The sequence below is a fragment of the Phacochoerus africanus genome, chromosome X, assembly GCF_016906955.1.
Source record: "Phacochoerus africanus isolate WHEZ1 chromosome X, ROS_Pafr_v1, whole genome shotgun sequence".
In the NCBI taxonomy this organism is placed as follows: domain Eukaryota; kingdom Metazoa; phylum Chordata; class Mammalia; order Artiodactyla; family Suidae; genus Phacochoerus; species Phacochoerus africanus.
Genome location: NC_062560.1, coordinates 62,302,286 through 62,412,909, shown reverse-complemented (window position 1 = coordinate 62,412,909; position 110,624 = coordinate 62,302,286). Strand labels below are relative to the sequence as shown.

The following is a 110,624-nucleotide window of genomic DNA, read 5'->3' as shown; positions in this document are numbered from 1 at the left end:
TCTCACCCCACTCATTATTTGGGTACCCAGAGCAACTGTACACTTGACTGCTCCCCACCTCCTTCTCCAATCCCAACTTGCCTCCAGGAAAATAAGTGATTAAAACACTTTAGCAGGGTAAATAAACTCCTTCACGAAGTGGCTTCCAACTACTCCACCTTCATGTCCTGCCATTCCCCTCTTCTTTCCAGCAATAAGCAGTGTGACACAGTGAATGAGCACAGATTTATGTCTATATAGACCTGGTATGGAATTCTGGTTCTGCCATTTCCCAGCTTTGTAACCTTAGACAAAACCACTTTATTTCTCTTGAGCCTCAATTTTCACATCTGAAAATGGGGATAATAGTAGTATATTAAAAGCCCTCTTGGGAGTTCTATTGTGACACAGCAGGTTAAGGATCTGGTATTGTCACTGCAGAGGCTTGGGTCGCTGCTGTGACGTGGCTTTGATCCCTGGCCCGGGGCCTTTCACCTACCACGTTTGCGGCCAAAAAAAAAAAAAAAAAAAAAGCCCTCTTAACAGAAGGCCTAAAACTCTATGAACATATGACCTTAAGTCATATTAACCAGGAAAACAGCCCATCTTCTCTAAGGTCTCTTTTTAACTAGATACATGAAATTTATAAAAAGCTTAAAATTCTCTGGACGTATGGTAGGCACATGACTGGGCCAATAGGTGGTGAGTTTTCAAACTGACTGCATCTCAGTTGGATCTTCTGAAGGAATGGTGGCAACCACACACCACAGCACTACTTTCTTTCTTTAAGGCCCGCACCTTTGGCATTTGGAAGTTCCCAGGCTAGGGGTGGAATGAGAGCTGTAGCCACCAGCCTACACCACAGCCACACCAATGCCAGATCCGAGTGGAGTGTACGACCTACACTGCACCTCACTCGAGACCTGCTTCTTAATCCACTGAGCGAGGCCAGCGACCTAACCTGCGTCCTCATGGATACTAGTCAGGTTCATTACCGCTGTGCCACAACGGGAACTCTGGCTTGGTTCTAGAAGACCCTTCTTCACTGTGCGTTTCAGTCACGAGGACTATGCCTCCCGGCGGAGTGTTTGAATTCAAAGCGTGCTCAGTACCAGCCATCCGGTAGCAGAGAAGGGAGGATATTAGGGGACGCAAGCTGTGGAGGTTTCCAGGGGCCACTAAAACAAGATCATATCAGGCAGTCTATTTCACTCAGGAGGATACCACAAGCACACGCGCCCGCGGGGGCAGAAATTCACCCCAGCCCGGTACGGGTTGGAATGAAAATTCAAGGAACAGGAGTTTTCTGTGGCTCAGCAGGTTAATGATCCGGCAGCTGTCATTGCTTTGGCTCCGGTCGCTTCTGTGGCGAGGCAACTTCCGCCTGCTGCGCGGCATGTCTGAAAAAAAAAGTGCGAAACACTGCAGGAGGACACAAGTCATCCCCCACCACCGGGCGGCTACGGCCCCCACGCCCCACCAGCACGCTATGCGCAGGCGCGCGACCTTCGTGGGCGGGGCTCAAGCGGTAGCGCCGGAAGCCCTGTGCGCGGATTGGCCTGCCGCGACGTCGACGGTTGGTCCTGTCCCTCTTCCATGCGCGTAGCGCCTGCGCAGGGCGGGAGCGAGGGAAATTCAATACCCGGCGGAGACACAGGGAACCCAATCTGAGGGTCATGGAGGCGTCCCGAGGGTTTGCGGAAGCCGGGGTCTTAAGCCCAGAGCAGGCTGCCCGTTACCTGAGGTACGTCTGGGCGGGTCTAGTTCACAGGTCCTGGCAGGGAGTGGGGGTGGGGGGGACCTCGCGGACCGTCCCAGGGGCCCAAACTGACGAGGCAGAGCCTTGCGAGAGGCCAGCCCGAGAGGAGGGCGTGGGAATCTCCCTAGATATCTAAAGCCTGGGGAGCCCCCGATGCCGGGTCAAATAACTCTCCGATATGAACTCCTTAAGAGCCATTTTGAAATCTGTTTTTTTTTGTTGTTTTTTTTTTGTCTTTTGTCTTTTGTCTTTTTATTGTTGTTGTTGCTATTTCTTGGGCCGCTCCGGCGGCATATGGAGGTTCCCAGGCTAGGGGTTGAATCGGAGCTGTAGCCACCGGCCTACGCCAGAGCCACAGCAACGCGGGATCCGAGCTGCGTCTGCAACCTACACCACAGCTCACGGCAACGCCGGATCGTTAATCCACTGAGCAAGGGCAGGGACCGAACCCGCAACCTCATGGTTCCTAGTCGGATTCGTTAACCACTGCGCCACGACGGGAACTCCAAATCTGTTTTTTTTAATACATAAAAATTGCTGATGCGTTATGTTAGTAATAGCTTAAATATTTTCTGTTATCCTATTTTGATTTTATAGCTTAATGTATACATTTTCAACACCCATCTTTCTGTTTAGAAATAATTTTTTTACTTGAAATATATATTAATATATTAAAGATATACAATTCACATTGTATATAGTACAGTATTTTCCTTTTGTAGTTTGTCAAGGATTTTTGTGTATGCTGTGCATTAATATACAAAAATATACCTGAATTTTAAGATCTCCCCTGCCAAAGCCTTTCTTGGGTCTTTCTAGCCTACCTAGCCCCAGGCCTAGGGGAAACAGAGGACTAAACACTCCTGCCCTCAAATTGCTTATAATCTAGTGATGTTAAAGAATAGGTGAACTATACTTGCTCTATTGTTTGGTAAGGACTGTAAGAGGTATAATGTGCAAGGCATACTGCAGGAGGGAATAGCCAACTCCAAGGGTCGGTGAGCTAAGGGAAGGGTTCACAGAGGAGATATGGGTGTTGAGATATGGGTGTTGAGAAATGAGTGATCATTCACCAGATGGCTAAGGGTGGGAGGCCCAGTGATGTGGGAATAGACATTTAAATTCTTTTAAAAAATTGTGATAAAATACAACATAAAATTTACCATCGTAACCATTCCTTTTTAAATTTGTTTTTTATTATAGTTGATTTACAGTGTTGTGTTTATTCTGCAGTACAGCACAGTGATTCATTTATACATATATATTCTTTTTCATATTCTTTTCCATTATGATTTTTTAAAATTTTATTTTATTTTTTTTTGGGGGGGGCTGCACCTGCAGCATATGGAGGTTCCCAGGCTAGGGGTCCAATCAGAGCTACAGCTGCTGGCCTATGCCACAGCCAAGTCGGATCCGAGCTGCGTCTGTGATCTACACCACAGCTCACGGCAACGTCAGATCCTTAACCCACTGAGTGAGGCCAGGGATTGAACCAGCAACCTCATGGTTTCTAGTCAGATTTGTTTCCGCTGCGCCACGACGGGAACTCCACCAATATGATTTCTTACAGGATATTGAATAAATACAGTTCCCTGTGCTATACAGTAGGACCTTGTTGTTTATCCATTCTATGTATAATAGATTGCATCTGCGAATCTCAAATTCTGAAAATGCGGAATGCTTCATGAATTTGTGAAGGGGCCAAGCTAATTCCTGTATCTTTACAATTTTACTATATGTGCTATGAAAGCGAACACCCATCTTTACCATTCTTAAGTGTACAGTTCAGTACATTAACATTGTTCAACCATCACCACCATCTATCTCCAGAACTCTTGTCATCTTGCAAAACTAAAACTCTGTACCTTTTAGACAACAATTCCTCATTCCACTCTTCCTCAGCCTCTGGCAACCACCATTCTACTTTTTCTGTGAATTTGATTTCTCTAGGGACCTTATATTTAAGAGCAATTAGGGAGGGATGGATTTGGGGTTTGGGATTGGCATAGGCACATTGTGGTATATGGAATGATTGGCCAACAGGAACTGCTATATAGCATAGGGAACTCTACCTAATATTCTGTGATTATATGGGAAAAGAATCTGAAAATGAATGGATGTGTGTGTAACCGAATCACTTTGTTGTATAGCAGAAATTATCACAACATTGTAAATCAACTATACTTCAATAAAGCTTTTTTAAAAAGTGCAATTATACAGTATTTGTCTTTTTATGACTGTTTTATTTCACTTAGCATAATATCCTCAAGATTCATCCATGTCGTGTCATGTGCCAGGAATTCCTTCCTTTTTAAGAGTGAATAATATTCCATTGTATGCATAGTGTCACATTTTGTTTATTCATTTATCCCTTGATTGATATTTGTGTTGCTTCCATCTCTTGACTGTTGTGAATAGTGCTGCTGTGAGTGTGGGTGTGCAAATATCTCTTTGAGATCTTGCTTTCAATTCTTTTGGGTATATATCCAGAAATGGGATTGCTGGATCATATGGTAATTCTAATTCTATTTTTAATTTTTTTGAATTATAAAAAAATTTTGTTTGGAAAAAGTCATTTTTACTTTTTAGTAGCAGCCACACTTGTATACTTTGAAGCACAGTAAAGGTATCTCCAGTCTTTTTTTTTTTTGTCTTTTTTTGCCTTTTCTAGGGCTGCTCCCAGGGCATATGGAGGTTCCCAGACTAGGGGTCGAATCGGAGCTGTAGCCGCTGGCCTCCCCCAGAGCCACAGCAATGCCAGATCCAAGCTGCGTCTGCAACCTACACCACAGCTCACGGCAATACCGGATCCTTAACCCACTGAGCAGGCCAAGGATCGAACCCATGATCTCATGGTTCCTAGTTGGATTTGTTAACCACTCAGCCACAATGGGAACTCCTCCAGTCTTTTTTAAAATGAGTTTTACTTTTTCCATTATAGTTGGTTTATAGTGTTCTGTCAGTTTTCTACTGTGCAGGAAAGTGACCCAGTCACACATACATATATACATTCTTTTTCTCACATTCTCCATCATGTGCCATCGTAAGTGACTAGATATAGTTCCCAGTGCTATATAGCAGGATCTCATTGCTTATCCATCCCAAAGGCAGTAGTTTGCATCTATTAACCCCAGATTCCAAGTTCACCCTCCTCCCTCCCCCTCCCTCTTGGCAACCACAAATCTGTTCTCCAAGTCCATGAGTTTCTTTTCTGTGGAAAGGTTTATTTGTGCTGTATATTAGATTGCAGATACAAGTGATGTTATATGGTGTCTGTCTTTCTCTTTCTGACTTACTTCACTTAGTATGAGAGTCTCTAGTTCCATCCATGTTGCTGCAAATGCCATTATTTTGTTATTTTTTATGGCTGGGTAGTATTCCATTGTACATATATACCACATCTTCTTAATCCATTCATCCGTAGATGGACATTTGGGTTGTTTCCATGTCTTGGCTGTTGTGAAGAGTGCTGCAATGAACATGTGGGTATACGTGTCTTTTTCAAGGAAAGTTTTGTCCGGATGTATGCCTAAGAGTGGGATTGCTGTGTCATATGGTAGTTCTATATTTAGTTTCCCGAAGTACAGCCATACTGTTTTCCACAGTGGTTGTACCAATTTACATTCCCACCAACAGTGTAGGAGTGTTCCCTTTTCTCCACATCCTCTCCAGCATTTGTTATTTGTGAACTTATTAATGATGGCCATTCTGACTGGTGTGAGGTGGTACCTCATAGTAGTTTTGATTTGCATTTCTCTAATCAGTGATGAGCATTTTTTCATGTGCTTGTTGGCCATCTGTATGTCTTCTTTGGAAAAATGTCTATTCAGGTTTTTTGCCCATTTTTCAATTGGATTGTTGGGCTTTTTTGCTGTTGAGTTGTATTTTTAATTTTTGGGGGTCTGCCATACTGTCTTCTATAGCACCTGTACCATTTTACATTCCCACCAACAGTGCACAAAGGTTCAAATGTCTTAACATCCTGGTCCACACTTGTTATTTTGTTTTGTTGTTGTAACTAGCCATCCTAACAATAGTGAAGTGGTGTCTCATTAGGGTTTTGATTTGCATTAGTGATGTTGAGCATCTTTTCATGTGCTTATTGACCATTTTTATATTTTCCTTGGAGAAATAGTTATTCAAGTCCTTTGCGTAATTTTTGGTTGGGTTGTTTGTTTTGTTGTTGTTGAGTAGTAGTTGCTTATATATTTTGGGTATTAACTTTCTTACCAAATGTATGATTTGCAAATATTTTCTCCTATTCTGTAGGTTGTCTTTTCACTCTGTTGATTGTGTCTTTTGATGCATAGAAGTTTTAAATTTTGTTGTAGTACAAAGAAATCAATTGGAGCAGTGGAATAATTCCATCTCCCTTTTCCAAAAAAAGAATGTTTTAAGGCTGTTAAAAGACAAAAGTTCTCCTTAAAGAGGATTAAAAGCACGTCTTTGGACTAAGTTACATGACTTCCTTAAAGAAGACTTGGGGAAAACAGAGGGAGGCAGTGTGGTGGTGGTAAAGTGCTGGCTTCAGAGTTGGGCTATTTGGGGTTTAAATTATGGTTCTGGCAGTTGCTAGCTGGGAGGCCTCAAGCAAGTCCCCTGAGTATCCTGAGCCTCAATTTTCTGGAAGGAGGGAATAAGGCGTTCATCCTCCAACCCCCTCCTTTCCCTAGCGAGCAAATGGGCCTCTCAGCTTGTGCTGGTTCCCCATTGCCTCTCAAGCTGGCATCTGTCTCACTCGCTCCCATGTGCTTTCTTGTGGGCATTCTCCAACGGTTTCTACCACCCCCCTCAACCAGCAACCCCTTCTCTCACAATCATTACTTTATACTCTCATGGTCCCCACTTTTCTCTCACATTTCCCTGTCTCTCCTGGTGGCCCATCTCTCATGAACCCTCAACTCTCAATATCCTTCTTTGATTTCTCCTAAGCTGTCTCAATCTCTCCCATCCTCTTCCAAATCCCCCCACACCAAAACCGCCTCTCACAAAGCATAGCCTTCTCTACCTTCTCTGCTTCTCATAATTCTATTCCTTGACACTGTCCTGCTCTCACAGTTTCTCTGTCTCTCTCCCTCCCTCTCTCCTCTCTCTGTTCTGTCCCTCTCCTTCCCTGTCTCTTGCTTTTGCTGCCTAAGAGATAAAAGAGAACTGAGACTTGCTGACACACATTCTCTGCACATGTGTTTTTCTTTTCCTACACCTTCATCTTCTGTCACATACAATGACTCTGTCACAGTCTCTGTCAGTCATGCTCTCCCTTGGTGATACCCACACACCAGCTCCTCTCTTGCCCACCCTCTGACTCTGACACCCAACTTGTGCTCTCTGTATCTCCTGCTTGCATCCACTCTTTGTTGTCCCCCTCCCCTCCATTGCCCCCTCCTCTTTTTCTGGCATTCCCTCTCTCCCCTGCCCCTGTCTCTTTCTGTTGCCCATTATCTCTTTCTATGTGTCACCCACCTTTGTCACCCACTCTCCCTCTCTGGCATTCATAGTCTCTCTCTCATTCTCTCCGTCTCTCACATTGTCACCTACCACCCCCTTCTCTCTGTCACCCACCTGTTCTTGCTGCCAAATACCTGTGCGCACTGTCATCCATTCTCTCTTACCCACTTACTCTTCCTGTCACCCTTCCCACTCTATACTCCTGTCACCCCTTTCCTTCTTTCTCCATCACCCACTCTCTACCTCTATCACTCATTCTCTTTCCCTGTTACCTGCTTGCTTTCTCTGTCACCCCCTCCCTTATTCAGTCACCCTTCCTCTTTTTCTCTCTGTCACTGTATCATTCTGGGTCCATTTAGGAGGTGGAAACTGTGCAGTGTGTTAAATCAGGAATTTTAGAAAATAATTATTAAACTGATAAATGAGTGACTATAAGAAATAAGGAAACTCCAGGAGTTCTCCTGTGGTGCAGCAGGTTACAGGTTTAGGATCCGGTGTTGTCATTGCAGCAGCTTGGATTGCTGCTGTGGCACGGGTTTGATCCTTGGCTTGGGAACTTTCGTATGCTGTGGGCACAGCCAAAAAATAAATAAATAAGGAAACTCTGTATGGTACCCTAGGGCTAAGGAAGATTACCCAAGGAAGGACAAACTTGGAAGGGGACCCTCTCTCCAAGGCTGAGGTTCAGACTTCCTTGGAGAAGGTGTAGTTCAGCCCACTGGACAGCAGAGAAGCGTGCTGGCTTGCCCAGGCTGGCTGGAGCTGATCTGCACTCCCCAGACCTGCAAGAAGCACCCTTCTGGAGTGCCAGGTAGGGAGCAGGCTAGCAGCAACCCACCGTGTAGGAGTACAGAAGGGGGCAGGGCACAGGCAGCTGCTGGGGGAGCTGGTTTCCATGTAGAGAAGAAGAAGGTTATCACCAGGCCAGGTGGAGAGTTCAGGGTAGTTGAAGTACTGCGTGTTCTGGGTGGGTAGATGTGGGCCACTCTGCTGACCCACTGTGGAACAGCAGCTGGCAACTTCAGGAGAGCCCCCTCCTCCTGCAGTGTCCCTCAGGCATCCTCTCCTGAGAAAGCTTAACATTCTGCTAGCTGTAGAGGAGAGATGCTTAAAGGAATTTTGTCCATTATCATAGAGCAGGTATTGAGGTATGAATTTGGAACCGAGAGGCAATAAATGATGACTCGCAGTTATCTGACCTCTATCTCTGTCATCCACCCTCTCTCCCATGTCACTCACTGTCTTCCAGGTTGTCCTCTCTTTCTTGCTCTCATCTGTCTGCTCTCTATTTCACCCACTTTCTCCTATCATTCTACTCCAACTGTTTTTGTCAAGGTCACCTATGACTTTCATATAACTAAATCTAATGGTTAGTTCATAATTCTCCTCTTCCTTCATCTACCAATAGTATTTAATAGATTTGATCACAATTCCACAAAAAGCTAGATTCATTTGGCCACCAGGACCCCTCACTCTCCTGATTTTTCTTCCTACCTCACTGATTGCTGCTTCTTAGATTCTGCTCATTCCTCCTCATATTCCCACTTGCTTTTTCTTTCTTTCTCTTTTTTTGGCTGTACACACAGCGTGCCAGAAGTTCCCAGGCCAGGGATTGAACCCATACCACAGCAGTGACCTGAACCACAGCAGTAACAATGCCAGATCCTTAACCTCTAGGTCACCAGGGAACTCAGCTTTTTCTTCTAAGGTAATTTAAATTCTCAGCCATCATATTATTTCATCCTTAAATATTTCAGTATGCATCTCTAAAAAAGAACATATTAAAAAAGTATTCTTACAAAACCACTGTACCATTTCACACCTAATAAAAGAAACAGATTCTTTGATATAAGCTAATACACAGTCCATATTCACATTTTTCAAATGGTCTTAAGTCATTTAATCATTGATTTGTTTGAATCAGGATTCAAAGAAGGTCCACATGCTGCATTTAGTTATATTTCTTTTTTTTTCCCTAAAATAATTTTATTTATTTTTATTTATTTTTATTTTCTTTAATTTATTTTTTTATTTCCCCACAGCAAGGGGGTCAGGTTATCCTTACATGTATACATTACAATTACATTTTCCCCCCACCCTTTCTTCTGTTGCAACATGAGTATCTAGACAAAGTTCTCAATGCTATTCAGCAGGATCTCCTTGTAAATCTATTCTAAGTTGTGTCTGATAAGCCCAAGCTCCCGATCCCTCCCACTCCCTCCCCCTCCCATCAGGCAGCCACAAGTCTCTTCTCCAAGTCCATGATTTTCTTTTCTAAGGAGATGTTCATTTGTGCTGGATATTAGATTCCAGTTATAAGTGATATCATATGGTATTTGTCTTTGTCTTTCTGGCTCATTTCACTCAGGATGAGAGTCTCTAGCTCCATCCATGTTGCTGCAAATGGCATTATGTCATTCTTTTTTATGGCTGAGTAGTATTCCATTGTGTATATATACCACTTCTTCCGAATCCAATCATCTGTCGATGGACATTTGGGTTGTTTCCATGTCTTGGCTATTGTGAATAGTGCTGCAATGAACATGCGGGTGCATGTGTCTCTTTTAAGTAGAGTTTTGTCCGGATAGATGCCCAAGAGTGGGATTGCGGGGTCATATGGAAGTTCTATGTATAGATTTCTAAGGTATCTCCAAACTGTTCTCCATAGTGGCTGTACCAGTTTCCATTCCCACCAGCAGTGCAGGAGGGTTCCCTTTTCTCCACACCCCCTCCAGCACTTGTTATTTGTGGATTTATTAATGATGGCCATTCTGACTGGTGTGAGGTGATATCTCATGGTAGTTTTGATTTGCATTTCTCTTATAACCAGCGATGTTGAGCATTTTTTCATGTGTTTGTTGGCCATCTGTATATCTTCTTTGGAGAAATGTCTATTCAGGTCTTTTGCCCATTTTTCCATGGGTTGATTGGCTTTTTTGCTGTTGGGTTGTATAAGTTGTTTATATATTCTAGAGATTAAGCCCTTGTCGGTTGCATCATTTGAAACTATTTTCTCCCATTCTGTAAGTTGTCTTTTTGTTTTCTTTTTGGTTTCCTTTGCTGTGCAAAAGCTTTTCAGTTTGATGAGGTCCCATGGGTTTATTTTTGCTCTAATTTCTATTGCTTTGGGAGACTGACCTGAGAAAATATTCATGATGTTGATGTAATGCTGGATTCTTAATTCACTGAGCAAGACCAGGGATTGAACCTTCATCCTCATGGATGCTAGTCAGATGTGTTTCCACTGAGCCATGATGGGAACTCCCATCTCTCTGTCTTCTTTCGGAAGATGTCTATTCAGGTCTTCTGCCCATTTTTTTGCTTGGGTGCTCTTGCCACTTCTATTTGACAGTATAATTTGTTATTATTCAACACTATAGTAGAGGTTCTAGTCAGGGCAATTAGGCAAGAAAAGGAAATTTTAAAAAACATGCAGATTGGAAAGAAAGAAGCCAAACTATCTATTTGCAGATGACATGATCTTTTATATAGGAAATCCTAATGAATCCACAAAAAAACTGTTAAGAGCTAAAAAATGAGTTCAGCAGAGTTGCAGGATACAAGATCAGTATTTAAAATTCAGTTTTATTTCTATACGTAACAGTTAAAGAAATTAAGAAAACAGTTCCATTTACAATAGCACCCCAAAGAATAAAATGCTTAGGAATAAATTTAACCAAGGAAGTGCAAGACTTGTATACTGAAAACTACAAAACATTGTTGAGAGAGGGTCAGGAAAGTCTAATGAAATGGAAAGATAGCCAGTGTTTATGGGTTGGAAGATTTAATTTTGTTAAGATGCAGTATTCCCCAAAGTGATAGACAAATTCCAATGTGATATCTAACAAAATCCCAGCTGTTTCTTTAAGTATAGTTGATTTATAGTGTGCAAATTTCTGCTCTACAGCAAAGTGACCTAGTCATTTTTCTTTTTCTCACTCTATCTTCCATCATGTTCTTTTTCTCACTCTATCTTCCATCATGTTCTATCCCAAGAGATTGGACACAGCTCCCGGTGCTGTACAGTGGGACCTAATTGCTTATCCATTCTAAATGTAATAGTTTGCATCTCCAGCTGGTTTTTTTCCCCCAGAAATTGACACACTATTGTAAAAGCCCTAGGAAAGTACAGAAGATCCAGAATATCCAAAACAGTCTTGAAAAATAGCAAGGTTGGAGGACTCACTGTACTTGATTTCAAAACTCACTACAAAGCTATAGTAGTCAAGACAGTGTGGTACTTATATAAGTATAGGCATAGAGATAAATGGAATAGAACTGAGTCTAGAGTCTTCTTTCCTGTAACCACATAAAACATCCATGCTTTAGGCATTTGCTAGGTGTAGGGGATTATGGTTGCTTTTTTTGTTTGTTTGCTCAGCAAGCTTTCATATCCACCTTCTTCCGGTGATAAATTTTATCCTTTGGTCACTAGGGTGGGCAAGTAACATTCTTTAACATTTTTGTTCTGAAATATAAGACAGATAGGAAAATGTATAAAACAACCTTTTTTTTTTGCTTTGGCATATGGAGGTTCCCAGGCTAGGGGTCAAATCAGAGCTACAGCTGCTGGCCTACACCACAGCCATAGCAACTCAGGATCCGAGCCATGTCTGTGACCTGCACCACAGCTCATGGCAACCCCAGATCCTTAACCCACTGAGCAAGGCCAAGGATTGAACCCGCATCCTCATGGGTCCCAGTTGGGTTTTTTAACCACTGAGCCACAAAGTGAACTCCCAAAACAAAAACATTCAATGTAATAAATTACTATGTCCACTACCTGGGTCACAGTTAGTTTTTAGATTTATATTCTTGTCTTAATGGAAAGTCTTGTTTACTTCCCCACTGAGGTGACCTGAAGGTGAACTGAAGGCAAACTTGAGGGTTCAAGACTTCTTTCCAAAAAAAAAAAAAAAAAAGACTTCTCTCCAAACAATGCTGTTGGTTTAAATTCTGGACTAAGTGTTTGCTTGAAGCCCCAGAGTTTTATACTTCAATGCGGTGGTTAACCAGATAACCTTTGGGCTGGAAGATTGGGGGCTGGAGGTACCAGAGTTCTTTTCTACTGTAAAAGAACTTAATATTATTCCTGGAGAATTTTTCATTTTTAGATAGATTTTATCTCTAAGGACCAGTCAGGGTGTTAGCCACCAAATGCCCCACCCACCCCCAAATAATGAAACTGTTTTTGCTGCTGAGGAACATTGGCTGGTATGAACCATCTGGATGCCAAAGCCCATCTGCTGTGCTAGAAAAAAAAAAGATAATTTTGGTTTTGGCCTAATTATTAATTAGCTGCTTTCTCTGTAGTAATTAGGAGCAGGTTCAGCTGCTTTCTGAGGGCATGTTGTTAACATGTAAGAGGATGCTATCTATCTTCCTGTTTATTTTGGTAGAAGGGTATTTGCCCAGTAAATTTTTCAGGTCTGAATTTACAAAAGAGGGGGGACTAGATTCCTGTCTGCTTTTACCCACTTTGAAAGGCTTTGTTCTCCCTGCATGCTTATATTCTTATATTCTCTTTGTATAAAGGACCTGAAAGAGCACTGGGAACCTTGGATCTCTTTTGTGCCACATGGTTTGGTCCAGATAGTTCTTATCTGGAATCCTAAGCCAGTAACACAGATAATAAATACTAGAGAAAGCCTTACACTGTTTTAGGCGATTGGTCTTACATGGTTTTAAGTCATAGGGGAAACAAAGTACATGGATAGACAGTGGTAAGCCCCAAACCAAACCTTGTGTAGGGCCTTTTCCTGAGAGCCCTAGGCCTACCATGCTGGGCAGCAGAGGAGAAGGTATTTGGAGAGGAGATATAGCCAAAGTTGATGGTACTTTTTTTTCTGAGAGAAATCAGAGGTCATGAACTGGCAGCCCATGAGCCATGTTCACAGATAAGTTTAGTTTGCCATGCCCAGTGTTTTTAAAATGTATGCATTAGTTACTGTTTAAAAATCAGGAGAATTCACATAAAAACCAGAATTTCCAACTGTTTTTTCAACCGTCAGAAGATCTTGGCAACTCTGGGCTCTTATCCCTCCATTGCAGTTACCATCTGGAGATGAATAGCAGCTTGGCCCCTTTAGCTGGGGCACATGTGGCCCAGTGTTGCTTTTCATACAGCAGCTTCATTTGTTTCTGTTACTTGCCTTGTCCCTGTAGGTCTTTGCCTTATGACCACTGTATTTTGGGTCTATTTGACAAGGACCAAACCTGAAGGGTTAAAATAGAATTCTGTCAGGTTTTTAGCCCACTGCTCTTCATTCCTGGTTTCCCCTTGTGTATGCTATAATAGCCCTCTATGCATTTTCCTTCATAGCTGCCACTACAGTTTGTAGCTAGTTATTTATGTGATTCTTTGAGAAATGTCAGTCTCCTGTACTATGAGCTGCACAAAGGCAGACAGCTGTTTTGCTCTTGGCTATATCTCCAGTGTTTAGCACAATACTTGACGTGCTGATAAATGCTTAATACATATTTGATGAACAACTTAAGTTTTTTAGCTTATTTTGTTTGGTCAAATGTCCTGCAACCATAGTGGTTATAATTTCACCAGTGAGGAACATATAAACATTGGGCAATTATCACAGAAGAATATTCTGAGAGAGAGGTATTACTGGGGATTGGTGCCTCTATGCTACCTGTGATTAGAGCTAATTCAGGAGCAGTTATGTCTCAAGATCTAAACTTCTGCTGGGCCTTATAGCTCTTAGCTCCAGTTCCTCCATTAAGATTTCTAGTTGCCAGAGGTCCCATTGTGGTGCAGCAGAAACGAATTTGACTAGGAACCATGAGGTTGCGGGTTCGATACCTGGCCTAACTCAGTGGGTTAAGGATCTGGCATTGCTGTGAGCTGTGGTATAGGTTGCAGATGTGGCTTGGATCCTGTGTTGCTGTGGCTGTATAGGCTGGCAGATGTAGCTCCGATTTGACCCCTAGCCTGGGAACCTCCATATGCCACGAGTGCAGCACTAAAAAGCAAAAAAACAAACAAACAAAAAATATTTCTAGTTGCTTTTGTTTCAGCCACCTGAACAAGGCTTTTTATTTATCTATTTATTTAACATTTTAGGGCCACACTTTCGGCATATAGAAGTTCCCAGGCTAGGGGTCAAATCGGGGCTGTAGCCACTGGCCTACGCCACAGTCATGCCAGATCTGAGCCAAGTCTGTGACCAACACCACAGCTCACGGCAATGCCGGATCCTTAACCCACTAAGCAAGGCTAGGGATTGAACCTTAGTCCTCATGGATACTAGTCGGATTCATTATCACTGAGCCACGATGGGAACTCCAAGGCTGTTTTTAAACAAAGCTGCTTATAAAACCACTTAAATTGTATTAATATTGAAGCGACTTTCTCTGCTTCTACTTAATATACTGTCTTGGAGGCAGTGTTTCTCAAACCACCTCCAGGTCTTAGATGGTCGGGCAGTCATCTACACTATAGTCTGCTAGCGTATGGTTAGTGGAAGAACTTTTTGAGGTTTACAAACTCTTGGAAAGATAAAAGATTGCCCATGCTATCCTTTTCTTTTTGGACTGTACCTGAGGCATGTGGAAGTTCCCAGGCCAGGGGTCAAATCTGCACCACAGCAGTGACTCGAGCCACTGCATTAACAATACCAGATCCTTAACCTGCTGAGCCACCAGGGAACTCCCTTCCCATTGTATCTGAAAGATGTTTTCTTTCTCTTAACTTTCTGAGTATCCTGATCTCACCATTCCATGCCTTTGGCGAACATTTACCAAATGCTTCTGTGGACCAGCCCACCCTGCTGGATGCTGAGGATGCAGTGGTGAAAAAGACATGTCCTGGGAGTTCTCTTCATGGCTCAGTGGTTAACGAATCCGACTAGGAACCATGAGGTTGCGGGTTTGATCCCTGGCCTTGCTCAGTGGGTTAACGATCCGGCGTTGCTGTGAGCTGTGGTGTAGGCTGCAGACGTGGCTCGGATCCCGTGTTGCTGTGGCTCTGGTGTAGGCCGGTGGCTACAGCTCCGATTCAACCCCTAGCCTGGGAACCTACATATGCCGCGGGGGAGCGGCCCAAGAAATGGCAAAAAGACAAAAAAAAAAAAAAAAGACACATGTCCTTATAGTATAGTGTGGAAGAAAGACAAGTGGAAAATTTCATATGATAGGTATAAATACAGAGGATATGTCCCTAATCCAGACATTGTGTGTGTGTATGTGTATGAAGGGAGAAGTTATGTCTTAGAAAAAAATAGTACCTCAGAGTTTCCGTTGTGGCTCACTGGTGATGAACCCAACTAGTAGCCATGAGGATACGGGTTCCATCCCTGGCCTTGCTCAGTGAGTTAAGGATCCGGCGTTGCCATGAGCTCTGGCATAGGTGGCAGACGAGGCTCAGATCTGGCGTTGCTATGGCTCTGGTGTAGGCCAGCGGCTACAGCTCTGGTTAGACCCCTAGCCTGGAAACCTCCACATGCCGTTGGTGTGACCCTAAAAAGGACAAAAGACCAAAAAAAAAAAAAGTTAAACATAAAATTTCCATGTGACCCAGCAATTCTACTCTTAGGTGTATACCCAATAGAATTGAAAACCAGGACTCAAACAGATACTTGTACACCAGCACTCACTGCAGCAGTATTTATAAGAGCCAAAGCATGGAAACAACCCAAGTGTCCATCTATAGATGAATGGATAAACAGAGTGTGTTTACATGCAGTGGACCTAAATTTTCAGACTTAAGAAAGAATGAAATTGTGACACATGCTACAATATGGATGAACCTTGAAAACAGTATCCTAAGTGAAATAAGCCAGACACTAAGGGAAGAATATTGTATGAGTCCACTTATATAAGATATGTAGAATAGGCAAATTCACATAGAGACAGAAAGTAGAACGGGTTACCAGGGCCTGGAGGCAAGGAGCAATGGGGAGTTATTATTTAATAGGTACAGAGTTTCAGTTTGGGGTGATGAAAAAATTTAGAAATAAATAGTGGTGATGGTTTTACAACATTATGAATGTAATTAATGCCATTGAAATATATACAAATAAAATGGTTAAAACGGCAAGTTTTATCTTATATAGATTTCACCACAATTTGAAAAAAAATCCCCAGAAATTTATTCTCTTGCAGTTCTGGAGGCCAGAAGTCTGAAATCAAAGTGTCAGTAGGGTTAGTTTCTTTTTGGAGGCTGTGAGAGAGAATCTTTTCCATGCTTCTCTTAGCTTCTGGTGTCACTGGCGATCCTTGGAGTTTCTTGGCACATAGATGCATCACTCCAGTTTCTGCCTCTGTCTTCACATGGCATTCTCCACTCTGACTCTGTCCTGTTTCTGTGTGTCGAAATGTACCTCATAAGGATACCAGTCATGTTGGATTAGGGCCTACACTAATCCAGTATGACCTCATCTTAACTTGATTACATCTGCAAATACCCTATTTTCCAAGTAAGGTCACAGCCACAAGATCCAGGGGATGTTATTAAATCCAGTATGAAGCCACTGCTGTGGATAAGATCTTCTAGGGAAACGTACAGAGTCAGAAGGGCAGTGAAACAAAAAGATCCTCAGAAATACCAGCGTTTTTATGGGGACAGGCGGAAGGGGAAGAATTCAAGATGCAGACTGAGAAGGAGTGGTTAGGTAGGAAGAAATCCAGGAGAGAGTGTTATGTGCCACTGTACCCAAGGAGGAGGGAAAACTTAATGAGGGAGATAGTGGTCAGTGGTTTTAAATGCAGCAGAAAGGTCAAGAAAAATAAAGACCAAGAGGAGGCCATTGGGTTTGGCCATATGGAGGTCTTTGGTGCCATTGGTGAAAACAGTTGCATTAGGGTGCTTGGGTAAGAAGCCAAATTGCAGTGTGTTCAGTTATGTCTCCCAGTTATGTAAGCCTGTGAACTGAGAGGCAGCATTCTAGGGCAAAGCAGCACCCACCTTAATGGCCCACCACCCAGATTCTATTAACATTTCACTATACTTACTACATATCTATTCTGCCAATCCTTCTTATTTTTTAAATGCATTTCAAAGTAAGTGGCAGACCTCAGGATATTTCCTCCTACTTCGGCATACCTACCTTTAATTAGATTTCAATATTTTAGGGTTTTTTTCTTTTTCTTTCTTTCTTTTTTTCTTTTTTTTTTTTTTGTCCTTTTGGGGCCACATCCTTGACATATGAAGTTCTCAGGCTAGGGATGGAATTGGAGCCGTGTCTGCGACCTACACTACAGCTCACGCAACGCCAGATCCTTAATCCACTGAGTGAGGCCAGGGATCGAACCTGAATCCTCATGGATCCTAGCTAGTCAGGTCCATTACCGCTGAGCCACGATGGGAGCTCTGTTTTTTTTTTTTTTTTCTTTTGAAGTGAAATTTACATACTAAGATTCACCTTTACCCATTGTAAGTGTACATTTAGTGAGGGTTTTTTGTTCTTGTTTTTTCTTTTCTTTTGTCCTTTTAGGGCCGCACCCGTGGCATATGGAGATTCCCAGGCTAGGGGTCTAATCGGAGCTATAGCTGCTGGCCTATGCCATAGCCACAGCAACGCCAGATCCGAGCCATGTCTGTGACCTACACCACAGCTCACAGCAAGGCCAGATCCTTAACTCACTGAGTGAGGCCAGGGATCAAACCCGAAATCTCATTGTTCCTAGTTGGATTCATTTCCGCTGTGCCATGATGGGAACTCTTGTTTTTTCTTTTTTGGCACTCCACGGCATATGGAGTTCCTGGGCCAGGGATCAGATTGAAGCCACAGTTGCTACCTATGCCACAGCTGCGGCAACGCTGCATTCTTTAACCCACTGTTCAGGGCCAGGGATTGAACCTGTGTCCTGGCACTGCAGAGATGCTGCCAATCCCGTTATGCCACAGCAGGAACTCCCATTTAGTGAGTTTTGACAAATGGATATACCTATGTAACCCAAACCACTGTCAAGGTATAGAATGTTATTATCACTCCAGAATGTTCCCTTATGTCCCTTCCCAGGGCAATCTTCACTCCCACCTTTGACCTCTAGAGGCAACCACTGCTCTTATGTTTTCCATCACAGATTAGTTTTGTCTATTACAGAACTTCACATAAGTAAAAAAATCACACTGCTTCTACTTTTATACCTGGCTTCTTTGGCTCAGCATAATGTTTTTGAGGCTCATACATGTATGAATTAATGCATGCCTTCTTACATATGGTAGTTCATTCTTTTCTATTATTGAGTTGTAGTCTATTATTTGACTATACCACAGATTGTTAATGCAAGCTGGTACAGTTGGTTGTTTCCATTTTTTTCAGCCACATTCACAGGATGTGAAAGTTCCCCTGCCAGGGTTCAAACCTGAGCCACAGCAGTGACCCAAGCTGCTGCAGTGACAACACCAGATCCTTAACCAGCTGAGCCACAAGAAAACTCTTGTTTCTAGTTTTTGGACATTAAGAGTAAAGCAGGAGTTCCTGTTGTGGCCCGGTGGTAAATGAACCCGACTAGTATCCATGAGGATGCAGGTTCAATCCCTGGCCTTGCTCAGTGAGTTAAGGATCCGGCATTGCTGTGAGCTGTGGTAGAGGTCACAGACACGGCTTGGATCCCACGTTGCTGTGGCTGTGGCGTAGGCCAGCATCTATAGCTCCAATTAGACCCCTAGCCTGAGAACCTCCATGTGCTGAGGATATGGCCCTTAAAAAAAAAAAAAAAAAAAAGAGTAAGGCAATGCGAGGGGGTTTGTTTGGTTTTTAATTTTTTTTTTTTTTTGTCTTTTTGCCATTTCTTTGGGCCGCTTCCACGGCATATGGAGGTTCCCAGGCTAGGGGTTGAATCGGAGCTGTAGCCACCGGCCTACGCCAGAGCCACAGCAACGCGGGATCCGAGCTGCGTCTGCAACCTACACCACAGCTCACGGCAACGCCGGATCGTTAACCCACTGAGCAAGGGCAGGGATCAAACCCGCAACCTCATGGTTCCTAGTCGGATTCGTTAACCACTGCGCCACAACGGGAACTCCTGGTTTTTAAATTTAAAAATTTTTTTATTATAGTTGATTTACAATGTTTTTTATTCTTGGATGTCCATTTCACAAATGGGCCTAAGCAGGGAAAAGTTAACTATTAGTAATACTTGCTATTTGACTGAAATGTGAACCATATTCACCTCTAATTTATCCCATAAGTTGCTATTTAATAATATTAAGTTTGTATTTATAAGTGATTATGATAAATTATTTTCTACTTTGATTAAAATGATCACCCCTGAAAGCAAGCCCAAAAGGCGGCCATCTTCCTAGGCTAGTTGTATGATCCGGGCTTTGATGGCATGGTTTCCAACACTGGAATTCAGGTCATCTGCAGTTTTTGTGTCAGCCACACATGTTTTGTTGATTCTGATTGAGAATCAAAAGACTTAACCAACTGTGCCCGATGTATCCTCATGCATCTTGACAAGGGGACTAGATATATGGAGATGTATCAAGCCCCCTGATGTGTCCTTATCAGGGGCGTGGATAAGCATTCAGGAACTGAGTTCTTGTGAAAAGGACAGCAGTAACTATTCACATGGACTGAGATTAGCAGGACCAGGCTCCTGTACCCCTATTGGAGGCCCAATTTCTGGTGGTCAGGTTAGAAAAGAGTAACTTTTTCTTTGCAGGTGAAACCATTAAAGTTTTATTAGGTCAGGGTCTTTAAATTTAGTTCCCTGTCCTGTCATATTCCAGAAGAACATCATAGGGAATGTTCCAAAGGGCCCACCAGGCTAAGGACAACCTAGTGCTTGTCTCTGCAGTTTAAGCTTGTGTCTTTTAAGCTGCTGATTTGCAGACACTGTTGTGTTTAGTTGGGTTTAGCTTTTTGGGCTATAGATATAGCATGGATAATTGGTTTCTCCAGGTAGGGAAACTTTGTAGCATCTCAGCCTGGCATTCTCTCCATGAGAGGAAAGGCTTCTCAAGGTAATATCCAAGGAATGGAAGGATGGAAGATGGGATGGGATTGCTGAGATGTTAGTTGGCTGTAGTTGAGGAAGATTTTGCATCTGGGGAAACAAAGATCTTTTGGGCAGAGATGGTTGTAAATGGATTGCTGAGATGTTAGTTGGCTGTAGTTGAGGAAGATTTTGCATCTGGGGAAACAAAGATCTTTTGGGCAGAGATGGTTGTAAATGGCTACTTGGGCAGGATTTCTTAAGGCAAAAACCTTTAGGTGGGGATAGGACCCAGGAAATTAGTAGCTGGGCAGTTCTGCCAATGAAAGTGTAGCTTTTCAGGTTCAGGACTTGTAGCCTGTGTTTAATGCTTGTGTCTTCTTCCTCCTGGAGTTGTTTGTATACAATCTTTCTTTCTTTTTTCTTTCTTTTTTTTTTTTTTTTTTTGGCTGCACCTGAAACATGCAGAGGTTCCTGGCCAGGGATTAAACCTATGCCACAGCAGTGACAATACCAGATCTTTAACCCACTGCACCATCCAGAAAGTCCTATACAATCTTTCTATATGTCCTTTAAAACTTCCTGAAAGGGAATGTTTTATAGTCTATATAAAATATTTACAGATATAAAAAATATAAATATTTTTAATTTTTATAGTATAAAATATTTCATATAAATATATAGGACATATTCTAGGCATGTAATTTGAGATACAGTCATTCAAATGTAAAGATCTTTGTTTTATTGTCCCTTGCTATGGAATTAAAGTCTCTCTTTGGGGTTGACAGTTTTATATCTGAATAGTTGTTTTAATTTAAATTTTTTTTTAATTTTATGATTTTTATTTTTTTCCATTATAGTTGATTTATAGTATTCTGTCAATTTCCACTGTACAGCAAAGTGACCCAGTCATATTCATATATATATATATGTATATATGTGTGTGTTTGTGTGTGTGTGTATATATATATGTATATATATTCTTTTTCTCACATTATCCTTCATCATGTTCCATCACAAGTGACTGGATATAGTTTTCTGTGCTCTATATATAGCAGGATCTCATTGCTTGTCCACTCCAAATGCAATAGTTTGCATCTATTGACCTCAGACTCCCAGTCCACCTACTCCCCGCTTGGCAACCACAAGTCTGTTCTTCAAGTCCATGAGTTTATTTTCTGTGGAAAGGTTTATTTGTACCATATATTAATTCCAGATATAAGTGATATCATATGGTGTTTGTCATTCTCTTTCTGACTTCATTTAGTATGAGAGTCTCTAGTTTCATCCATGTTGCTGCAAATGGCATTATTTTCTTCTTTTTTATGGCTAGGTAGTATTCCATTGTGTATATATACCACATCTTCTTCTTTTTTTTTTTTGTCTTTTTGTCTTTTTTGTTGTTGTTGTTGCTATTTCTTGGGCCACTCCTGCGGCATATGGAGGTTCCCAGGCTAGGGGTTGAATCGGAGCTGTAGCCACCGGCCTACGCCAGAGCCACAGCAACGCGGGATCCGAGCTGCGTCTGCAACCTACACCACAGCTCACGGCAACGCCGGATCGTTAACCCACTGAGCAAGGGCAGGGACCGAACCCGCAACCTCATGGTTCCTAGTCGGATTCGTTAACCACTGCGCCACGACGGGAACTCCTATATACCACATCTTCTTAACCCATTCATCTGTCAATGGACATGTAGGTTGTTTCCATGTCTTGAATGTTGTGAATGGTGCTGCACTGATGATAGGGGTGCATTTATCTTTTGGGATGAAAGTTTTGTCTGGATATATTCCCAAGAGTAGGATTGCTGGGTCATATGGTAGTTCTATATTTAGTTTTCAGAGGTACCTCTGTACTGTTTTCCATAGTGGTTAGACCAATTTACATTGCCACCAGCAGTGTAGGAGGGTTCCCTTTTCTCCATACCCTCTCCAGCATTTGTTATTTGTTGACTTGTTAGTGATGGCCATCCTGACTGGTGTGAGGTGGTACCTCATAGTAGTTTTGATTTGCATTTCTCTAATAATTAGTGATGTTGAACATTTTTTTGTGTGCTTAGTGGCCATCTGTATATCTCCTTTGGAGAAATGTCTATTCCGGTCTTTTGCCCATTTTTCACTTGGGTTGGGTGTTTTTGCTGTTGAGCTATATAAGCTGTTTGTAGATTTAAAGGTTAAGTCCTTGTCAGTTGCATCATTTGAAACTACTCCCATTCCATAGGTTGTCTTTTCTTTATGGTTTCTTTTGCTGTGCAAAAGCTTGTCAGTTTGATTAGGTCCCATTGGTTTATTTTTGCTTTTATTTATGATGCCTTGGGATACTGACCTAGGAAAACATTTGCACGGTTGATGTTAGAGAATGTTTTGCCTATGTTCTCTTCTAGGAGTTTTATGGTGTCTTGTCTTACGTTTGAGTCTTATTTCGAGTTCATTTTTGTGCATGGTGTGAGGGAGTTGGTTTTTTTTTAATCATATTAGTGCTTCACATGTAAGTGTCTTAAAAATTATTAAATTGGGGAGTTCTCTTGGGGTGCAGTGGGTTAAAGAGCCAGCATTGTAATTGCAAGTGGCTTGGGTTGCTGCTATGGCGTGGGTTCAATTCCTGGCCTGGGAACTTCTACATGCTGTAGGTACATGAACAAAAATATTAAATTGGTAAATAAAAATGAAAACTGACATTCTTCCCCCACACTGTAGCACTATTTTTATCCTTATCCTCCTGCTTGAGAGAAGGTTCTTTCTCCTGAACTGGTTACTCTTCCCTTGTCCTCTTGGCTCCTAAGCAGGCCTGGCTTCTCCCGAGCTTAACCCAAGAAGAATAGGGGGGGCAGTTTTGGAAAGTCCCTGAAGTATTAGCTGAGTTCACCAGCTATCAGCACTATAAAAAGCAGATTTTGTTTTTCTTCCCCCTGATTCCATTATAGGGAAAGAATATTGTCCTAGGTCCAACTTCATTGTTGGAGCAAGCAAGGTGCAGGGGAAGAGCTGAGATGCACTATTAGACATGCTAACTAGGGTAATCCAGCGACTGGGAAAGGCAGTGTGGCTGATAGCGGGGGTTTGATCTTGCCACAAAGTGGTGGTGTCCATACAGTACTGTAAACTCCACTTGTGGTTCAGGCAGAAAGTTGACAAATACAAATGTGGGAGTTCCAGAGGCTGGGTGGAAAGAACCCAGCAGTATGAGTCTTAGGCTGTTGGTAAGAAGTCTAGGCAGACACTCAGCATTTTAAAGCTTGGTGTATGATTATGGGGACTCTGGCCAGAGTGGATTCTTAACCCACTGTGCCACCAGGGGAACTCCTCTTTTTTTTTTTTTTGTTAAATTTTTTTATTATAGTTGATTTACAGTGGTCCTTCAATTTCTGCTATTCAGCAAAGTGACCCAGTCATACATTTATATATATTCTTTTTTTCACATTATCCTCCATTGTGTTCTATCACAAGTAATTAGATATGTTTCCTGTGCTATACAGCAGGATCTCATTGCTTATCCACTCCAAATGCAATAGTTTGCATCTACTAACCCCCGACTCCCAATCCATCCCACTCCCTCACCCTCCCCCCCAGGCAACCACAAGTCTATTCTCCAAGTCCATGATTTACTTTTCTGTAGAAAGGTTCATTTGTGCCATATATTCAATTCCAACTATAAGTGATATATATGGCATTTGTCTTTCTCTTTCAGACTTACTTCACTTAGTATAAGAGCTTCTAGTTGTATCCATGTTGCTGCAAATGGCACTATTTTGTTATTTTTATGGCTGAGTAGTATTCCATTGTGTGTGTGTATGTATGCCACATCTTCTTTTTTTTGGTCTTTTTAGGGCCACACCTATGGCATGTGGAGGTTCCTAGGCTAGGGGTCCAATCGGAGCTGCAGCCACTGGCCTACGCCAGAGCCACAGCAACATCAGATCCGAGTCGCCTCTGTGACCTACACCATAGCTTACAGCAACACTGGATCCTCAACCCACTGAGCAAGACTGGGGATCAAACCCACATCCTTATGGATGCTAGTCGGGTTCATTAACCACTGAACAACAACAGGAACTCCTGTACCACATCTTCTTAATCCATTCATCTGTTGATGGACATTTAGGTTGTTTCCATATCTTTGCTGTTGTGAAGTGTGCTTCAATGAACATATGGGTGCATGTGTCTTTTTCAAGGAAAGTTTTGTCTGGATATACGCCCAGGAGGTGGGCTTGTTGGATCATATGGTAGTTCTTTTTGTTTTATTTTTTAGGCCACACCCATGGCATATAGAAGTACCCAGGCTAGGGATTGAGTTGGAGCAACAGCTGCCAGCCTGGACCACAGCCATAGCAACATGGGATCTAAGCCATGTCTACGACCTATACCACAGCTCACAGCAACACCAGATCCTTAACCCACTGAGCGAGGCCAGGGATCAAACCTGTAGCCTCATGGATATTGGTCGGATTCACTTCTGCTGCACCACAACAGGAGCTCCCCATATGATAGTTCTATATTTAGTTTTCTAAGGTACCTCCATGTGCTTTTCCATAGTGGTTGTACCAATTTACGTTTCCACCAACGGTGTAGGTGGGTTCCTTTTTCTTCACATTCTCTCCAGCATTTGTTATTTGTAGACTTAACAATAATGGCCATTCTGACAGGTGTGAGGTGTTACCTCATTGTAGTTTTTATTTGCATATCTCTGATAGTTAGTGATGTTGAGCATTTTTTTCACGTGCCTGTTGGCCATCCATATGTCTTCTTTGGAGAAGTGTCTATTTAGGTCTTCCGCTGATTTTTCAATTGGGTTGTTTTGTTGCTTTAGAGTTGTATGTCCTTTTTCCCTTTTAAACAAACTTTTAAGAGTAATTTTAGATTTACAGGAATATTTCAAAGTTAGTACAGAGAGTTTCCATTTACCCTACACTAAGTTTCCCCCATTGCTAAGTATGGTACATTAATTACAGTTACTTAATGCTGCTGATACATTATTATTAACTGATACATTGTTATTAACTAAATCAATGCTGATACATTATTATTAACTAAATCCAGCCCAGAGATGATGGTGATTTGGACCATAGTAGTGGTAGAGATGGGAAAGAAAGACACAGGTTATATTTGCGAAATAAAGTTAGTAGGACTTGGGGACCATTGGCAAAGGGATGGGGTGGTAAAAAGAGGAAGAAGTCAAAGATGACTCATATTTGGTTTGGAGTCATAGATGATCTTTAGACTTCTAGCTCGTATGGCTAATGGCTAAGTGAATGGTAGTGTCATTTATTACCATACAAATGGAAAAGCATGTCTTAAGGGGGGAAATAATAAGTTTAATTTGTGATTAATTGGATTTGGAGGTGCCTATGAAACTTTCAAGTGGAGATGTCCAGAGGCAGTTGGAATGTGGGTCTAGATTAGAGCTTGAGGGCAAGCGCCGGATTGGAAAAACTGCTTTGGAAGCTCTGGGAGAGGATGAGGAAAGAGTAAAAGGAGTGAGAAGAGGGCCCAGGACTGAGCCCTCGGGGAGGAAGAATAGGAACCTAAGCAAGAGAGAGAAGAAATGGCCAGTGATGGGGGAGGAAACCAGGAGGAATCTATAGGAATCTGGTGGGAGAAGGGAATTATAAGGAGAGAGTGATCAATAGTGTGAAATGTATCACAGAGGTCCAGAAAAATAAGTTCCAAGAAGTGCCCATGTTATCTTTCTGTTTCTATGCTCCCATGGAATGGGTTGGTTGGTTGGTTTTATAAGAAAAAAAATCACTTTACACTTCTTATGGGTGGCAATTTTTTTTTTAATGCTGTGAAATCAATAACCTTTGCACATACATTTCCTACAACTAGTGCCTGAAGTTTTTGCTGGCAGTGTCTGGTGGATATTTGTGTCTGAAGTGATGCCAGCTTTCGTTGGCATCTTCTGTGCTAATCTTTCCTATTCTGACTTGAGGATATTAAAAGCTCAACTGTGGTTTGGCTTCCAAAGTGGACCCTTAGGCTGAATGTTCAGTCTGTTTCATTTCTTTCTAATCTTCTATCAATATCTTTCTATATATCTTTTTTTTTAACCTTTTCTCTTTAAACAGATATGTGAAAGAGGCCAAAGAAGCAACTAAGAATGGAGATTTGGAAGAAGCACTTAAACTTTTCAATTTGGCAAAGGACATTTTTCCCAATGAAAAGGTGATGAGCAGAATCCAAAAAATACAGGAAGCCTTGGAGGAATTGGCAGAACACGGAGAGGATGAATTCACAGATGTGTGCAACTCTGGCCTGCTGCTTTATCGAGAGCTGCACAACCAGCTATTTGAATATCAGAAGGAAGGTGTGGCTTTCCTCTATAGCCTGTACAGGGATGGAAGAAGAGGTGGCATTTTGGCCGATGATATGGGATTAGGAAAGACTGTTCAAATCATTGCTTTCCTTTCTGGTATGTTTGATGTTTCACTTGTGAACCATGTGCTGCTGATCATGCCAACTAGTCTCATCAGCACGTGGCTAAGAGAATTTGTCAAGTGGACTCCAGGAATGAGAGTCAAAACCTTTCATGGTCCTAGCAAGGATGAACGTACCAGAAACCTCAGCCGGATTCAGCAAAGGAACGGCGTCATCATCACCACCTATCAAATGCTAATCAACAACTGGCAGCAACTTTCCAGCTTGAATGGCCGAGAGTTTGTGTGGGACTATGTCATCCTCGATGAAGCACATAAAATAAAAACGTCATCTACCAAGTCAGCAATATGTGCTCGAGCAATCCCTGCTCGTAATCGCATTCTCCTCACAGGAACCCCTATCCAAAATAATTTACAGGAACTGTGGTCCCTGTTTGATTTTGCTTGTCAAGGGTCCCTGCTAGGAACATTGAAAACTTTTAAAATGGAGTATGAAAACCCTATTACTAGAGCAAGAGAGAAGGATGCTACCCCAGGGGAAAAAGCCTTGGGATTTAAAATATCTGAAAACTTAATGGCAATCATAAAACCCTATTTTCTCAGGAGGACTAAAGAAGAGGTACAGAAGAAAAAGTCAAGCAACCCAGAGGTCCGACTTAGTGAAGAGGATCCAGATGCTGATGCCATATGCGAAATGCCTTCCCTTTCCAGGAAAAATGATTTAATTATCTGGATACGCCTTGTGCCGCTACAAGAAGAAATATACAGGAAATTTGTGTCTCTAGATCATATCAAGGAGTTGTTAATGGAGACGCGCTCACCTTTGGCAGAGCTAGGTGTCTTAAAGAAGCTGTGTGATCATCCCAGGCTGCTCTCTGCACGGGCGTGTCAGTTGCTGAATCTAGGGGCTGTCAGATTCTCTGTCCAAGATGAAATTGAAGGGGAAGATTCCTCAGGTGTGGACCATATTGATCAAGTAAGTGATGAGACACTGATGGAAGAATCTGGAAAAATGATATTTCTAATGGACCTGCTTAAGAGACTGCGGGATGAAGGGCATCAAACGCTGGTGTTTTCCCAGTCAAGACGAATTCTAAACATCCTTGAACGCCTCTTAAAGAATAGGCACTTTAAGATACTGCGAATCGATGGAACAATCACTCATCTTGTGGAACGAGAAAAAAGAATTAGCTTGTTCCAGCAAAATAAAGACTATTCGGTTTTTCTGCTGACCACTCAAGTAGGTGGTGTGGGCTTAACATTAACTGCGGCAAGTAGAGTCGTCATCTTTGACCCTAGCTGGAATCCTGCAACTGATGCCCAAGCTGTGGATAGAGTTTACCGAATTGGACAAAAAGAAAATGTTGTGGTTTATAGGCTAATCACTTGTGGAACTGTAGAGGAGAAAATATACAGAAGACAGGTTTTCAAGGACTCATTAATAAGACAAACTACTGGGGATAAGAAGAACCCTTTCCGATATTTTAGTAAGCAGGAATTGAGAGAGCTCTTTACAATTGAGGATTTTCAGAACTCAGCAACCCAGCTGCAGCTTCAGTCTTTGCATGCTTCTCAGAGGAGATCTGATAAAAACCTAGATGAACATATTGCCTACCTGCACTCTCTGAGGATAGCTGGAATCTCAGACCATGATTTGATGTATACACGGGATCTGTCTGTTAAAGAAGAGCTTGATGTGATCGAAGACTCTCACTATATTCAACAAAGGGTTCAGAAAGCTCAATTCCTTGTTGAATCTGAGTCTCAAAATACAGAGCTCTTAATGGAAAGACAAAGGACAGCAAGTGAGGGGATCTGGCTGAGAGAACCTGTCTTTCCTTCTCAAACAAAGAAGAAATGTGCTGGATTCAATAAACCACAGCCTCGGCCTTCACCTCTTCTACCCACTCATCACATCCAGGAAGAAGACATCAGTTCCCAAATGGCCAGCATAATTATTGATGATCTGCCTGAAGAGAGTGAGAAACAAGATCTCTTCAGGATAAAGATGAATGATACCAGCCCTCAAAATGGTAGACACCCACGTGACAATATATTGGATGCTAACTTTGTAGATACTTTACCCAGTGGGGGTGGAAAGGTAGAAGAAATTTGGACTGACTCTTTATCAGGGATGGCTCTACAGAAAGAGGCACTGCGAGAGGGGCCTATACAGGAGGCATTACGAGAGAGCCCCCTGGGAAGTTTTAGTTATTTACCCAACAAGTCAGTCAGAGCTGATATTGGGCCAAATCTAGATCATCTAGAGGATGATGAGATTTTACATCCCTGCAATCCCTGGCCTGTTAATCCCATAACAAAGGAGTCTCAAAATCCAGAATCGAATGTATCTGTTATTCAAATAGTGGATGATGGCTTAACAGCAGCCCACAGCACACTGCAGGATGCTCAAGCCAATGAGGTCAAGTTGGAAGAGGAACCTTTAGCATCTTCAGCACAGTATGCATGTGATTTCAATCTTTTCTTGGAAGACTCTGCAGACAATGGACGAAATCTTTCCAGTCAGTCAGTGGAGCATGGTGAGAAAGAAAACAGCCTGTGTGGCTCTGCAGCTAATTCTGGAGTAGAGTTTGTGCATAGCAAAGCATGTCTCAGTGTGGATCTTTCTGAGAAAGATGAGGAGCCAGAAGAAGTTGTAGTTAATGTGAAAGTCAGAAGTAAAGCTAGACGGATTGATTCAGATGACGAAGATGCAAATGATACTTTTAAAGATACTTCAAGCACAAACCCATTCAACACACCTCCCTTCCCGTTTTTATCTGTAAAACAGTTTGATGCCTCAACTCCCAAAAATGACATCAGTCCACCTGGAAGTTTCTTTTCACCTAAAATATCTGATAGTATAAATAAGTCTATAAACTCTAGAAGATCTCTGGCTTCTAGGAGATCTCTTATTAATGTGGTTTTAGACCATGTGGAGGATATGGAGGAAAGACTTGACAATAGCAGTGAAGCAAAGGTTGCTGAAGATTTTCTGGAGGAAGGAGCAGAGGAAAGCATCAATGAAGCCCCAGAGTGTACAGAAGAATCTTCTGGAGAAACACTGTCTTCAGAAAATAAGTCCAGTGGGTTAAGTACACCTGGGCCTGGTGGTCTGGCTCCGGAGACCTCTTCTGGTGATCCTGAGCCTTCGTCTGGTGGACAGTTGGTTGACTCTCCCCAGGATGAGGCAGTGGAGTCAGTGAATGACTATGAGACTCTGGTCTTGCGTGGAAAAGAACTGAAAGCATGTGGAAAAATACAGGAGGCCTTAGACTGCTTAGTTAAAGCACTTGACATAAAAAGTTCAGATCCTGAAGTCATGCTCATGACTTTAAGTTTGTATAAGCAACTTAATAAAACTTGAGAATATAACCTGTTTATTGTATTTTAAAGTGAAACTGAGCATGAGGGAATTTGTTTCCATAATTGGATTCTTTAGGAGCCATGAAGCATTCAGGCTTAAGGCTAGAAAACTCAAAAAGTGAGTTTTTGTTTCCAACTTTCTTATAAATTCTGCCTTTACTGGCTGCTCCTGCCTCCCTCCCACCCCCATACATGTATTCGGATGTTCTGAGCACTAGGTTTATTTTTTATTTTATTCTTATTTTTCTTTTAGGCATGCTCTGTAAGCTTAATAGAACAGTGTTATTTCTAGAGAAGTTTTTACAAAATTACTCTGGCCATTTTAAATTTTATTTTGAAAATGATCCATTTTGTATATCACAGTTCAGATAATATTAAAGTTAACTCTTCTCAAGTGTTTTTCCTTCACTTTCTTTCACTGAGATGATTGATATTGGCACATGCATCTAGAAATTCCTTTAGGCAGAAATCTGTCATTAGTAGTCCAGATCTAAGACCTGCTTATTAACATGCTATTTTAGGCCCTTGGCTCACTATAGCTGGTGAGCCAAAGGCTGGGATAAGGTACCTGGTGCGGGGCTTCTTTCTTTCTTTCTTTTTTTTTTTTTTTACATTTATTGCTTTGTTTATTGTCTTTTCTATGGCCGCACCCTCAACATATGGAGGTTCCAGGGATCGAACCCACAACCTCATGGTTTCTAGTTGGATTTGTTAACCACTGAGCCACAATGGGAACTCCAAGGGCTTCCTTCTTTATCACCGGTGCCCTACCCTGGAGTCCTTTTGCCCAAACATCTGGCCATCCTTCACTCACCACCAGCTGCATGCTGACACATGCTAGCACATCCTATCTTTGGGTTATAGATGGGAAAGGAGTTTGGTTCCATCCTAGAAACACGAAGTACAGTACAGCCTTCTGCACGCTGTCACTGGAGAATTTATCAAGAATCTACTATGTATTAGGTACTCTGCATGGGTTTCTTGTTTAATCTTTACCATAGCCCTTTGAAGTCAAAGGCAGTATTTCCACTTTTTTTTCTTTTTTGGCTGCCCCGCATTCTGGGCCAGGGATCAGATCTGCGTCACAGGCTTGACCTAAGCCACAACTGTGGCAATGCCGGATCCTTAACCCACTGTGCCAGGCCAGGGATTGAACCTGAGTCCCAGCACTCCCTAGATGCCACTAATCCTGTTGCGCTGCTGTGGGAACTCCAGCATTTCCATTTTTCAGTTGAGTAAAATGGCTTAATGAGGGCATGACCTGCCCAAGATCACACAGTAAGAGGTGGAATGGATTTGTAACTATGTGTTACTTTGTGAAAAGCCACTATAATAACCAAGCTGTTTTTATTCACAGCGCTTCTGACACCAAATGTGGGGGTTTTCCACACCAAGCAGTTCTCCAGTTCTCTACAGACACCAACTGGGTGTCCTACAATTCAATTCAATTCTGATCCTCCCTGGCTTAGGGTTGGACTGCACACAGGTTTAAGGGCTCACTCCCATAAGACTGTCCTCACATCAGATGTCACTTGTTTGTATTAGGTCCCCACATTGTCCACACTTCTGTCCAGCTTGTGGGCTATGAAATTGAAGGCGCCCATGAGCCCTCTTAAGGTTCAGTAATTTTCTAGATTGGCTCATAGAACTTAGGAAAACTTATTACCAGGGTTTTGTGGGGGTTTTTGTTTGTTTTGTTTTGTTTTGTTTTTACCAAGCCCCTGGCATGTGGAAGTTCCCGGACCAAGAATCAAAACAGTGCTACAGCAGCAGCCCAAGCCACTGCAGTGACAAAGCCAGATCTTTAACCTGCTGTGCCGCAAGAGAACTCCCTTACCAGTTTTTATAAATACAACTCAGGAACAGCCAAATGGAAGATTTGTGTGGGGCAAGGTGTGGGAGGGTGTGTGTGTGTGGTTTCCCTGTGTTCACTGGCTGAAGCTCTCCAAACCCTGTTGTTTTGGATTTTTAAGGGAGGTTTCACTGAAGGCATGATTGTTTAAATCCACCTCCAGCCCCTCTCCCTCTAGAGGCCAGGGGGTGGGGTCAAGAATTCCAACCCTCTGAGTCTCTCAAAAGACCAGCACCCACCCCCAGTTATCGCATTAACATATAAAAGACTCAATCACTCTGGAGATTCTTTTTTTTTTTTTTTTTTTGGTATTTCTTGGGCCACTCCCGCGGCATATGGAGGTTCCCAGGCTAGGGGTCGAATCGGAGCTGTAGTTTCCAGCCTATGCCAGAGCCACAGCAACGCACCTACACCACAGCTCACGGCAACGCCGGATCGTTAACCCACTGAGCAAGGGCAGGGACCGAAGCCGCAACCTCATGATTCCTAGTCGGATTCGTTAACCACTGCGCCACGACGGGAACTCCCACACTCTGGAGATTCTTAAAGAGAGCTGGGTGCCCATAACCAGGGATGAAGACTAGATATGTTTATTATATCACATACACATATAAAGCTTGAAAGAGATGAGCTGAATTTTAAATAATAGGTTATTTATTGATAGTACAAAATTGCTTTTACCAAAAGAAATTACTACAGTCACTGCTTGGTATCTTGGTGGTACTGCTTCCAGGACCCCTGCAGGTACCCAAGTCCACAGATGCCCAAGTCCCTCATATAAAATGGTGATTTACATATAACCTACACAGAGTCTCACGTCTTTTAAATCATCTCTAGATTTACTTATAATACCTAATACAACATAATTGTAAATAGTTGTAAATACGCTGTGCATGCTATGTAAGTAACTGCCAGTGAATGGCAAATTCAAGTTTCGCTTTTTGGAACTTTCTGGAATTAAAATATTTTTGCTCTGTCGTTAGTTGAATCTGTGAATGCAGAACCATGGATAGAGGGCTGACTGTACTAATTTTAGGAAGGGTAATGTGATTGAATATATATCATTATTGAAAAAAATCCCAGTGATAATAACACTGTGATTCAGCGTGTCAGTCTACATCTAACTCCAGCTCACCATTTCACTGCGTGCAATGAATAGCTGTCGTCATGTAGGCGCGTCACTGGGCTGTGCCCTACGTCTTTTTCGATCCCTTCAATCAAGCATACAAATGTTTGTGGAAATTCAGCTAATAAATTCCTCTCCCCAGCGTGAAAAAAAAAGGCCCTCACATAATTTATTTGTCTGCCAGGAGGCTTGGGGGGCTGTATCCATTTTATCTGAAGAGTGGTGCTGAAGTCCTAGGTGTATTTCTCACTGAAAAAAAAAATGCTTTTTGAGTGTATAATGACAATTGTGGGGGGGGGGGGAAATACATGCACATGGTAAAATATTCAACAGTAAGGCAGGGATTTTCAAACTGAAGAATTCAGATGTCTGAATTTGGCTGGAAAAAGTTACACCACCCCCCAGTGCTGTGTCTGGAATTTAATGTTTCCTTTCATTATGAATATAGGCAACACATTGCAGAAGTACTAGCAGCACCCGCGACTTTGTCACTAATAGAAATCAGAGATTCCATAGTTATTGCAGCTGTTTCAAAATACCACTGGTATTCATCACCACAAAAGCATGGAGGTTTTTAGACCTACCACCACTAGCTCTCACTTAATATATTAATAAAGAGGCATATGTAAAACAATTTTAAAACTTTTCACTGTAATTGTCCTTTGTGATCCTATATTGTTGTCCTTTGTAATCCTCTGTATTTTAACATTCTGGAGTTCCCATTGTGGCTCAGCGGTAATGAACCCGACCAGTATCCATGAGGATGCAGTTTCCATCCCTGGTCTCGATCAGTGGGTTAAAGGATTCGGCGTTGCGGTGAGCTATGGTATAGGTCACAGACGAGGCTTGGATCCCACTTTGCTGTGGCTGTGGTGTAGGCCAGCAGCTGCAGCTCCGACTTGACCCCTAGCCTGGGAACTTCCATGCCACAGGTGTGGCCATAATAAAAAAAATAAAATCAACATTCTTTTCAAAATTTCCTTCAAGGTTTTCAGATTTTATAGCCCTTATTTAGAGACTTCAATTTTTTTTTTTTTTTTTTGGTCTTTTTGCGGTTTCTTGGGCCGCTCCCGCGGCATATGGAGGTTCCCAGGCTAGGGTCTAATCGGAGCCGTAGCTGCCAGCCTACACCACAGCCACAGCAACGCCGGATCGTTAACCCACTGAGCAAGGGCAGGGATCGAACCCGCAACCTCATGGTTCCTAGTCGGATTCTTTAACCACTGCGCCACGACGGGAACTCCCCAATTTTTTTTTTTTAATGGCCACACTTGTAGCTTATGGAAGTTCCCAGGCCAGGGACAGAAGCAAAGCCACAGCTATGACCTACACAGCAACTGTTGTAATGCTGGATCCTTTAACCCACTGTGCTGGGCCAAGGATGAACCCACATCTCCACAATGACTGTTGCAGTCCGATTCTTTTTTTTTTCTTTTTAGGGCTGCGTCTTGTGGCATATGGAAATTCCCAGGCTAGGGATTGAATTGGGGATGCAGCTGCCAGCCTATACCACAGCCACAGCCACACTAGATCCAAGCCATGTCTGTGACCTACACCACAGCCCATGGCAACACCAGATCCTTAACTCACTGAGTGGGGCCAGGGATCAAACCTACATCCTCATGGATACTAGTTGGGTTTGTCACTACTGAGCCACAATGGGAACTCTGCAGTAGGATTCTTAACCCACTGTGCCATGGCAGGAATTCCACATTGTTGTGAATGTGGTTTTTAAAGCAGTTTCATCTAAAAGCTGCTATTTTAAATATCTCTCTGTATCACATTGCCCTATCTATGCATCCCAGGGAATGGGGCAGCCTCTAGTCTGAGCAGTGGGGAAAATCTCATGGAGGCATAGCCTGCTGGAGCACTCAGAAACTTTTCTAAAACGGGAAACTTAACTCTAAAGTGAAGTTGCCATTATGTGAACATGTCAAATGCAGCTGAGAGAGAACAGTGTGTTAAAAGAATCGCTGTTAAGACCCAGTTGTGTTGGAAAAGTTTTATTTTTGCAGCAGTATAGTATTTATAGTATTCTTTATACTTTTTTGGGAAATTTTAAAAATCAGACTTATTGAGGTATAATTTATATGTAATAAATGCATCCCTCTCAAGTGTACAGCTTTGAGTTTTGACAAACGTTACCATCATTACAATCAAAATAGAGAACATTTCCATCAATCCCAAATTTCCTTTATCTCTTCCTTTCTTTACAGTTTTTTCTGTGTCATAAATGTGTCTTTATAAATTTAAAAACACAGATAAACAGAACATTGGCCTGAAAGGGACTGTCATAACACAACCCATACATTTGAGGATGAGGGAATGTTTTGTCTTTGTTTTGGGGTGTGTTTGCCACGCTGGCAGCATGTGGAAGTTCCTGGGCCAGGGATCAAACCCACACCACAGCAGCTATCTGGGCCGCTGCTGTGACAATGCCAGATCCTTAACCTGCTGAGATACCATGGAACTCCAAGGAAATGTTTTCATGCTGACATTTCTCCCTTTAACCAGCACTTGGTGAATGGCTGCTGCTGAGTGTAGTACAGTGGAAGAACTGAGTGCCTTTTTTCTTCCAATAAACATTTATTTAAAAAGAAAGGAGTTAATGTTGAATGGCCATTGTGTGCCATGTACTATGTAATGATAGTGGTGCTAATAATTGTCTTGGCAGGTCAGTGTTGGCTAGCTTATAAGTAAGTTGTCTAGGAACTTATTTTATGGTTTTCATATGCTAATCCATCTATTCAATGTCCAGTTCAATGTTGAATTGTGTGAGCTGATATGTGGCTCCTCTAGAGATGGTCTCTAACTTATGGGATATCCTGAGAATCAGATAAAGTAGTTCTGGGAGGAAAGGGACTGCAGGTTAAAAGGAGTCTGCCTGACTTATCTTGGAGAACTACCGACTAAATACCACAGTGCACACCAGTCTTTACCCACCTGATTTTGTACCCACAAACCCACAATGACAGAGTTCATAAAATACAAGGATTAATTCAACACCTTTTGAAGAAAACAACAATGTATAAAACACATGCAGTCTTTCATACAATTTTATTTTCTCCCTTCAACCATTATAATATGATACCCAAATTTTGTCTTAACTGGAGGGTCTGTAAACACAGGCTTATCCAGCACACTTATAGGCAAGGCGAATGCCGCTTCTTGAAATGGTCCCACCATGGACCCTCTGGTCATCCAACCCAAGTCGCCCTGAAAAAACCAAAAGATATATGATGTCAAGTGGTCCCGAAGAGGAACAGTTCTACTGTAGCTGGAGAATCTCCCAATATGAATGCTAACGTTCCTATGTTGGAAAGAAGTAGGCTTGATGAGGACAAACAGGTGGAAGAGGTCCAACCCTGGGCTGAAAACACAAGCACTCAGTGTTGCTGGGTGTCTGTCAGCTGTGCAAGTTTGGTCATGACTAGGTTTAGACACAGGTGACTGTATTCGACTGTTCACAAGTTGGACATTTCTGCTTTTAAGATCTTTAAACCAAGATATGGCTAAAATGAAGGGCAGAACACAGAAATAATCCCTACTGCTGTGGGTCCTCCATAGGAGACATTTTAAGTGATAAGAGCACCATACCCCTTGCCTGGCTTTATCTTCACTATATTGTGCAGCCACTTCATTGAATTTCATTCCAGACTTTAACTTTTCCATGGCTTCCAAGATTTTTCCATGTTTTTCACACAGAATGTGTCTGACCTATGAGAAAAAACATGTTCATGTAATACTTGGAGACCCAAGTGATTCCTTTCTTCACAGTACAGCAGTCATGTCAGGATCACCCCACTGATGAAAACACACATTCAGGAGTTCCCATCGTGGCTCAGTGGTTAACGAGTCTGACTAGTATCCATGAAGATACAGGTTCAATCCCTGGCCTTGCTCAGTGGGTTAAAGGATCAGGCATTGCTGTGAGCTGTGGTGTAGGTCGCAGACGTGGCTCGGATCCTGTGTTGCTGTGTCTGTGGAGTAGGCCAGCAGCTACAGCTCCGATTGGACCCCTAGCCTGGGAACCTCAATATGCTGCAAGTGTGGCCCTAAAAGGCAAAAAAAGGAAAACACACATTCACTCACAGCAATGGAAAATCCTGGAAATCTTCCCAGTTGGGTGCTGGCCACAAACCTACTTCGCTTATCAAGACATTATCTCAGATGCCAGATTTAGATGAAAAATGGGCACCTGGATGTGGGAAGCTCCCATCTTTTACCAAGTACCTCAACAGTAACAGGAAGATGAAACATGATAATTGTTGAGGGCTTAGGTCCTCCTGGAGGCAAATCCCAACTCTCTTGTATGATCTTGGGCATTTTTGTTTGTTTGTTTTGCTTTTTAGGGCTGCCCCCTCGGCATATGGAGGTTCCTAGGCTAGGGGTTGAGCCTACACCACAGCCACAGCCACGCCAGATCTGAGCCACGTCTGCAACCTACACCAGAGTTCATGGCAACGCCAGATTCTTAATCTATTGAGCAAAGCCAGGGATTGAACCCGTATCCTCATGGATACTAGTCGGATTCATTTCCACTGAGCCGCAGTGGGAGCTCTTTAGGCATGTTTTTAAACCTCTAAATGTTTTCCCATTTGCAAACTGAGATAATAACCAGTACCTATGTGTTCTCACAGGACTATATATATTGAGATAATGCAGCTAGCATTCAATAAAAGTTAGCTACATTATTTCATCAGAGTAGGGATGATATGAAAAAAAAAGAAAAAACCACCAGTAAATACTTTTTACCAAAAGAGGCCCAATGTATAAAGCTTCCTCACAATTTCACTTTGAAAAAAAAATTGTATGTTGAAGATTAAGAATACTCAACCCTAGAGAAGTATTCAAATGGAACATGTTTAAAAAGTCACTATACCCTTAAAAATGATCTTGTTAAGGTATCTATTTTGGAAGATTTCCCATTTCTCATTCCAACTGAATCTATTGTTCATGTTTCATTATAGGTGACACATTAGGATGGGGACTTAAGGTGTCTCCCTTTCATAAGTTTAGAGACAAACAAACCAAGGTTGTCTTTAGGATTCAACTACTGAAACTGGTGGCAAGAGGAGCCTGGGCCCACAGGAGTAACTTCCTGACTAGAGGAGCCGCACAGGAGATACAGACACAGCAAAGGTAAGAATGTGTCAAAGAGCAGGGCTCAGAGAGGCAAACTTCTATAGAGTATGTCCAGCAGGAGCTCCTGTCATAGTGCAGTGGAAACAAATCTGTCTAGGAACCATGAGGTTGCAGGTTCGAACCCTGGCCTCGCTCAGTGGGTTAAGGATCCAGCGTTGCTGTGAGCTGTGTGGTGTAGGTCGCAGACGAGGCTCAGATCTGACATGGCTGTGGCTGTGGCCAGCAGCTACAGCTTCAATTAGACCCCTAGCCTGGGAACCTCCATATGCTTGGGTGAGGCCCTGAAAAGCAAAAAAAAAAAAAAAAAAAAAAAAATACGTCCAGCACTGTCCAGGGGAGACAAACAATCTGGACACTAGGGAGACACATGTTGGGGGACAAGGATGGTTCTTCAGACCTCATCTCGGCCTGGCTAAAACAGCTTCTTGACTGCCTCCCTCTTTCTGCTGTCACACTCATAAAGCAACCTTCTGGTTTAATGTTTGGCAAAGTACACAGAGCATTCAAGGTCACAGAAAGGGGATCCCATCAACTGCTTTATAAATGAATAAACACGTCTTCTGGTATAGACTGACGGGTTAGACATAATGAGTCTGTCGTACCTGTGGGGTTTGCAAGTGTGACCAACCAACTGGCACCTGCATGAGCCTGGCATCTCAGAAGAGAGCCAAGTTCCTCTAGATAGAATGTGGGAGTGATGAGCATGGAGGCGGCAGCTGACACTCTGGGAGGTGATGGATCACGCAGGGAGCCTACATAAGACTCGAAGAAGAGGAAAGTAGGCTAAAGACATCCTTGGAGAATATCAATGTTTAAGCAATGAGCAAAGAAGGAAGCTCAACCAGCATAATAAAAAGGAAGAGCCAGACAGGTAGAGAGAAAGGCATGCTAACAGAAACCAAGGCAAGAAAAAGTTTCAAGGAGGAAATGGTCAACAGGATTAAATGCTGCAGAGTGATCAAGTTAGGAATACAATCAACTTAGTGATGATTTTCTTCCCTTTCAAAAGTGCTCCATAATTTATTTTCTATTGTACTTCCAAATTATTTATCAATTAAATCAAACTGAATTGTTCAGGTCATTTTAAGACTTAATTGGCTCCCATGTTTAAAAATTATTTTTTTTGCTTTTTTTTTATGGCTGCACCTGTGGCATATGGAATTTCCCAGGCTAGGGGTTAAATCAGAGCTGCAGCTGCCAGCCTACACCACAGCCACAGCAACTCAGAATCCGAGCCTTGTCTGTGACCTACACCAGCTCACAGCAACACTGGATCCCTGACCCACTGAGCAAGACCAGGGATCAAACCTGTGTGCTCATAGACACTAGTCAGATTCGTTTCCACTGAGTCATGATGAAAACTCCCCAAATTTTATTTTTTATTAAAGTATAGTTGATTTACAATGTTGTGCCCATACATATATATACATTCTTTTTCTCATATTATCTTCCATCATGTTCTATCCCAAGAGACTGAATATAGTTCCCTGTGCTACACAGCAGGACCTCATTGCTTATCCACTCCAAATGCAAGTCTGTATCTCCCAACCCCAAACTCCCTGTCCATCCCACTCCCTCCCACTTGGCACCCACAAGTCTGATCTCTATGTCTGTCTGTGAGTCTGTTTCTGTTATGTAGATAAGTTCATTTGTGCCATATTTTAGATTCCACGTATAAGTGATATCATATGGTATTTTGTCTTTCTCTTTCTGATTTATTTAAGATGATAATCTCTAGTTGCATCTGTGTTACTGCAAACTATTAGAGAATCCAAGTCAAAACTACAATAAGGTACTACCTCACATTGGTCAGAACGGCCATCATTAATAAGTCTACAGGAGCTCCTGCTGTGGTGTCTCTGGAGCTTGGGATGCAAGTTTGGTCCCCAGGCCAGCACAGTGGGTTAAAGATCCAGTGTTGCGGAGTTCCCGTCGTGGCGCAGTGGTTAACGAATCCGACTAGGAACCATGAGGTTGCAGGTTCGGTCCCTGCCCTTGCTCAGTGGGTTAACGATCCGGTGTTGCCGTGAGCTGTGGTGTAGGTTGCAGATGTGGCTCGGATCCCACGTTGCTGTGGCTCTGGCGTAGGCTGGTGGCTACAGCTCCGATTCGACCCCTAGCCTGGGAACCTCCATATGCCATGGGAGTGGCCCAAAGAAATAGCAAAAAGACAAAAAAAAAAAAAAAAAAGATCCAGTGTTGCGGCAACTGTAGTGTATGTCGCAAATGTGGCTCAGATCTGATCCCTGGCCTAGGAACTCCATATGCCGTGGGGCAGCCAAAAAAGAAAAAGTCTCTAAGTCTACAAATAACAAATACTTGGGAGGGTGTGGAGAAAAGGGAACCCTCCTACACTGTTGGTGAGAATGAAAATTGGTAAAACCACTATGGAAACATGGAGGTTCCTCAGAAAACTACAAAAAGAATACCATATTACCCAGCAATCCCACTCCTGGACATATATCCAGACAAAACTTTCACTCAAAAAGATACATGCACCCCTATGTTCACAGCAGCACTATTCCCAACAACCAAGACATAGAAACAACCTAAATGTCCATAAACAGATGAAGGGATTAAGATGTGTTACATATATACAATAGAATACTATTCAGCCATAAATAAGAACAAATGATTTGACAATGACTGATCAAGGTCCTAAGCAAAAGCCACTTCAGAATAGTAAGTGCAGAAGCCATACTGTAGCAGCTGACTGAGGAAGTAACAGGAAGTGGGAAGGTGATGTGGATGGGGTTCTCCCAACTGAGTTTGAAAAGGAGAAGAAAGGGCTCTGTTCAGATGGAAAGAGGGTCAGGGCATGGATATATTTTAAAGATCCCTGGATATATTTTCAGAATGAAGGGAAAGATGCAGTAAAAAATGGCCAAAGACAGAGTAAAGAGACAGAGATAAATGAAGAAGCAAGGGCTGGCATTCCAAACACTGATGAAAAAATTAGTCTTAAAGGAAGAAAGGTGAGAAGAGAGAGAAGGGAGGGGTGAGTGAAGATAACTTTGCTGAGCGGCTGGAAAGTCAAGGAGTTCCTGACAACAGGTCTGGTTTCCATTTTCTTGTGACAATTAGAACAATATTTAAGTTACTGAGTACTCCATACTCTAGGTATTTGTGCCAAGCGCTTTACAGGGATGACCTCATGGAATCCTCACACCAACCCTGTGAGACTGGATCAGTGGGTCTCAACCCTGGCACATGTCAGAATCACCCCCAGAGCTTCCAAAAATATATCAAAGTCTGGTCCCCATCGCCCCCACCCCAGAGATTCTGAGGTAGCTGGTCTGGGGTGGGTCCTCAGGCACTGAGAGTTTTAGAAGCTCTTCAGGTGAACTTGACGTACTCTAGGATGTACTCTAAGAATCACTGGGTGAAACTGTCTGCTGGCTGACAGGAGCAGGGTGGTAGATGGCTTGAGGCGAGTGCCAAAGGACTGAGGGCTTAGCTCAGGTTAGAGACCAGTTATCAGTGGCCCAGATCCCTGGGTGGTGTGACTCTCCAGCAGAGCCCAGCAGTTCTGGGTCTGAGTATAAACAAAGTTGACCATCAGACTGAGCCTGAGTTGTAGTCTGGCAGGTGGGTGCAACAGATGACCAAAAGGAAAAGGAGTCAAGGCTCCTTGATCCAGTAGTCACACCCTTTCATCTAATTTCCAGCCTAAAGGACATCCAGGGCTTGGAGAGCAGACACATAGCCTGGGAGAAGGTGGGGAAAACTGGGTGGGCTTGAGGGCGTGGAGATCTATGTGCAGAGAAGAACAGAACAGGACTGGGGGAGGTGGGAAGTGAGGGAAAGGAGGGAAGCTGTGGTCAGCAGGTGAGTTTCAGAATCTGGGCAGCTCAGTGACAAAGGGCGGGGGTGGGTTCAGGAATGGGGTCTAAAGCAGGCGGTTCAAGGAGCCTAGATCCTAGAACACTGGAGGGTTTGGCATCCCTCCCCTACTGGGGCCTTTGCAAACACTGGCAACAGCCCAGCTGTCCTCTGGCAGGAGAACAGTTCAACACACCTCCCCTCCGTGGGATGGTACTCTGCACTACAAAGGAACAGACTAAGGATACATGCAACAACCAGAATGAAATCTCTAGAGTTATGTTGAATGAAAAAAACCAATCCCCAAAGATTACATACGGTATCATTCCATTCATATACATCATTCTTTTTTTTTTTTTTTTTTTTTTGCTTTATAGGGCCACACCCACAGCACATCCAAGCTAGGGGTCGAATCAGAGCTGTAGCCGCTGGCCTATGCCACAGCCATATGCAATGGAGCGGTCCCTTAGGTTAGGTGCTTGTGAAGGTCAGCACATAAGGTGAAAACGTCACACAGCCCAAATTCCCCTACAACATCCCTTATGAAGATGCTGTACTGGAGACCAACACGTCAGCCCTCATTAAGCCCAACAAGGCCTGTCTCCGTGGCCTGTGTTGTAACAATGACCATTTCCTCAGCTGGACACCAGGACCAAAGAGCTGGCTTATTTTCAGACACCATGTTTTATGAAAATTATCTTTGGATACCAGAATCCCAGTTCTCATGGTTGGATGTTCCTATGACAATGGAGATCGACTATGGAAAAGCAAATTCACATCTCCTATCTCACTCGCTCTTTCTCTGGGTTCACTGAGTAGAAAAGTAGGCAGAATGGCCCACACTATGTATTTTCTCTCCCCCCCTCCCTTTTTTTTGGTTGCATGTGTATAGTTGCATTTATATAATGCAATTCCACAACAGCACTTACCATACAGCAATGAAATTTCTCTCTTTACCTAACTGCTCCCAACTAGGCTTTGATAACAGGGACCATCTTTTATCTGCTTTTTTTAAATACCCAGAATTTAGTACACTGCTTGACACAGGGCAGATGTCACTATATCCTTATTGAATGAATGAATCAAAGTATGGAAGTCCATACTAAAACATGGAAAATGCCTTGTTATGTAGCACTATGTGGTATAATTCTGTTTTCAGATTAGATTTTCCTGGGGCAGACACTATTCTGGCACTAGGTTGAGTACTTCAAGTAATTACTTGCAATTGTCTCCCACCCTCATTTTCATGATCAGGGCTCTGGCTTGTAGCTCACCAGGGGAGAAGCTATCTAATGAGAACTGTGCCTTTGCTTGTTTCTGTTTGTTTGTTTTAGGGCCACACCTGAGATATACGGAAGTTCCCAGGCTAGGGGTCAAATTGGAGCTGCAGCTGCTGGCCTAAGCCACAACGCCAATTCCGAGCTGCATCTGCGACCTATGCCACAGCTCAGGAAATTGCCAGATCCTTAACCCACTGAGTAAGGCCACGGATTGAACCCATGTCCTCATGAATACTAGTCAGGTTCCTTACTGCTGAGCCAAGATGGGAACTCCTGCCTTTGCTTGTTTATCTCAGCTCTTGGTTTTATCAAATATTATTTCATCCTGAGAAATGATTCATTTGCTTTCTTGGGAAGATCTAATTTAATACATTTTAAGAAAAAATACTAGATTTTGAAGAAATTCTGGATGTCTGAGAAAACATTTGAGAAAATATTTAAAAGGAATTATTAAAATTTTTTTTGCTTTTAAAAAAATTTTTATTATAGTTGATTTACAATGTTCTGTCAATTTCTGCTGTTCAGCAAAGTAACCCAGTTATACAAATATATACATTATTTTTTTCACATTATCCTCCATCATGTTCCACCACAAGTGATTGGATATAGTTCCCTGTGCTATATAGCAGGACCTCATTGCTTATCCACTCCAAATGTAATAATTTGTAAAAACAAACAAACAAAAAGGCTTTTTTTAAATTTAAAAAAAAATCTTCATTTCAGGTTCTTTTTTGAAAAATATCTTTTGTGGGGTATTAATTCTAGGTTGACAGACCTATCTTTCAGAACTTTAAAGATGCTGTTCCATTATCTCATGGCTTACACTGCATCTGATGAAAAACTGAACATTATTTAAATCACTTGCCTTACATTTAATGTGTCTTCTTTCTCTGGTTGATTCATTGAGTTTTCCTTTTTTTTTCCTTTTTCATTAGTTTCTCTATGGTCTTCTTTTTTAATTTTAAATGATTTTTATTTTTTCCATTATAGCTGGTTTACAGTGTTCTGTCAATTTTCTACTGTATAGCAAGGTGACCCAGTCTTATGACAAATATTATTAGAGTATAGTTGACTTACAAAGTTGTGTTAGTTTCAGGTATGGCAAGGCAAATCAGCTATACATATACATATATCCATAAAAGGAATTACTTTTCATAAGTGGGAGTGATCTATATTTTCCATTTTTGTGTTATCTTGATCTTACATCAGTATTAGGCTAGCCTCTTAGAATGAGTTAAGTAAACTGCCTTTTCCTTTTATGTGTACCAAAATAACCAGGTATATATGTTATTTGTATTTAACATGAAAAAAAAGAACAAGTGACTCACCTTTACTGCATTGCCACCACCTTTGGGACCCTGAGGCTTTTTGTCAGCACTGTCACTCCCAGAGGCTACTTTTCCTTTAGAGAAGAGATGACAGGTACTCATTTAAACTTGTTATTTACAGAGAAGTTCAACATAACAGGAGTTGATACTTCCACCATAGCACCAAGCTTCAAAAGGGAACTCAGTAGACACTTTACTTCATGAAGCTAAATTAATCTATGATTCACTTCTCTTCAAACAGGAAATTTGTGCCCTACATAAACCCTTCACAGAAAATGGATACACAAGTAAGTGTGCTGTAGTTGAATGGGAGCACCTAAAGCCCAGCCTGGATTCCTTGCATCCACTTTGAAATCCTGCCCTCTAAGGGCAAACCACTGAGCTCTTGGGAGATTTCTAATAAGCACTGCAACCATGTATTTGAGTACTCACAATTCCAATAAGTAGAATCTCCAAGAATGTATTTTAAAGATCAAATTTCCCACCATCCAGATTTGGATAAACAATACATTCATGTCCAGACTCTTGTAGTCTACTACATTGCCTATTGATACCTTCCAAAGAAAAGTTACTGATATTCAGATTAACAACTACTGGCAGCATTTTACATTTTACTACTGTGTCATTTTGCTACTATGTCAACTTCTGCATTGATGGCAGCATACTTACTGTTGGAGGCTGATGTTCCTAAGAACTATTGTTGGATTAAGTGTTCAGTTCAATAAACATTTCCTAAGTAACTAAGTTCCAGGCAAAGACATAAAGATGAACAAGCTCCCTTGCTCAGGGAGCTCATATACTACTGGGGAAGATGGTTATATAAAGTTATGTAAAGCAGATCTCTTCAGGAGAATGAGGTATGCTCTACAGACAGGTGGCTGTGGAAGCACAGAGGGATATTTTAGCCAGTCAGGGAAGTTTTCTTGGATGAGTAGGAGCTGACCAGGCAAAGAAAGAACAAAGGCGGGGAGACACTCCAGGGTGGGGGAACAGTGCAGTATGTGTAGAAGACTATGGATGAAGCCAAATCTGAGGTGGGAGTGGGTGAGATGAGCCCAGGGGAGGTGGCTGGGGGTTAGGGTATGCGGGTCTTTGGGCCCCATTAAGGAAATTGGAATTTATCCTAGGAGTAATAGGGAGCCATTGAAAAGTTTTATTCAGGACTCTCCATCTTACTTGTCTTGGATCTCCACTGCCTAGCATACAACAGTTGTTCAATAAATGTTCAACCAAACTGAAAACCCAAAATTCTGACCACCAAATGGCTAGGAGAACGTTACGGCCACAGGAGTTTTATTACATCAAATTCTTAAGTGAGTCTGCTATACACTGACTCTAGAACAATAATGCCTTCCAGTTATCCCATCCTCTCCCCTACTCGATGCTATCATCTTCTGACGGCCAGCTCACTGGCTCTGACTGAGGACTCTGGCACCAACTTCAAGCTTCCATTCCACCCTCACTCCTGCCATGAGTTTAGATGACCTCACCACCTATGCAGAGGAATCATCCAACAGCCTAACCTCGCACTTCTGGAGCTCCATCCCAAATGTCCATGCCTTCTACTCCAAGCTGTCTGTTCCCGGGGCACACGATGGAACTGTGCCACTCAGAACTAGTGGTTCAGTCTTTGGCTCAATTTCCTGTCCTTCCAAGCTTTCTCATGCCTCATTCCCACAACGCAGGCCCTTTAATTCCACCAAAACCACTCTCCCACTCAATCCCTTTATCCTGCTATGTTCCCCTAGACTAACAGACTTCTCCTTCCCTTCCCACTCTGGATCCCATGCTTGATCATCTGAACTGCGTTTCCACTGGTACTTGTAATTTCCTTACATTGCTCTTCTTCTGTTATCATTGTCCAACAAAACCTTAACTTTGGCTCAAGGCTACACCTAGCTCTTTTCAGTCCTGTATTGTGTCAGTTATATGGTACTCAGTAAATCATGACTGTGCTATGTCCGCTACAAAGTCATGGCCTTCAGTGTTATTCAGGCTCTCAGCCCTGAAGGCGACACTTTTATTAGTGTTTCATCCCCTCTCCCATGATCCCAACGACAATTTCAAACCTTTACCACTCTCTTCAAGACCCCTACTCTGTCCCTGCCTCCTGAGTCTTAAAAACTACCCCTACCTTCCACTTTATTAAAATATTGAGGTCATTAAACCTGAGCTCCTAGAAACTCCACCCCTCCTCCTCTCTGGCTCCAATTTTCACAATCACATCCATCTTCATCTCTTTCCCTGTGACCTCAAGCATATGGTGACCCTCTCCTATTCCAAGAATAACTGATCCACCGCTTTTCTCCTAAATATCACGCCTCTGTACCTTTCCCTCTCAAACCCTACTGGATCTGTCAGCCTCATTCCCAAGTTTTGCCCATTGTGAAGAAACAAACAAAATCAAAACTTCAAACTTTCTCGTAATCCTCTTCTATGTACCATCTAATCCCCATTTTTTGCCCCCCACCCCCGCGGCATTCGCAAGTTCTGAGGCCAAGGATCGAACCCGTGCCACAGCAGCGACCCGAGCCGCTGTAGTGACAACGCCTGATTCTTAACCCGCCGAGCCACAAGGTAACTCCCCCATGCTTTTAAATAAAAATTTTCCTGAGAAGTCCACACTGCTTCCAACAATTATCACTATAATTCTCACTATATCACTTCCTGGTCAGTGCTCTAGTCACTAGCCACCCGCTGCCTCCGTCCCAGATCCCGGGAATCCCCAGCCTGCTCCCTCCCCTCGCTCTTCACCCGACCCCATTCTCCTCAGCTGCTCTGGCTGCTCTACCTTTCCCCCCTTTTCCCGATGCGCTTTTTCCTTTCGGTGGCATCTCCGAAACTGGTCGTCGAACTCTCAGCTGCTTCAGTTGCCACACAAAGCCCCTTCAGGCCCCACGGGTATGTCCTAAACATATGCCTGCAAGCGGCATGGCAATTGGCCATTCTTACTGCGGCTCAGGAAGCAGGCATATCTTGGGGCAGACCCGGTCCTTTGGCTCTAGAGCCAATGGGGCCGAACAAATCTGACCAATAAAAAGCTCGGGCCGGGTAGGGGGGCGGAGCTAGAGGTTGGGCAGGGACGGGAAACCCCGCCTCTGCGCTATTTGCTGCTTCTGTCTCTCGACCTTATATGTGCACCGCTTCCCTCATTCCCCCGCCCGCCTCTTCCACGCATGCGTAGTGGTATCCGCGGGCTTCTGCAGTCCCTCGCCCCGGCTCTACTTATTCTCGCGGGGCGGGCAGACAAAGGCAAAGCGGGAAGCGACCCGGCGGTTGCTTCTCGGTCCTGCGCCCTCCTGCACGCGCGCGGCTGAGTGTCTCTTTTGGGTTTTCGTTTTTAAAGTTGATTTTGCAGCTTGTAGCTGACTTAGTTAAAAAAGTGTTTTTTAAAAGAGGATATCACCCCTCTGCCTCTTGCAGAACTCTGTCATGGAGAAAAATTGGAAGCAGTCTAAATGTCGAATATTGCCTAAATGAATAATGTTTCGATAACACAAAATGATAGGCCCCTTTAAAAATAATGGGTGTAAAGCTGTGGGTACAGACACGAGAAATGGCCTTAAGGAAGGTTATAGGCCAAGCTAAAAAATATGATTTTTTTTTTTTTTTTTTTTTAGGGCCGCACCCCGCGGCACGTGGAGGTTCCCAGGTTAGGGGTCGAATTGTAGCTGTAGCTCCTGGCCTGCGCCACAGCAACCCACAGCAACGCAAGATCCGAGCTGTATCTGCGACCTACGTACCACAGCGACCTACCTTACCACAGCTCATGGCAAGTGGCCTTGCTCAGTGGGTCCTTAATCCACTGAGCAAGGTCAGGGATTGAACCTGTATCCTTGTGGATGCTTGTCAGATTCGTTAACCCCGGAGCCAAGATGGGAACTCCTATGATTGTTTTCTTTTTAAGTATATTGTATACTATATAATATGTGCATATGGAAGACAGGAAGGCTACAGCAAGGTGTGCTCAGTGGTGCTAGTACAAGTTCCTGTGTATGTTTCTGCTTATTTTCCAAAATTTCTATCACAGTGAAGCATAATATGGTTAAAAACATGGATTCTGGACTACCTGGCTTCAAATCCCTGCTCCACCATCTGGCTACCTACATGGCCTTGAGGAAGTTACCTGACTTCTCTTTGGCTCAGTTTCATCATCTGTAAAATGGAATTGCTGATAGTAATATCTACTTCAAGGATAAGAGGATTCAACAAGTTCATATTTGTTTTGTTTGGTTTGGTTTTGGGTTTTTGTTTTTTATTTTTACTTTTATTTATTTATTTATTTATTTTTGTCTTTCTGTCTTTTCTAGGGCTGCACCCGCGGCATGTGGAGGTTCCCAGGCTAGGGGTCTAATTAGAGCTGTAGCCACCAGCCTACGCCACAGCCACAGCAACGCAGGATCCAAGCCGCGTCTGCAACCTACACCACGGCTCACGGCAACGCCGGATTCTTAACCCACTGAGCTAGGCCAGGGATCGAACCTGCAACCTCATGGTTCCTACTCGGATTCATTAACCACTGAGCCACGACGGGAACTCCATATTTTTACTTTTTTTTTTTTTTTTTTTAATTTTTGCTGCTCCCACGGCATGGGAAAGTTCCTGGGCCAGGGATTGTACCCAGGCCACAGCGGTGACAAGGCCAGATCCTTAAGCTCTAGGTCTCCAGGGATCTCCAAGTTCATATTTGTAAAGCACATAAAACCACGACTAGCTTGTGGAGTGTTAAGGTGAATGAATTTTGAATTTGTGCCCTGAAACTTTACCCCCCCCTTATGCACAACCCCTTTCCCCCAATTTGTATATAATATAAGGTCAAGGCTTTTCCTCCAGTCCACAAGATAGCTGTCCCAGCTAGATTGTATTGGTCTTCCAGCTCAAGAGTTTAGCTTTTGGATACAGTCTTGTGGAACTTAGGATGCTTCATGCCCAGACCAGGGGATCAGGTGTTTTTGAGACTGTGCCTCCCCCAACTCATATGTTACAAGCAGTGTCCTCGTGTTGTGCTGCTGTCATTTCTGAACATGACACATCTTAGGCACTCCTTGTTTGGATTGGTAGTGATGAACCGTGGGGAACACATCTAGCGCTGAGGGGATCATTACTACCCCACTTCTGAGGTGGATCCCACTTGTGTACTGACTTTCAAAGTCCAGCTGGGAGGTGAGGCGAATTGACAGTGACAGTATGGCTTCATGTTCTTGAGTTTATCCACAGTCAGGAGGTCCAGGGACACCTTTACTTCTGATTTTTTGTAGGGGACACCCTTTCCCACAACCACTAGCTATGGCAGTCTTGGAGTGGGAATGAAACAAAGTTCAGACCCCACTGAAGAGCCAGCATTCAATGGCTGATGTACCTGGCAAATGATTAGTGCCAGGAACATTGTGAGAGCTCTGTGTGTTCCAGCAGATAACAGCAACAACAAAAATGAGCGAACCTGTGTAAGTGGCAGAATTTGCCCAAAGCAGTGCCTAAAGACAGGTAGTTCAAAGGAGAAAATGATGGGCACAGTCTGGGGGGTTTCGAGGTCAAAAGCACTTTAAGGCTGATAAAATCATGTACTAGCCAAAATATGCAGTTTGCATTACAAACATCATAAGTGCTAGTTTCGGAATGTGAGTTTATGGCTAACTTTTTTTTTCCGTTTAAATTCTATTCTGTTTATATGGACTGGCATGTATTCTTTTTTTTTATTCAAGAAAAAAAGGCAATGAGTGTTATTTGTAAAACAAACAACAAAAAAGCCGGCTTCTATACAGGGTTAAGCCTGCACCAGTCTGTGGAGGCCGATTGTGGAGGAGTCTGTGGGAGCAGAGTGACAAATGAACAGCAGAACGGGCAGGGGGCAGAGAGGAGAAAACTTCAGCCTCGAAACCATGGTAACAACTGCGGGAGTGTGCACAGTGAGTCAGAGCCAGGGATGGTTGCCAGTTGTATTTTCTGTCAATTATCTCCTCAGAGCAATTTCTTCCATGCATTTCTTAAATGAGGAAAATCAGGAAGAAAAGCTGGCACCCTTCTTCCCAGGACAGAAGTTCACAAACTTTGCCCCAGACTCACTGTCTGGCCCCACCTGCCCCACACCCTAAGGGCTGCCGTTTCTTTCCCACTGGAGAGCTTATTCTGAAAGGGGTCCTTGAAGGGACAAAACACAGAGCTCTAGTCGACCCCATTCAGAGGTGGTCAGTGTAGGGGAAGCTCTGGGCCCTGGATTCTAGGGACAAGGGTAAGAAAAGGTCACCTTTGGAAACTGAAACCAGGAAAAAATCAGCACATGGTGGATGAGAACAGCCATCAAGGCAAATGGGTGAAGAGATGTTGCTGATGGGATGGATGTGTCTCCTGAGCACAGTCAGTGGCCAAAAAACTTTCTATCCCTCTTCATACTGTTGTAATGAGTCTGATACAAGATAATGAAACTTTGAATAACTATTTATTTTTTCTTTTTTTCTTATTAGGGCTGCACCTGAAGCATATGGAAGTTCCTGGGCTAGGAGTCGAATTGGAGCTGCAGCTGCAGGCCTATGCCACAGCCATAGCAACACTGGATCCAAGCCACATCTGCCACCTACACCAAAGGTTTCAGCAATGCCAGGTCCTTAAGCCACTGAGCAAGGCCAGGGATTAAACTCACACTCTCACAGACTCTACGTCGGGTTCTTAACCAGCTGAGCCACAATGGGAACTCCATAATTTTTTTTTTAAAATAAGGGCTTCAGAGAAGAAGATTCCATCTATGTTTGTCCAGCATTGTCTAAGCAAAAGACAAAAGTTTCAGTTTCCAGAGGACATTAATATTATAGCATTTAGCGAGGTGGATTTTTGTTTTTTGGAGGCATTGTTCCTTTGGGATCATGGAAAACAACCAGCACAAACGGCATATGTGGCATGATCCAGGCACCTGCTCTTCGTGATCTCTTTTAATTTTCACCAGTCTTTTTGGCTGAGAATCACCACTACCATTTTAGAACTGAAAAAACAGGCCTAGAGAAGTTAAGAAATGTGTTCAAGTTTTCACAGCTAAGGACTGTGGCACATTGGGCTCAGAACTTATGCCTGTGCGACTTCTAAGTTGGTACCCTTTGGGAGTTCCGTGGTGGCTCAGCAGGTTAAGGAATCAGCATTGTCACTGCTGTGGCTTGGGTCACAGTTCCATCTCTGGCCCAGGAACTTCTGCATGCCATGGGTGTGTCAAAAAAAAAAAAAAAAAAAAAAGGGAGTTCCCGTCGTGGCGCAGTGGTTAACGAATCCGACTAGGAACCATGAGGTTGCGGGTTCGGTCCCTGCCCTTGCTCAGTGGGTTAACGATCCGGCGTTGCCTTGAGCTGTGGTGTAGGTTGCAGACCCGACTCGGATCCCGCGTTGCTGTGGCTCTGGCATAGGCCGGTGGCTGTGGCTCCGATTCAACCCCTAGCCTGGGAACCTCCATATGCCGCGGGAGCGGCCCAAGAAATAGCAACAACAACAACAACAACAACAAAAAGACAAAAGACAAAAAAAAAAAAAAAAAGAAAAAGAAAGAAAAAGAAAAAAAGGAAAAACAAAACCAAGCTGGTACTCTCTGCATGATGACACTGCCCCAGGCTTTGCCATCCTTTAAATGAGGTTCAGGATCACCTTGTTCCTTTTTAGGGTCGCACCTGCAGCATATGGAAGTTCCTAGGTTTAGGGTTGAATCGGAGCTGCAGCTGCCGGCCTATGCCACAGCCACAGCAATGCCAGACCCGAGCCACGTCTGTGACCTACACACACCGCAGCTCGTGGCAATGCCAGATCCTTAACCTGCTGAGCGAGGTCAGGATGGAACCTGTGTCCTCATGGGTACTAATCGGTTTTGTTACCGCTGAGCCACAGTGGGAACTCCCTCCTCCCCCATTTTTGATCTAGCTAACTCTTACTTACCTTTCAAGACCCAGGCCAGATGTTGCTTCCTCCTGGAAGCCTTCCCCGACCTTCTTCTCCATCTTCTCCCAGGTACTCCTCTGTGCTCCCAGTGTGCCCTATGCTTATGTCTGCCATTTGTATGACTTAGAGTAGTTTATGTCACCATTCACTCATTGAAAAACATCTGAGTTGTTTCTAGTTTGGGGCTATTACAAATCAAGTGGCTATAAACACTTGTATACAAGTTTTTGTGTGAATACAAGCTTTCATTTCTCTAAGAAGATTTCCAGGAGTATAATTACTGAGTTGCATGGTAATTGCATTTTAGTTTTCTGAGAAACTGCCATACCTTTTTTCCAGAGTGGGCTGTACCATTTTACATTGTTACCAACCATGTATGTGATCCAGTTTCTCCACCTAGTCACCAGCATTTTGTATAATTACAATTTTTTTAATTTTAGCCATTTGGATAGATGTTATCTCATTGTGATTTTATTTTGTTTTTTAAGGGCCGCAAGTGCAGCATATGGGAGTTCCCAGCCTAGAGGTCGAATCAGAGCTGCAGCTGCCAGCCTGTGTCACGGCCACAGTAATACCAGATCCAAGTTGCGTCTGCGACCTATACCACAGCTCACCGCAACACCGGATCCGTCACCCACTGAGTGAGGCCAGGGATCAAACCTGTATCCTCATGGATACTAGTCGGGTTCGTTACTGTTGAGCCACGAGGGGAACTCTCCCTCATTGTTATTTTAATTTGCATTTCTCTATTGGCTTATGATGTTTAATCTTTTTCATGCGTTAATATGCTGTCTGTATAGCCTCCTCAGTGAAATGTGTCATGTATTTTATCCAGTTTCTGATTGGATTATTCTTATTTTTTACTGTTGAGTTGTTTTTGTTTTGTTTTGTTTTGTTTTGTTTTTTGTCTTTTTAGGGCTGTACCTGTGGCATATGGAGGTTCCCAGGCTAGGGGTCGAATTGGAGCTACAGCTGCCAGCCCACCCCACAGCCACAGCAATGTGGGATCCGAGTCATGTTTGTGACCTACACCACAGCTCCCGAAGCACCAGATCCTTAACTCACTTAATGAAGCCAGAGATGGAACCTGCGTCCTCGTGGTTACTAGTTGGATTAATTTATGGTTACTAGTTGGATTCATTTCTTCTGCGCCACAACGGGAACTCCTACTGTTGAGTTTTAAGAACTCTTTATATATTCCGAATATGAGTACTTTGTCAGATATATGGTTTGCAAATATTTTCTCTCAGTCTCTAAGTTTGTCTTTTCATCCTTTTAAGAGGGATTTTGCAGAGCAAAAGCCCTTAATTTTTTTTCTTTTATGGATTATGCTTTTATGGTGTCATATCTAAGAACTCTTTATCAAGCTATGGGTCTCAAAGATTTTCTCCTAAAAGTTTTATAGTTTTATGTTTTACAGTTAAATCTGTGATCCATTTGAGTTAATTTTTGTGGAAGGTGTGAGGTTTAGCATTGAAGTCCATTTTTTTTTTCCCGTTTGGTGTGTAGATGTCCAAATCACTCGAGCGTCATTTGTTGAAAAAGCTGCCCTTGGTTAAATTACTTTTGTACTTCTGTTAAAAATCAGTTGGCTGAAGAGGGACCTGCTGTATAGCACAGGGAACTCTACTCAATATTCTGTGATAATCTATATGGGAAAAGAATCTGAAAAAGAATGGTTGTGTGTATATGTATAAATGAATCGCTTTGTTGTATAGCAGAAATGATCACAACATTGTAAATCAACTATACTTCAATAAAGCTTTTATTTATTTATTTAAAAATTATTATTTCCCCAATATAATTTTTTTCTACTATACAGCATGGTGACCCAGTTACACACACATGTATACATAATTTTTTCTCCCATTGTTGTGCTGCATTATAAGTGACTAGACATAGTTCCCAGTGCTACACAGCAGGATCTCATTGCTTATCCATTCCAAAGGCAATAGTCTACATCTATTAACCCCAAGCGCCCAATCCATCCCACTCCCTCCCCTTGGCAACCACAAGTCTATTCTCCAAGTCCATGATTTTCTTTTCTGTGGAAAGGTTCATTTGTGCCATATATTAGACTCCAGATGAAAGTGCTATCCTATAGTATTTGTCTTTCTCTTTTTGACTTACTTCACTTAGTATGAGAATCTCTAGTTGCATCCACGTTGCTGCAAATGGCATTATTTTGTTCTTTTTTATGGCTGAGTCATATTCCATTGTGTACATATACCACATCTTCTTGATCCAATCATCTATCAGTGGACATTTGGGTTGATTCCATGTCTTGGCTATTGTGAATAGTGTTGCAATGAACATGTGGGTGCATGTTTCTTTTTTTAAGGAAAGTTTTGTCTGGATAGATGCCCAAGAGTGGGATTGCTGGGTCATATGGTAGTTCTACATATAGTTTTCTAAGGTACCTCCATACTGTTTTCCATAGTGGCTGTACCAGCTTACATTCCCACCAACAGTGCAGGAGGGTTCCCTTTTCTCCACAACCCCTCTAGCACTTGTTATTTGTGGACTTATTAATGATGGCCATTCTGACTGGTGTGAGGTGGTATCTTGTGGTAGTTTTGATTTGCATTTCTCTAATAATCAGGGTGGTTGTTGGCTATCTGTATATCTTTCTCGGTGAAATGTCTATTCAGATCTTTTGCCCATTTTTCCATTGGGTTTTTGTTTTTTTTGCTGTTGAGTGATAAAACTTTTAGAAATGAAAAAGTAAAATAGAAAAAAAAGTCAGTTGGCCATACTTGTGTGAATCTCTTCTGGATTCTCTATTCTGTTCCATTGGGGATCTATAGGTCTATCCCTCTATCAATATCACACAATATCATACAGCCTTCAGCTACATACTAAGTCTTAAAATTGGGTACAACAGTTTATCTTGCTTTCTTCTTCCTCTTTTTCTCCTTCTCCTTCTTCTTCTTCTCCTCCTCCTCCTCTTCCTCCTCCCTCTTCCCACCCTCCTTCATCTTCTAGACTCTTTTGGCCACCCTTATGGCATATGGAAGTTCCCAGGCCAGGGATCCATTTCAAGCCAGAGCTGTGGCCGACACCACTGCTGTGGCAACACCGGATCCTTAACCCACTGTGCTGGGCTGGGGATCAAATCAGTGCCTCCACAGAGACAAGCTGGGTAATTAACCCATTGTGCCACATTGGGAAGTCGTTTTCAAAATTATTTTAAGTATTCTAGTTCTTTTTACTTTTCCATATACATTTTATTTTATTTATTTTATATTTTATTTTATTTTAATTTTTGTGTGTGTGTCTTTCTATCTTTTCTAGGGCTGCACCTGCGGCATGTGGAGGTTCCCAGGCTAGGGGTCTAATCGGAGCTGTAGCCACCAGCCTACTCCAGGGTCACAGCAACGCCAGATCCGAGCCATGTCTGCGACCTACACCACAGCTCACGGCAACGCCGGATCGTTAACCCACTGAGCAAGCGCAGGGACCGAACCCGCAACCTCATGGTTCCTAGTCGGATTCGTTAACCACTGAGCTGTGACGGGAACCATCCATATGCATGTTAGAATAATCTTGTCTGTATCTACAAAAAAAATGTTGCTGAGATTTTGATAGGAATTGTGTTAAACCTATAAAACATTTTGGGGAGAATCACTATGTTGTGTCCTTCAATTAATGAACACAGAATGTCTCTCCATGTAATTAGATTTTCTTTGAGTTCTTTCATCAATGTTTTGTAGTTTCAGCACACAAATCCTGTACATGTTTTCTTAGATTTATACCTTTGTATTTTCTTTGAGCGACTTAAGGATAATAATGTAATTTTATTTATTTTTAAATTTATTTTTTATTTTACTTAATTTTTTTTTTAGTTTTTTTCTATTATAGCTTTTTTTTTTTTTGTCTTTTTGCCATTTCTTGGGCCGCTCCTGCGGCATATGGAGGTTCCCAGGCTAGGGGTCTAATCAGAGCTGTAGCCGCTGGCCTACGCCAGAGCCACAGCAACTTGTGATCCGAGCCACGTCTGCGACCTACACTGCAGCTCATGGCAACACCAGATCCTTAACCCAATGAGCAAGGCCAGGGATCGAACCCGCAACCTCATGGTTCCTAGTCGGATTCATTAACCACTGAGCCACGATGGGAACTCATATTATAGTTGATTTACATTGTTCTGTCAATTTTTGCTGTACAGCAAAATGACCCAGTCATACTGAATATACATATATATATATTCTTTTTCTCACCATGTTCCATCACAAGTGACTAGATATAATTTGATGTGCTGTACAGCAGGAGTTCATTGCTTATCCACTCCTAATGCAATAATTTGCATCTACTGTTATTTATTTATTTATTATTTATTTTTAACTTGCATCCATGGCATATAAAAGTTCCTGGGTCAGAGGTGGAATCCAATCAAATCCGAAACTTAAACCCACTTACACCAGATCTTTAACCTTCTGTGCCGTAGCGGGAACTCCAATGATATTACAATTTTAATTTTGTTTTTCGCATCTTCATTGCTAATATTTAGAAGTACAGTGGAGTTTTTTATGTTGATCCTTTGACCTTGCTGAAATCATTTATTTGTTCTAGCAGGTTGGGGTTTTTTTGTTTTCGTAGATTTCTTGTGATTTTTCTACATAGACCATCATGTCGTCTCCAAAAAGGGATAGTTTTATTTCTTCCTTTCCAATCTGTATGCCTTTTATTTCATTTTCCTGTCTGGCTAGGACTTACAATACTATGTGGAATAAGAGTGGTGAAAGTAGACTTCCTTGCCTTATTCCCAGTCTTGGGGAGAAAAGCATTTAGACTTTCACCACTAAGAATTATGTTAGCTGTAGGGTTTTCATAGATGTTCTTTACCAACTCGAGGAAGTTCCCCTCTATTCCTAGTTTTCTAAGTGTTTTAAAAAATGAATGTGTGTTGAATTTTGTCAAATGCCCTTTTTTGCATAAATTCATATAATCATGATTTTTTTCTTCTTTTGTCTGTTAATATTATCTGGATTGATTTTCAAATATTGAACCAGCTTTGCATCCTTGGAAAACATATTAATTGGTTATAGTGTGTAATTCTTTTTATATATGTCTAAATTCTATTTGTTAATATTTTGTTGTGGATTTTTACATCTATATTAATGGGGGATATTGAGCTGTAGTCTTCTTTTTGTACTGTCTCTCTCTGATTATTCTATCAGGGCCCCATAAAATGAGCTGGGAAGTGTTCTATTTTCTGGAAAGGTTATGTAGAATTGGTATTAATTCTTCTTTAGATATTTGGCAGAACTAGCCAGTGAAACTACCAATCCGAATATTTCTTTTGGACAAGTTTTTAATTACATTGTCAATTTCCTTCAGAGGAATTGGTCCATTTAATCTAAGTGTCAGGAGTTCCCATTGTGGCTCAGCAGGTCTAGGACCAGATGTAGCCTCCATGAGGATGCAGGTTAGACCCCTGTCCTCACTCAGTGAGTTAAGGATCCAGCATTGCTACAAGCTACAGCATTGGCATGCAGCTGCAGCACTAGCCTGGGAACTTCTATATGCCACAGGTGCATCCATAAAAAGAAAAAATAAAACTAAATATCAAATTTATGTGTGTAAGAGATATTCATAGGACCTGTCCATGTTTCTTTCCTATTATTGGTAATTTGTATCTTCTCTTTCCTTTCCAGTCCTGTGAGAAGTGTGTAAATTTTATTAATCTTTTCAAAGAACAAGATTTTTGTTTTATTGATTTGTCTCTATTGTTTTTCTGTTTTCAGTTTTATTGGTTTCTGTTTTTATCTTTATTGTTTCCTTCCTTCTGTTTGCTCTCCTCCTGGGACTCCCATAATACATATGTTGGTCTGCTTGCTTACCTTGTTGTGGGACCCCTTAAGTCTTTGTTCCTTTAGCTTGTGTTCAGCTAGTATTGGACACAAGCTTCCTTGAACATTAGGACCTTAAGCAACCAAGCAAACAAAAAACATTTCTCTTCCTGTATTTGCGGATTGGCTTTATACTGGGTCACTCTTTCAACACTTAGCCTGACCGTTTGCCACTCTGCCTTAGCCTTCTCTTACTGCTTGCACTGAGTTTAGAGATCAGCCAGAGGTGAAAGTTTAGGATATTTTCAGATCTTTTCTGAGCATGCATTCTGTCCTGGACATACATCTGGCTTTCTAAGCTCTCCAGTATACACAGGTATTTTTTAATGCCCTAAGTTCCCAAAGAAATTCTCTTCCAAGTCTTAGGTGCTCTATTGTATGTCTCAAGCATAATCTTTTGCCTTAGAAGGCTGCAGCTTTTTCATTCACCTTACAAAGTTTTCAAGCAGTGCCTGCTGTTTTTCCACTCTGAGCAACTTCGAAATTAGGTAAAATGTAAACCAGCATCTTCAATCATTCCTTCAGTTAGCCCCCAGACAGTTTAAAACAGACAAACAAAACAATTTTCAAATAAGGTCTTCTCTAGTCCCTCTGGAACCAGGGGACCAGGTCCCCACAGTGGGAACGTAAGGTGTCACCTTTAAGACCACCATACAGCCAGGAAAGTGAGGCAAAGACAAGGCTACAAAGCTTTCCTACCATTTTTGTTTTGGCTGCATCCATAGCATACAGAAGTTCCCAGACCATGGATAGAACCTGCGCCACAGCAGTGACAATGCCAGATCCTTAACTGCTAGGCCACCAGGAAACTCTGGTTTCCTACCATTTTAAAGTTAGTTTTTTCTTGATTAAGCATTTGCTTGGTGGCTGTAAACCTTTGACAATTTTCCAGAGTTCTGACAAAGTTGGTTCTGACAGTTGCTGGTTTTTTCTTTTTTTGTTTGACTGTTTAAATCATTTATAATGATTTTTATTTTTTCTGTTATAGCTGGTTTACAGTGTTCCTTGAATTTTCTCCTGTACAACAAGGTGACCCAGTTACACATACATGTATACATTCTTTTTTTTCACTGTTTTTTGATGTTTCTGTTGAGGGATAGGCATTTGGATTTGCCTGTTCTACCATATTGCTCCCATCACTCCTCCAGCCCTTTTATCATTGTGTAATTTCATTCTTTCTCCTTGGTAATTTTTTTTTGCTTTAAAGTTTACTTATCTGCTTTCAAGTTAATGAATCTTCTCTTCTGCAGTATTTGATTTTCTATTAATTTTATCTAGAATATTTTTTATCTCATTTATTCATTTACATATATTTTTAAAAATAAATTTTATTGGCATATGTGTGACTAACAATATTGTGTTGGTTTCAGGTGTACAGCAAAGTGAATCAGCCAAACATATACATATATTCATCTCAGTTATTTATAAGAATTTTAATGTAGATCTTTTAAAATATCATTCATTTATCTTCTTAGTGTGCTTATCTTTATCTTCTCGAATATATGGAAGATAGTTATAATCACAGTTTTAACATCCTTGTCTACTGCATATATCACTTGATTCTTTTTCTGTTGGTTGATTTTTCTTTTATGGGTTGTATTTTTTTGCATCTTTACATGATTTTTTTTTTTGGCTTTTTTTCCATATGCCTGCAGCATATGGAGGTTCCCAGGCTAGGGGTTGAATCGGAGCTGTAGCCGCCGGCCTACGCCAGAGCCACAGCAACCGCAGGATCTGAGCCGTGTCTGCAACCTACACCACAGCTCACGGCAATGCCAGGTCCTTAACCCACTGAGCAAGGGCAGGGATTGAACCTGCAACCTCATGGTTCCTAGTTGGATTCGTTAACCACTGCACCTCCTACATGATTGTTTATATTAGTTTATATTAGTCTTTTTTTTAAAAAAAAATCGCAAACTACTACAAACAGCACTTTAAAACAATACCACCTATTTATTATCTTACAGCAGTAACCACAGCCACGGTAGTGGCAGCACCAGGTCCTTAACCCACTGAGCCACCAGGGAACTCCTGAGGTTTATATTTAAGCTTTGCTTAATGGGGCCCAGACTAGGCTTCAGTCTAGATCTAATTTGATCACACTGCTGAGGTAATAGTCTTCTGAAGACTCTAATCAATTTTCCATGAGTTAGGAGTCTTGCAGCTCTTCTTGGTGGGAACATGAACTACTTATAGTCCTATGTGAGCTCCAGCAATTTATGCTCCTAAACCTTTCAGGCAGTTTCCTCCAAACTGATCAGTACTCATCTGAATACTTGAGAAACACCCTCTGCAGATCTCTGAGGTTCTCTCTTTCTATGCAATGTCTTTCTCTCTGGAATACTGTCCTGCTAACTCTAGCTGCCTTGGTCTTCCTTGGACTCTCAGCTCCATTTACCCAACTCAGAAAGTCCACAGGATTCTAACTGGGTGCCCCCTCCCTGCACCAGAGCCTGGAAACTCTCATATAGTAGTAGCTGGGGTGATTGTAGGGCTTACCTAGTTCGTTTCCAGTCTCTCAGGGACCACTCTCCTTTATTTTCTGGTGTGCATTCTCTTGAAAACCATAATCCATAGTTTCATATGTTCTATTTTTTTTCCTGCCTCTTTTTTTTTTTTTTTTTTTTTTTTTTAGGGCTGCACCCACAGCATATGGAGGTTCCCAGGCTAGGGTTCAAATCAGAGCTGTAGCTGCCGGCCTACGCCACAGCCAGAGCAATGCTAGATCCAAGCTGGGTCTTCGGCTTACACCACAGCTCATGGCAACACCAGATCCTTAACCCACTGAGCGAGGCCAAGGGTCAAACCTGCATCTGCATGGATGCTAGTCTGATTCATTTCTGCTGAGCCATAACAAGGAACTCCTTTTTTTTTTTTCTTATTTTGGACAGGAGGATGAATCTGGTCCTGTTTTGCCATTTTGGCCAGAAACAGAAGTTCTGAACTCCATATAAGTGGAACCATATAGTAGGTATTCCTCTGTATCTTGTTTTTTTTTTTTTTTTTAGTGAATAGCAGCAATTGTTTTCTTTTTAAAATTGCTGGTAATATTCCACTGTATGGATATCTTTTTTTTTTTTTTTTTTTAGCCATGCCTGTGACATGTGGATGTTCCTGGGCCAGGGATTGAATCTGCACCACAGCAGTGACCCAAGCTGCTGCAGTAACAATGTTGGATCCTTAACACACTGCACCACAAGAGAATGCCTCTATCTCTCTCTCTCTCTCTCTTTTTTTTTTTTTTTTTTTGCCTTTCCTAGGGCCACTCCCGCGGCATATGGAGGTTCCCAGGCTAGGGGTCTAATCGGAGCTGTAGCCGTTGGCCTATGCCAGAGCCACAGCAACGTGGGATCCGAGCCAGAGCCATGTCTGCGACCTACACCTCAGCTCAACCCACTGAGCAAGGCAGGGGATCGAACCCGAAACCCCACGTTTCCTGGTCGGATTCGTTAACCACTGAGCCACGACGGGAACTCCTCTCTCTCTCTTTTTAATGGCTGCATAGAATTCCATTGTATGGATGTATCATAATTTATCTAACTGGTCTATTAATCTGCTTTTAGAGATTATTTCTGGTCTCTTGCTGTGACAAACAGTGCTGCAGTGAGCATCTTGAATGTAGATTTTGCACAGATGTGAGATGTCTTTAGGATGGATTCTCACACATAGGGCAAAGGTTGTGTGCATTTCGAATTTAGGTTGTAAATGTCAAACTTTCCTCAAAAAGAGCAGACCAGCCAACATTCCCACTGACCATGTGTGAGGGTGCCTATTTCTCCACTAACCTTTTATTCTTAAAAGAGCTGCCTTGCTCACTTAATTAGCTAGTAGCTTAACAAGCTCATCCTAGAAAATTTTTCTCTGTGTTCAAACTATACTACTGCCTCAGGAAGGGAAGTCACCACCTAGCAAGGGTCTCCGGTTACTTCAGAAATAACCCCTGCTTTGGATTCATCCAAGGCCTCTGGCCTAATGCTAAATTGGCTTTATAGGGAACAGTGCTATGGCAAGGTTCCAATGTAGTAGTCTTTGCTCTGGTGCTCTGCTGAAACAACATTTCTTTTTCTTTTCTTTCTTTCTTTTTTTTTTTTTTTTTTGGTCTTTTCAGGGCCGCACCCTTGGCATATGGAGGTTCCCTGGCTAGGGGTGTAATCAGAGCTACAGCTGGCCCACGTGCCAGCCATGCAGGATCCAAGCTGCATCTGCAGCCTACACCACAGCTCACGGCATTGCCGGATCCTTAACCCACTGAGCGAGGCCAGGGATCAAACCTACAACCTCATGGTTCCTAGTCAGATTCGTTAACCACTGAGCCACAACGAGAACTCCCTCTTTTTCTTTTCTTTTTCTTTCTTTCTTTCTTTCTTTTTTTTTTTTTTTTTTGCTTTTTAGGGCCATACTCACAGCATGTGGAGGTTCCCAGGCTAGAGGTCAAATCAGAGCTACAGCTGCCAGCCTACACCATGGCCACAGCAACTCAGGATCCAAGCCTGTCTGTGACCTACACCACAGCTCATGGCAACACCGGATCCTTAACCCACTGAGCAAGGCCAGGGATCAAACCCACATCCTCATGGATCCTAGTTGGGTTCATTAACCGCTGAACAACAAAGAGAAACATTTCTTAAGCAAGGTAAGTTAATGACAGGCCTTTGGTGGGGAAGGGGGCTTAGCTACTTTGGGACTAGGATTACATCTAAAACATATCGAGATAGTAATTGTTTTTAGCAAAGTTATATTTGTTATTCTTTTGTAACCTCAAAAAAAAAATGCTTTCATTGAAAAGGATACAAAGTTCACATGGTCTAATGGGTCATTTTGTTGTCTCAAACTTTTGCCGCTTCTAACTTAATGATGTGACACTATGCTAGGTCTGCTATAAGAGCTTAGTACGAATCAGGTGGTAATCAATGTTAATGGACTTAAAAAAAATACAAAAGTGATCTGTGGTGTATCTGTATATGTAAGTTTATAGTGAGCATAGTAAGGGTGACACTGGAGCCCAACTGTGTGAGTATGAATCCTAGCTTTGTCACCTACCTTGTTACCAGTGTAGCATCACAGGTAAGTTACTTAACGTTTCTGGCCTCATCTGTAAGACAGAGTAATACTAGTATCTTCCCTGTAAGACATTAGGAGGATTTAAAAAAGTAATTTTTTTTTGTTTTTTTTGGGCCACACCCACAGCATATGGAGGTTCCTAGGCTAGGGGTCGAATCGGAGCTGTAGCTTCTGGCCTACACCACAGCCACAACAATGCCAGACCTGAGCTGTGTCGACAACCTACACCACAGCTCACGGCAATGCCAGATCTTTAACCCACTGAGGGAGGCCAGGGATGGAACCTGCATCCTCATGGTTACCAGTCAGATTTGTTTCTGCTGAGCCCTGACAGGAACTCCAAAATAATTAATTTGAATAAGGCATTTAGAGTGATACTTAACACATGGTACACTCTAAAAGCATAAACAAGTATTATGTTGCATGAGCCAGTATTTTTTCTTTTTTGGCAAAATTTATCAATTTACATAATCAAAGCTCTATGAGATTATGTCCTGGTGGATGGTGGGGTGTTTTACTGTGTAAAGTGCCTTCTCCTAGTAAAACCTGTAAATACCCTTAAGAGCTATTCCAAAAACAAAGAGAAGCAAGTCACACAGAGAGAGACACATTTAACAGCAATAAACAATTGTCCAAAAGACAGTTCATGCAGGGACTCAGAAATCACCTCCGTGGAGTTCCCACTGTGGTACAGCAAGTTAAGGATGTGGCATTGCTGCAGCTGTGATGTAGGTCAAAGCTGCAGCTCAGATTCCATCCCTGGCCCAGGAATTTCCTTATGCTGTGAGTGTGGCAAAAAAGAAAGGGGTGGGGAACCATGGCTGGGGGTGGTCGGGAGGGTGGAGAACCACCTCCATGGTAGAAATTCCACTATAACTTTTTATTCTGGATATTTGCCAGTGGGGTTTATTTACCCTAATTAGGCATGTGAATGGGCTATTTGGAGGGGCAGAGCTAGGGCCACGCTGGAAACTGAAGGGAATTGACCATAAGCAGGAAAGTGTAAATAAACAGGGGTCAAAATTCAGAGATAGGCTAGAGGGGAAATGGATTTGAGTAAGGTTTACACTTCTATCTCCCTTTAGACTGAGCAATGTGAGAGCAGGGGTCCCACGTATTAATCATCTCTCTAGGCTGAAGACGATTCAGTAAATATTTATTGATGGCACTGAATGAAATTCAAATTAAACAAGCCAAGAATGATGTCGAGGATTCCAAGCAAGCAGGAGAGAACAGGCAGAGTGGATTCCTACAGACTGTCTGGGAACAGTGCCCCTGAATGCAGTAGAGACAGATGGATACATGGAATTGGCAAAACACCGTTAGAAAAAAAATAGGCAACAAAACATTGAGGAAAATTTGGAAAAACAATTTTAGTCATATCTCACTACTAACAACTACTGCCATTTTTGTTTATTCCCTTGTAGTAGTTGTGATGTGGTGGTTGGCCATATGTATATTGCTTTTCATTTATTAATTAATTCAACAAATGTTTACTGAGCATATGTGCTGGGCATGTTCAGTACGTAGCTGTAATGGTTGTGACCATAATTTGCACATCATTTTGTAGCCTGCCTCTCCACTTACTGTAGCATAAGCTAGCATTTTCCTAGTGTGTTTTGCTGAGCACAAGTCGCCCCGCGACAAAAAGCTTCCACAATCAGGAAGACCTGCAATCTAGAGAGCTTCTCTTGACAGTTCAAAACTCTATTTTCTTTCTTGGTTGTCCCTTATCTATCAGGTACCTAAACACTGGACAGCCTCAGGGCTTATCCTGGGCCCTCTTCTGTATTTACTTTTGCTCCCTAGGTGAATTCATCCAGTCTCAATGCTTTAAGTCATGGATGTTCTAAGGATTCTCAAATTCCTTTCCAGCCCTGACCACTGCCCTGAACTGCTGATCTGTGTATCCAGTGGTCCACCTGGCATCACCCCTTGGGTGTCTAATAGGTAACTCAGATTCAATATATATGAAGTATAACCATTCATCCCTCAGTTCTTCCCAAACCTGCTCTTTCTCAAATCTTCACCATCCTAAGAAATGCCACCACCATCCATGCAGCTACTAGAACGCTAAACCTAGGAGTCATTATTATTATTATTATTATTGCTTTTTAGGGCCATACCCAGGGCATATGGAGGTTCCCAGACTAGGGGTCCAATTTGGAGCTACAGCTGCCAGGCTACCCCACAGCCTCAGCAACATAAGATCTGAGCCGTGTCTGCGACCTACACCACAGCTCACAGCAATGCCAGATCCTTAACACACTGAGTGAGGCCAGGGATCGAACCACAAACACCTGGTTCCTATTTCCGCTGCACCATGATGGGAACTCCCTCTTTTTTTAAATAACCATTTAAAAAATTGAAGTGTAATTTAAAATGTGTTAGTTTCAGGTATACAGCAAAGTGAGTCTGTCACACACACACGTGTATTTTATATATGCATGTATATATAAAACTTTCAGATTCTTTTCCATTATGGGTTATTACAAGATATTGAGTACAGTTCCCTGTGCTCTTTATTAGGTCCTTTTTGTTTATCTAATTTATACATAGTAGTGTGTTTGTGTTAATCACAACCTAGGAGTCATTCTTGATTCCTCCCTTTCACTTGTCATTCACTTCCAAGTCACCAGCTAGTCCAATTGGTTCAATATTCAATATTCAAAACAATCCTTCCACTTCCCTCTGTGGACACTGCCCTAGCCCAAGCCACTGTCCTTTCTGCCTGGCTTTTGGCACTAGTCTCCTTACTGGTCCCCTGCCTTCACTCCGTTCCCCAAAGACCGGCCAGAATAGCTTTAAAAAAATCAAATCATGTAATAGACCCTCCTGAAACCCTCAAAGAGTTTCCCCTTTGCTCTTGGAATAGAATTCCAACAGCTTTTTTTTCTTTTCTTTTCTTTTTTTTGTCTTTTTTTGTTGTTGTTGTTGCTATTTCTTGGGCCGCTCCCGCGGCATATGGAGGTTCCCAGGCTAGGGATTGAATCGGAGCTGTAGCCACCGGCCTACGCCAGAGCCACAGCAACGCAGGATCCGAGCCGCATCTGCAACCTACACCACAGCTCACGGCAACGCCGGATCGTTAACCCACTGAGCAAGGGCAGGGACCGAACCTGCAACCTCATGGTTCCTAGTCGGATTCGTTAACCACTGCGCCACGATGGGAACTCCTTCTTTCTTTTTTTCTTTTTTCTTTTTTTTCTTTTTAGGGCCGCACCTGCAGCATATGGAAGTTCCCAGGCTAGGTGTCAAATTGGAGCTGTAGCTGCTGGCCTACACCAGAGACACAGAAACGCCAGATGCGACTTACACCATAGCTCGCGGCAACGCCGGATCTTAACCCACTGATAAAGGCCAGGGATCAAACCCGAAACCTCATGGTTTCTAGTTGGATTCATTTCCACTGCGCCACGATGGGCACTCCAGAATTCCAACAGCTTAGCATCTGCTTCACTTCCTCTCTTCCAGTCATGGCAGGCTTCTTCCTATTCCTTGAAAACAACAAACTCTCTCCTTCCTCCAGGTCTTTGCATCTGCTCTTTCTGTGCCTGGAAGTCTCTCCCTTCAGGTTTCTTTGAGGTCTTGGCTGGAATGTCACCACAGAGGAAGGTTCTGTGATCAACCATCTAGAGTAGCCCTTCTCTCTCAGTTCCCATCGCCCACATCACTTTGTTAACTCCCTGTATAGCACTCGATGCAAGCTGAAGTAATTTAGGGGTATTTATTTGTATCTTGCCTCTTCTGACTGGAATATAAGGATCATGAGGTCAGGGATCTTGTCTCTCTTCACTGCTGTATCCCCAACATCTAAGTGTCTGACATGCCCAATAAATACTTGTCAATGAATAAATGTGTGATAAAGGCTCTGAGAAGTCCAGTTACTACTAAAGAAAACTTTTAAATCTGGTATTAAAAAGACCTATTTAAACATAACAGAGTTCCCGTTGTGGCACAATGGAAATGAATCTGACAAGGAACCATGAGGTTGTGGGTTTGATCCCTGGCCTTTATCAGTGGGTTAAGGATCCGGTGTTGCCTTGAGCTGTGGTGTAGGTCACAGACGTGGCTCGGATCTAGCATTGCTATGGCTGTGGTGTAGGCCGGCAGTTGCAGCTCCGATTGGACACCTAAACTGGGAAACTCCATATGCCACAGGTGTGGCCTAAAAAAGACAAAAAAAAAAAAAAAAAGACACACACACAAGAAAAGACCTATTAGTGATATCCCATGTGTTCTGGGGAAAAAAATACTCCAAGAAATGCTAGCAGAAGTATTCTTTTTAATGTTGCAGGGTAATGGAGTGAAAATCACAGAGGTTTCATATTCAGACAGATATGTACTCAAATCTTGGTTCTGCCCCTCACTAGCTGTATGATCTTTGCTTCTCTGAGCTTCAGTTTCTCCATCTTTTAATGGAATTAACAAAGACTTTGGAGGTGGCCGCATTAAACTAGATAAAGTAATGCACTTAGTATAATACGTGTTAAGAAGTATCACTAAATAACTGCTGGTTTCCTTCCTTCCCCATTATCAGAATTATGATTTTTACTTAGTGGTGCTTAACCAAGTTTATTCAATGGTTTCCCTGTTGAGGGATACTTGAGTCACTTCCAGATTCATTCATATAAACTTTTCCTTCCTTTGCATAATTTTCCTAGTATAAATTCCCAGAAGTAGGATTACCGAGTAAAGTAGCATAAGCATTTACGATTTCCTGATGCATATTGTCAGATTTAATTTTAAAGGGCTCGTGTTTATTCATAACGTTAGCAGCAGTAACTCCAGGCATCATTTTGGTACTCTTTCCAGCCTGACATATTGTGATTTCTTCCGCCTCCCCTCAATTTTTGCTACTAGAAATAGGCAAAAAAAAAAAATGGCCATTCAGTTTTTGAAATTTCGTATGTCTTTGCTCATTAAGGAAGAGTAGACATTTCCCCATATGTTTGTCTCCTAATAGTATTCCTGTCTGATTGAGCCTTCACTCATTTTCCTCTTGTGCAGGTGTATTCCTGTCACGGCTGCAAGGTCCCAGCCCTGCTCTGCTGCATCCTGAGGAGCAGGGATGGATAACAGTTGGTGCTGTGGTTCACTCCCTTTGGAAATCTGGCAGCTTCTTCTCTCCTGGTTTGCTGTCTGCCCTGTCTCTTTCCTAGACTCCTTTTCCGGCAGTTCTTCCCTTAAATTTGGTTTAATTCAGAATTGTGTCCTCGGTCCTACTTCTTATTGTAACATGTAACTCACAGATGCATATAGAAAAGAGCTTAAAGCAAATGTAGTCTGTACACTTGTAAAAATAGTTACAAGTGAGCAGCAGTGTGGCCAGCACCCAGGTCCAAAAATAGAACTTTTCGAGCACTCCCAGATGCCTCCCATGTGTCCTCACCAATTACAATTTACCCTCCCTCTTATAAGGAGCAATTCCCTTAACTTTTATGGTAACAATTTCCTTGCTTTTTTACAAATAGTTTTATCACCTATCTATGCATCCCTAAACAAGAGTGTAGTTTTGTTTGTGTTTGCATATTACATAAATGGAATCATACCAAGTGTGTTCCTTTGTGCCTTCTTTTTTTCAACTTTTTTTTTTGTCTTTTTGTTGTTGTTGTTGTTGTTGCTATTTCTTGGGCCGCTCCCGCGGCATATGGAGGTTCCCAGGCTAGGGATTGAATCGGAGCTGTAGCCACCGGCCTACGCCAGAGCCACAGCAACGCAGGATCCGAGCCGCATCTGCAACCTACACCACAGCTCACGGCAACGCCGGATCGTTAACCCACTGAGCAAGGGCAGGGACCGAACCTGCAACCTCATGGTTCCTAGTCGGATTCGTTAACCACTGCGCCACGACGGGAACTCCCTTTTTTTCAACTTTATATCTAGATGCTCCATACATGTTGCATGTGGTTGTAGGTTACTTGTCATTGCTGTGTAGTATTCCATAATTTATTCATTCTCCTCTTGAGGGACTGTTGGCTAATGGCAGGATATATAGCTAGGAGTGGAATTGCTGGGTCCTGGGGGATGTGTACCTTCAACTTGAATAGATAAAGACAAACTGTTTTTCAAAGTGGTTGAACCAGTTCAGGTCCCCACTAGCAGTATTATTGGAGTTTCTCTTCCTACGCATCTTCCTCAACACTAGTTACTGTCAGACTTAAACATATTTTGCCAATCTAGTAGATGTGAAATGGTATGTTTTTGTTGTTTTACGTGTGTGTGTGTGTGTGTTTTACAACTTTGTTTTTTTTTGGCTGCACCTGTGGCATGTGGAAGTACCTGGGCCAGGGGTCGAACCTGCACCACAGCAGCGACCCAAACCATAGCAGTGACAATGCCAGATCCTTAACCCACTGACTCACTAGGTAACTCCAGTTTTATAGCTTTATTGAAGTATAATTGATATACACCAAACTGCACCCATTTAAAGTGATAATTCTATGAGTAAATCTCTGTGAAACCAGAACCACAGTCAATATAATGAACATACCCATTACCCCTAAAAATTTCCCTGCTCCTTGCTAATCCATTCTCCCTCCCTCTTCATTTATCTGATGATAGATGAGGTTAAATACCTTTTCATGCTTATTGGATTTTTGGAGTTCTTCTTTTATCATGAGTCCATGCAAGACCCTTGCCCATTTTTCTATTGAGTTTTCTCATTTTTACTAATTTTTAGTTTTGTGTGTGTGTGTGTGTATATTCTGAATTGTTGTGTGTTCTGAATTGTCTTTTGTTGGTTATATGTGTTGCTAATATCTTTTCTGTGGCTAGCCTTTTTAACCTTTAAATGGTTTCCTAGTTTAAAAGTAGTTGAATTTTATCAATATTCATTTATTGTTTGTGGTTTTGTATCTTATTTTAGAAATCTTTCTTCACTCTGAGGTCATGAAGATATTTTCCTATATTATCTTCCAAATGCTTTATATTCTTGCTGTTCATGTTTAGATTTTTATCTGTATGGGACCAACTTCTTAGTATGGTCTCAGGTCATTTTTTTTTCTTTTTAGGGCCGCACCCGCAACATATGGAGGTTCCCAGGCTAGGGGTCTAATTGGAGCTACAGCTGCTAGCCTATGCCACAGGCAGGCTCTTTTTTTATCATGTGAAATAAATAAAATAGAATCGTAGGCTTCTCAATATTTATTGAGCCCCTACAGCAACAAATAGAATGAACAATAAAGATGTTCAAGAGATATTTATATGGTAGAATCTGCAAAGCTTACTGGATGTAGGATATAAGAAGAGCCTAGGAAGGTGCCCAGGCCTCTGGCTTGTGCAAATAAGCGGATGGTGGATTCACTGAAGGAAGAACCACAGGGAAAGGAGCTGTAGATGTGGTGGAGACAACCCAGGGGAGGCTTCTAAAGGAGAAGGAGGAGAAAGCCTCGCACACAGGCCTGAGGACTATAACACTTAAAGGAAGAGTAGAGGGGAGTTCCTGTTATGGTGCAGCAGAAGACAAAAAGACAAAAAGACCCAAAATTTAAAAAAAAAGGAAAGAAAAAGAACAAAATTGGACTCATTGCTCCTATTTCAAAGCTTGCTACAAAACTACATTAATCAAAATAGTACTTTACTGGCACAAGAATAGTACAGATCGATGGAACAGAATTGAAAGTAGAGACGCAAATCCACACATCTATGGTCAATGGATTTTGGACAAAGGTGCCAAGTTTATTCAATGGGGAAAGAATAGTCTCTTCAACAAAGGACACTGAATCAAAAAACAACAACAACACAACAACAAAAAAAACCCCCCAAATCTGGACCTCTACCTCACACCATATACAAAGATCAAATCAAAATGGATCATAGGAGTTCCCATTGTGGTGCGGTGGAAACAAATCTGACTAGGAACCATGAGGTTGCAGGTTCGATCCCTGGCCTCACTCAATGGGTTAAGGATCCGGTGTTGCAGTGAGCTGTGGTGTAGGCTGCAGACGCGGCTCGGATCTAGTGTTGCTGTGGCTCTGGCGTAGGCCGGCAGGAACAGTTCCAATTAGACCCCTAGCCTGGGAACCTCCATATGCCGTGGGTTCGGCCCTCAAAAGACAAAGGAAAAAAAAAAAGCAGTTGAAAAGGAGCAGTCAGATAAGTGAGTTGGGAAACCAGGAGAGTGCAATGTCAAGGAGGCCAAAAGAAGAAGCTTTTTGAGAAGGAGGCGGTGGTCAACAGTACCAAGTGCTTTTAAAATAGGAACCAAAAGAGTTCCCGTCGTGGCACAGTGGCTAACGAATCCGACTAGGAACCATGAGGTGGCGGGTTCGGTCCCTGCCCTTGCTCAGTGGGTTAAGGATCCGGCGTTGCCGTGAGGTGCGGTGTAGGTTGCAGACGCGGCTCGGATCCCGAGTTGCAGGCTGGTGGCTGCAGCTCCGATTCGACCCCTAGTGTGGGAACCTCCATATGCCGTGGGAGCGGCCCAAGAAATAGCAAAAAAAAAAAAAAAGACTAAAATAGGAACGAAAGCATCATTTTTTTTTTTTGGTCTTTTTGTCTTTTCTAGGGCCGCAATGAAAGTTTTGTCTGGATGTATGCCCAAGAGTGGGATTGCTGGGTCATGTGGTAGTTCTAAATTTAGTTTCCTGAAGTACCTCCACACTGTTTTCCACAGTGGTTAGACCAATTTACATTCCCACCAACAGTGTAGGAGTGTTCCCTTTTCTCCACATCCTCTCCAGCATTTGTTATTTGTGAACTTATTAATGATGGCCATTCTAACTGGTGTGAGGTGGTACCTTATAATAGTTTTGATTTGCATTTCTCTAATCAGTGATGAGCATTTTTTCATGTGCTTGTTGGCCATCTGTATATCTTCTTTGGAGAAATGTCTATTCCAGTCTTTTGCCCATTTTTCACTTGAGCTGTTGGTTTCTTTGCTGTTGAGTTGTATGAGTTGTTTGTGTATTTTAGAGATCAAGTCCTTGTCATTTGCATCATTTGAAACTATTTCCCTCCATTCTTTAGGTTGTCTTTTTTTTTTTTTTTTTGTTTCCTCTGCTGTGCAAGAGCTTGTCAGTTTGATTAGGTCCCATTGGTTTATTTTTGCTTTTATTTCTGTTGCCTTGGGAGACTGACCTAAGAAAAAATTTGTATGGTTGATGTCAAAGAATGTTTTGCCTATGTTCCCTTCTAGGAGTTTTATGGTGTTTTGTCTTACATTTAGATGTTTAAGCCATTTTGAGTTTATTTTTGGGCATGGTGTGAGGGTGTGTTCCAGTTTCATTGATTTACATGCAGCTGTCCAGTTTTCCCAGCTCCACTTGCTGCAGACTGTCTTTTCCACATTTTATATTCTTGCCTCCTTTGTTGAAGATTAATTGACCGTAGGTGTCTGGGTTTATTTCTGGGTTCTCTATTCTATTCCACTGGTCTGTATGTCTGTTTTGGTACCAGTACCACACTGTCTTGATGATTGTAGCTTTGTAATATTGCCTGAAGTCTGGGAGAGTTATGCCTCCTGCTTGGTTTTTGTTCCTTAGGATTGCTTTGGCAATTCTGGGTCTTTTGTGACCATATAAATTTTTGGATTGTTTGTTCTAGTTCTGTGAAAAATGTCATGGGTAATTTGATAGGGATCGCATGTAATCTGTAGATTGCTTTGGGTAGTATGGCCATTTTTACAATATTAATTCTTCCACCCTAGGAACATGGAATAGCTTTCCATTTCTTTGAATCCCCTTTAAGTTCCTTGATTAATGTTTTATAGCTCTCAGCAAGTAAGTCTTTCACCTCCTTGGTCAGGTTTTTTCCTAGGTATTTAATTTTGGGGGATGAAATTTTAAGAGGTATTGCATTTTTATATTCCTTGTCTAGTATTTCATTGTTAGTATACAGAAATGCCACCAATTTCTGAATGTTAACCTTGTATCCTTCTACTTTGCTGAATTCAATAAAACTTTTAAAAATGGAAAAAATAAATTAGTTATAAATGTAGTTAATATTAAAGATTATCGGAGTTCCCATCATGGCGCAGTGGTTAACGAATCCGACTGGAACTATGAGGTTGCAGGTTCGATCCCTGCCCTTGCTCAGTGGATTAACGATCCGGCGTTGCCGTGAGCTGTGGTGTAGGTTGCAGATGCGGCTCGGATCCTGCGTTATTGTGGCTCTGGCGTAGGCTGGCAGCTACAGCTCTGATCCGACTCCTAGCCTGGGAACCTCCATATGCCACGGGAACAGCCCAAGAAATGGCAAAAAGACAAAAAAAAAATTAAAGATTATCCTATCCTAACTGATTTTCTAAAAAATTTACATATCATTGATTTACAGTGTTGCATTAACTTTAGGTGTACAGCACAGTGAATCAGAAGTATACATATATGTATATCTGTATATATATATATATGTATATACACACACACACACTTTTTCCTGATTATTTTCCAGTATAGGTTATTACAAGATATTGAATACAGTTCTCTGTGCTATATAGTAGGACGTTATTGTTTAATTATTTCATACAGAGTAGTGTGTACCTGTTAATATCAAACTCCTAATTTAACCCTCCCCTCTTTCCCCCTTTGGTAACCATAAGTTTGTTTTCTATGTCTGTAAATATGTTTCTGTTTTGTAAATAAGTTCATTTGTGTCATAATATTAATTTTAATGAAAGGAGATGAGACACAGGATGGTAGCTGGAAAGTGATGTGAGGCCCAGGAAGAGTTATTTTTAGGATGGCAAGAAGTGGTTTGTGTCCCAACAGGAAGGAGTTAGGAGAAAGGAACCCCAGGTCGTTGTATGACCTCTACATCCCCTTGTTATTTCCAGAGAGTAACCCCTCCCCCCAAGAGGCAACACCTTCTCAGCCGATGGCTTTTCTTCCTACTTCACTGAGAAATTCAAAGTAGCCAGAAATGAACTTCTTCAGGCTCCTGCATCCGCACTAGTCATACAACCCGTGTCTGTGCCCAAATACCCTACCTTCTGTCCTGTTACTAAGGACAGAAGGTAGAGTATTAAAAAAGCTTCACTTTTTCTCACTCCTATAAAAAGCCAACCAAGTCTTCCTCCTGTGTTCAGGGTATTATTCACTCAAATTTTCTTTTTGTTTTTAATTTTTATTGAAATATAGTTGAGTTTATTGAAGTATAGTCATGTTGGTTTCAGGTATACAGCAAAGTGATTCATATATATATATATATATATATACACACTTTTTTACATTCTCTTTCATTTTAAGTTATTGCAAGATTTCAAGTATGATTCCCTGTGCTATACAGTGTGTTCTTGTTGGTTATCTATTTTATATATACCACTGTATATATTTTAATCACAAACTCCTAATTTATCTCCCCTCCTTTCTGCTTTGGTAACCATAAATTTGTTTTTTATGTCTATGGGTCTATTTCTGTTTTGTAAATAAATTCATTTGTGTCATTTAAAATTTTTTCCTATTTATTTTATTTTTAAGAGTTATTTCCACAATGCAATTTTTTTCTATTGTACATTTAAACATTTTTAAATTAAATTTAATTTTTTTCCTGAGCCTTCATATGACTTGACCTCTTAGCAGTACTTGACACAGTTGGTCACTCTTTCCTTCTTGTAAAACATTCCTTTTTGGCTTTCACACCACCACATTCTCTGGGCTTTTTCTTTCTCCCTTGTCTCAGTTTTCTTTGCTGATCTTCTTCCACACAGCTTCTGGGTGTTGGAGGGTCCCACAGTTCTGTCTTGATTCTATCCTTTATCTACATTCTGGCCCTAGGACAAAACATTTGGTACCATGGCATCAAATACACCTATATGTTCGTGGCTCCAAATTTATATCTATAGTCCTGACTTCTCTCCTAAACTCAAGTTTCACATAACCTGCTGTCTCCTTGAAAGTTCCATTCGTATAACTAATAGGAATCCCAAACTTAATATGTTCAGAACACAATTTTATTCCCTTTAGTGCAAACATCAGCTCCTGACAAATGCCTTCTCTGATCACTTTATCCAAAATAGTTATCCCCTATTACTTTCCGTCATAGCATCCTATTGTATTTCCTTAATAGTCTATTTTTTAGTAGAGCCAGAGGCCCCCTATCAGTAGGAGAACACCGATTTGCATGACTGTGTGTGGCCTTATCCAGCAGCTGGAGTGTGGAAACAGAGAATGTGGACAGTTGGATTGATCCAGATGGGGTCATACCTGGTGGTTGGGAGGACGGACAATGGAACTAAGGTAGTTGAGGCTGGTCAAAATACTAGACCTGAACTAATTGAAGAAGAAGTTAAAATAGAGAGAAGTGTTGCGATAGAAAGAAAAAGTACATTGAGCTCCATTAGGGCAAGGATGATGTTTGTCATACTCAAAGCTATATTTCCGGTACATAATGCAGTGTCCAGTGAATTAAATGCCTACTAAATATCGAATGAATGGATGGATGGATGAATGGGTTAAGTTGTTGGAGGTCTCAATGAAGTTGAGCAGTGTCACAGAGTAATTGGATGAGAGAGTTGGAAAGATAGGAGGTTGGCAGGGACTCAAGATTTCTATTTGGGATTGGTAGATACAAACTACTATATATATATATATATATATACTATATATATATATAGTATATATATATATATATAGTATATATATATATATACACACACACACACACACACAACGATAAACACCGAGGTCCTCTGGCATAGCACAGAGAACTCTATTCAATATCTTGTAATAAACTTTAATGGAAAAGAATACGAAAACGAAAAAATATATATGTGTAACTGAATCACTTTGCTATACATCAGAAACTAACACATTGCAAATTAACTATACTTCAAGTCAAAAAAATATTTCAGTGATATAGCAATTTTGGAGGATAACAGGTCCATTTGTGATCTTGAGAGTGGGTGACTGGAGCAGAAAAGGAGGCCATCAGAGGTTAGCTGGCCAAAGGAAGAAGCAGCCAGGAATTTGCATTGGGTCCACATGAAGGTTGAAGTGATACCAAATTGTGGCAAGTCTAGGGGCGGAGAAGAAGACTGAATGAAGGGGAGTAACTGAGAGGTTCAGCAATCATGGGAAGTAAAGTAGGGATTCACTCCATCACCAGATGCAGGAGTTTTGGGAAGAGAAAGAATTTCTGAGGAGAGGCCTATAGGAGAAGTGTGGTTCTTAGGGGTCTCAGTTAAGGAATGTGCAGAGGTGCTTTCTGTTGGGGCTGTAGGGGTAATTATTGCTCCCTAGAATTGAGGTTCTAGCAAGCACGGTGAAAAGAATGGGAGGGAGGGGAGCAGTGGAAGGTTGGGTAGGAGCGTAGAAGCTTAGAGCAGGATGAAGTCAGTATTGAGAGAGAAGAGATGACCGGGGGTGATGACTCCCAGATAACAAGAACATGAGCCCCATTGGTCCTGGTCCCCAGGGCTGCTGAGTAAATTAATCTCAGCCGTGGCCCCGCTGGATGGTAAGTTCCACGAGAACAGGCATGGTGGCTGTGTTGGTCACTGTTCTACCCTCAGCCCCTAGCACCCTTCCCAGCATGTAGAAGGAGCTCCTTACATTTTTGCTGACTGGATGAATAAAAGAATATGCTAAAGGAGCACACAAGGCCTGGCCCATGCCACTGCTTGATAGATGCTGGCACCATTTTATTCCTGGTATCTTATGATAGATTGACTTATCTATTTACATTTGTGATATGCCCAGGGAGAGGATTTGTTAATGGGCATTAATGAGCTTGTGAAACACCAAAGTCCAATTAAGGCTACTGGCCTTTTTCCCAAGATGGTAACTACAATTTAGGAAAGCTTTGAGCCTCATCAAACCAAACGTAATCTGTCTGAGGTAAGGAGTCGGAATCCAAAGATCAGAATTTGTAAGGGTTTAACCTGCACAGTTCCTGGGAGAAGACACCTGCGATGACCACAGAACTGAGTTGCCCAGATCCTCTTTCAAAAGTAGATGTTGCCCCAGCTGTTGGGAATGCTGTCAGCCGAGAACCTTCTTTTTCTTTTTCTTTTTCTTTTTTTTTGCCATTTCTTGGGCCTCTCCCTGCGGCATATGGAGGTTCCCAGGCTAGGGGTCAAATCAGAGCTGTAGCCGCCGGCCCTCGCCAGAGCCACAGCAATGCGGGATCTGAGCCAGAGCCACGTCTTCGACCTACACCACAGCTCATGGCAACGCTGGATCGTTAACCCACTGAGCAAGGGCAGAGATCGAACCTGCAACCTCATCGTTCCTAGTTGGATTCATTAACCACTGCGCCACAACGGGAACTCCCCGAGAACCTTCTTTAGCTGTCAGCTCCTTTGGAGGATTGCCTCAGCGAGACAGAGCCACCTCACCCAAGGTCAGGACCTGGCTGGGGTGGCCCATGTCCTGGAACTGACTGAAGCAGGGGTGCAAAGGCCTGTCTTTGGCCCGTGCAGACAACTCTGATGGGTCATGTTAGTGACTGAGCTCGCTGTTGAGTCAGTCAAGGCTTTGTGGTACCTGTGTGACTGACTTTTCCTTTGGCCTAAGCCTGTCTCCTTCTCTTCTCCCCATAGATGTCGATTCCTAGGACATTTCCTAACAAACACCCTTCACACCAAACTCCATCTGCAAGTCTTCTTCCCGGGGAAGCCAACCTGTGAAAACATCTTAGTACAGGGGTCCCAGGCTCAAATGCCTTCAAAAGCCTGGCAGGTGATATGAACAAAGCTGATTGGGCTTCATCTAACTGGGAGTGGTGGGGAACTGGGTAAACTGGAGAGTCTGTGCTCCATCTATATTTTTGTTTTATTTATTTTTATTTTTTTGCCTTTTTTTAAGGCCACACCTGCAGCATATGGAGGTTCCTAGGGTAGGGGTCCAATCAGAGCTGCAGCTGCTGGCCTACACCACAGCCACAGCCACAGCCACACCAGATCCAAGCTGCATCTGTGATCTACACCACAGGTCACAGCAACGTTGGATCCTTAACCCACTGAGTGAGGTCAGGGATCAAACCCGCATGATTCCTAGTCAGATTTGTTTCCGCTGCACCACGATGGGAACTCCCATCTATATTTTTAAATATTAAAAACCAACATTGTGTACTCTGGACAGTATGTGAGAGCTCAATTTAGCCTGCTGGTCTCCTGTTTGTGACCCATACTTGAAAGGTGTACTCTCTCTTTGTTTAATGTGTTGGACTCTGCCTTTGACATATTTTTTTGTGAGTTTGGCCAGTACAGGTCAGTCCCTCAAAGCTTCCCCAGCTCATGGTGGGAAGCCCATGGAGTTTCAGACCCTGCTGGGTCAACACCAGCCCCTGAACTTCTTGCCATGAGGGCCCACCCACCTCAAGCCAGCCTCCTTCTCTGACCTCCATCTTAAGTCTTGACACTTACTATTGTCTAAGAGTAGCCCTGGCCCCTCTTCCTTCCCTTGGAAGTTTTCTGGGTTGTTTACAGCTCTGTGGTGTCTTTTTGGAAGAGCATCCCAGTGGTGTCAGAGGATGTGAGCTAGCATGGGGCTTGGGAGACAAGGACACTGGCTGCAAAGGCCTCAGCTTTAGAGGCCTGGGCCAGTTGGGACCAGAGAACATAACTCCTTTTGGATAGGAGTTGACCCTTGAGGAGCTCCTGCTGTGGTGCAAAAGGATCAGTGGCATCTCTGCAGTGCCAGGATGTAGGTACAATCCCAGACCTGGCACAGTAGGTTAAGTGATCTGGTGTTGCCACAGCTGTGGTATAGGTCGCAACTGTGGCTCAGATCTGATCACTGGACCAGGAACTCCATATGCTGCTGGGCAGTCCAAAAAAAAAGGGTTGATATTTGAATATAGCTGTCACCACCTGAATGGTGGGACCATACCCTTTCTGAGGGCTGGAAGTGTTATGGGCCATATCTGGTCTGCGTTTATTTTATTTTATTTTATTTTATTTTGCTCTCAGCCCTGACTCCCTCTGGTCTGCCCTGCTGGGTGGCTTCATGGAGCCAGAGGACAAAGAGGGAGTGTATGCCCTGAGCACAGTTGCTATGGCAATCGCCTCTACTCAGGCGCCTGGTGACCACCGCCCACTTCAGTAGACCCTTGCCTCCAGGAGCAGTTGAACTTGAATCCCTGAGACAATGTCCTCAAACATGGACTCCTTGCCCCTATAACTTGGGTTCACAGTTCTGTGGGCCAGGTTTCTGCAAGACACTCTGTCTTGTTTATCTGTTCTGGGCTCTCAGGGGCTCGTAAGACTCAAAGCCCATATTTGTGGGCCCCCTACTTGTGTAGTCAGGAAAACACGATCACGAACTGGGCTTAGCGTCTGGGTAAATGCATCGTTGCTACAATGAAAACCAGAGGGTGAAACAGCAAACAATTTTAACAGAAAAAGTTTATTTTAAGAGGGCACAAACAGCTCTAGCTATATAAAGAATACAGTTCAATTGCTGGTAGCAAGCCAGTAAGGAATGCTTTTTTATGTAAAGAAAAAAAAGAAAAAGAAAGAAAGACAAGAAAAACCATTTGTAATATCACCCCACAGAGAGCTCCCTTCCATTTTGTGTTGGAATTCTAAAAAGATCTGGATGATGATCTCTCCTAATTTCTGCTGCTTCTTGAAAGTTTTATCCAGGAATACATTCTCATCACTGGGGGGAATCACCTTATCTCTGCCTTCCAGTTTAGGATATTGGTCTGTAAATTTCTATCTTCCTTATTTTTCTTGAGTGCATTGTTGACACTCGATACGCATTGAATGGTGAGCGCTAACTTAACCAAAGTCCCTCTCCTGACTACGCAGAATTGGAGTAGCCAATTTACCTTCCTCATTTTGCCTTCGACAAGTGCAGTATTTTGCTGCTCTTGAGTCCAAGGTACAAGCTCGGTTCCCTTCCTAAGGCTGGAAATCCTAAACAAAAGGCAGAAAGAAACTGTTTGATGGATGCTCTCAAATAGGGAAAACCTAAAATTACTCATGTCTCTGACTTTTACAATTTAGGTTTCAGTAAGTGGGAAGATCCCTGGGCTCAAAGGACAGAAAGCAAATGAAAGTTCCCGAGAAGCAATTTTCTTAGATTAAAAAAGAAAAAAATCCTGCAGCTTGAGAGGTATGTCCAAGTGATTTGAGTCCATATGGAATCAAAGTCCTAGCTTTCTGTGTGTCGGTCTCCCCAGAATTGCCCCAGAGTGGTTTCTTCAAATGGCTTCCTGGGAGAAGCCAGCACAAGCCAGCGGAAAGAAGGTTTCAAAAGATAAGAAAAGGGAAATGCCCCAAGAGCCCCCAATATCCCCTTTTCAACCAGCCCCATCAGACCTGGACTGGACCAGAGAACTGATGAGAGAACTGGATGGTGTGTGTGGTGGGGGGCTGGGGGGGCGCATACGCCAGCAAATGGGGCCTTCACAGTCCAGGTGGAGAAACCACAGTCGCACACACCTTGTCATTCACTCTTATCCCCCAATATCTATTCAAACAAATGTGAAAATGGGAAACTGAGCTTTACACCCGCAAGTAGCATGAGAGGTCGAGATGGGAATGAGATGGAGAGAAATATGAAGACGCTCTAAGAAATCCTTGAAAATAGGAGGTGGTAGTGTGCTGAGTGCCTGATGGCTGCAGGGGCTAGGAGGCAGGGGGTTAGGCAGGGGAAGCTGTGGGCACAGGATGCCTTCTGTACCTCACTGGTGTCATTGCTGCGGCTGAGTCTAGAACAGGCCCACATCACATTAGAAAATGGACACATGGAGTTCCTGCTGTGGCTCAGCGGGTTAAGAACCCAACTAGTATCCGTGAGGACAGGGGTTTGATGTCTGGCCTCACTCAGTGGATTAAGGATCTGGCATTGCTGTGAGCTGTGGTGTAGGTCACAGATGCGGCTCAGATCTGGCATTGCTGTGGCTATGGCATAGGCTGGCAGCCACAGCTCCGATTCAACCCCTAACCTGGGAACCTCCACATGCTGCAGGTGTGCCCTGGAAAGAAAAGAAAAGAAAAGGGACACATGGACATTCTGGGTTTTAAACCAGCCACTGGAACCAAGAGAACTGATGAATTCCCTAGGAAATTGTAGACTGAACCAGAATCTCACAGCCTGGGCCACCAGGCTTTTCAGACAGCCCTGAACTTGCGATGGCAGTATGGGGCAGAGGGAGACAGATGATCCATGGCAGGGTTCCCCACCCACCGTTTGGGACAAGAGAAATAATAGAGCTCATAAATCCATTCTTTCCTGCAGGCTCATCCCATACTCGAGGAGGCAGAGGCATACTGGATAACCAGGCCAGGAGATCTGGAGAAAATAATGAGGGTTTCTAGACTGAGGTAGTCAGAGAGACAGAAACAGAGATGGAGAGAAAACCAGAGGGCAGCTGTCGAGGAGTGCTGGTTAGCACGTGCAGCCCCTCTCCACCCACTTCTGTGCAGGCTGGTCTGACAGCGTGGCCGATGGGACGTCAATGAGCCATATCATCCAGCACACAACCCAGTCATCAAGTGGGTTCGGTCACAAAGACGCCCATCACATGAGATAGGCTGGACTGGCAGTCAACGAACTATGACAAGCGGGCCACATCCAGTCTTCGGCTTTGTATGGCCCGAGAACTAAGAACGGTATTTACATTTTTAAAGTGTTGTAAAGCAAGCAAGCAAACAAATAACAGCAACGAAGAAGAAGAAGACTATGCTGCAGAGGTCATCCGTGGCCCACACAGCCTAAAAGAGTTACTATCTGGCCCTTTACAGGAAAAGTTTGTCTACCTCTGGTCTAGATGATGAGAAACATCCCATCAGTCTTGAGTATTCCTGAAAGGGAAACCAGGGGAGGTCCGGGAGAAGGACGAGAACACCACTCCATATGAGTTGCACTGCCTGCAAGTCCACTAAGCCAGACTACTGAGGTACACAGGAGCTATGGAAGGAAGCCTGACAATAAGCAAAAGAGAGAGTCATACTAGTCATTCTTTGCATTAGGTAAAGGATGTTCTGGAAAAGAGACCACATGCAGAGCTCATACTGCTTAGGGGATTCTGCCATGGTTTGAGAAAATGGAGATAGAGTTTGAGCCCAGGGATTGACAAAATTTCGTTGGGTGAGGCTTCTGGAACTCAATTCAGTGTCTCATGAGCATCTAAAAGTCTGAAATGATCTTAGAAAGTTTAAGAAGGGAAGGATAAAGTAGATTCTAGGAAAGCCTATATTGGCTAGCTCTGCTTGAAATAAATACCAATCACAAAAGTTCACACTGAGAAGAAGTGGAGACATTACGGGGCATTGACAAGAGGATTTTTTGTTTTTCAAAAGAAGTCACCAGAAGATTCCTTTACATAGGAAGTTTCTCTATTAAAAAATGGAATATGCTCTATAAAAATTCATTTTGCAAATAACTTTTAGGGAAAATATCCACTCCATAGAGTAGGGCACATATATTGAATTCGGAGGGAAATGAACATTTCTAAACCAAAAATCCAGATTTATATTTGGATCCATGAACTAAAGAACTCTTGAACATTTTCCTTAAAGCATACATACTGTCTGCTGAAATACCTGGGAAATTAGTGTGTCATAAAAGTAGAAGCCGGCTATGGGTCTTCTATAAATGCAGTGCTTTAGATGAAAAACACTGGGCCCGGAAGCAGGAGAGCTGAGATTGAGGCTGGGCCCTGCCACTGCATGACCTTGTGTAAGTTAATTGACTTTGGGGGCCTCAGTTTCTTTATTTGTAAAATGAGAGGTTGGTCCCTTTCAGCTCTAACATTCTGTGACTATAGATAAATATAGAAATAAGATAAATACAACAATCTAGAAATAAGAAATATTCACCAAAGTAAGCTTTGGAGTCAGTAGAAAAAAGTAGCAATGAAATATAATAAAAAGAATAAATTTTTAACTGCTAACCAGAGTAAATATATCTCATTTAAAAATTAATGAAAAGATTTGTAATTTACAATTGATCAGGAGAGGTAAGAACATACATGTTGCTATTTCTTCACCATCATACATATGGAGGAGGAGACGAGTGTCGGGTAACTTGTACAATGAGCACGATGCTGCGTTCGCATGCAGAACATTTTCTAAAATTGGACATTAGAAAAAGCTCAACACCACACAAGGAATACATTTCCATAAAGCTTGGCATTAAAGAGAGAGGAGTTAACTGGTTGTTCCAGTTTGGATTTTGTTTGTGGATTTGCTGATATCAAATTGCACAAAGAGGCAAAATCTTACAAGCAAACCTCCTTCTGCCAGTGCCCTCCAAGAGAACAGCCACCAGGGCGAAGACAGGCATTTAAGGATTGGTAATGCCACACAAATGTACCACTTTTTCCATTTTTCCTATTCGTGAAGTTTAAAAAAGTTTTTAAAACCCCAAACAGGCCAGATGTGCCCACTAAATGAAATCAAAGGTTTTGCAGGTTCTGAGCAAGTTGTTGATGCACTCTGATAATTTCTTAACACCAAATAAACATGTATCTTATCCACAGGGCAATATACATCACGTGGCCAGAGACAGATCACATAATATAACAATAGCAGAAATGATGGGCAAGGTTGGAATGATTTGCAGAGTTGTGGCTATATACTCGGGGGCTTGAAGAAGTAGCATCACTTGGAACACACACACACACACACACACACACACGCACACCCACACACACACACACTCTAAGGATGCTGGTCCTGGGACCACTGGCCTAGATTTTGGGCTTTACTAAACAAAAGTATATCCCTAGTTCAAGGAATCCATTACTTATGCAAATTTCCTTTTTTTTTGTTTTTGCTAAACTTATTAAAAGTGCCTCAAATGTGTGTCGATAACCATTTACTACTCTATTCCTCTACAAACATTTCAGAGTATTCAAAAACTTTATTTCATAGTCTTGTTAAAATCCTTATCATTTTTTGCTGCCCTCTGACAAAGGCAGCTCTTTGTACCTCTTGCCCACTCTCTCATCTCATCCTTTTCAAGCCATAATAGTTTAGTCTCTAATAGCTGAAATACACACAATCTTTGGAGGGAGCGGGTGCTCTGGAATAGGTCTGGTCTCATTCTCGCACTAAGGGGAAGTGGTAGCACAAGACACAGATCAGGGCTGGGGAGCAGCTGAGGCTGTGTGCAATAAAAGTGCACCTGGAGGAAGTTTAATCATCACCATGGGTACTGGACAGCTGACATTGACCTGACATTGATTGGACAGTTTCACCTTTCATGAGAAGGACACATTTTCACAAACTTTAGATCCTTGTGTTCCTCACTGAAGTGATAAGTAGTATTGATTCCATTCGTGTAAAAATGTTAAGATACAATGTGACTTATCTAGGCCTTCTCAGTGGCTTTAGCAGCCATGTCTGAGAGTCCCTCGGTAGTACCATACTGAACAGCACTGGGAATCAGAAGAATTTAATCAACCATCAGCAATTTACTAAGATAGTTCCAGGAGATTAAAGTATTTTCTATATTCTGGAGTGAGTCATCAGGAGTTTGACCTTTTCATGTTGAAAATACACTTCTGCAACTGATTGATGCCTAAAATTCTACCAGTAGAACGTCATTCCTTTGGCTTAAGGCTTTTCCCCTGTTAAAATGCAAGTGACCCTCCAGAGAGGTATCATTAATCCTTATAATCTCAAAGTAAAGGAATTTACCCCTTTCCTGAGAGTATGCTTTCCTTCGTGAGGAGGAGGACAAACGAGGAGGCACTCAGGAGAGTTGGTGTCGGGAAGCAAGATCTGGGGGAAATGGAGTAGAGAGAGGAGACAGAGGAGCCCAACGACAGACCTCCAACTCATTCACTGTTTTGCTAAAGGGCTGTCCCTGTCAGCATGCTTACTGCAATGGGTGCTAACTTGCCACTCAGAGCAGGTGCCTTAGAAATCAGCCATGTTTTCTAATAATATTGAAGTCTTCAATGTATAGGCATACAAAGGTTTGGGGCAAAGGAAAAATAGACTGCAATAAAACATTTGGTGCAACAACAGATAGGGAGTTCCCTCCCCCACCCCCACCCCTAAATCAGAAGAACCGTACATGTTCATAGGAAGAAGATAAACTGATAGGACTTCCTAATAGAGTGCAAATTCCAGGGCTGGGATGAGGGTAAGGCACTTGCATGGCCCTGAGAGTGGGTGCCTCCTTAAATTTTCACTCCAGGTGCCTCACTCACCTCACCCTAGTCCTGGCCCTGGAAAATCAGATTAAAGGGAAAACTTGCTGTTGTGTTACAGCCTTACTGCTCATGGAAGGCTGCACTGGAGGAACAGAGCCCTGACCGTGAACTCGTCTTTCATTAGGGAGGAGTTTGTTTCTGAGGAAGAGAGAAAACAGGTGCATGGATGGATGTGTTCAGGTTGATGGGTCCAGCAGGATCGAAATCGACCCACATCATCATCGGAGAGTTCAAACGGGCATTCGGGGACACATTTGTTGTAAAAGCCTCACAAACTTGCCCCTGTCTTAGCATGTTCAAGGGACTATTTCCAGATCAACTGGTTGATTTCTGGAGAGTAAGCTACGTGAGCTATTGTGCTGCCTGCAGTCTTGCCTCCTCAAAGGGTGAGATGTGAGCTAGGGATGCAGTTCACAGGTGTTGGGGTCAAGGGACAAGATGGGGTCAGGTGGGAGGCCCAGGTGAGAGACTGAGGCAGGCAAAGGACAGGAGATAGCAGCGAAGCTTCCTGCTGTGCTGAGAATGACTTGGTCTCTAGGGTCAACATTTGAACCACAAATACACAATGAATACCCACCAAGTGTAAAGTGCTCTTAGCTACCCATTAACCTCCTCCCCTCTGCTCCCAACTAGTCAGAAGTCAGTCCAGCAGAGCCACCTGCTGCTATTGGTTGGAATCAGAGGAAACAAAGGGACAGAAACAACTGGAATTGGAAGCTGATCTGGGGCCAACTTCATTTCACCTGAACCCCTTCTGTAGTTCACCTTCAAAAATTGTTATCATTATTATCCACATTAGTAATGGTGGCAATAGTAGGTTCTCTGAAAGCCTTCCTGGAGGGACTTTCAGCCTCTCTTCTCCAGTCTTGGCAGAGTAGGTGCAGAAGGCAGCAAGCACTGTGGTATGTGCCTGGGTGAGAGAGACAGTGGGTGCTGTGATAACCAAGCGGAGGGGAGAGGCTGAGTGTTAGAACTGGGAGAGATGGCCGGTATTATGTTCATCAAAGATGGGTAGAAATTCTACAATTTGGTTGTTTGTTTGGGACTAGGTCCACCTGTTGCAAACTCTTATGGGAATATTTCTGGTCCCCAATGTTATCTCTGACCGCACCCCGATTCCTCTTGTGCTAATGGGAACACCACTGGGCATTGGAGGGCCATAGTGAGGACGCAGAAGACCTAAAAATTCCAGGCACACAAAGCGTTGCAGAGGAAAGCAAGACTCAAGACAACTGAAAAATGTCAAGGTGTCTGGGTATTCAACTTTAGAATCTTTGTGGAAAACCACCAGAGATGGCGAGGTGTGGGGAGAGGCAAAACCACTACAAGTGGTGAACAAGAAGCTCCCAGAAGAGTCAGCGGAAGTAACAAGTCCTATACGATGTGAGTCTCCTACTGGGCTTTCATGCTTAGCAGTTCATAACAGTTCCCCAGGAGCGGGTCCTGGCAGCCTCTCACTTTTGTTAGGCAAAAAGCATGAACACATCTTTCCCCACAGAGGAAAAGACTTCTGCCTTTTGGAATTCTGAGTCTGGGACAAACAAGTGTGGCAAGAAAGCATCTATAAATTAAGACTGGGAATGAATCTATTTTATATAGGCACCCCCCCCCCCCGAAATTTGGTCAGGACCTTGGAACCAAATAGTTGAAATGCTTTCAAAAGCAACTGGACTTTCCACAACTGTCTATTATTTGAAGTGGCTTCTGTCTAAATCAGAGGGAGGTGCTGATGGTGAGGGAGTTGCTGGGCCTGGCCTGTACTCAGAAGTCTAAGAATTCAGAAATGTACCAACAAAGGGTCTAGGCCCAGGGCTTCTACGTGAGAGGCCCAAGTTCCCTTAGCACTCCATGCGGTTTTCCAGCTGCTCTATCCACTGTGTAGGCAGTTGGGCTAAGAACTTGCTTCCCACTGAGACCTATCAAAATCGAGATCTGCTTGTCTCTGGGGCAGTTTCCACATCCTCCAGGAGGTCGACCAATGACTCTGCTAGGTGGGAGGTGAAGAAGGAAGGGGTCTGGGAACCCTCTTTGCAAAGCAGGCTACGATTTCATTTGACTTTCCTTTTTCTCTCTTGGGAATGGTGGACAATTAATCCTCCATTATTGGTCGGCCAGTTTTCTTTGTTCAATGCTTGCTGTCTGTCCCCAGACAACCGCCCCCAAGTTCCCAGGAACCAGACCTATGAAAATCAAATGAATCATGGCTCTTGCCTTGCTTAGAAAATGGAACTGACAAGAATAGTTAGTGCCTATAAGCTTTGGCAGGGGGTAGGCAGAATGGGTCGCAATGATTGTTCTGGGGTTCTGCCAGCATCCCACTTACCCCAGTTCTTACCTGCTCCCCCAGCACGGTTAATGGAAAATTGGTCAAACAGCAGAACTTAAATGGCAAAAAGTAGCCCTTTGGGGGAATTATGAGCCATAGCAACTTGCAAGGCCACCTTTTAGATTCTGGATCTATCCTTTCAGTCTATATGTTCTTGGGTGGGGACCAGAGTAAGATTTCCTTTAAACCAAACCAAACCAACCACAAACCACAATCTGAAGCGAATGGTGGTGGGCAAATTACACTTAATTTCTCTCCTCCTAGAGCCTTTGATGGTGTGATTCTTTCAGCTAATGACTTTCTAAAATGAACACTATATGCAAATGACAAGAGACTTCTTCGAATGCAGCATGAGCTGGGCACATACTAGCTATCATTGTTGGCAGACACTTGAAGGATCTCAAGGCGCACATGCCAGTTACCTTGGATAGATCTGAGTGAACAAATGGCTGCCTAATTTGTTGGCTGAGCTGGGTTCATCCAAAGCAACCCAATCTTGGCCTTTTCTAGCAAAGGGGTGGGGAGTGTGTGGGGGTGTTCCTATATATTTACTGAAACTCATCACCCTGATCTCCGTGTAGACAATCACACTGAAAAAGGCATGAAGTTCAGGATAGAGTCACATTCATATTTTTGCATGACAAAGCCATCCAATCAACCCCATGCCGAAATAAGTGCATACCTGCAAACCTCTCGCAGAGGAGAGTTAAACTGTTAAACTTGAAGAGGCATCCGAGTCCTTCTGTTTCTCCACGCAGGGCCATCAAGGCCTCTCTGGGAAAGTGAATAATCAGCAATGCACCCTGTGTCCCCTGGGTTTGGCAGCCCCCAATCTGCTCCCTCACTGAGCCCCTCTGTGACAGGAGCCAGGAATGGAGCAGCCTGGTCACTAACTGAAAAAATGGCACATGTGCCCCTGCATCTGAGAGTTTTTTCTTGGTACATACCACTGGAGGGAAAGAAGGAGAAAATCGGGAGTCAGTAATGACAAGATAGTGAGTTCGAAAACATAAGATGTCTGAAGATGATTAAAGTGCCTGATGATTTTAGTTCTAGGTGTGGCCTCTCTCCTGCTGTCCAGAGTATGAATTAATGTCAAAGAAATGTAGGCTCTTTTGTTATACCCATGGTTCCTTTTCAAAAACCCTTTTCCTCTATCCCCCTCTCTACTCAAGTTTAGTAGCTAAACCCTGCTTGCTGAACCCAGGGCTTAGGTACCGGGGTTATCGGTGGTTTCGTAGTCTTTTGAGAACTGTGCAATAATTCGCCGAGCCAGCGGGTTAGTGGTCTTCAGCAGTTCGGCTGCTGAGGGGCGGGACCTTGGAGTTGCCTTGCTTCCCTTCTTCTGCAGCAAGGCCTTGAAATCATCGTTTCTGCCAGCATCTAGGTTGGCACCACCACTTGACCCTGCAGGGGCAGCCGACTCACTGGTGGGAGACTCAGCCGTGTTCCTTATTGGTGAATGGGAGCTCGGTCTGCTGCTGCTGGCAAAGGCCTCACCTGGCTCCTTCCAGCCAAGCAGCTTTCTTTTGGACCTGAATGAGAGAAAGTTTGCTTGGAATGAATCCGTGTGGCAGGCATTTCCTAACACTTCATATAACTTCTTGAATGCCAGTGACATGATCTGGGAACTTCTATGCAGCAGCCTCGCAAGCAGTCGTACTTACCAGCTTTCTCCCTGCCAAATCCTCAGAGTCCCCTGACTGGCCCCCTGCCCCTACACACCTTTCAATGCCCACAGCTGGAGTCACTTGGCATGTGCCTGCAGGCTCCATCCTGCCCACATTCTGGGACTAAGGAAGAATTTAAGGAGTTGAAGCTAGTAGCTCAGTGACTCTGAATCAAGACAGCCTGGGAGCTGGTCCTGTTCTGAACTGGTGCTTCAGCTCCCATAACTGGGCTCTTTCCCGTTTCCTCGTCATCGAGCCCCTGCTTTGTGCCCCTGTCCAATAACTGGGTCCCCATCTGGTCCCCCATTTGCCTAAGTTCCCTCTCTGATGCCCGGCCTGGTGCCCCACTTCACTTCTTGATGAGATTTTTTTGGTACAAAGAATTCTGTGAAGGGTTAAATGTCTCTGACTGGAGGCAGAGCTGTGAGGGAGCAGATGGAGCCACAATAGGCCTTGCGGTTGCTAGGAGACGAGGGGCCTCTCACTCAGCACCTGGTCCTCCTTTCCCCGCCTGCCCCTCCTCCACTTCACCCAAAGATGTCGGTGGATTTGAGATGTGAGGCCCCGGACTGCATTCCCATATGTGGGTATCCGAACTTAGTCTCCAGTTTCCATTTTAATGGCTGCTTAGAGGTAGCAGTTTTTCTTCTGGTATGAGAAGGGAAGGCAATTACAATAGGAATTAAGGAAATTGGTCCAGACCTGTGTATCACAGTAAATAAATCTTCAGTTGTGCGTGAAGCCACAAACACATCATCATCATCTTCCGCAATCCATTCGGCTGTTTTATCACTGATTACACTCTTTTCTTCGGTGCTTGGTTCTCCCGAACTCCCTAGGCATAAGAACCAGAAGAAATTATTTTGACCACACAATTAGGACTAAGCACTTTCTCATACGTATTTCATCTGATGTTCAAAGCAAGTCTAGGAGGGCAGCAAGGCAGAGACTTGCTGTCTCCATTTTGTGAAGGAACAGGATGTTCCGAAGGTTTAGTGATTTGGCCAAAGCAATGTGGAGGGAGTGATGGAGATCAGCCTGGATCCCTGTTCGCTCGTGCCTCTTATGTTACAACAGGTTGCCTGAGCACCCTCTTGTTTTAAATGCATCATTTTTAAAAATCAAGGAGCCGAAAGCGATCTAAAGCAATGACTCAATAAGTGGGTGGAAGTGGGACCTCTCTGAATCTCAGAGGGAGCCTGTGGAATTTGGGGGAGCAGATTCTAAAATTCCCTGTGCCTTTGATTTGTTTGCTTGTCTCAGTCACAATGATTTGACTAATGTTGAGAGTCCAAATCAGCTTAAGGAAGGCCATGAAATTTCGGTGTTTGGTGTTAAGGGTTTGAAAAAAGGATGAGAAACATGGATGAACCTGGAGGAGAGGACATATTACTAGGTGAAATAAGCCATTCACCAAAAGACAAATGCTGTGTGATTCCACTTATATGAGGTCCTTAGAGGAGTCAAATTCATAGAGACAGAAAGTGGAAGAGTGGTTGCCAGGGGCTGGGGGCAGGTTATTGTTGACTGGGTACAGACTTTAGTTTTGCAAGATGAAGAGAGTTCTGGAGATGGATGATGGTGATGGTTGTACAACACGGTGAAGGCATTTAACACTACTGAACTGATCTCTTAAAATGAGTAAGGAGATGGGCTCCTAAGGTCCTAGGGTCCTAAGACCTAGTTTGATTTCATTAGCTCAGCACTGGGGATTCTGGGATAAACTGACCCGAAGGGGGCTTTGGAGATCCGCCCCTGGCTCAGTCCCGATCCCCGGGGCAGTGAGACCTATTTAGAGGAACTCAAACCCTCAAGAGGCGTCCCCTCACTCATTTGGTCACCTTGGGATCAGGAGCATTATCTGGGGGCATTTGCTTCTATCTCTGGCCTTCCGTCTTCACCCTCGCCTCTCCTGGGATTGAAAAAAAAGCCAGCAGACACTCTACTAACCCAGAGGGCTTGCCTCCCTTTCACTGTCAGCCTGCGGCAGGGAAATTGTCCTTGTACCAGCCAATTGCAGGTGGTCACCGGTTGAGAGACCCTTGGAGTCTTCCTCCAGGGTGATGATGGGGCTGAGAGGCAGCCTTGGTTCAGCCGAGTAGGCCTCCATTTGAGCTGTGGGTGAGGTGAGAGGCAGGAACATCACGCTGGGCTTTTTTGGGACGGGAGGTGGGATCTTGCCTTTCTTTTTCTCAACTTCCTCTTGGCTCTGGAGGCTGATTCTTTCAGGCAAGGCTCTCCCCTTGGGGCCCTCCTCCTCCGGACTTCCCTGGGGAGGTTGCTGTGTTCCTGAGAAGAAAGCACCAGAGGAACTGGCAAAAGGCATGAAAACAAGAGGTGAGGGTGCTGTCGACTCCCCTGGGCTTCTGCCCTCAGGGCAGCTGGAGGACTTTGGTTTCCGCACCACCGTGTAGATGTCTTGAGGGAGTGGCCTCATGTGCTGAATTGAGCTTTTGGGGGTCAAAGCCAAGGTAGGTGAAGTTAGTGGGTACTCCTCGGGGACAGACGGTGGCTTGTGGACCAAGCTTGGTGGCCTTCGGGTCAGTGGGGGCTTCTCGGCTATGGGAGGTTTCATCTTTCTCTCTGGCAAGGTCAAGACTTCTGCTCCTGACTCCTCGGCATAGTCAGGGCTCTCGATGTCATCTTCCGGCTCAGATTTGCTGATGGACCTCAGGCGAACAGAACGTAAGTCAGACTGTGTAACCATGGGCATGATTGGCTGGTTTGGGCTAGTTTTCTGGGCCAGCTTGGCCCCAAAATTTGTATCTGAGTGATGCCGGCTGACCTTGGTTTTGCTTCGGATAGAGATGCTCATCCCTGACAGATCCAGGTTGGTCGAAGAGGTCAAGGGTAGGTCAAAAGAGAGCCGTGACTTGGACATTTTCTCCATTGGTGAGGTCGGGGGCAGCGATGACTTCCTCTCAGGTACCACTGGACGCACCCGGCCACTGCCGCTTGGAGGGGGCAGGTGGCCCAGGGTCAAGGACATGGAGACAGTAGGTGTGGGTGTCTCCGACTGACTGGAATATCCACTGGAGGGTGACATCAGCCCAGCAGGCCTTCCTGGGGAAGACACCTCTCTGGCCTCCACCTCGATGGAAAGTTGGGAAGGTGTCGTGGCCCTGGAGGTGGAAGGGGAGGCCAGAGACTCGGAGCTGCCCTGCACCTGGGTGCATTCAATGACCGTGGTGCCAGTGGCAGTGCTGGAGCTAGACAAGGATTGGTAGGTGTCCCCAGACTTCCAGTCAGTGAGATACCAGTGGTGAGCGAATTGTGCACCTTCTGGGTCTTTGAAGGTTGGCACAGCTGGGTGACCCTGAGCATCGGGGTGGGATGCATGATGTCCTTGGTGTTCCAAGGAGAGGCAAAGGCTCCTGGGCCTCTGGTCCTTGGGTAGTGCTGACCCACCTTCCGGCAAGAGGACTGGCTCATCTTTGACCAATGAGACACTGCGAGTTGGAGGGGAAGGCTTCTTTTTGGCCTTCTTGAGTGAGATGCTCTTGGACCTCTGCCTCCTGTGCTGGGCCTCCTGTTGGACACTGAGGAAGGCAATGTTGTCCGCACTGTTACTGCCCTCCGAACTTGTACTGGCATAAGGCAGGGCACATGCTTCACTGACCTTCTGTTCTTCCTCGTAGTCCATGTCTGTGGTGCCTGCGTCTGTGGGCACAGACAGTGACCGCTCCCGGAACCTGCTGGCCCCACCTGGGCCTGTCTCCAGCTTCGAGGTACCACCCGTCAGAAGGCTGACCTTGGAGGGTCGTTCTGATACCTGCCTTCGTTGAGTAGGATGCTCAGAGTAGCCAGCAGACCCACTGCATCCTGCCGGGGTATCTCGAGTGACAAAGAGGGTAGCAGCCTCCTTTGGAACCAGAGGTGGCAGTGTGTGCAGAGAGGCCCAAGAATTCCCAGAGGAAGGACTTTTTCCATTCTCACTGACTTGACTGCTCTGAGCGGCGGCACTTGGAGTCATGTAGGTAAAAGCATCTCCCTTCCAGGAAGTGGAGAACGTTGATCCCGTTGGTCCATTGCAAGAACTGGGGACGCTGTACACCATCCCCATGCCCTCCATGCCGGGGGGTTTTGTGCCACCACGAGACTGGAGAAGTTCTTCTGGGTCACTAGAAGGATTTCTCAGTACTGGCGAGGTGAGATGTGGGAACCGAGTTTCCTGTCCAACTGCAACTCTTCCATGAACACCCTCTGGAACTGAATGACTGGGCCTGATGTCCGAGGTGGTGGAGCAGGCCACACTGCCTGCTGGGCTGTTGCTGTGACCTGGAGGAGGTAAACACTGAATGTTAGTGGAGCAGCCAGGGATCCCCCTGGCAGCTGCTATCTCCAAAGAGATGGGAGCATCCTTTTTTTTTTTTTTTTTTTTTTTTTAAGGGCCACACCTGCAGCATATGGAAGTTCCCAGGCTAGGGGTCGAATTGGAGCTGTAGCTGCCAGCCTACATCACGGGCACACAGCAATGCCAGATCCGAGCTACATCTGCGACCTACACCACAGCCCACGGCAGCACCAGATCCTTAACCCACTGAGGGAGGCCAGGGATCGAACCTGCATCCTCATGGATACTAGTTGGATTCTTAACTTGCTGAGCCACAATGGAAACTTCGGGAACACCCAATTTTTGCTAAGAAGCATTTGCTGACAGCTTGGGCAGATTTCCTGGGTTCTTTCTTTCCATAGATGAGGATGCTGGGGAAGTTGGGTCCTTGCCCATCCCCACACAGTGAGTCACAGGCTGCCCTGGAACCGTCCAGGTGGCCACCAGAGAATTCCCAGCTCTGAGTATTCCTTTCAGAGCTGAATAGGCACGTGGGGCTCCCTTGGGTTTCTCCCAGGTTATCACCCCAGGCTCATGAAACCACCACAGACCTCAGCAATCACCTCCTGAGATAAGAGCTGAGGCTTTTGAGCTGATAAAGGACAGCAGCGTGACGTTCAGCTCCAGCAGTGCAGCGGGGAGTATGCCACAGCAGGAAAATTCAGAGTCTGGTTGCATTTTTTGGCACCTGTCACTTTTCGGTTTGGCAACATGAAAAAGTTAGGGTGACCTACAGATGTGAGGAAACCGTTCGGCTGTTCAGAGTCTCCAAAGATTTTCTCACACACGCTTATCACTGTTACATCATGATGAGGATGAGGATGAGGATGATGACTACTCTTAGGATCATTTATTTTTTTCTCTCTTTTCTTTTTATGACCACATCTGTGGCATATGCAAATTCCCAGGCTAGGGGTCGAATCAGAGCTGCAGCTACAGGCCTACGCCACAGCCACAGCCACAGCAACACCAGATCCGAGCTGCATCTGGGACCTACATCGCTGCTTGCGGCAATGCCGGCTCCTTAACCCACTGAGCGAGGCCAGGGATTGAACCTGCCTCCTTATGGATAATATGTCAAGTTCTTAACCCACTGAGCCACAATGGGAACTCCTTTTATGATAATTTATAATAACATCCACCATTTGCTTAACACCTACCATGTACCAGGCACACGGTAGGCAAATCACATACGAAAACTCTAATCCTCAGAACAACTCCCCTAGGTTCAATCACCATCCTCAATTCGCAGATGAAGAAGCTGAGGCTCAGAGAGGTTATGGAACTTGGCCAAGGCCTCACAGTTAGTAAGTGAAGAGGCCAGGATTTGTATCCATATCTCTCTGATCTGCGCTCTTTGGATGGCATTCATTTAACAGCAGTAATGGTTCTGTTAAGATGGTGCTTTTAGTGATGATTTCTCCCTTTATCTATCTGAATAAATTTGGCATATATAGTCATATTCCACTTATGATGGGAAACAATAACATAAAGAATTTATTAGCCTGGAGACCTGTTCTCCATATTCGATTGCTGTCCTTGACATAAGGCCCTTAGTTATCTTTTGACAAAATTAGTGACGTATAGCTTATTTACAATGTTGTGCCCCTTGGTTATCCTTAATTACCATGTTGGGGAGTTCCCTGGTGGTCTAGTGGTTAGGATTCTGTGCTTTAAATGCTGCAGCCTGGGTTCAATCCCTGGTCTGGGAACTGAGATCCGACATCAAGCCAAACAAAAATAATTTACTAACTTGGCTTTTCCAGGACATCCAAAGCCGTCCCCCCACCCCCGCCATTATTCCTGTTCTCTGTCACGGCAATACCATTCAGGTGGTGGAAATGGTGAGAGTGAGCAAGGGGAAGGGTTTGAGGGATCTGCTATGGTGGGGTCACCTTGGTCTCGCTGAGAATAGTTAGAGAATCCAATAATGGTCCGCCTCCGCCTCAGGGTGGACTTGGGGTTCACGGCTGTCTCTGTGTTAAACAACGACTGTCGCAAACTTGCGTGTTTATCAAACTGCTGCCCTGTAGCCAAAATAAAGACACTTGGGTGCATCCTGGTTTCTTTTTATAGTCCAGTGGAAACTGGCCTGAGGTAGAGAGAGGGGATGATGGCAGTAGCTATGAGCATGAATAGCATCCAGGCAGGTGACCCTTCTTCCCCATCCTCCCAACTTGGCCCCAGGCACCCACAGCTCCAAAGCATGCATGCTGGTTTTCCAAGGTCCCCCCCCCCCCCCGGGTTCACCTCTGAATCTCAGTGGCTGAGAGCCATGGTTTTCAGCCCTGGCTACATATTGAAATAAACTGGGCAACTAATAACTGGAGCCCACCTCAAAATACTTAATACTCTGGCAACAGGGCCCAGGAATAAGCCTTTTGTCCAAGTCTCCATGTGATTGATTGTTCAGATGCACAGCCTGGGGTGAGAACCACTGGACTAGAGAGACAGGTTGAGACTGGATGTTGCTTGATTGCAATCTTTTCTCAGAGCCTTTATTCGGGCCGATGAGGACAGTGTCTCCAAGAAACCGCCCCATCCCTCTCCACCCATCCAGGAAGCAGACTGAGAGTCTCCCCTCCAGCCACCTGATGACATTTGATCAAAGTTTGCCCCTACATGGTGATTGAAATCTATTTTTCTTAAAGCACCGGCTCAGTCTTTGCTCCTTTGGGACTGCTGCGCCAGGGGCAGGGTGAGGGCAGTGGGGTGAGGTTTGCTGCTCTCCTCACTGTCTCTCATTCAGTGGCTGGCTACCAGAACCCTCCACTCCCAGCCCCAAGGGAGCCTGGGTGCCCCCCTCCCCAGCAAGTGGCTCTGTGGGCAAAACTCACGGCCTGCCTCATTAGGAGTAAAGTGGAAGTTTAAAAACAAAGCGTCCGCCATCACTTTGTGAGTTTCTGCTCTCAGCCCTCATGTCTCTGAGTACATCTCGCTAGGCCCTGGGCCCTATTTCCTGCCTCTGATTTCCTGAGATGACACCAGTGGTGCCAGATGACCCTATATCCAGGGAGCATCGCCACATGGGCCAGAGCGTCTTCATCATCTTCATCAACTTTTTCCAGTACGCCACGGACCAGTGCTGGCTCACAGGGTGCCTCTGATCCCCTTGGGTTAGGACATCTTGAGTTCATAGCTTGCTGTCCCTATCTCCTTCTGAAATGACTGACCTTCCTTACAGCCAGTGGAGTGTGGAGAATGAATTAATAATGGGCATGGTACAGAGTGCTACATGTCCCCAAAGACACAGCCAGCTGAGCTGTATACAACATTTCCCCCATCTCGAGGTAGCACTGAGTCCTGGTCTTACACAAGTGGAGGAGGCCCAGCTCACTAGGAGACTATCGAGACAAAGTGTCACAAGACTGGAGTTCCTGTCGTGGCGCAGAGGAAACGAATCCAACTAGGAACCATGAGGTTTTGGGTTCCATCCCTGGCCTCGCTCAATGGGTTAAGGATGTGGCGTTGCCATGAGCTGTGGTGTAGGTCACAGACGCAGCTCAGATTTGATGTTGCTGTGGCTGTGGTATAGGCTGGCAGCTGTAGCTCTGACTCCACCTCTAGCCTGGGAACCTCCACATGCGTGGGTGCGGCCCTAAAAAGCCAAAAAAAAAAAAAGTGTCATAAGGCTGTTGGGCAGTGCCCTGGGTCAGATCCTCCCACTTACCGCCAGGACTCTGAACCCCACACTCCTATTGGTGGCCTCCAAACCCAGCTTCCGGCACAAGAAGTTTCCTTTCCCCAAAACAAACATAACTCACAAACTCTAAGTTTCTGCAAATACTCCAAAGAGAACCCAAGTTCATCAAGTTTTAAGAGTTTTCTGTTAAGAAAGTTTCGTTTGCCATCAAATGGTCTCAGTTAGTGTGGCAAGGCCAGTAGAGAGTGAAGAAAGAGCATGCCTCCATTCCCTGGCGAGAGCCACGACCTTGACAGTGCAGGGTGAGCCAGTAGCAAAGAAAGTCTTTCTCCCTCCCCCAGCACCCAGTGCGTTGGGAGAGGATGATCTGTAGTTGGCATGGAGGGAAGCAGACAGAGGTGGTGCTAAGCAACTCTACCAGAGACGTTGATGGGCACGATGTCAGAGTGCATGGGGCAAGGCTGAAGCCACCGCTTCTCCTCTAGGACAGGCAGAGGGAAGGGGCTATTCCAGGCAGCTTGCTTGTCCGTAGTCGGGCTCAGGGAGGCCTCAGGGGCCCTCACACCCTGCGTGGTGGTCTCATCCTCGTTCAGCTGCCATTTTGTAGGCTGTTGGGAAAGAAGGTGATGGGAAGGGTGTGCTCCCAGCTGGAGATGAGCCGTGCCCACAGGATGGCTGTCTAGGCGGGGCAGTTGGAGGCTTCCTCTGGGAGGCAAGAAGGCGTGGACAGGCTGCTGGGCCCATCTTGGTGGGGCCTCAGGGTGGCTCCGCTGGGGAGCAGAGGTGAGCGGTAGTTTCCAGTGGGTAACGTAAGCAGTTCCAGGTCCCCCGTCAGTGGGCGCGGGGTGAGCTCGGCATGCTGGCTCTCCCAGGTGGGGAAAGAGGCAACTCACCATCAGTACAAACTCCAGACGCCTGGCAGACTGGGGCCTTGGGCTGGGGGTGGGCTCGGGGGCCTCATCAGCAGAGCGGAAGGTCTGCCCCAGGAGTCTGGCCTCTGAGTACTGTTCTTCATACTCTTCTGAAAAACAGCACAGCGGATACACACTCTAGGGAGCCACGGCCAAGTCCGGGCTGGGGAAGGACCGTGAGCTGGGGCTCCTGCCCTAGCTGCCAGGCCTGCCTCGCATAGTTTCTTTAGGAGAGTTCCCGGGCGTCTGAGCCTCTGGATTCAGAAATGGAAAAATGCCCACTTCCTATGAGGGCTGAGGAGAAAAGAGAGTCAACTGAGTTGAGTTGGGCGGGTTCAGGGACCAAGACTTTATCTCCACAGCCCCCACCTCAAGGGCTCAACTCAGCTTGGGAAAGAGGTTCAGGATGCAGATGCCTTTTGCTACCATATGCTGCAAGGTCTTCTCTGGGAAGCCCCGCAGCTCTTCCGGTTTTCTGCAGCCCTACCAGGGACATGACCTGTGTGAAGCACCAAGAAGTTTGCATTGGAAAGTCCAATGTGGATGCTGAGAACTCTTACCTGAGCCTCCAAGGGCCCAGTTCCTTGCACCTTAGTCCCACTGTGTGTGTGCTTGGAGGGGGGGGTGTCAGGTCCAAGGGGACCAAGGTGAAGGAGAGGGAAGGTGGAGGTAGTGTTGGAGAAGGAAGGCGAAGCTCAGGGGCATCGTCGAGGAATAAGAAGGATGCAGAAGATTTGAATGGGTTTCTCTTAAGTGATGGATTCAATGAGTAAATGAAGGAAGTGAGATAAAGAACCAACAGTCAGGGCTCTGCACATTTGAACAAATACTTGAAGAATCATAAAAGCTTAGGGTCAGGAGAGGCCTCGAGGTTTCTCTGGTCCAACACCTCATTCTGGGCTCCGGCTTCCTCCTCAGCAGCCTCTCCAGGGGTTTCTTCAGCATCTGTACATGCCTGCAGAGAAGGGGAGTAGCCTTTCTCCCAAGGCGGCTCATCCCATCCGAGGACAGTCGGGGCTGTCAGGTATGTCAGGAAAGTTCTTCCTTATCTTGAAGTAAGATCTGCCTCCCCTTAGGTCTCCACCCACCCGCCCTAATTCTGCCCATGTTGGCAATACAGAGTACACTGACTCTGCATGGCGGCTCCTCTCTTATCTGAACACAGGCTCAGGGTGTTCCTTGAAATCTTGCTTCTCTAAGCTTGCCACTGCCCTGGCAGGGAGGTAGGGGCTCATGGCTGTTTTCCAGTCGGGTGGCCCATCTGCAGTTTTCTAGTCTCCATGAGAGTCAGCCTTTGTTGGTTATGGATAAATGCCAGCTGATAAGACCGCTTTTCACTTTTAATGCTCACTCACTCAACAAATGTCTACTGAGTAACTCTTGGGGCCCCAGCCGTGTGCCAGGTGATTCTGGCAACTCGAGAGTAGTAAGAGATGTAATCCTTTACACTGAGAAGCCCAGTCTGGTTGGGTGGGCAAAATATATACCCAGGACTAGTAGATGAATGAGTAAATTAATGAACAAATGAAAGAAAAAGCAGTTCAGAACTATACAGGTCCTCCTGAGCTGGATGGACAAAGTATAACTGCTTATGGAGGGAATGATGCAAAGTGGGGAAGAGGGAAGAAGGGCTTCGAGGCTTGGAAAAGAGGCCTGAATGGGACAGTGAGTGCCTGGAGGGTGCAAGGAGCCTGGAACCAGTGCTAGGGTTTTCTTTGCATTCTTTTCTTGAGACCTAACTTACTTACAGTAAAGTGCACAAGTGTGTGGTTCAGTGAATTATGACGCATGCATGCCCCTTGTAATCTCCATCCAGATATTTGCAGCACTCAGTAGTCTCTCCCATAGCACCAAGTTTGAGTTTTAATCCTCTTGCCACTTACATTGGATCAGTCCCTCTGGTCCATGTGCATGTTTTTCATATTGTAAGGTCCTTTCAGGGATCACGTTATTTTTCCTTTTATATTAATTTTAGTACTGTGTCTAGATCAACCTATGTTCCAAAGGACACAGACCAGGAGTTGATGCTGCATTTTATCAGGGTCTCTCCAGCTACAAGATACTCCTGCTAATGGGTTTATGAACATCCCACTCCTTTCCCCCCCTTTTATGGCCACACCTGTGGCATATAGAAATTCTCAGGCTAGGGGTCGAATCAGAGCTACAGCTGCTGGCTGACACCACAGCCACAGCAACGTGAGATCCGAGCTGAGTCTTGGACCTATGCTGCAGCTTGCAGCAACACAAGATCCTTAACGCACTGAGTGAGGCCAGGGATGGAATCTGCATCCTCACAGACACTATGGCTGGTTCTTAACCCGCTGAGCCACAACGGTAACTCTGAGAACACCCTATTCTTAATTCTCACAAAATCTTGCCACATGGGGAATCCCCATTTTAAGGACGGCTGACTAATCTGAAGCTCAAAGAGGTTGGGTCATCTGCATAATGTCACAGGGCTAGTTAGGTGTGGGATTTGAATCCATTTTGGCTCCGATTTTGAAGTCTGGGTTTTCTCACTCTACCTGGTGCGGGTGGTCTGACTGCTACAGAATAAGGACTGGGCTCTTTCTCTAGCTTGTGTGGACCCAACTTTATGTACAAGGTGCTCATCAGTATGCTCCAAAGACACTGGGTTGGGAATTGGGGATGAGATGGGCAACGTGGGTGCTGTGTACTGGGCTTACTTTGGTGAGGCAGGAGCCACCCAGGAGATATGTGGGCAAGGTTATTGCAAGAGTAGAGTCACTGAAGCCCAGAGTAAGAGACCCTGCAGATGGCCTCCTTTGTCTTTGGGTGCAGGGATTCCAAAGGCATGGGTGATGGGGCAAGAGAAGGCCTGAGGGTATGTGAGCCCACACTGTGCGTGTCTCTCATCCAGCTCTCTTTGTAAATGACTTGACCCACGGCCCTGCCCAGGCCACCGTCCCTTTTCCCCCAGAGACTACTAAACTGGAAAAAAAAAAGTGTGCGTGGGTGGAGGGGTGGGACGGGGGGGGGGTGTAAACAGTCGTAGAAAGTGGGCCCTTTGGAGTCAGTAGTCTGAAAGGTGAGAGATGGAAAGTGTGTGTTTTGTTTTTTTAAATAGGTTTTCTACTGTTCTCTCTTTTTCTCTCGCGGGTCCCTGTCCTTTTTCTTCGTCGCCTCCCTCCAGCCGCTGCGCATCTGGCCCGTGGGCTCCGGCCGCAGCCCCCCTCCCTCTCGGTACCTTGCAACAGGCTCTGGAGATTGAGCTGCGCCTCGCGAAGCAGCTCCTCTACACTCGGGGGCCTGCCCGAGGAGAGGAACACGTTCACTGGCTGTCGCCATGACGACCTCGAGTGGGCAGTCGCTGTCGCATTTTCCCGACCCGAGTTAGCTGCAGCTAGGGAAGGAGAGAGGCAGTGAGAGGCGCCGCCGGGCGGGGGGGAGGTGGGGGCGGCGCGCGGCGGCCAGTGGGCGCCCGCGGTTCCCCAAGACCCGCCCCGGCCGGGGGTGGGGGTGGGGTGGCGCGGGCCGCGCTTAAAAGGCGGGGACGCGCCAGCCGCAAGATTTTTCCTCGACAGATCGTGCCGCAGTCCTCTCCCTCTCTCGCGCCGCCTGCCTCCGCCGGCCCGATCACCGCCTCACCGCCTGCCTCCTCCGCGCCGCGCCTCCCGACTCTCGCCGCCGCCCGCCCTCTCCGCTCCCCTGGACGAGGTAAAGCGCCCCGGCCGAGCTGCCCGGTCCTCCGCGCTAGCCCCGGTGGGTGTGGCTCGGCCTCCCGCGCGCCCCGCCGCCGCCGCCCCCTGCTCTTCTCGCTGCCCCCAACTCCCCATCCCACCCCAGCCCGCAGGCCCAGGCCCCCAGCTAGTCCCAATGTCCGAGGCTGCCGGGAATCTCAATAGCCTCCGCATGGCGAACGTGGCCTTGAGAGAAGAATTAAATGCCCTTCGCGGGGAGAATGCCAACTTGGGCCTCCAGCTCGGCAGAGCCCTGGCCGAGGTCAATTCCTTGCGGGGCAATGTCTCGAGCTACATGCGCTGGCCGATGCCGGTGGTGCCCGTCCTTGCCGAGGAGAACTTTGAGTTCCCGCTCAGTGAGATTGATGCTGTTCCCGAGGGAGAAGTGCCCTTCCTGTGCTGGCCTCCCCAGCGCGCCGAGCCCGAGTACGCCCCGGACGAACTGTTGATTAGCGTGATCCAGGATTGCGGCACCTCCGGAGGGCCCGCCGACCCGCCCCCGATGCCCAGCCCGCCCCCGCCGGCGCTGCCCCCGCCCCCGGCCAAGGAGCTGCCCCCGCAGCCTCCTCTGCCGCCGCTGGAGCGGCCCGAGATAGAGCCCTTTTCGGGCGACCCAGTCTACCTGGCTGAATTCCTGATGCAGCTAGAGACTTTCATAGCCGACCATGAGGATCATTTCCCCGGGGGCGCTGAGCGGGTGGCCTTTTTGATCTCTTTTTTCGCTGGTGAAGCCAAGGACTGGGCTGTCTCAGTCACCCAGGAAGGAAGCCCCCTGCATGCCAACTTCCCGCGCTTCCTAGATGAAATCCGTAAGGAATTCTGTGGCCCCATCCCCCCAAGTGTGGCAAAAAAGGCCATCCGCAAGCTCAAGCAGGGAGACTGTACCCTGGGCAGCTATGCAGATGCTTTTCAGTTCCTCGCTCAATTCCTCTCTTGGGATGACTGCCGCCTTCAAAATCAATTCCTCAAAGGCCTGTCAGAATTCTTCCGCAAGGAGCTCTTATGGTCAACTGAAATGGCCGACCTGGACGAGCTGATTCTTGAGTGCGTGGAGATAGAGAGAAAAGTGCGTGTCCCCAAGCCAATCCCACTCCCTGGGGTTCGCAATATTTTCTTCCCTTTTGCAGCAGACCCTCATCTCGAAGGTGAGGAGGGAGAAGAGTGTTACAGTGGGGATGAAGATGAAGAGGCACACAGGCGCAGGCTTCAGGACAAGGACCAGCGGCGGCGCGTGAGAGCTGTTCAGCAGGAGACCAGGGAGGAGGAGGAGAAGAGGAGGAAGAGGGAGGAAGAGATGAGAAAGAAGGAGCTGAAACAGAAAGGGGAGGAAGACGAGGAGGAGGAAGAAGTGGAGGAGGAGGAAGAAGAGGAGGAGGAGGAGGAAAAGGAGGAGGAGATGAGGAAGAAGAGGAAGAAGGAAGAGGAAGATCAGAATAAGGATGAGGAAGAAGATGAAGATGAGGGTGGCCGCCAGGAACCAGAGCAGGAGCCGGAGCAGGAGCCAGAACAGGAGCAAGAGACGGAGGATGAGACCCAAGACGATGACCTGGATGAGCTGATGGAGATGGAGCCCACCTACGCGAACGCTTCCTCCCAGACTTCTGGCTACTATCATGAAAATTTCCTAGATGTGTCACCTCCCATCATACAGCCCAGCAGACGGAGGAACCAAAATCGAGTCCCACTTTTGGAGGGCCTTCCGGGTACCAATTCACCCTTCTACAGTTCACCGCCACTGATTCGCCGCGCAGGTCGCCTAGGGCAACGCCAAATTCGCCGCCGTCCCCCAGTGCTATTCCGCCTCACTCCGAGACAGGGGGGCCACCGGGCCGCACGGGGCCGAATCCGCGTGTGAGCTCTGGGCCAAGCTGGCCCCCCCAGGAACACACCCTTCCACTGCGTCCCCTGCCCCCTGCTTTCGTTGCCACCCCTGCCCCCTTCACTGACTAGTACTTAAGGGCGTTCCAGACCTGCCAAACCCGAAGAAGACCTGGAGAACTCCAGACCATCCTTCGACCATGACCAGGAAGTAACATATGTGCGACCAAGGCCATCTGGGAAAGGAGGGCTCAGCGATAGCTGTCCTCTCCGCACACACGCTGCTCAGTCCTGCCATGAGCCAGAGAGCAGGTTTCTGGGCCTGTTCCCATATATGAACTGGTCACCCTCTCGTATTTCCCCTCTAGCTGTTCCCAGCCCTCACCTCTCCAGCGTTGATTCACCCCGTGTCCTACGGTTTAATCCTCTGACTGGCCAACCAGGACTTCACCCAATGCCTCACTGATCTGCCCCAGTGAGCCAAAGGACAGGCTCCACTGAACTCCTAAAGCCACTGAGGCCACTTACAAGGGATAAGTGGCAGAGAGCAGGAGAAATGTACCCAGAATCCTACACTTGCTTTGGGTCACACCTTTAGCAGAAGGGCCCCAAAGAGGCCCCTGCATCTAGCCCAGTGAGAGTATGCTAAACCACATGTCCAGTGGAACACCCATCTGAGACCCATACTTGACTGACTGAGCAAGCTGGTTCCATTTTCCAAAAGACTACGGGCTCAGGGCCTCAGGACTCACCAGATCTGGGACCCTCTTGTTTTACTCCCCCGCCCTCCTGGGCATCCTTAGTGGACAGAGCCCAATGTTCCAGGTCCTACCCCTTTCCCTGATGTTGCCTAAAGGGTAGGCAGTTGGGGGGGTGGAGGGTGGGGGGAGGAGGAGAAAGCAGCAGCAACGACTCAGTTTGACCTCAAAGGAGTGACTCTTTCCTTAGGGATGGTGGTGTCCTCCCCAAGCCAGGCCTTGGACTGCAGTCTCCAGCTAAAAGTCTTGGCAGGAGAGCTATCATTCTTGGGGTTCCAGAGGTGGCCTAATTGGCTTTTCCTTCCTGGATGGCCCAAGAGAGAGAGAGGCCCAAGCCCTGCTCTTCGACTCCAACTTAAAGGACTCCTTAGTTCTGAGAGGAGAGAGGAAGGTTCTCTCTACAGAGACTGCACCCTCTGCAGCCTTGCAGCCGGGATGACCTTGCGTCTCTCACATGCGGGGCAAGCCATGGCCTGGTGCTGGGCATCCATCAAGTAGATGGTGAGGCTTAAGAGGCTGACTGCCTCCTAGTAACTCCTGGGGATTTTGGGTACTATCTCAGGGACCCTCCTAGAAAACATTGCTCCTGCAGTGAAAAATACACACTATGTCACTCTGGCCACAGAATGCCAGCCAGATGCACTGCTGGCCTGAACTGCCCTCCACACTGGGCTTCCTGCACAGAGCCTGGCAGCCAGAGCGTCTATGGCCAGAGGGAGGAAAGCATAGTAAGTCAAGCCTCTGTTCCTCACTGGAGCCTGACAGATACTCTCAGCCCAGCTTTAGGATTTCGAACCCAGAGGCAAGAGAAAGGACCTGGAGGAAGAAGAGTCACAGAGCAACCCAGTCCTCCGGCTGGTTTCTGGTGAGGTCTCTGTTCATCAGCGGAAGGTAAGAAGCCCTTTTGTTGCTCACACATTTCTCAGCCTGGGGATCGGTGGAGCCAGGTTCCTATAACCTGTTGCTACCTTTTAAAAAGGCTACTACCCTCTTCCTCCAAAGACAAAAGTAACACATAATCGCTATAGAAAATATGACAAATAGAGAAAACTTTAAGGACCCTAAAGCCCCAAACATTCTGATCCCCATCACATAGACACAAGCACTGTTAACACTTTGCTGCCTTTCTAGTGTGTTTTAGCTGCATCTTTTTCAAGCCAAGATCATCCTGCAAGTTCTTGATCAGCAAGATTTAAAATGGCTGCTACCTATGCAGTCATGCCAACTGAATTGTTTATTTAAGCGTTCTCCTCATGGGTTGGGCATGTCAATTGCCTGGTGTTCCCCATCCCCACCAGTGCAGGAGTAAATTAAATAACCCTATAAAGAAAATTTTGTCTGTTTTTCAGCTGTTTCCTCAGGAGAGAGTTCCAGAAGGGGAACCTCTATTCTCTGAGGCTGCAGACCCTGTTTGCTGATGTCAACACGCTGGCCCTGCTGCCCACGTCCCTGCCAGAGAAGTGCAAAGGACAGGTGCCTTGCACCCTCACCTCCAGGGACCTCTCCACACAGGCCCTGCCTGTTCCCATGGTGCTTCTCTTCCTGAGCCCCTGTATCCTCCGCCAGGGAAAGAGCAGATGAGCAGTGAGATGGTTTCTGGCCCTTTGGTGGCAAGGGGGCTTGATCTCCCCTTTGGCCCCTCCCCCCCTTTTCCAGATCTTCAATATTGTGATGTAACAGCCATAAGAGCTGTAAGAGGAACTATGGGCTTTGGGTGCTTTCTTGGGTTGAAAGAGGGGTGGGTGGGGGTGGGGGGCTGCATGCAGGGGTATGAAGGCAGCCCAAGGATTCCCAGAGACCCGGGAGGAAATCGTTTGGAATAAATGTGTTATTGTGTTATTGTTGCATTGCTGTGTCGTGAAGATAAGAAATTGTTCTGTATGCTAAAGCTTCCTCCTCAATAAAAAGATAAAGGGTGTGTAAAGACTGTGTCTCTCTCTGGGTTACTGAGCAAGCACAGAAGCCCACCCAGAAGGCACTAAGTACTTTCCAGGCACTTTGCCTGGATCAGCCCTATCCTGAAGCCTTGCAGTCCTTCCATGATGAAACTAAGGGCCCGGACTTACTGAATTTGTGGATGGTAGTAGTTGTCCTGAGGGAAGCGGAGGGACTAGGCATCTTGAAAAATAGCATTAGTTCTCCACTAATATAAAGATATAAAGGTATGAGTGGCCTAGCCTTACCATCCTATAACAGCACACCCCGTCCCCACCAATACACAAGCGCACACACACACACATGCACACGCAGGACTTTGGAGGGGGGGGGGCAAGTGGGGAAGGGAGGAGGACCCTTCCACTTCTTGGCACTAGATGGTGCTGTGGGACACTAGTGAGGAAGCTGGTGAAGATTTTTAAATGCATCCCCAGAGCAGTCCAGGCAGACAACCTCCAGCAAGATTTCACTGTTTTTCATAGACTGTTGAATCCCATTCTGGGATTTGCTCAAGTTTCCCAGCCAAGAGCTGAATCCCCCCACCCCACCCCTGGGACAGTGGGTGGGAACGTTTATGGAGCCCCCTGCTAGGTACAAGTGCCCTACCAGGCACTTTGCATCCATTATCTCATTTCGTCTCACCCTCATCTTACAGGTGAGGAAGTCGCTTAGAGAGGAGAAACCATTGGCGCAAGATTTACAGCTGCTAAGTGGCTCTATCACAGCCCCGCAGCTGCCCTTTGTTAGCTCCAGGGATACTTGGCCCTTCTCTACCTCCTCTCTGCTGGCGCTCCTGTCCCCTGGACCCTGTCCTGTCCAGCGACCCTCCCGCCCTGCCCACTTGCATTGTACAGGCGTGTGAGAAACAAAGCTGAGCTTCAGAAGCGCACTTGCTTTGCTTCTCTATGGGGAAGGAAGTAAGGGCGGGAGGGAGGGAGGGAGGAAACCAGCATGTTTCTGACCATGTGCCAGGCACTTTCACCACATTACATTCCCACACTCAGTGAGGCAGGTAATGGTGTCGTCTTTTAGAGCAGAGGGGCCTACATTTCAGAGATATTAAGTTCCATGGGGGACATGGGTCTTAGTGACTCCCAGACCCCTACTCTGAACTCCATGATACCCCATGCCTATCCCGGAAGGTCCCTGAGGAGCTCAAGCCTCAACCTGGCTGGATTCTAGGCATTTGCCAAAGCCACCAGGTATACATCAGGTGTGCTGTCTTTGGGGGCTCTGGGAGAACCGGCCTGCTCTGCCCTGCAGAGGAAGGCAAGCCAGTGGCAGCGCTGAGTTTATGGCAATGCGTTTGCAGGAGTGTATGGCTGACTGCCTCTTCTGGGCAGGGACAGGGGTGTGGGGCCACGAGCGGCATCGGTGAGCACCGGGGCTCCCATTTCTGCTTCAGGGGGTCAGATAAAATCTCCAGCATCCCCACCCCCACAGAAGTTTCTCTTGCCACTGAAGGTAGGGAGAGGTGAGCATAGATTGCTTATGTGATGAAAGTAAGAGCAGGGTCAGCCTTGCCCACTCCTGCAGTGGGGAGGCCTGTAAATACAGGGAAAAGAGCTGTGAATGCCATTCTGGCCCCACTGCTGACTGGATTTGGGACCCTGCGTGAGTCCCGTTCCTGCTCAGGCCACAGCTTCCTCATCCATCTAGTCCCTGGGGCCCAGCATACGGCTGGGAACACTGTAGGGTGGCAACCTTAGTTTGGTACATAAATGGGCCACTGGATGGAGACCTAGAGGCAGCCTGCCGAGGGCATCTGCAGCTGGAGTGAAGCTTGGAGGACCCCCCTCCAAGATGGAGTCTGGAGCCCCCTATCCAAGTCTCTCTTGCCTGGAAGGATGTGCTGAAATGACCTTTACTTGGTGCACTTGTGAGATTTTGCAGTTAAGTTCAGAGAACCATCTGCAGAAGCCTGAGTAGGGAAGATGTGGCTTAGAAGAAACTTGCAAAAAAAAAAAAATTGAAAAAATGTGTTGGTGGGGGCTCAGGATGAATCAGCAGACTGCCTTGGCTGCCAGAAATGCTAATGCCTTCTGGGCTGCTGCCACAGAACTCAGGTGGGACCCAGGAAATGGGCAGGCCCCATCTGGGATCCTGGCTGCCCAGTGGAAGGTGACCAGGTTGCATCTCACAGAAGCCCTTTTGCATGCCCCCAAATAAGGAAATATTAGAACAAAAGACAGGAAGAAGGAAGGAAAGAGTAGGGGCAGTAGAAGGGTGACAAGTCATTCAAAACCCTGTTCCCAAGGGATGGAGGAAGAAAGAGAAAATCTTGCTGCCTTGAAGAGGGCTTCATTCATTCTGTGTGGAGACTGGCAGGTCAAGGCCACTCGCCCCATTTGCAGAGTTTGACTGTGAATTCCAGTGGTTGGACATCCAGATCTCTTAACCTCCACACTCCACTCCCGCCCACGCTGGCAGCATCAGAATCTCCAGGAATTTCTACTTCTATGAAGCTCCCTAGGCAATTCTAATGCCCAGCCCAGTGCAGAAAAGAGTCTTGGGGACCAACTAGCCCAGGTGACGTTTAGCAGCCAGCTTGGTTCTGTGCCTTTCCATGGAGCTCCCTGGAGCAGGAACCAGCCTGGAGATCCTGCACTAGCACATAATAAGTGACCAAGAAATATTTGCACAATGATCCTCCAGCATGGTACCATGGTCCAGTGTGAGCTCACCCCTCTAGGACACCTGCTCAGATTGCACCTCTTGAGAGAGGTGTGCCATAGGATGGGCGCGGAAGTCTGGCCCTGAGAAACCAGGTCCATCGAAATCTTAACTTTTACCCTTGATTGTCAGAACTGACTCCTCTGGGGCCTTGGCCCCTTCCAGGGGAAGAGGACCTGTTTTAACAAGGCTAGAGATTACCCCCACTCCACGAGGGGAGTGGGGTAACGACTCTGGCCAGCACTTTTTTTTTTCTTTTTTTTTTGTCTTTTTGCCATTTCTTGGGCTGCTCCCGTGGCATATGGAGTTTCCCAGGCTAGGGGTCGAATCGGAGCTGTAGCCACCGGCCTATGCCACTGCCACAGCAACACGGGATCCGAGCCTCGTCTGCAACCTACACCACAGCTCACAGCAACGCCAGATCCTTAACCCACTGAGCAAGGGCAGGGACCGAACCCGCAACCTTGTGGTTCCTAGTCGGATTCGTTAATCACTGAGCCACGACAGGAACTCCAGGCCAGCACTTCTTGAATCCTGCCCAGACTAGGGAAAACTCTGCAGACCACTTCTCTCCAGGGACTCCACAGACACAGAAACACAAAGCCCAGGGTTCTTGGTTGCCCTGGTAACAGTGGGAACTACTTGGAAGAAAACAGTCTTTGAAACGCTTAGGAGGGTGGATATTTCCTTCGACAGAGGGCAGGCTCGGACCTGCTCCTCGAGGCCCCTCTCTCCTTCCTGCTTGTCTCACAGAGGGGTAGAGCTGGGGCCCCTCACCTCAGCTACTCTCCTGGGAGGGCGGGGCCAGAAAGTAGCTCCCCGGCTTTTTATTCCACTCTTGCTGGGGGCTGTTAATAGGAGAAAGAGGCTCAAAGGGCAGGTGTCAGCATGTGAATTCGTGGTGATTGTCCTCTAGCCCGAGGAAGCCTTTTCTCATAGGACCCATCCACAGCCAAACCTGAGAAGGGCAGATGCCCCCCAGCAATTGCAGTCCTATCTCACTATTAGGAGTGCACTCCTATTCCTCACTGCTTACCAGGGAGACAGGAGCCAGAGGGAATGTCAGAAGTTCCAGACTCCTCTCTGCTCAGTTCAGCCCCTCCTCCTGGATTAGACTGCCCCCCTGGTCGAAACAGCCTCTACTCTCTACCCCTTCTAATCAATTCACTTTCCACTTGCTTGCTTGTGGGTGGGTGGGCATGGTCCTTTGAACACATGAATCTGGTCCTATTGCTCCCATATGGAATCCCCTCAAGGGCTCTCCTTCCTCAATCCAAAGACTTGCGGACCTGGTTCTGGCCGTCCTCACCACCTGGTCATAAATAAACCACCTATGCCGGCTCATCTGCCCATGCCAACTTTCTTCCCTTTTCCATTCAGTCCAAACTCCAGACGTTCTGAATAACTTCCTTCTTTCCTTACATTCCAGGCCCTTTTATGCCTCTGGCCCTTTGCACACCCTATACCCTCTGCCTTAAAAATTTATGAGCACTCCTGGCCCCGCTCCAACTGGCAAGCTCCTTCACTCCAAGACCACTTCCTTCACTAAGCCACTTTCACTCCCCAGACAAGCTGCTGCCCTTCTGAGTCTCCATTTGCTTCCC

The 110,624-nt window shown here is 44.7% G+C and overlaps 3 protein-coding genes across 5 annotated transcripts; 1 reads left to right on the top strand and 2 right to left on the bottom strand.

Moving 5' to 3' along the window:
* The first annotated feature begins 1,554 nt into the window (after positions 1 to 1,554).
* On the top strand, positions 1,555 to 30,217 carry ERCC6L (ERCC excision repair 6 like, spindle assembly checkpoint helicase). Its single transcript, XM_047765010.1, has 2 exons — positions 1,555 to 1,723; positions 26,148 to 30,217. Exons 1-2 carry the CDS (start codon positions 1,656 to 1,658, stop codon positions 29,821 to 29,823), a joined length of 3,744 nt encoding a protein of 1,247 aa, XP_047620966.1. The 5' UTR covers positions 1,555 to 1,655; the 3' UTR covers positions 29,824 to 30,217.
* Positions 30,218 to 35,838: 5,621 nt separating this feature from the next.
* Positions 35,839 to 47,296, bottom strand: PIN4 (peptidylprolyl cis/trans isomerase, NIMA-interacting 4). 2 transcript variants are annotated; one of them, XM_047765011.1, is made up of 4 exons: positions 47,167 to 47,296; positions 44,376 to 44,449; positions 36,398 to 36,517; positions 35,839 to 36,016 (listed from the first exon to the last, which is right to left on the bottom strand). In XM_047765011.1, the coding sequence occupies exons 1-4, from the start codon at positions 47,207 to 47,209 to the stop codon at positions 35,858 to 35,860; spliced, it is 396 nt and encodes a 131-aa protein (XP_047620967.1). In that variant the 5' UTR covers positions 47,210 to 47,296; the 3' UTR covers positions 35,839 to 35,857. The 2 variants fall into 2 exon arrangements, with proteins under 2 accessions (XP_047620967.1, XP_047620969.1); XM_047765013.1 differs by lacking the exon at positions 47,167 to 47,296 and adding an exon at positions 45,899 to 46,860.
* A 33,741-nt stretch (positions 47,297 to 81,037) lies between these two features.
* NHSL2 (NHS like 2) lies at positions 81,038 to 101,489 on the bottom strand. 2 transcript variants are annotated; one of them, XM_047765891.1, is made up of 7 exons: positions 97,643 to 99,204; positions 95,477 to 95,608; positions 91,199 to 93,526; positions 89,951 to 90,083; positions 88,797 to 89,113; positions 88,261 to 88,527; positions 81,038 to 83,158 (listed from the first exon to the last, which is right to left on the bottom strand). In XM_047765891.1, exons 1-7 carry the CDS (start codon positions 98,118 to 98,120, stop codon positions 82,998 to 83,000), a joined length of 3,816 nt encoding a protein of 1,271 aa, XP_047621847.1. In that variant the 5' UTR covers positions 98,121 to 99,204; the 3' UTR covers positions 81,038 to 82,997. The 2 variants fall into 2 exon arrangements, with proteins under 2 accessions (XP_047621847.1, XP_047621848.1); XM_047765892.1 differs by lacking the exons at positions 81,038 to 83,158; positions 88,261 to 88,527; positions 88,797 to 89,113; positions 89,951 to 90,083 and adding an exon at positions 101,344 to 101,489 and having other exon boundaries at positions 91,194 to 93,526; positions 97,643 to 98,245.
* Positions 101,490 to 110,624: the final 9,135 nt, after the last annotated feature.

Excerpts from the sequence above, each read along its gene's own strand:
- PIN4 (XM_047765011.1), bottom strand. The coding sequence starts at position 47,209 with ATGCCACCGAAAGGAAAAAGCGCATCGGGAAAAGGGGGGAAAG. Across the intron at positions 44,450-47,166 it reads ATCGGGAAAAGGGGGGAAAG|GAAAAGTAGCCTCTGGGAGT; the intron begins GTAGAGCAGCCA and ends TCTTCTCTAAAG. Across the intron at positions 36,017-36,397 it reads AAGATAAAGCCAGGCAAGGG|GGCGACTTGGGTTGGATGAC; the intron begins GTATGGTGCTCT and ends TGGTTTTTTCAG.
- NHSL2 (XM_047765891.1), bottom strand. The coding sequence starts at position 98,120 with ATGGTGAGTTGCCTCTTTCCCCACCTGGGAGAGCCAGCATGCCGAGCT. Across the intron at positions 93,527-95,476 it reads CTATTCTCAGCGAGACCAAG|GTCACAGCAACAGCCCAGCA; the intron begins GTGACCCCACCA and ends TACCTCCTCCAG. Across the intron at positions 88,528-88,796 it reads CGAAACCACCGATAACCCCG|TGGTATGTACCAAGAAAAAA; the intron begins GTACCTAAGCCC and ends CTTTCCCTCCAG.
- ERCC6L (XM_047765010.1), top strand. The coding sequence starts at position 1,656 with ATGGAGGCGTCCCGAGGGTTTGCGGAAGCCGGGGTCTTAAGCCCAGAG. Across the intron at positions 1,724-26,147 it reads CAGGCTGCCCGTTACCTGAG|ATATGTGAAAGAGGCCAAAG; the intron begins GTACGTCTGGGC and ends CTCTTTAAACAG.